This window comes from Phaenicophaeus curvirostris, chromosome 2, assembly GCF_032191515.1.
Source record: "Phaenicophaeus curvirostris isolate KB17595 chromosome 2, BPBGC_Pcur_1.0, whole genome shotgun sequence".
NCBI lineage: Eukaryota > Metazoa > Chordata > Aves > Cuculiformes > Cuculidae > Phaenicophaeus > Phaenicophaeus curvirostris.
The window spans coordinates 20,528,752-20,650,647 of NC_091393.1; the positions used below are offsets into that span (position 1 = coordinate 20,528,752).

The 121,896-nt window shown below is 39.1% G+C and overlaps 1 protein-coding gene across 1 annotated transcript; it reads right to left on the reverse strand.

Moving 5' to 3' along the window:
• Positions 1–17,390: 17,390 nt before the first annotated feature.
• On the reverse strand, positions 17,391–121,474 carry PRIM2 (DNA primase subunit 2). Its single transcript, XM_069851479.1, has 13 exons — positions 121,313–121,474; positions 120,566–120,669; positions 120,172–120,251; positions 114,700–114,820; positions 102,692–102,787; positions 101,702–101,839; positions 58,644–58,711; positions 53,428–53,500; positions 52,158–52,343; positions 33,627–33,753; positions 32,776–32,858; positions 22,825–22,893; positions 17,391–17,984 (listed from the first exon to the last, which is right to left on the reverse strand). Exons 1-13 carry the CDS (start codon positions 121,467–121,469, stop codon positions 17,757–17,759), a joined length of 1,530 nt encoding a protein of 509 aa, XP_069707580.1. The 5' UTR covers positions 121,470–121,474; the 3' UTR covers positions 17,391–17,756.
• Between the last annotated feature and the right edge of the window lie 422 nt (positions 121,475–121,896).

The window sequence follows — 121,896 nt, forward strand, 5'->3', positions numbered from 1 at the left end:
AGTTGTATTTTCAAACAAGACAATGAAGTTAAGGGACAATCAAGTGCAGAATCAGAGCATCCAGCAGGATGGTGATAATTAAGTCCAGGGAGATAATTTTATAACTGTAGATTTAACAGCTTTACAGAGATTCTCATCTTTTCTTATATAACCAGTAGGTTTATTCAGAGATTGTGTTAGTTATCAACGTGAGCATAAGTGGTGATGCCCGTAGAAAAGAGGCTGCACAGAGGAATAGTTAGGTTGAAGAAAAGCAAAATTACGATTTCCCTGCTGCCTGCTAATGACTTAGAAACCTCAAACATGATGCATAGGGGGCTGGAAAAGGAGGCTGTCTTTTGAAATTCAAGCAGGAGTTTCATAGCTGTTATGCTAATTTCCAGACAGTAATGTGACCGATTTTACATGTAAACAACAATTTCATCTGTCATTTTGGGCTCCAGTTGTATTCCTTTTCAGTAAAAATAAAAAACCACAGCCAGTAATAACATTCTTTAGGCTAGAACTGTGACCTTGGCGTCACATGGAAAACAAGCTGTGTTAATCGCCCAGCTGCAATGACATGAAAATCAAACACATATGTTGATGAGCAATTGTCTGTTCTTGTGTACCTGTTACTGAGTGCATCATATGTACCACCCCACATTTCTAATCGGCTGGAGAGAAAAGAGAAAATCTGCTTAACAAAATCACAGAATTACTAGATTGGAAAAGACCCACTGGATCATTGAGTCCAGCCATTCCCATCAGTCACTAAACCATGTCCCTCAGCACCTCATCCACCCGTCCCTTAAACTCCTCCAGGGAAGGTGACTCAACCCCCTCCCTGAGCAGCCTGTTCAAAATGGTTCATATTTCACCACTGAGTTTTGCCGGTTGTAGGGATGAGGTGGAACAATGGTGCACGACTTTGGGAAAGGACAGGAGAAAAACACGGTGGGGAAACAATTGCTGCAGATATCCAGTGTTAAAGCACCATTCCTTGAAACGCCTGATTTCCCAACAGTTCCCCAGACATGATACTGTGTGATCAATATCCACCTTCCGCATGTAAATGAAATGACTGGCTTCCCACTTGCAGCCTCTAGACCCCTGAGGAGGACATGGAGTGATTTAAAGTTGTCCAAAACAGGGGATTACAAAAGCAAGTTCCCACATATGCTTGGGTTAGGAGTTTTCTGGCGTCCACAAGTTGCTAGAAATTGAAACTCTCTAAATGAAGTTTTCAACAGGCTAATGGGAAAGGTAGCCACCAAAATTGTGAGGCTTGACCTGCAGTCTCATGAAACCAGTGTAAGTTCCAGCAGAGCTCCCCCAACCCTTTTGCTGTACACACCAAGCCAAAACCTCAGGAACCTTTGTAACCGACATCTCCTCGAAATGCTTGCCCAACATTTTTAATGTCAACAGATGAGACTTTTTTCTACACCAAAAACTTTCTGATCACCTGTAATAAACACAGGCACACACAGTTTGCACAAAGCTCGTCATTCCTTGGGTTTTCTAAGCTTAGAATCAACAATTCAACTGGAAAATCGAAAAAAAGCCTTAGTGTAGCCAGAGATTACAAGCTAACAGAACGATCATAAATTATTATGAGAATAAACATACATTCTTTTTAAACATTGTGAGGTCTGATTTCACATTTTGGCAGTTGTTTCATTATAACAGTGCTTAAATACCTATAATTACAAGTTGGTTTCTATTGTTCAGACCATTTTATATGCACACATAAGGCAAACACTCAGATGTAAATCCCAAGCAGTGATTATTTTAAATAGTGCAATTATTTTCTCATTGTAATCACTGGGGTACAATTCCTGTTGAGCTATTCAGCATTCATTGAGAAAGTTAAGTAAAAATCAATCTGATTTACTTTAAGGTAAGGGCTTCACAGCCCTGCTCTCCCCACTTCTCTGCTTAAATAAATATAAATGTGTATTAGCTATGGGGTGAATCAATGAAATTATATTAAATTTGCAATTCTGCCAAGTGGCTGCAAATTCAACAATTATTTGTATTTTGAGTCTTGTAAATGCTGTTATTGAAAAGCGCAACAGCCCCCTTCTTTAATGTAAGCTATATCTGAGGCTTTTGCACCTCCATTTCATTAAATGTGATTTTTTTTGTGACCTGGTTAAGGGGTTTACACAGTTTTCCAATTATTTACAGGAAATCGTGAAAAAAATTTTGGTGTCCTGAAATGTATTTTATAAACTAGCACATTTTCAATAGGTGCTGATAGCCTAGTACACATGCTGTATAAAAAAAAAATTGTATGCTTGGATCTCATAAAATCATGACTGACTTTGTTTGCTTCCCATAGGACATTCTCTGAAGAGCTCCTGGTGGAGGTCAGAGGGCAGTGGGTCCCTCCTGACCCTGCACAGTTGGTCCTGTTTCAGAAAGATGTGATAAAAAAAAACAAAACCCAAAACCATCATTTTTTTCTGTTCCAGCAGTAAGAAAGCAATTAGCCTGATGTTAGTAAACGTGACAGGGATGAGGAAAGCCTGCCCAAAGACTGTAAGGCAATGAATTTCAACTCTTAATATGACAAAAACTGGTGCAAACACTTCAAAATCGATTTGAATCCACAAGGATGAGTTCACTGCAAAGACCTACCATCCCACGGTTACTAAACACCCCACGACATTTATCAGAGGAATACAGGTAATGACCTCACTTCTGCTTGGCAGATTACATTCTGCCTCCATGAACTCACCTTTAAAATTTCAAATGGATTGCACATTATTCATTTCCTGTTTCAAAATGTCCATTATTAGCAAAAATGGCATTTCAGTGGAGAGAAAAATGATTTCAATGTAATCTGCAAATCAATTTGTAAGGATTTCAGCAAAGCAATTAGAAGAATTTCTGGACTACAAACACTGTGTAATGTGTAATTTCATCTTGACTAATCGACCTGTCAGGATTTCCATCAAAAAAATACAGCTGTTTTTCCTTCCTTGCCACCCAACCTTCTCCTGAGTTATATCTGAAAGTGTTGTTCTTTCCTGTATTTAGCATTAGCACCTCAGCACTTTATCCCATTTTAATCCATTTTAAATCTTTTGTTGCCCCACCGAGCAGAAAAGATGCCAAACAGGATAGGACAAAAAGGATAAATTGATGCCATATCTGCAGTGCTAAAGAGCCATCAAAGAGAAATGCAAACCAAATTAAACCTGTAAAACATATGGAGTGTTCATGGAGCAGGGGAAAGCAAGACTGACCAAAGCTGAGTTTGGGTAGATCATGCAGCCTGGGGGATGCAACCAGTCTCAATGTTTCCTAACAAAGTAGGTAAAATGCAGGATCACATCCAGCTGGGATCCTCTTTCCTAAGCTTCAGACTCAGTCATGAAGGCTGCACTGGGAGGGAACACAAGCATAGATAAACAGAACATTCAGAATAATTAGATGCCCACAACACTGCAAATTACTTAAATAGGGGGTTTCACACTCAGAAGGGAAGGGTGGGGCTGATTTTTCATGGCTGCATCTGAACTGACTATTAAAGTGAACAATGGAGCAGAAGAGTGGACTCAAGGCAAGAGCAGCCTGCAACATCCATGCAGTCAGAAGGAAGTTTTCATTTCCTACCTTATCTACACCATGTTGCAGCCCTAACACAGACAGTACACAGCCCTTACCTTTATTTTTAGGTAAATCAAACTGCATATGGAAATGCAGCATCCCTGGACCAATGCAAAATCCAAAACATTATAGAATTAACAACTAAGAGTGTCCCAAATGTCCAGAACTTCTAGCATTAGGATGCAAAAGGGGGTGACCTGGAATATTTGTTTCTATTATAATCCCGAGTTATTGCTAAAGTAAAATACATCAGTACACATCAAGCACCTGGAAAGCGAACATTTATCATTGCTCATTGTCATTGCAGTCAAGCTTGGAGACTCCTGCTGATCAGCAAGGAAATCCATGGCCACATCTCAAATTGAACATGAACCCACAAGAGCTCTGCTGCTTGGTCTTCGATTAGAAAGAAAGATGATGTTCAGTGAGTCAGCACTAACAGCAGCAAAGGGTTTGTGCCTGCTAAGCCAGCATAAATCTGGTACATTTATTTTAACAAGGGAAAATTAATGCATTTCATTCAGTCTTGTCCCAACATTTCCAGGGTGTCCCCACAAGCAGGGCTTCTCCACCCAATCCTGCCACATGGGACCTCAAAGGCTCCATTAGTCACTTCCCATTCCCCACCTTGTATGAAGGAATTTTCCTCTCCATTCTAACACCCTTGCAAGAAACTCTTCTTTATTTGTAATAATGAAAAGCCCTTCCTAAAATCTGTCACTTCAGATGAAAAACAGGCATATGCATATCATTGTGAAATCAGCAGCTTTACATGCAAAACCAAAACCACAAGCTGTTCAGTCTCACCCCAGGCTCCAGCAAGCAGAGGCTTTCATATTTTGCTTGCTTCTGTTAGGCAGAAAATATCATGCAATTCAAGTTTGGGAGGAAAAAACATGTGAAAGGAGGCTGTTCCATCAGAAACTGTCCCCTCCCTGCCACCAGCACGACACAGGCAGTCGTTCAGTCCTGCTTCCACGCATCCACCTCCCTCCCACGTCAAACTCATCAAGGGGAGTGCTGTGCCTTTTCCCAAAGCATCATGGACAGATGAAGAGATAAACAGAGAAGGAAAAGTCAGTGACAGCAGTGAAATCTATTCCTGCACCGTTTCAGAGCTTTTAGACAGCAAACTGAATCCGCACCTTTCCGCACAACTTCCCAGGGAGAACAGGCTGTTTTAGAGGCATGATCGGAGAAGTCTAGATATCGGCTCAGCCCCTCCAAATCTTCATTGCAAATGGGTAGGCATGTTTGTAACCAGGTCAAAATTCTGGAAATATTTGGCCTCAGGCTCACATTTACTCTGGCAGTTTCTAGTAATCAGAGAAGGCGATGTTTTTCTCATCACATTTTAATGATCTTCTCACCATCTCCCAGTTCACCAAGGCAAAACACTATTCCACGTCCTTTTCCCCCTCCCAGGCCTAGAGTATTTTCATTTCTTAAACAGCGAGTAAAGCAAATAAAAAGTGGTGTTTAGGGACTGCTTTTACCAGTACTTGTGCTTAAGATATGCCGTTTTGCGGGGATATTAATGAGAAATGTGTATGTCAGAACAATGAAGAAGCAAGCTTTGCCCTCAGTCTGTTACGACAAAGCATTGATTTCTGACTGAGTTTAGGCACCATTTGTTGCTCATCGTGCAACCTGACAGCTACCACTGGTGGTGTGACCTCCTCAATGGTCCTTGTTAGTACAGCTTCTTACCCTATCATTTAAGAAAAAGAAAAATGCTATATACTACAGAACAGCTCCCAAATGTGCATCTCTCCCTACAACTAAAATTCAAGGGTTGAACGAAAGACAGACTATCTGGCAGAGAACGGTATATTTTGTATGTTATACAGCAGCAAAGAGCAATTTAAACACGTTCTGGAAATAGAAAATTGACTTCTTCCAAATCAGGAGAGACTATAAGAATATACGTCTACTCTGAAAAGGAAAAGCAAGCGACCGACTCTGCATACAAGAGCATCCTCAGTCAAAAGCAAGGTAGCTCCCCAGCCTGGATTGCTGTCCTGGGTAAAGGAAATGCCTTCCCTCCAGCGTAGACTTCAGGCATTATTTAAGAGAGAAAGGTGAAAAAAAAAATATTTTGCCTTTTTTTATGTGTTTTTTATTGTTAAGGCTTTTCAATGCTGTATCCTTGGAACTGAAAGCTCAAAAATCAACTACAGGAAACTGAATATTTTTTTCTTCTCCAGTCTTTTGTCAGGAACAAAAGAGTTTGCTTGCTGAACTACCTGTGGAGAAACACAAAGGAGCACCTCGATCACCTCTTACAAATCAGAAAGACAAGGTAAAGGCCAAACAACTGGGAGCGTGCTCACGGATGATAAATTCCCCTATGCAACTCCATTTCTCCCACAAGCTTCTGTTCCTGAAAGTGCTGTTAAAAAATAAAATCCCCTCGTTTAAAGCAAATTTTGGAATGGAGAAATAAATTAATAAAGTGACTGGAGTGCTGTTTTGAGCATTTTTTCAGTGCTTATGAAATATATTGAACATTTTGGACTGACAGCTCTGTAAAATGAAAAATTCTATGGTTAGGAAGAGCTGCACGGGAGGCAGAACATAGAATCATAGAATCACTAGGTTGGAAAAGACCCACTGGATCATCGAGTCCAACCATTCCTATCAACATGCTTCTTGCTTAACTCCAGGCACGTGTCTTTAACTCTATAACATAAGGGGAACACATCTAGATGGGAGAAGATAGTTCAGTTATCATGCCAGAAATCAATCAAGCATCCAAGTATCCATTTTGTATCTTCAAGTATCCAAAAATCGCTTCTCATAAATTATCAGGTTGCATTTAGACTGTTTACAGGAACAGAAGTTTTCTTATTACTTAGTCAAGCAAATCTGCCAAGCAATAGATATTTTTGTTGCTTTGTTTGGCTGTGCAATAATTTGCACATTACGAATTGTGAATAGTACTTGTGATTCTAAATAATAACTAAATATGAAATAGAGCAGTTTTATGGCATCAATCCAAAACCATTTGCCACAGCACAGAAGCTAAAGCATCAAATTTGCTGAAGCCAGAGTTTCACTCTGGCTGTAAAATGACAAGATCAAATACAAAGATGTTTATGAACCTCAAATACCTGTGTTTAGAGACTATGAGATCTGTGATGCTCAGAAAAAGAGAAAGCGTTTACAAAGCGTACACAATCCTATTCTTTTGTCAATTGATAAATATAAAAATAGTCTATATTTGGGGCATTTCATCCCATCTTCAGCATCTCTTATAGAGGACTATAGTTATAAAACAATGGGCTTGCTCTGGCTTTCACAACACTGAAATCAATCAAGTATCTGTACTTAGTCCAAAGGGACAATAAATCGTGTTTGTCAGACCTATGACCAATTTTCTGAAAACAAAAGAGGTAACAATTTACAGAATCTCAGATGCCCTATAGTTATCATTTTTTTGAGAGCTAGAAGTGAAGGCAGGATCTACCCCTCCCTTTTTTTGAAGTAAGCATCTTTTTTAATAGAGTCCCTTTTTTTTAGTGGTAGTTTTCTTACAGTTGAAGTTTTTGCTTGAGGCAGATGATGTTTGAAGTGTTTGAAACAGCACTCTGGGCTCCATGGAGTGGCCTAGATTAAACTTCATATAAATGAAGTTATTATATTAAGCTCAACATTCATCATGAAGCATGGCAAAGTTTAAAAGCCCTTCGATTTTTTTATGAAAAACAGTATAATGAAAAATCCCTTTTATTATAACTGTTTAATTTACTACCTCCCTCTACATATATATTCTAGTTACAAGAAACGTTTGTTTTCTTTGTTGTATTAGAACAATATGAGAGTTTAAATTAGAAAAAATATGTGCTGTTACAAACTCCTAGTTATGGAACTACATGCTTCCACTGCATCGTCTAGATAATTCACTGGTCTTTATACCCTAATATATCAGTCTCAAGCACTGATCTTTATCAGACAGACGCGTTTGAGGCACCTCACTTTCTGGAGACAAGAAAACACAAGAGAATCATTTTCTCTGCATCATGTCCAGCCGCCTTTCGTTTCAACTTGTGCCTCTGGATGTGAGGTGAGACTCACTCGCCACAGTACAACAGCGACTGAGAAAGCCTTTGGAGCACCAGGACTGAAAATCCAGCTTGAAGGCCGGGGTAGAGAGAAACAACATACAAAATAAGACATAGGAAGAAGAAATATTAGGGTCATAGAATAACATCCACGTGCAGACATGTTAAACACAGAAGGACTCTTCAGTTTAGGAAAGCAATAAATGAGGAAGGACAGCTAGGATCTGTTTTATTGAGAAGGTGAAAAGAGCAGTTAGTTGCTGTTTCTTGTCGTACAACGTAATGACAGAATCAGGCACTAAGCTTAAAATCAGAAAAAGGAAGCATTTTTTCCATATAATACATGATCACATCATGGGAACAATTGTTACAAAAGCATATGAAGGTAAAAAGTATAAATTGCTCTACAAACTCTTCTATAAAATCATGGACTGCTTCAGAGAAGGATCACTACCCCTTGTCCTCTCCCTTTTCCTGGGCTTCCAGCCAGTTACGGCTGCTAGGGATGAGATATGGACTAGGAAGCAATAGGACTCACTCACTTAGCTTCATTAGGTAGAATGCACTCATCTCAATTCAAAATGCTCAAAGAGTTCGAAGCAGCAGCAATAACAATGAAAATTTAAGATTTGCTCATCAGAATAAATAATACACTGAATAGGCGATAAATATATATCGAGCTCATTATTGCCATTCTATGCTTTAAGAATTAGAGCTGTGATCGAGAGATTGCAAGCTCTGGTATTTTCACCTGAATTACAGAAGGTCTTTTGAAACAGAAGAAATCATGACTACTTTGTGTGCCTAATATTTACTTATTTTTATTTGGATTGAAACAAGCATAGAAATCCAGACTCTAGATGCCCTTGTGATCACTCATAAATGCAACTTGTTGCACCAAAACCCAATACCTTAAAATAATCTTTATAAATAATTACTGACACCTAAGAGCTAACAGAGCTGAAATGACAAATTAGAAATGTCATCTAATGGTGTGCGTTACCCCAGTGTCACTCAAAGCCACTGTATTTTTGCTTATATCAAATTAGAATTTCCAGCTACTGTGGATTGTTTTCTTTGAATAAAGTAGAGCTGAAAACTCTGCAAAGAGAAACCTGACTCTAAAACACTTCTTTTGGAGTAATCTATGAACCATCTGCATGGTCCATTAATGTTGGACATGGGAGCAGGTCTGCTGTGTGTTAAAATCGTAACACAATGGATATGTGTCTTTGAAAAAAAAAACCATAAAGGCTATTTAAAAAGTCTTTTATAAGCCAACAAAAAAAGGTTACAAGAGTGAATGAAGGAGATTTGGACAACAATAAAACTAATAACTTGGCCATTCTTTCTCTAGAAGTCCCAAGGGAACAGGTAGAGCTTTTTGAATTCTGAGAACAGCAACATGATGAATGGAAGTCTTGTCACACACCAAAGCATCCTCCTCATGTAGGTATATGTGAAACAGAAATGCAGTGTGTGAAGTAGTAGGTATAGAAATGATACTAGGGAGGAAAGAAGAAAAAAAGAATTCTTACCTAGTTCTATCTTTTGTTCCATCAGCTGTCAACATTTGTTGCTGTTTGCACCTCCTTCTCAGGTAACCATCTTAAACTCCTCCTTTCAACAAGCAGTTATCACTGAATCTCTGTTGTTTTTGCAGATGCAGAAACACCTTTCTCAGGGACTGGTTTTTGAGTTGCTGTCACTCACAGGCTTCTTCATTCAACATAATGAGTGACCAGACCAGCAACAAGGACAATTACTCTTCTTTATCCATTGCCTGGACACTGCTAGTTGAAATCAAGACTATGAAGTGATGCCATGCACGACAGACCCAAGCTGTTGGATATATTTTCATCTATGTGCATTGGTGAAACCTTGAAATGAATGTCCCTAAGGTTGCTATCACCAGCTGGAAATGTGCAGCTTGCAATTCAGCCCACACACCTGCCCAAAATTCAGAAGCATCCAGCTGGTTTCAATGAAAGGCGAGGATTCCTGTGCCTTTTGTTATCGCTGCAATGCCACAACAATAACGCAAAATGAAGAGCCAGAAAGCGAGGGCTTGTATTCAAAAAAAGAGCTTCTGTGTCATCAAAGATGCTGAAAAATCTATGGACAGCAAGAGAACTCAGATAGTAAGGGACACACTTCAGTTCAGGGTTATTTAGCATGTAATTTGATTTCATGTGTTTCCTGCTTTGTATTCATTGATTTAAAATCCTTCCTCTGTACCCATTTCTGCCACAATAGCTATGGTGAATTGTCAGCTCATACTGGATAGGCAAGTGGCCAGCTGAGACTATGGACGTAATTAACATGTCTATTTTAACAACCCACCTCAAACCTTCAATTTATACAACAATGCATCTATGTAAAAACACCTTATGGCCACAGTCCTTTCCTTTTTTTTATCACCTGCCCTTCAGATTTGTTACATTGACTCACCACAACATCTCTCAATTTAAATTGTAAGTTGTTGAGGACAAAAAATACTCTTGTCTTGCTTCCTTCTTATGCAATGAGACCAAGAACAATGACACCCTGCCACAACAGCTCCTCTGGAAATGAATACACATAATAATATTATTATAACCTCCTAACCATTTCCTTATAATTTTGAAGTGCATTTTTTTCCTGTATTTTTTAAGCAGCATTCAAACATGAACGAGATGCCAAGTGCTGTGCGTCTGTGCTCTTTGCGCTGTGTGCTCCATACAGGATGCATCTTCCATAGAGAAAAGTGTCTTGTAGCAGCAGCAGATTAAATGAATCTGGACAGGTTTTGTCCTTCAGGGAAAAGCGACTTGTTTTTGTCACACTCCAGTCTTTCGATGCTCCAAAGTCATGGGGCAGCAATCCTCAGTACATGGCCTTTCAGCTTTGCACAGGAGATTAGAAATGGAAATCGTGTTCTTCTTTGGGAAAAAACAACCTTTCGTACAGCATCTATTGACCAAAATGCTGCAGCTCTGGTGAGCAGTTGTCGTTTAAACAGCTTTCTGCTTCTCTCAGACCAATGAAGGATGCAGCAGGTCTCCACACGTTCCTAGTGCGTGTTTTCCCTCTTTCCAATCCCCTGAACACAGAACACACAAACCAAGACAACGGCAACATGAAGTCCATCTGAATGTTTCCACGAAGCCAAAGCTCTTTTGAAGAGCAAATCTGACATTAAAAACCCATCCTGGGAGTGTTTTCCACCAAAAACTTGCTTAGAGAGAGCATGCTGTCTGCCAAAAGAAAAAATCTTTTGGGGCTGAATCACTCATCCATTAGTAGCTGTGAATAGCAACAGCAGATTGTAATTATGAACTCTATGCCCTGAAATAATCACTTCATACTATATTGCTTATGGGCAAGGGTAGGTTTATTACTTGTTTTAGGTTAAATAACCAGGTTTAGTGTCACGATTCTTTTGACAGTGTGGTTCTGTGCGTTCATAGAAATGAAAGTGTATACAGGAATTTGTTTTCAGATACTGGTTTTCTAATAATGAGATATAAACAATTCCTCAAATGTCACTCATAAGACTTGTTTTTCTAGGGATCTGATGGCTTTTTGACGCATGCAGCCAACATCCCTCTTAGCTCACTACTCCGCAACAGTTCAACCCCGCAGAAAATAAACATACTGATGCTTTTATCGCTCCCTTCCCTATTCCAAAGCCACCCTGTGACCCCAGGAGCAGGCTGGGTTCCTGTCAGTGCCAGCAACTGCTCTGAATCATAAGCAAATGTGGGAGGGATAACAGAAAACTCGCTCTCCTTTCTTCATCCCTAGGAAGTGAAGATTCTACCAGTCACTTACAAATGTTTAGAAGTATTCATTTATTAGACTTCAATCTTCCTCCCAGCAGGGCCTACAGATGCAGACTAACCCGTGGCTTGCGCTAGTTTTCCTCCTCAGGCACAATCCAGCAACGGTTAATTCATGCTGTAGATTCTGCTCAGTGAAGCACTGCGAATTATCCACACAAGCAAAAAACCACTTCCAGATCATTCAAGGATTTGCATGCAAAACTCTCACCACGGTGAACCATGAAGACATTAACACCATGATAGATACACTGAGCGCATTTATTTATTTAGAGCCAACTTTTCATTCCCCAAATAATCATTCAGTGACAGCTGAAAATTAAAACTCTTCAAAACCACCCAGGAATGACGTGTGGTGGCGATGCTTGTTTGGTTTTAATTAAAATATTTAGACATCTGGAATTGAAAGGAATGCCAACAACCTTCAACTTAGGCTGGTAGCAAGAGGAAATAAGATACTCCTGGTATATTCGTACCACTCAATTTTAGTTAACACAATTAAAAGAATTAGTCCTGATCAACTTGATTATCTTCTTGTGTAGCTATATATTGAGCATTCAACATCATGAGTTTTCTAAGCAGCTGGTCAAGGTGTGCTGCACGGTCCATCTGCCTGGCAGGTTCACCATCCTCAGTCAGAAACAGTTATGGACAACAAACACTGCTGGGAATCACAGTTCTCTTAAGACATCAGTTGCTTACAAGTTAATACCATACAAGTTGGTATCAATTGCTCAATAAAGCAGAAAGGGTCTGTTCAGTTCTTTATAATGTCAGTTTAACAGCGTTTGTTAAAAATAGTCTTTACTAGAGCTTCGGATGCGTTCACTTAGACATTTCTTCCAGGTTTATGGACAACACCAGGTCTTGCTAATTAAATATTCATTACAGTTAAGATGATTAAGAAGGTGAGAACTGAACAAGTAACACTATGTATAGGTGTAATGCTATCTTTTTTTTTTTTTAAGATACTATTCTTGAAGGCTACAGGAACACTCCTCAGGTAATATTTGTTACAGATAATTATTCTTGCAGCCATAATCAATGAGGAAAAAGAGTGACTCGGGCAGCTTTAAGTCTACTAACACAAAGGAAAAAAGGGAACTTCTTGAGAACAAACACCACTAGCAATAAGCTGCAGCTGACTGTAAGAAACTTTAGTAAGAAACTGCAATTAAGAAATGTAACAGTTTTCCAAACAGCTTAAATGCAATTAAAAGCTTTCTTAAAAAGCTCCTTTCTTAACCTACCTGGAAACACAGGCTCACTACAGCTGAAAGGTAAAATTTTTGAAAACATCACTAAATACTAACAAGGAAAAAATCTGCGGTTTGCTATCTATTCAAAGATAAGACTGCCTACTAACTAGCCGTTTGAGAAACTAGATCTGAACTGAGAGTGCTGGCAGCTGGGATTACTGCATAGATAGGAGCGGTCTGCTACCACTACAGCTGTTGTTTTTTCAGTCAGAAAAAACATCTATCAAGAGCTCTTTAACAGAACCAATTATACAGCTGTATGGTATAGACATGATTCCCCCACCCCAGATCTGTATTTGAGCAGCTTAAGTGTCACACAAGCAAACTGTTTTAAAAAAGGAAAGAAGTGGCTCCTATCTCCTTTGCCATCTAACTTGATATGCGCTGGGAGCTACATCACGGTTAAAAAGAATGAATATCCCATCAAATCCATTTGATAATCATTCTGGATCTGCCAGCTTGATGGCTGTGCCTCAGATTAGCTTTGGACTTCAGTTTGGAAGCAATTAAGCAGACTGAATATTCTGCTGGTTTTATTTCCGATAAGGATAGCAAGGTTAGTTTGGTTTTCCCTCAGAAGTGAAGTCCCATTTACACATGCTCCAAAACAATTTGAAAATCAAGAGAAAAACATCTAGAACTGCCATAAATACATCGTCATGAGGCCTTCCAAGTATACACGAGAACTAGGGAAAGTTGGACTAATGCATTTAGAAGAAAATTTACATATATTTTTATTATCCACTCATTTCATTTGCTGGGAACTTCAGAAGGGCAAAGGGAGGAGTTAATTTCATGTGGTCTATGAAGGCCTTTAAAATGTTCATTGCGTAGGAATTTTTTTCTAACTGATGCTTGAAGAGAAAACAAAGTAGTATTCATTAATCCAAAGCTGCAAAATCCTGAGCTTTCAAGGTAAGTCCCCTCATAAAAGTCAGTTTAAGCCAAAATATAGAATAGACAGAAAGCCCACAAAAATCAATGATTAAATTAGGAAGGACATTAAAATATATTTTCCAATAGCATAACGCATTTGACATATTTACAATAAAAATTTCTAATATTCTTTAAATGAATTTTTAAAATGTGAGAATTATTTTTTCAAGGATCATTTCTAAAAATACAAAGTAGAATTAAGCAGGGAGAGGAGGACTGCACTTCTTTCATATATGTTTGCACTCAGCAAATTACTACAGCTGTGCTACCAACATATTTAGCTACAATTGATTTGAAACTGTACTCAAATAACACAATTTATGTTTCATATTTGTACATTGACTTAGATATTTGTACCTGCTGTTCTTGATATGTTGTAAGACCTTAGGTGAATATCTAAACCCAAGTGAAAACTTCCCTCAGCTGTTAGAAATTGTATTTCAATTAATACTAGATCCTGAAAAGTGCCGTTTTATAATTATCCCTTAGGGCATAATAAGCTAAAGACAAAAATATGATCAGTTGTAGGTAAAACTTACTTTTCAGCAGAGCCTCCTGATTTAACAGAGAGACAGTCTAAGACACCTCTAAACTACTTTCTATGTCCTAGTGTCAAGGATTCTCCCTTTTTCCATTCAAAACCATACAGCAATGGCAGTTATACCTCCTCTTTAACTATAGCATGTTAGAACTTCACCTATTTTTAATTATGCTCTAACACAGGAGATCCCAATAGAACTAATGTCATTCAGCAGGTTTCCTGGTATTTTTCTACAGCCAACCGTTTCTGAGAAAACTGAAAGTGGCCAAACCACTGACACTCCAAGGACCTGAACATGGCATACCCAAGCCACACATTTCTAACTCTTAGGTCTATCTACTTAGATTGCCTCTATATTCTACCCAAAAGCACTACAGCAGCAGTTTGAACTAAGGACACTCTGGAGCTCGGAGGATTAGATTCTTATCAAACATAAAAATAAATCCTAAAGACATAGAATTTAACGGCCAGAAAGGCAGTCAGATCGTCTACTTCAAAGAGCACAACACAGACCATTCAGGTCATCAAGCAGTTCATGATGCATCAATTTGACTAGTTTGGGTTGTGAAAGGACATTCCTGGTCTAACTTGATTTTTACTGAAATTCACTTTGTAAGTACAGACATTAAGCATGGCAGAGACTTTCTGTTTGCACAACACTTCCCATGATACACTCTGATCCTGAGTAGAATGTAATAGTCTTCTTAAAAATGAATATTAAGCTTATGCCATATCTGCTTCTGCTATTCTAATGTCCTTTTCATTACCTTGTGTTCATGAACCAACTTAATTAAGGTTTATGATTATATGACAAAGCATCTTCAACTTGGCTGAGAACTTGCATTTCAGCTCGAAACACTGTATATTGTGATCACAGAATCACAGAATCATCAGGTTGGAAGAGACCCACCGGATCATCGAGTCCAACCATTCCTATCAAACACTAAGCCATGTCCCTCAGCACCTCATCCACCTGTGCCTTAAACACCTCCAGGGAAGGTGACTCAACCTCCTCCCTCGGAAGCATCTGCCAGTGCCCAATGACCCTTTCTGTGAAAAATTTTTTCCTAATGTCCAGCCTAAACCTCCCATGGCGGAGCTTGAGGCCATTCCCTCTTGTCCTGTCCCCTGTCACTTGGAAGAAGAGGCCAGCACCCTCCTCTCCACAACCTCCTTTCAGGTAGTTGTAGAGAGCAATGAGGTCTCCCCTCAGCCTCCTCTTCTCCAGGCTAAACACCCCCAGCTCTCTCAGCCGTTCCTCATAAGGCCTGTTCTCCAGCCCCCTCACCAGCTTTGTTGCTCTTCTCTGGACTCGCTCCAGAGCCTCAACATCCTTCTTGTGGTGAGGGGCCCAGAACTGAACACAGGATTCGAGGAGCAGTCTCACCAGTGCTGAGTACAGAGGGAGAAGAACCTCCCTGGCCCTGCTGGTCACGCCGTTTCTGATCCAAGCCAAGATGCCATTGGCCTTCTTGGCCACCTGGGCCACTGCTGGCTCATGTTCAGTCGCTGTCAACCAACACCCCCAGGTCCCTCTCCTCCAGGCAGCTTTCCAGTACATCAGTACACGTCAAGCACCTGGAAAAGAGAATATTTATCATTGCTCATTTGATCTATGATGCCCACAAAGGCACTTCCAACTCAGTAACTCAAAATCAGAGAATAGATACCACTTTCAAGAACACTTCAAAACCCCAAGGTCAAGTTTCTTAACCACCCAACACAACCAGTGGACTTCATCCTTCAGGTGGGGTGCTGCCAGGAGCTTAACCAACAGGTGAAACCAGGCCCACAGTAACTCCTTGCTTCTCGGAGCCAGAACGACAACTGCCCTGCAGGATCCAGAATACAGAGCCTTTGCTCAGGATGGATTTCTGGAGATCCTTTGAATATGACATCTAATGGAATAAGGGGTTTAGTAGATTACATAAAGCAGTTGCTAAATAAATTAAGGAATAATTCAAGGAAGAGAAAAAGAACAGTGAAACCTGGCCAATCCTCTTTAAACAACAGATGTTTTGTTTTTAAAACCTGGTGTTGCCGAATCCCTTAAAGGTACACTCTATGTTTGAGTAGCCAGACTTACAGTTAGCCCAAAATATTAACAGTAATCGAATAGTCTTCAGTACAGTCACCATATTAACACGTCTCAATCAGTCAATCATTGTGGAGAAAATACAACTTCTAACATAGTACAACTAGCAAACGTTACCTACTCACGCCCTTCCTTGCTATCCATCCTTTTCTCTAGTGCTGCACACACCTTTCCACATCCCCTTGGGATCCCGGGATCAGCAGCACATGGTCAGAGTCCCAGGCTGTTCATCCGGAGCAGTGGGATGCTGATGGCGGGGATTGTTCCTTCTCTCCGGTGTTCACCTGGGGTAACATTACGTATTTTCAAAAACATTCTACTCTGTTTTTTCTTCACTGGTCTGGCAATTCCACATTACAGACAAATAACGTGGTAGATGGTACGGTTTACTCATGTTATATATATGTTCTTTCTTCTCTTGTCCCTAAAAAACCGTTTTGCACAACTCTCTAGATTGTATTTCTTCAGGGATCAGCACTTAGCCACGGCTGATTTGTTCATATCCATGGGAACGCTGGCACCTAAGATCATAGATTAATTGATTCTACACAAAATAACTATTTATTACTAGCCATTAGCTAGCACTAGTTAGAGCTTCCACCCACTGCACGGAGGTCACTGCTCGACTGACTCGTGTGGTAAGTGACTTGGGCTTTGGGGGAACAGGCGGAATTCAGGTGACCCAAGGCTGCATTTACAAGGCTGTTTAGCTTAGCAGGACAAAGGAGGCTCCAGCCACGTGCAGACACCGCAGAAACTTTAGAAGTAATATATGCTAATAAATTTTTAGTGTCTTCAAGATGAGTGAGTTGGTAGGGCATCAGCATTTTGGATTATCTTACATACAGGTGTCTGAACTCTGCTTATATTCTATTTCAAGCACCAAATTAGCTCCCTAAACTTAGTGTCAATTTACACAAAATAGGAAGCTGATTTCACTCATTTCCTTATGTAGGAAAGAGACAGACACACTCTCCTCCAGCGGGAATTTTGATCATAAGAACTCCTACTTAATTGCCATCCAAATACAGCTAAATGGAAAATACCACAGACTTTTGCTTTGCAATTTGTTTATTAAGAAGAAACATATAAATGTGACCATAAAATGGGACTGAAATACTTAAACATTTTGAAGGAAAACAAAACAGGTAAATCAGACAAAAATCACCTAATAACTGGGAAGGAACTTAAAATTTCCCATCCTTCAACATGACATATAAAACAGAATCCTAAAGCAGCAAGAATAAGTACTGGATGCAATTAAAGCTTCAGTATCTGTCTTTTGTTTCTTCAGGCGACTCAAAGTGCTAAATGCCTGTGCATTCCAGGTACTGAAGTGCATATTCCTTAATATTAGGACAAATGCAGCTACAGAAGGGAAAGAATGAAGGAAAGAAAAAAAAAAACCCAAACCAATCAAAACCCCCAAATAACAGCTGCTTAGTCTTCAGTGAAGTATGCCTCCAGTCCCTCCAGCTCTGCATCAGCTGTTGTATTTGAAGAGGTGGGAGCAGAATTTGAGTTCATGCTTTCCTGACTATTAGTTTTTTGTTGAGTGTTTCCTGGATTACTTAGTTCCTTCTTCGCTTCTCTACCACCACTTAGTAGCTTTTGACTCTCCATAAAATACTGGTTAGGATGATTCAAAGAAAACCCAACATCATCAACCTGTACATAAAAGGAAAGGAACATTGAGTTATAATATTTCTTTCAGGAAGTCAGGTTTTTTGACACTCAAGAACAAATTAATTAGTGAGGTAATGAGTTCTAATTTTGTTGAAGAAAAAGGCGTCAGCTGGTAAATACTATCCTAGTAAATACTAATATGACACAGATATACATTCAACACAAAATTTCTTCATCCATCTTAGAAATAAAACAACTATGTTGGTATAGTCAAACAGTATTTTACATGGTCTTTGCTGTAGTAATGAAACAGAACACCTTGAAACATCTAAAATAACAGATAAGTAAAATAAATAAATATATGTAAAAATATATAAAATAAAATATAAGTAAAATAGCATATCTTTACAGATGGAGGAAATTGAACCTTAAACCAGCATTTCCCAACCCAAAAAAAACAACAGAGACAAGTCAGGTAGACACTAAGTTACTTCTTTTCACCAAAAAGGCTTAAAAAGAAGCTATACAGTGAAAAGTTGGCTTTCCAAGAAGCAGTTCTTCATTAGTTCTCGGGTTTAACCTTAAAATCTCAGTTTTCTTCAGACAAATTTAATATTCACTTTGTAATTCTTTAATTTTGTGATAAACTCCTCTCTCCCCAACAAATTAGAATAAGCTGTAGATGCAGCTTATGGTATGAATGGAGACTACAACTATGTCTTCAGAGGTGATTGGTGGTATTTGTCTAATAGCTATTTACAGGTTGTTAGTTAGTATTGTAATATGATTCCATGTACCATTTTTCCTTTTCAAACCTGAATGCTAATTAAACAAAGCTTTACTGGTTGAAACTTCAGTCAGTAAACTTCAGTATTTTCTGTGCGCTCAAAATTTAAGCTTATAACACATATAGATCCATGTGAAAAGTCTTGTCACTGTTTTTTCCATCTATTAGATGATACTAACATGAGACTTTTTTCTTGATTCAACACATTTTGCACAAACAATCATACAAACTTTCATACAAATCCTAGGTTTGTATTTCTGCTATAGCTAATCAAGTTTTGAAAAACCTGAAGCAACCCCTCTGTAGCTACAGTATCTTTGGTTTTTAACCAAGAACTTTTAAAACGACAGCTAATAATGCTACAGGTGGTATGACAGAAAAAATGTGGAGTAATCCCAGTGCTACAGTAAATTATATCAATTAACCACATCCTTTTCTTTTTTTAAAAAAAAGTCCAGTGTTCTTGTGATTTGATCACAAGGGGCTAAGAAAAAGGGGGTTTGCATATGTTTTTAAAGAAACTATTCAGAAGTTACTCTGTACCAGAAAGTTCGTTATATGTCAGATTTCATTTACTTCTTCAAAATGCACAAGGATTGTAAAAGAATAGTACTCAAAAATAAAATATTTAGAGATAAATATTAATATACAAATAATCACCCATTACAGCTGTAACTGTAACAAGGAATTAATGCAGCAATATTCTCGTAAACAACATTAGCATTAGTTCCTTTGGAATATAACTTAGTAACACCAGCATCAGCCAGTTAAGCTTTCTTTTTATTCATAATGCTCAGCCTCTTAAAACAGTGAATTTATACACAATCAGATTTTAAAGAACTGATTCTTTCTACGGGCACACAGTCACAACTACATCTATTTAACCTAATTAAGTTCATAGCTGGTATCATCATTCTTTTTACTTGACTGCATATACATAGCCACAATCTCCAAACTGTTTGTTTGGACTGCAAATATTTTTCTCTATTTTGAGTTGCCAATCAATTCTACCAACTAAAGTAAAATCAAATCTTGCCATTATTGTGACCACGAAAGGAATTCTTCATTACTTTAGTATTTTGGTAGTATTTGATAGAACACTTAATCTAGTTACCATATAAACATAGTTAATTCTTGTTTGTTATTAAAATAGGATAATGTTTCAATATATTTACCCCATAGGCCATGCAGTTATACTTTTATCAAGTCAACAGACCTTCCTTTCTTCACACAAATAGGACAGTTTATCTTGACCAAGTTATGGTGTTATTATTTAGAAAATAACTTTCCCAAAAAGGAGTATGTCCTGATACCCCAGAACTTGAAAAATATGGTAAAACCATTCACGCACTACATGTAGCATTCTTTCCCACACTTATTGAAAGTCTTTAAAAATGGGATATGCATACAGTTTCTTAATGCATCAGTTCCTGCCCAAAGACAATGCGCTGGACCCCACAAATGATGGTTGCTTTTGTTCTGCAGTTGTGAGTTAGTGAAATGAAAGTTGAGGAGAGGGGCAGCATTATAGTTAGCAAGGCCAGTTTACACAGAGTATGCAGAGAAGCAGCTTTTAGGTAACCTGTGCTGTTTGAACCTATAGCATCGAGGTGCAAAGAAACAGACTTGACAGGCTGAGAGAGTTGGGGTTGTTCAGCCTAGAGAAGAGAAGGCTCTAGGGAGACCTTATAGCGACCTTCCAGTACCTGAAGGGGCTACAAGAAAGCTGGGGAGGGACTGTTTACAAAGGCTTGTGGATATAGAATTGGAGAGGGGCAGATTTAGACTGGACATTAGGAAGAACTTCCTCACCATGACAGCAAGGAGGCACTGGCACAGGTTGCCCAGGGAAGTTGTGGCTGTCCCATCCCTGGAGGTGTTCAAGGCCGGGTTGGATGGGCCTTGGGCAGCTGTATCCAGTAGGAGGTGTCCCTGCCCAGGGCAGGGGGTTGGAACTAGATGATCTTTAAGGTCCCTTCCAATGCAAACTATACTATGAACCCCAACTCCCCCCCGCCCCAGAAAAAAGATCTAAACATTCTCACTCTAGTCCAGATGGATGGATTAGCAGTCTTATGCCAAAACTACTGAAAGCAAGAGCAAAGATGCTGCCAGCATTAGTATAAGATGTAGTAGAAACCTTAGAGAGGATGATTTGGAGGAAACGTAAAGAGAGTTCAATATAGACATAGTGTGCACCTGACCCTATGAACTTAAAAAAAGTCATAACCTTGACGAAGTCTCCATTACAAAGTCATTTGTATTAGATCTAACCACTACACACGCTGTAACTGTCAAGAATTACAGGTAACTCTAACAGCTCTGCCCAACAGTTGTCAAACACTTTCCTCGTAAAATTTTTACACAACTGAAGTTGGAATTCTCCACATGAACCTATCTATTATTTGTAGGAAAGTCTTACTTAAATCTAAAGAAACAATAACAATGTTATGCTCGCTGAGTCTTCAGAAATGTCCTTCACTGAAAGGTCTGCTAGTGATATACCGGAAAGTAAGGGTTTGATTAGGTGTCACCAGCTTCAGAGAAGCATTGCATGAAAAAAAAAGGTATTACTAAAGCATACAGATATAGGACAGAAAAATCATTTTGAGCTGCCTGCTAACAAGTTTAGCAGCTAAATTCTCTGAAAAAAAATGCCCTTATAAGCAGGGTTCACTCAAACTACAGAAAGTGCTTTTTTGTGCATTCTACTTCCTTTCACTGCAGTAACAGACTTATCAACAGCAGAACAGAACCATGACTCAGTGCAAGGAGCAAAGGCAGATATTTATATTACGAAAAGACTGAAAAATATAATGCCATTCTGGAACTTGCCACTGAATAATGGAAAGACAGCTTTCCTAAAACACAACAGATCTTCAGTGCTGTGTTGATTTATCCTTTTGTGAATGATGACCTTGGGGTCTGTAGTCATCTTGGGAAAATATTATTTCTACTGCCTTATCTTTACAAAGGGCATGTGCTACCTAAATCTCAAATTATATACGATTTTGAATTTCCTGTTTTATCATTTTTTAAGACTGTGAGACAAAGTGTTCCTTTCAAATTACAGCTGCCAAAACAACACTGGATACAGGTACAGAGTACACCTTTAATATACAATTGCTGGAAATCTGGGAAGACAAATATGTCCAAACGTGAAAAACATTGAGAACAAAAAAGTCAGTGGTAAATGCCCCTGGATGGGTCATCTAATCCTTAGCTGTAGTAAGACTATTCTCTATTCTGATATCTGAAAGGGATATTTCAATTTTTTTTTGAGTTGTGGAGAGAAAAAAGGTGAAAGATGGGTCACGCTCCACTGTTTTTGCTTAACAAAGAATCCAGAGCCAAGGTGGATACTGGTTCTTTGAATCAAGGAACCACACAGGAGATGGATTGCTGCCATTCATGGTCCTACAATTTTGTAGAGGATCTTACTTTAACATGTTACAGAAACTGATGATTAAGCAAGTGGGAAAGCTCCATGAATGTTCATCTTGACTTAAAAACTAATCCCACATGACTGAAGACATGAAAAAACATCAAGTGGAAACTACAAATTAACTTTAAGTGTTGGAAGACTACAGTTTGAGTTGAACTTGTGTTCTGGTTTGAGCTAAAGTCGAATCAGTTTTGTAACTTCAGAGTAACTTAATTTTCTGCCCACATTTAGCTGCTGATTCAACTGGGCCAGGGCTACACAATGACAACTTGGTGGAACCATTCTGTTTATTTTTTAAAGATATATCTCAAAATAACAGAATTGCATAATGGGTTAAAAACCACTATTTGTTTAAAAAGGGGATACTGAAAAAGTTAAATGGCTTGAAATAAACGGATTTCAACAATATTGATATTTTCAGGGAAAAAGGCATAATCTTACTATATCTTGAGATATTCAGGGTATTAATAATGTAAATACATAAATGCAGAAAATGCATTAAATTACTGAAATGAAAACTAACAAGGCAAGACAGCTAATGATGGACGTGAAAACTGCAAACAGTCCCTGGGCTTCATGCAAGATTTCCAAGACCTTCCTCAAGACAAAGACAGTGATTGTAGTCCTAACAAAAATGAGTAGCTACTTACATCATGCGTCAGCTCGAAGTACTTCTGACAGGCCAGCTGGAAATGCATGCCCTTCACCAATTCCAGGATCTATACAGAAGGAGAAAAACATAAGGCTAAGATCCAGAAGTAGCACGTGCACATCTTGTTGACACTTCCCATGACAAGGTATTTCACAACAGCTCATGGAAATTCACAGTGCATGACATCTTTAACATGTGTGCACCCTGCTGATAACTGACAACATTTAGATAGACTATAATTTTCCCAAAATACCTTGGCTACATTAAAAACAAGATAAAAGCACAGGAAGATACACCTGGTCCTTAAAATGTAATTTCAATACTCTTAACTTCAAGAATAAGCTGAATCTCTAATTTGGTAACATAACTGTGACAGTTATTGTCAAGACTATCATATTGCAACATCTCTTCCATAATTGCAGACATAAATCTAGTAATTCAAGTGGTTGAAGCATGAAGCAATCAAGGACACGATTTGTATTTTTATTTTCCACATTACCAGTTCATGCAGATGCAGAATAAAATACTACTGCGCTCCCATCAAGAAAATTTAATGCAAATCCTTTAGACAAGTATCTGTGAGAGGGGAATGCCTTCAATCAGATTTGTCCTTTTTGAAATGAAGTTATTTCTAGTCATGCTCAGCAGAATATGTGAGTGAATAAGCTGGTTTGAACATCTATTAGGAAAATCATGCCATCTTTTGTAAATACAATTTGCTTCCCAATTCTACTTCAGGTAATCTCTTCTATACTGCATAAAGTCCCATTCTTATCACCAGAATGCAACGCCAGTTGAAATTTTTTAAAGTTTCATCACCTCCTCCCTGCTTTATATAAGCAAAATGTATGTTCTTGCTGCTTATCAAACGGAGAAAATTGCTGGAATTAAGAGATAGCCTTAGTGGAAGGAAAAATAGTTTTCAAGAAATGTAAATTTCAAGCTCCTTTCCCAAGGCTGATCTTTTGTGTCAAACACAGCAATACACTCCAGCTTAAATCCCTGCTCTACTCATTATTAGATGCCGCCTTGTATTTATTGACAGATGTATAAATAAATTACATTTGTTGAATGGGTAACACCAGCAACACACTGCCAAGAAAGTACTTAGCAGCATTGTTTCTCTGCAATACCCCAACTGATTACATTTCTATCCCTCCTGCCACCTCCCATTAAATCTTCTGTAAAAGATCAAGGCCAAGGCCAGCTTGGCAATGAAGTCTGAATTCTTGCACTGTCTGTGAACGTATATGTTTTTTCTTTCCTTACTTCTTGTCTCTTTCGAAATGAACTGAAAAAAATAATGACACAGTAAGTAGTTAAGGACTGAAGGAAACCCATCTATTTCTGTTCCACAAGCAAGAAGCAGCTCTGACTCAGCGTGGGCAGGAACAGGAGTGACAGGGGCAGTTTAAAACCCAGTGAACCACCATTTCAGTGAAGCCACCAAGGAAAAGGGCTCCGAAGCAGAGGAATCGTGCCAGGGAACTCTTCTTAAAGGGGCAAAACCACAGTAAAACATGAGCCAGCAGTGTGCCCAGGTGGCCAAGAAGGCCAATGGCATCTTGGCTTGGATCAGAAATGGCATGACCAGCAGGTCCAGGGAGGTTATTCTCCCTCTGTACTCGGCACTGGTGAGATGGCTCCTCGAATCCTGTGTTCAGTTCTGGGCCCCTCACCACAAGAAGGATGTTGAGGCTCTGGAGCGAGTCCAGAGAAGAGCAACGAAGCTGGTGAAGGGGCTGGAGAACAGGCCTTATGAGGAATGGCTGAGAGAGCTGGGGGTGTTTAGCCTGGAGAAAAGGAGACTGAGGGGAGACCTCATTGCTCTCTACAACTACCTGAAAGGAGGTTGTGGAGAGGAGGGTGCTGGCCTCTTCTCCCACGTGACAGGGGACAGGACAAGACGGAACGGCCTCCGCCACGGGAGGTTCAGGCTTGACATGAGGAAAAATTTTTTCACAGAAAGGGTCATTGGGCACTGGAACAGGCTGCCCAGGGAGGTGGTTGATTCACCTTCCCTGGAGGGGTTTAAGGCACAGGTGGACGAGGTGCTAAGGGGCATGGTTTAGTGTTTGACAGGAATGGTTGGACTTGATGATCTGGTGGGTCTCTTCCAACCTGGTGATTCTATGATTCTATGATTCTAAAACCATGAGAGAGGTCACAAGTCATGTTCCCCAGGGCTTAGTATTGGGACCAGTCTTGTTGAATACCTTTATGAATTATCTGGATGACAGGATTGTGCTCTCTCCCAGTAAGTTTGCAGATGGCACCAAATTGAGCAGGAGTGTTGATCTGCTCAAAAGCAGGAAAGCTCTGCAGAGGGATCTGGACAGGCTGGATCAATGGACCGAGGCCAGTTGTATGAGGTTCAACAAGGCCACGTGCCGGGTCCTGCACTTTGGTCACAACAACCCCGCGCAGCGCTACAGGCTTGGGGGAGAGAGCCTGGAGAGCTGCCTGGCAGAGAAGGACCTGGGGGTGCTGGTTGACAGTGGCTGAACATGAGGCAGCAGTGTGCCCAGGTGGCCAAGAAGACGAACAGTATCCTGTCTTGTATTAGAAATGGTGTGGCCAGCAGGACCAGGGAAATCATCCTTTCCTTGTACTCGGCACTGGTGAGGCCGCACCTCGAATCCTGTGTTCAGTTTTGGGTCCCTCAATACAAGAGAGACACTGAGGTGCTGGAGCGTGTCCAGAGAAGAGCAATAAAGCTCAAGAAGGGGCTGGAGAACAAGTCTTATGAGGAGCGGTTGAAGGAGCTCAGATTGTTCAGTCTGGAGAAAAGGAGATGATACCACTCTCTACAGCTACTTGAAAGGAGGTTGTGGTGAGGTGATTGTCTCTTCCTCCAGGTAACAAGTGACAGGATGAGAGGAAACGACCTTGAGTTGTGCCAGGGTAGTTTCACATAAGGTATTGGGAAAAATTTCTTTACTAAAAGAGCGGAGAAGCATTGGAACAGGCTGCCCAGGGAAGTGATGGAGTCTCCATCCCTGGAGGTGTTAAAAAAATGTGTAGATGTAGCACTTCATGGCATGGTTTGGTAGGCATGGTGGTGGTGGGCTAACAGTTAGACTGGATGATCTTAGAGGTCTTTTCCAACTTAGTAATTCCATTATTCTATAAACAATTAAATTACATATTGTCTTATGTTTTCACGTTTATTCCTTACAATGAAGTCTATGCCACGCAAAGGATCGATCCCTAATTTTAAGCAAATGCTAATCACATTGTATGTGTGTACTTTTTTACACAGTATTTTCACATGACTTGGAGGAATGATCAGAAGACTTACGTCTGCTGGTTAGTTGAAATAAACATTTATTCTGTTCTGTAGCATTCAGACTCTTCTAACCTGAATTTTGCAGATGAAATACACATGATTCTATGATTCTATAAATACGTTAACTAATTTAATCTAGTTCCTAAATACTTTAGTTTTTCTCAAAAATATTCTTCATTTAATCAAGATTACACCTAATATAAATTATATAAATAAAAAGCTCTCTAAATTCACTTGTAAATTTATTTTAAGTCTCAGAACCCTAAGTGAGCAAACGAAAAATTAAGTATGGACAAATTCTGAATATAAATCGAAAAAGTTTAAAAGCATCGAGGCTCTCTTGTAATTTAAGACAACTTTATGAAAAAGCTGACCAGTTAAAAATGCTGGTAGTCATTCTGCAGTTTAACTATAACACAGCCCACAGTTACAGCTGTTTTTTGTATCTGTGATGCAGTTATCCAACTATCCTGAAAAGCAGAAAAGGATTATCAAAGCTAGCTTTTGATTTACTAACTCACAATAATTCACAGGATACAAGATCAAGCTGCTGTTGTCTTCTCTGCCGATGCAGCAGAAAAAGGGTAACTTCAAGTGACAGATATCAGAAGAGGGATTGCTGACCGACACAGTCACAGGCGATGACAGAGTAAAGGGGCATTTATAAATAAATTAGAGGCTTGTAAGAGATTATTCTGAGCAAATTATTCTGAAACCATGCCCATTTAAGCCCTTGGCCCACCCTTGGGAAAATACTGACCCACCTGCAAGGTTGAGGACTTGATTGAACTGATATTGACACATGAATGCTATAATGCTCATGTTAGCAGAGCTAGCCTTGAGAGACTTTAAATTCTGAAAGAGTAACTATATTATTTTGCAGCAGCTTGATCTTTATTGCCCAGCTACACTGCAGATTCACCAAGGAACTACTGTTCTATTCCATCTAGACTTCTTCTCAAACCTCTCAGAAGCTGCTATTAGGTTACTACACAGATTTTCCTGCTGTACTACTATGAAGTCATACACCTTGTAGAACAGCTATTAGAGGAACCTCTATTAGCATTCACCAGGTCTTCACAACATTTCTTTTCCCCAGGGTCGATAGAGTGCTCCATAGAACAGAATGCCTACCAGAACAGACCAGAGACTTTAACCTGGTTTGTTATATTTATTAAGATACAAGCCTGCACTTGTAGTCATGTTACTCCTGCTCCTTCAATCTCTCCGCCACATGACTTCCTACCTTTGACTGGCTGGATGATTTCAGTCAAATTTTACAAGGAGAGGTGACAAAACTATCTGATTCCTACATGTCGATTACAAGTTGTGGTTAGGTAGAAAAGCCAGACCAATTTTTATGGCTCATTCAGGGAGAAACAGTTATAACTCAGTTCCTACCCATCCTGAGAGGCAGCCAGAAGGCAGCCAAACTAGCACATGTGTAACTTGAATTGGCCACATCACAGGGGACCAGATTCACCTTCTGCATAAATGATAGGGATGAGGAATATGTGCCATATCAAATATATCCAAAGCAGAGATGGTTTTGTAGATTAACTGGCTTTAATACAGAACAAGTTGCTAAGAGAAGAGACAAAAAAGGTTAAAACTGCAACAGAATGGAGTCCATCTAGAAAGAAGTCCTCTGTGTGAGAGAAACTAACAATCCTCTATTTAAACAAAACAGAACTCTAATTCATTATAAATATTATCTTTCTTATTATATTTTTGCATATAATAAAAGCAAGCTTGCTGCTGTTTTTTGCTTGTGTTATCCAGAAACACTCAAAACTACCTTAATTCACAGCAGCAATCTACATATATAATGCCTCTACATATATTAAGACATTTACACTAAACTGCTTTATTTGCAGGTAAAGGTACACACTCAGGGACTCTTTTTGTTAGTTCTTATGTGCCTTTTCTTTCGCTGCCATCTGCAACTTGCTTTTCTGACGTTGCTTTACTGACTACTAATGAGGTTAAGATGATGTTTGGCAGCTGTATGCAGCCACCTGCTTTATAGATCCTCAGCATTCAAAGCTAAGACTTTGCATAGCAGGATAGTCTGGGGTCTGTAATTACCCACTGTTACTTTCGCTTATTCAAAGTGAGTTTGTTTTATTCGAAAGCTGCAGAATTACCTTATATTTTCAAAACAAAAATCTTTCTACTACAGATTCACTTAAGTATGACTCATTTCTAACTTTCTTTATATTTCCAAGGTGACTGAAGATGTGATTGGGTGCAACTGTTGGAATTTATCTGAACATACCCCAGCTTCCTTCTGTTTCAAGTCAGTTTGTGACCACCTCAGCATTAAGTCCTGCACCAGGAGTCCCCAAAGCGCTTTGCTTCTTGATCAGTACAAGCATCTGTGCTTTGTGCTGCTTCTGGACTGTCCCTTTTTATTTTAAACCAGTTCTGAAGGTTTCATGTTTACAATGTATACAATGTATACATATTTATACTTCTTACTAGAACAAGGGTAAAATGTGCCCATTTTTAAAAAGGATAGAAAAGACCACCCTGGGAACTACCAACCTGTCAGCCTCACCTCGGTGCCTGGGAAGATCATGGAACAGATCCTCCTAGAAGCCCTGTTAAAGCACATGGAGGACATGGAGGTGATTAATGGCAGCCAGCACAGCTTCACCAGGGGCAAATTCTGCCTGACCAAATTAGGGGCTTTCTATGATGGGGAAACCACAGCAGTGGACACGGGTAAACTGACGGATGTGATCGATTTGGACTTCTGTAAAGCCTCTGACACGGTCCCCCACAACATCCTCCTCTCTAAATTGGAGAGATATGGGTTTGATTGGTGGAAGGTACAGTGGATAAGCAACTGGTTGGAGGATTGTATTCAAAGAGTAGTGGTCAATGGCTCAAAGTCCAGATGGAGATCCGTGATGAGTGGTGTCCCGCAGGGGTCTGTACTGGGACCGGTGCTGTTTAATATCTTCATCAATGATATTAACAGCGAGATTGAGTGCACCCTCAGCAAGTTTGTGGATGACACCAAGTTGAGTGGTGTAGTTGCCACACTGCAAGGACGGGATGTCATCCAAAGGGACCTGGACAAGCTGGAGAAGTGGGGCTGTGAGAATCTCATGAGGTTCAACAAGGCCAAGTGCAACGTCCTACACCTGAGCTGGGGCAATCCACATTTATAGTACACAGTGGGGGATGATGTGATTGAGAGCTGCCCTGCACAGAAGGACTTCAGAGCACTGGTTGATGAGAAGCTCAACTAAACCGGCAATGTACGCTCACAGCCCAGAGGCCAACCGTGTCCTGGGCGGCATCAAAAGCAGCGTGGCCAGCAGGGTGAGGGAGGGGACTCTGCCCCTCTGTTCCTCTCTTGTGAGACCTCAGCTGGAGTCCTGTATCCAGTTCTGGAATCCTCAATGCAAGAACGGCATGGAACTGTTGGAATGGGTCCAGCGGAGGCTACAAAGATGATCAGAGGGCTGGAGCACCTCCCATAAAAGGACAGGCTGAGAGAGTTGAGGTTGTTCAGCCTGGAGAAAAGAAGGCTCCAGGGAGATCTTCTAGCGACGTCCCAGTACCTGAAAGGGGCCTACAGGAAAGCTGAGGAGGGACTATTCATAAAGGCTTGTGGTGATAGGATGAGGGGGAATGGATATAAACTGGAGAGGGGCAGATTTAGACTAGATATTGGGAAGAATTTCTTCACCATGAGAGTGGCAAGACTCACCCAGGTTACTCAGGGAAGCTGTGGCTGCCCCATCCCTGGAGGTGTTCAAGGCCAGGTTGGATGGGGCCTTGGGTAACCTGATCTAGTGGGATGTGCCTGGCAGGGGGTTGGAACTAGATGATCTTTAAGGTCCCTTCTAACCCAAACTATTCTATGATTCTATATTACAATTCTCTCAGATTTAAGCTGTGTTTTCCCTCAAGGACTCACTTACAGGCTAGAAAATCATCATCACAGCATTGCCAGAGCTCCTTTTCCTTCTATACTATTTGACTCCTTTTGTAGTGAAGAGTAATTGATGGCACATTGTTCATCATCACACATGGTAATATTTAGGGCACCATAACAGATCAATTTCTCCTGTGTAATTTGCATCCCAACTGTCAAACAACAAAACCTGCTTGTGTTATAGTACACTTCATAAAGGTAAAAAGAAGAGGCAGTCATATCCATAAAAAGATATTTTTTTAATATTTATAAAAAGACCTAATTTTTCCCCTCTATGTATTTTTTTCTAGCCTGAAGTTCTTGTTTACTGTACAAGAGTACAGAAATTATTAGCACTTAACAAATGAGCAAGTAAATGTCTGAATGAAAAGAATATGTCAATATGTGCCCATATTTGCTGCCACAACCCCTGGGCGGCTTATTAAATGAAAATAGATATTCATTTAAATGGAGTTAATAATTTTAACAGGAAACATCTTCAAAGCTAGTTGGTTTTGTTTGCTTGGATGTGGGCTGCTTTTCAAAGGTTTATACAGTTTTCAGTTGAAAGTCAATAGTGTGAATGTCAGAAGCAAGGATCGTTCCACTTCTCCAATTTCACATATTTTTTAAATGGCACTATAAAAACGTACATTTTACAATTAAAATATTTTTTGACTATTTTTCTGGTAGAGATTTTCATTTAACTGAGAAATCCTGCATGAATTTACAGTAACTTATTTTAAAAGACAGTCACGTCTGGGTTTAGATATGATAGATAACCCACATTCCTCTGCTGCAAGGAAATGCTGAGTCAAAACCTGGACTGTTATCAAGAATGAAAACAAGCATCTGAAGCACTTCAGATTAATAATAATAAAAAAAAGTTAGAAAATAAAATTGAAGTATTGCTTCATGTACATTGTAAGTTTGCAACACAACAGTTTCAAGAACAATGAGCTGAAACATTTTTATTTTGTGTGTTCATTCCTTGGTTTCCTGTTTCTCATTCTGAAGTGTGCTTTATCCCTTTCACTTTTTTATTTGTGTGCTGCTTTTTCTCTTCTTTCTCTTCTAAATAAAAATTTCATGAGTAGTTCAGTACACCACAAATTGAAGCTGCTGAAGTGTGAAGACACAGTACCTCATTCTGTGCACCCATTCCTGCCATCTGAAAACGAACCTTATTGTTCCTCATCTTCCCCAGTAAACTTATAACTGGATATTGTTTTTAATCTATTCTACCATGTAGCCATAAGGCCAGCATAAGGAAAGCAATGGAAACCACTGCAGAGCCCTGTACCTCAACTGCACTTAAACTGACACAACAAAATTCATGGACAGCACAGTGTCCACTTCCAGGCAAAGTAGACACTGACAGAGACAAGATTTTTCATACTCTCTCATTTAAGACTCCTAGTGAATCCCAATGCTACTTTACAAGGGAAAAAAAAGAACAGAAACACATGCACAGAAAATCCCTCTAAAACCCAATTCCCATCAAGCGAGGAACTATGTTAAATATAAAAATACTGCCCTACTGTGCAAATTCACTGAAGAAATAACCTCTACTAAATCCTACCCACACACAGCGAGGCATCTAAAACAGTAAATCCTCACCAATCCTTCCAATGATTAGCAGGATAAAAATCTCAGAGAAGCATCAGTTTTTGATGCATATAAAAGGGAAAAAAAGGCAAAGGAAAGTATCTCTGGTGGGTGCCTGTCACGTATATGGCAAGCAGTCAAATGCTTATGTGTATGAAGCAGGAGAAGAGAAGGAAAAAAAATATTCCTAGGAAAAAATCTGGGTATTTCAAGGATTTGTCAAGAATGACTATGAGCAAACAATAAACACTGCAAAACTATTATATTTCTATATACATTAATTAATCCTTCCAGGGAGATTATTTTAAGGTGAACTTCCACATTCTTTTCTATCTAGTTCAACACTCTGTTGACGCCCAACAAGCATTGGTGACACTTCACGTGAACTAAAGACAAAAACTTAAAGCGAGTTTTTCCAAAGGACCTAAGGCATGTTTCAGGCAGTTAACACACTCAGCTTTTTGCTGAACTGTCTCAGTTTAAGCCTAAACTGTATGTTTTCCTCCAACAAAGATGATGTCATCCCTTTATAGCCTTAACCTCTTGCTAGAGCAGGCAACAGGCGTCACAGTTCTTCAGTATACATGTATTTCTGCCTTGTCTTTGCTGTGTAATATGAGTTTTCAACCTTTTGAAAAGCTGCTAAAAATCTCTGCTTAATTTCACTAGGCATTTCATGTCCTTTTGTTGATTAGGGGAAGTTAGTGCAAAGGATGATTAAAAATATACGGGTTTTTTATTTACAGAAAGCAATTATTTATGTCTTCTGACTACACAGTGAAGAATATATTTATGAAAATAAATACTCTAAAATGTTGCCAAATTTATTTAAACTTTTTTATCCCAGTGCAGTAAAACCAAGTAAAACAAAATTTTGCATTGTATTCACTATAGTCATACACAATCTCAGAATATTAAACAGTAAAAGGTGACAACAATAATCAACACATCAGTGGAAGCACTGGAGCAAGAAAGTCAAGATTCTAGTTTAAACCCTTAATAAAATAGAGATATTTCACAATACATACTGACAAATTGCATATAGTATTGGTATATAAACAGAAAGTAAAACTGAGAAGTAGTGCCTTATTAATGAAAGTGCGAAACAAAAGATGCCTTACCTGAGTTACTCCACTGGGAGGGATCTTGTACGACTGCAGCTTCTGCTTCAATAGCTCAGGATCACTGTGGCGGAATGGGCACCCTGGCAGCAAAAACCAAGTAAGCTTAAAAACAAGGCTGCCTACCCAGAAGTTGGCACAGTAGAGACTCAAGGCATGATCTAAGTTGTTCCCAACAGTATAACAGTTTATTAATAGGAAAGTTAATTGCCCATGTATACAATTACTCTTTTCTCTCTTTCTTTCTATTTTAATAATTGCTCTACTCTATGGTTATCAGGGCAACGCAGGCTCAAAAGTTATATCAAATATCCCAACATAAACAGACCACAATTCTCATTTACTGAGCTTTTAAAGTACCCTGTGTATTATTTAATTTATATCTCAAAACACCCCTAAATGGCCACTTTTTAAAGCATCTGTTCATTTAAATTGCACTACACAATGTATACAAAACCAGAAGCTATCAAGACCACTCTAAAGAGACCAGTGCAAGACCACTGGTAGCCTTGAAATTAAATACAGAATGAACTGAGATGGAAGGGACCCACAAGGATTATCAAGTCCAACTCCTCTCCCTCCACAGGACAACCTCATTCACACCATGTGTTTGCGGGCAATGTCTAAATGCTTCTTGAATATTGTCAGGCTTGGCGCCAACTGTTCCAGTGTTCCACCACCCTCTGAACAATTTTTTTCCTAATAGCCAACCTAAACCTCCCCGGCACATATTCCTGCCATTCCCCTGGGGCCTGTCAGTGCAATGATGTCTCCCCTTCATAATAAACACATCATTTAGGAGACTACAGGAGGCAGTAACTTCTCTAGCCAAGAGTTTTAGAGGAACTCACCATGATAATCCCCTTGACTTGGTGGATTGGACATGATAATCTTCATGCAGCTGTATGGGGTATAATCAGTTCTCTTTCCTTCTTTCCCATAGTTGTGGCGAATGCTGTAAGCATACCCTTTGTCAAACTAAATAAAAACAAAAGAATAAATTCTTACATATTGTGTCAGTGATTCTATCTGCTGTGCAAACAGAAAGATTGGATAATAAAATAAATCTTCCAAACATATTCAAACTGAGTAAAATAAAAATCCAGTTTCTTGCTGCTAGGTTTGATTTTTATGTTACATAGACTTGCATATGCACATATACGTGCTTTACAGACACATCATAAGAAAAGTGTTTAACTGTATTGATTTAAAGTCTTTTCAGCTGATGTGGTAATCGCTTTAAAAATAAGATGATTTAAAGATCAAAATTTTGAACCCCATGATGTTTGTAAAAGGAGAAAACACAATAATTTAAAATCTTTCATAAATGTCCATACATTGATTATGTTACCAGGGTGAAAACCAGAAATATAGATTTCTTTACTCAAGTTCACATCCTTGTTCTCCCGAAGTATAAAGCTTCACCTATACTTTGTTTCAGCATGGGAGTTCAATTCATTAAACTCTAAAATGCAGTATATTTCACTTGTACAAAAGAGAAAGATTTTAGCAAGCCTCTTTTGTCTACTGATAGACTACCAACTCCTGCACTAAAATGAAAACTTTGAAAGTAATGCAGATGTAAACAAACACTTAACTTGACAGCCGAGTACAGCGCTATCAAAACATCATTTTAGATAAGTCCTGGGGAGAACACTCAATGGCATGAGTTCACGTTATTTTATATGTGGCAATAGGTGACACAAAAGTAGAATCAGATAAGTTAACATATGGATTCCATGAAGTTGCATTAAGTACTATATGACATCAAGAAACATAGCTACAGACAGGATCCAGCACATAAGGATATTCCTATCCAGTCAACCCTTTTGCACAGGAGAGAAAAGAACTGGTTGGATGAATAGCAAAGTAGCACTATTTTTCCTAGCAACAGAGCTGGGGCTTACCAACTCTTCATTAGAAAGAAGAGTAAGACTTAAGGGTCATTGGGCACTGGAACAGGCTCCCCAGGGAGGTGGTGGAGTCATCTTCCCTGGAGGTGTTTAAAATACAGGTGGATGAGGTGCTGAGGGACATGGTTTAGTGACAGATGGGAAGGGTTGGACTCGATGCTCCAAGTGGGTCCTTTCCAACCTAGTGATTCTATGATTCTATAGGAGGATGCGCTATAGTCATGTGCATGTACTCAAGAAGGGACGGGGGAACAGGTAGCCTCCCCTTTGCAGGACAAGCAGCAGCTGCTGGCTGAGTCCTGCTGCTGCTCCTGTGGGAGCTGCAAACGGCATATTTACTCCTGTAAAACAGCAAACGGCAAATACAAAGTGGTGCCTATTTCACTTATGAGTGAACCTGTTAAACTCAAGATGGAGTCTGTGATCCTATTCTTCCATCCAGAGGCTCTGGAACCTTTCCTCCTCCTTTGCAAAAGACAAATGAAAGCATATTTCATTTGCTTAACAAAGGATAATTGAGCAAGCAGTTAAATTAGATTGAATTAGGTTTTTTGTAAGGAAGAAGCAAATCTTGAAGGCTTCAGGATGTATTGCTTAGTTTGCCACAAAAATTAACACTTTGCTTTAACAGTTCTGTATACGAAAATTTCGAGCTGTACTATTCACATCACTTGCCTTAATGCCTACAGAAATTACTTTTACTACTTCACTCATTATTTTATGCTGAAAACCAGCTCTTGCAGCAAATAGAAACAACAGCTACACAATAACACCACATGGCCTTGGGACAAGGTTGGATATCTTCTGACTGCCTTCTCGCAATCCTGTTTGGATCTTCAGAGTTTTCGCAGTGGCAGATGGCAGAGAAGAACACAGCTAATGTGGTGTAAGTTAGCACACACACAGTTACATGCTTCAGCAAGAGCTCTCTCATCCTTATGATTTCTTGATCAAGGAAATGGGATTTTAGCAGGGCCAATATCCAAAAGGCTGTGTGGTCATCCTCAGTGGGAAGAAATCAAGAATTGTGGCATTTCATTTCAGAAAACACATCCTGCACAAGAGCCCTCTCTGTACATTGGGGGCTGAGGTCAACGATCAGACTCTCTCTTTTGTAATAACATTACTCTAGGATTTTGCACAAAGAAAAATCCCCCTCAGCAGCGATCTCTTTTGCCAGCAAAAGCATCAAGGTATAATTAGACATGCTTGAAATATGCAGAAACAAGAAGGCAGAGGTAGGGAACTGCCTCTTCCTGATTATTCTAACATCCCAAATTGAGGTGGTAGGATTTCCACAGTTCCTTGAACAAAATGAACAAGCTATGTGCAGCACACATCAGTTACGTAGGTGTTTGTAGGGTTACTCTAAATGGTTATAAATGGCTTGGTTTTAAATTATTTTTAAAAAACAGTTTAAAAATCCTGTAAGACTACTATTACAGTATATTCTAACTGCAAGCTACTACCAAGTCACTACAGCAAAAGAACTGGAAAAGGTCAAAACTTGAATTAAGTCATTTGAAAGATCATTCTTTTTGGTGATGGCCCTATCAGAACTTTCAAGAGTTTTACTAAAACCTGACATGAGCTCACTTAACAATAATGATGCTGCTAGAGTGCGTGCAACTCCCTTGAACTCTGTGTGACAGTGTCCACTGAGATGAAAGAAAAAAATACAAAGGCAAAAACCGTGTGCCTCATAATTATCAATTCGATATAACTGAAGAGATTTTCAATGGAGAACAATAACAAGAGCTCACAAGGCATTCCAGCCACTGTGAAGTATCATGTCATCACTGAGAGCTACTGTCCTTATTTCACTTGTCATATTTGCAGATTAGTATCTGGAAATAGAACTAGGTCCTCCATAAATTTAGTTATCAGTTCTGATATTCAGCATGCATATTAGGATGGAAAATAATTTGCTGACAGGTTTTCTAAGCCCTGTATGCTCAGGTTCACACCTGCGCAAAACTTCCATGCTTCAGTTTTACTACATTTATATACTTGTGTAACTTTTTATGCATCTATTCCTTACAGTACTAGGAGATTTATTTATTTAAAGTCTAATAACTAGGCAAAATTACCGCAGTAATTCTGTCTGGCTTCTTGGCTGACCATCAGACTACCACCAACTTTGCAAAATTCAAAGACATAATGGTTTAACACCCTTTTTTTAAACAGTCATTGTGTAATCTCCTGCCTAAAATTGTTGAGTCTGTACGGATAACAGCTTCAAATTCAAAAATTTATCACACAAACTGTGTGTCTTCTGAAATAATTTCTTCACTTTTTCATCTATTTCCTAGGCAGTCACTCAAATCATTACTGTTGACACTGCTTAGCTGGCGTATTTTTTTCCAAGCTTCCAAGTTCACTTTTAAAATATTCTCAGCTTAAGGTTATCTTTTCCAAAGTGTGGCTATCATTTAGGAGCACAAATACGTGCCGCTCCATCTGCCAATGACAAACAGTTCCAATTTATCCTAAATTCTCAACCTGTATCACTTTTTCTGTGCTTTAAGGTAAAGATTAGAGACATCAGGTAAAACTTGAGCTGGAAAATTCTAATGGGCTGTGCAGCAAATTACAGACCAATTCAAATCAAGTACAAAACAACCTCTTCCCCTTCTATTACAGATTTTCGAAACCACGTGAGGCAAGAACTGCTTTGCCCTGGAGATGGCTCTATCTGCTACATAGAAATCAGAAAAGTTTTGATCAGTCAAATTCCTTGTATAGTCCATTAATATTAAATTTACTCCATAAGACACTCATTTAGAAAGTTTAATATGAGACGGGGAAAAAATCTAATAATCAATTTCTAAACTAAGGAACCTAATTCAGTTAGGTAAAAAATCAGCACCACGCTTCTAGTACTCTATGAACTGCAAGCACACTAATGCCTTTCAGTTTTTTCTACTGATGTTTACCAATCACTGTTTCTCACATTCCAATATTCAGAGAAGTTAACTAATGTGATTTGGAAGAGTATCTTTCAGCGGAAGACAAGCAGTAAATTTACAGGGTTTTAAGCAGCAGAAAGAGAATCCCCAAAACACTCAACAGCAAAGGAGAACACAAAAAACATTATCACTGAAAGACATTGTACCAGTTTTGGCCAGGTTAGAGTTAATTTTCTTCCTAGTAGCTAGTTTTGGATTTGTGCTGGAAACAGTTTCTGTGCTCCTGATTCTCTACCACATCCCACCAGGAGGGGAGTGCAAACAGCCATGTGGTGCTTAGCTGACTGCTGGGTTGTATCACAACAGAGATGCAAGAGTGTTAACAGATTGCAAAGTAGACAGAAATTCAGCATGTGTACAATAAAAAATGACCAATAACGTTATACAGAAGCAAAATAGTAACTAACTGTGTGCATCTATAGGAATAACATTCAGCTTCAGACACCTAAATCCAGACATCTCCCATTATTGTCAATGGAGGTCAATGTAATCAGTAGAGTCTGGGGAGCAATTCAGTTTACCCTAATGTAGGCACCAAGAGGTTCAGTAAATAAATCATTCTCTAGACACTATGACTGTATAAGCTAGATATCTATTGATCATGATGGCAGCTTAGGATCTCAGTGTAAAGAATATGTATACCAAGGAGAAAAGATATTCATTAAGTCTGTGTTAGAATTGGGAGGAAACCATACACCAGTGCAGCACGTATCACAGGCTTTCAGCGAATATGGATGAAGACTGGCCAGGGACTCCTGCAAAGTCCAAAAATTAAATTCCTACCACTTATCCAAGCTCTGTCAATACTCTAAATAGGAGTGGTCACGTATGATGCTCTATAGTTCCATCTGAGCACAGTGAACATGTAATCCATTTACAGTCTGTTCTGGTTTAGGCTAAAGCTGAACATTCTCTCGGACTTTTCAGCCTGATAGTTACCACCAAGGTAATTGGCCATTGCTTAGTAGAGAGCTCACATCTACCCCTATGCAAATGAAGGCCATCCCAGAGTTGGCACATACTGGGGGTGTGGACAGGTGACCTAGCCAGGTCAAGGAAGTATTCCACGCCATACCCATCATACTCTGCATAAAAGCTTAGAGATCACAAGGGTCAGCCCTGTTCTTCGATGGCTGACATTCCGGGAGGACCTCATCTGTCTGTCTGCCCGTGAACCCATCCAAGCGTTCCTGAATCCAGCTCCTGGATCAATTTATTGACTCCAGCTCCCACCTGCTGCCAAATCCTGTCTGGGACCTTCCCCACGCCTGCCCTGCAGTGTCAGCAGTGACATACAGTTATCAGGGGCAGAGTTGAGGGGTGGGGAGTTTGGATTTGGTTTCTTCTCGCTAGCCCATTACAACATCTTAAAGCTGAGGCATTCAGCAGACAAGACTCCAAGAAGCCAAAGTAGCAGCCAAATGGAATCCGGAAGAGATTTGAGGAGGAGAGTCATTACTCTCAGCTCCAGTTCATATCCTGGATGTTTGGGATATCTTAGGCTTCATGGAAAATGGTACAATGTGGATATTAGACAAAAAACTTTTATCATTTAACTCAACTGTCTGTCATGGCAGACTTCTTTATTCTTTAATCTAATAGTAATAATTTTTCTCATAAGGAAGGAGGAAGAGCGTATCAGAAAGCAAAACTAACGAAACAGTCACTACAGACTAGAACTTTAGCAACTCCCAAATTGCAAGCACAGAAGAATCATAGAATCATAGAATCACCAGGTTGGAAAAGACCCATCGGATCATCGAGTCCAACCATTCCTATCAAACACTAAACCATGTCCCTCAGCACCTCATCCACCTGTATTTTAAACACCTCCAGGGAAGGTGACTCCACCACCTCCCTGGGCAGCCTTTTCCAGTGCCCAATGACTCTTTCCGTGAAAATTTTTTTCCTAATGTTCAGCCTGAACCTCCCCTGGCAGAGCTTGAAGCCATTCCCTCTCGTCCTGTCCCCTGTCACTTGGGAAAGAAACTCACAAAAGAGAGAACATCTGAAGAAACATTGTCTCAGCCATTCCAGGCAATCAAAGGACCTGTCTCATTCTGAACTGGACTCTTGGTGTTAAAGCAACAGACACATGTTCAACCACAGCACCACAAATGAGTCCAAAAGAAGAGTGCATATTGATCTGCCCTTGAAGAGTGCTGCTGCTGGCATAGGCTGCAATTCACCTACGCTGAGGTGTTCACAGCTTCAAAGACTTCTACGGGGTAATGGAATTAATCCAAGGAATTCAGTCTCTGTGTCCAATACTCCACTTCTACTTAGTACATCTGCCAGGCAGTCAAAAAATCTGAGCAAGCTCACCTCAACAGTTGAACTTCCCTGCCTACACATTGTTCCCCAAACGCAACCATCTCCTGACACAGTGGAAGACATCACGGGTTGACAGAATTGCCCATGCTTTACAAGTCTTCTCCATCAATCATGCGATTGAGTGGTTGATTTTGGTAATTGCCATCACCATCAGGTTACAACAGTTCACCAGCAAGGCAGTCCTCATTCATTAGGAATCTATGTTTGACCCAATCTAGTCTGTAATAAGATATAGTAAAGTCCAAGAGATTCAGATTTGCAGAAGCAGCGGCATCACTGATAGCGATCCAGTGACTTGGGCTGGAGAATACCCCTTCAACCAATCCAAGTGACAAAGTTATCAAAATGTCATGCAACCATGGCAAAAAAACTTGCCTTTTACAGAGATACGGTTAGATCTCTTGGACCAGGATCAGTGCCATAAACAGAAGGATTTCAAGTGCCCAGTCACATAATGACTCAAGATATCAGCAAACCCACAGAATAAATGCAGACAAAAAGAAATAGAACTAATTTTCTGGATAAACTGATCACTGGAAAGAATCTAATAATTCTTAGAATAAAACCACAATGAGGCTGAGTAACGAATGTTTCCTCAGACTGATAAGTATTCCTTATGTCTACTCTTGAATCATGTAGACTTTACTGATACAGTCCTAAAAGAATGACAAAACCAAAGCATTATAAAACAAAACCACACAGGGGGATTTGATTTTTGTCAGCCATTTAGAATACAGAGTAAACTTGATAAAGGAGCTTTCCAAATAACATAGTTTGGCTCAAGAACACTGTGATTCTCCCTTTAAAAAGTCTGCTGTAAAAGCAGATTTGTTTCAACAGCACAATAAAAGACGAAATTACATTTTAAAATGATGATCAAAGGAAACAGAAGTGCAGAAAAATAGGTATTAACCGTTGCTGTCATAAGGAGAACTGCTTACATATAAAGACCATTTTATATTCCATCTTATGCACAAAGTGCATTGCAATCATGACATATTTGATCTCTAGACTGAAAGTATGACAAGTTTTTTTTGCATTAAACGAGAAGAAAGTTAGTTTTAAAATGCACAAGGCTATTTTCCAGTCTTAAATATATTTATTTATTTTTAATTGCATTAATTCATCATTAATTAAGAAGTCCCTTGACTGCAGGGAAAATGCAGACAGAAAAATAAAGAAGCCCTACTGCCAGACTGCTCTGAGCTGCCTCAGGAAAAGTAATATACACCCAATTTTTTGGTGCTTGCTGTAAGGTTCTAAAACCAGGAAAGTATTTCTCATAAGAAAATAGAAGGAGAGCCTAAATACTGTAATTCACCATCTACAAAAACAATCTTTCTCTTCTTAATAAAAAGAATCCTCAGAGTTGCCTGGTACAGCCCCAGTTCTCATGCCCCAAACCCACCCCCCCTTAAACAGATGAATGAGAAAAACAAAAAGAATAATTGGAATTTAAACAATGAAACTTTCCATAAAGACCACTACCTTCTGTTCCCCCGTAAGTGGGATGTGGAGGGAAAGGTCTTCGAGGGACATTTTGTTTTTCTCCTGGTGGAGTGGACTTAAGAGGAGACACAGGGAACAGGAAAAGCTTAGAGCATTCCACATCATATAGAATTCAGCTTCGCAGCTAAATAGCACTGTACGTTTCAATACAAAATCAGAAACCAACTTTCTTTCAAGAAGCTGTAACCTCTATAACACTGAAACATTTAAGCCGTATTTACAGTAACTTAACTTTCCTAAATCAATATTTTAAATTTCTGAAACATAAATTGTGCGCATAAATGCATAAAAGAGTTGTCCCAAGATTCAATAGATTTCAAAGCCGTGCAGCAAAATGTTAAATCAATTCTGAGAGCAAAAATACATTTTTATTTACATTGTGTCTGTGTGGTATATCAGGAGAGCGCACATTTGATTCAACATGCTGCTCTTCTGGATGACTGAATATGAAATATAGGCTGAATATAGACACACAGAATATAAGTTAAGTGATGTTACAACAACTACATGGGCATTATTGAAAGAGAAAGCAAAGTGTGGAGGATCCTGGGTTTTGTTCTGCAAGTCAGTTCACAGGAAAACTGAGCCTTTAATAAAAGAATTTTAAAATATAATATCTAGATTAATAAAACTATTCTACCCAAACTTTTCTGTACAAAAGCACAGGAACACAACTGGAAGAGATCTGCTATATCATTCACTTTGTCCTGGAAGGTAATAAAAAGATATTTATGAATATATTTGCACCTCAAAACCAGCTAACTCCTGGCTCAGAACTTGGGGTAAATAGCCCAAGAGCTTAAATACATTACTGGTGGTGTTTGAGGCAATGTGCAGTAGGTATTTTTCAGCAGACAGCTATACAGAGAGAGCAGCATGGTTAAGAAGTTATTCAACAAAGCCTGCTAAAGACCATACTTAGTGACACTCAGATATTTCACAGTTGCTGAACTTAAAAATCTGGCAACTGGACAGACAAATCCATCTATTATTCTTCTTAAAATGTCACGGACTGACTTACTTGCTGCTGCTGTGATGGCTAATAAAACAGAAACCTCTTCTGACAAGTACACAGTCCTTCTACAGAGATAATAAAGTGCAAGTCTGACAAGTAGTTCAAGACTACAAAAGGAATCTTCGCAAATTAAAGGTCTGGCTTCACATCCACTTTTATACATATGATTCTAAAAAGATACTACAGTATGGAAAGAAAATGTGCATTGCTAGGAATAGAATAAGTCATAAGAAACCAGATCCTGATCAAAATTAGTTTCAGTACAGGAAACATATTTATTGCTTTCATTCTTGTCACTGCAAGAACCTTATCACTGACCTGCTCATGCCCTAGTTTTCTAAATACAGACTTCAGTGTCTAACATGTAACAACTGTGAAAACTGATCCTATTTATTTTTAAGGTAGATAGTGCAGTTAGAAACATCACTAAAATTATGCCAGCGCTGTAATTAATGACCTGGAAGAAAGATTATGCAGCTAGAGCTCTTCTATGTCCCTAAGACACGACACAGTCTGAAAGATCGTTCAAAATTTTCCCTTATAACCTAAGTCAGATGTTGAAACTGAAAATCAAAAGTAAGGGCAGATACATTTTTAACAGGTTAAATAAAGGCTGAAGAAATTAAAATATTTTAAAGTGAATAATCATAGGAAAATGCCAGCATAACTTTGGCTTCACAACAAAGACTGGAGAATTCCACTTTTAAAAGAACCTAATTGAGAAATCTACTAGTAACTGAAAAAGGGATTCTGTTTGGAGTAAGAGAACACACTTTTGCCATAGCACTTATTACCATGATTCCTAGAATACTTTTGTGCCCACTCCAAGTATATCATAGCCTAAAATTATTTTGTTTTCTATTTCATCATGATCAGTTGTCACCTACTTGAATAACACCCATGAAGCAAAAATATGGTGAAAAATCATGTTTTTTCACCAGCTCCATTTCACTTAAGAAATACTGCTTTAAGATTTCGAACCAATATATTACACAAAAATTAGGCGGTGTCTTATTTGAAGGTTTTTAAAAAACAATTTCTGTAAACAAAAATACTGTCTTATGAAAAAAAAAAGTTAAAATATAAAATGACTAGTGAAAGAGGTGCTTGTCGATATTCAGTAAACTGAGATAACTGCAAGTTACACTGATATACTGATTAGGAATTTTAGGCCTGAGAAAGTTTCAGGGGGAAGCATGAAACATAACTGAGTTTAATATGCATTTACTTTAGCTACAGGGCATAATTAAAACTACATCACTCTCTCAAATCTACATAATTATATCCCAAAGACACTTTCTGTTTTATACCTTTAAGATTACTGACAAACCAGTAAGGACCTTGGGTTTAAAAGGTCAGGCAATACTGTTTCAAAATAAAATACAAGTGTAAAAAAAGTAAGGTTCTGTGTTGGTTTTATTTCTTCTAGTGCTCAGAACTCCAGATATGGGAAGCAAAACAAAATTCTAACGCACGCAGAAAGAAAACACTTCCAAGTGAAGTTGCAGATTATTCCCCCACCACAAGGAATTGATGCAACACGTACAACTCGGAGACAGGCAGGGAAGTGAACATGGCTAATTTTGGAAATGCCAGCAACTCCACTAATTGATACTAAAAGGCATCACTGCAGGGCGAAGATTCCCTTTACCAGTGTATATTCTACCTGTAAATTTAAATATCACCCAAGATAACAAGTTGAATTCAATAGCACAACATCATGCACCACTTACCATGTATTACTATTCTTACTCCACATCTTTTTTTTATATACATATATACACGTGTGTGTATATATATTCATTTATTTATGCTTATGTGTATATATTCATATATTTATGTTTATATAAAGTTGTAAGTGAACAGTACCTTTCCAGTGATTATTCCATATATTGCATGTCGGCATAAATAGTGAAAACCTGATTCCTTTCAACGTATTTTGCTGAAGTAAGCGGTAGCACATTTCTACCATGTATCATGAAGACCATCTACTCTCATATTCCTATCTGATTTCTCATCATCTGATTTCTTCTATGTCAACTGGAGCAACGACGTGCTTCATCTACTTGTCTAATTTGGAAAAAAATTAAAATGGACTATAGGAGAAACAGCCACAGAACACGTACCTATATTCTTTGTTTAATAAAGAGGTCAATACAGCAATAAGAACAAGTTTGCACATGCTTGTGTGAGCATTGTGAATAATATAGATATTACTGGTAAATCCCTTTGCAGCAAAGTCAGGATTTTCTTTTTGTCAGGAAAGTAGAAATATCAACTGCTTTGCAAAACCTTTACAACTAATCATATCATGCAGTAATGTCCATAAAATTCTATGATTCTATGATCTGTTGGAACGGGTCCAGAGGAGGCTACAAAGATGATCAGAGGGCTGAAGCACCTTCCATACAAGGACAGGCTGAGAGAGTTGGGCTTGTTCAGCCTGGAGAAGAGAAGGCTCAGAGGAGCGACCTTCCAGTACCTGTAGGGGCTACAAGAAAGCTGGGGAGGGACTGCTTATAAAGACATGGAGTGATAGGACGAGGGGGAATGGCTTTAAATTGGAGAGGGGCAGATTTAGGCTAGACATAAGGAGAAATTTCTTCACAATGAGGGCGGTGAGGCCCTGGCACAGGTTGCTCAGGGAAGCTGTGGCTGCCCCATCCCTGGAGGTGTTCAAGGCCAGGTTGGATGGGGTTTGAGCAGCCTGATCCAGTGGGAGGTGTCCCTGCCCATGGCAGGAGGCTGGAACTGGATGATCTTTAGGGTCCCTTCCAACCCAAAGTATTCTATGATTCTGAGATATTAATTTAAAAAAAAAAAATCATTATTGAAGCAAACAAAGTTAAACTATTTTAATTTGATCTCACGATGCTTAACAAATCCGGAAGTAAACAGCTCTCTCTAGCTCTAATTAGATAGGCTAATTTTCTGCTGATTTTCTGATTCTGCTAATTTTCTTCCAGAACGACTGTGTCCACAATAATAAACAGAATTAATGCTGACAACGCTGACAGTGACTCCCCTCTAGCCACAGGCCAGGGTTACACATTTATAGGCATCGCTAATTTTCTTGAGATTTGAGAGTCAGTGAGGAATCTTAGCCCAGCTCCTTTCTGTGACTTCGTAGAATTTAACAGGACTCTGCATGAAGTTATTCACATTTGATCGTACTTCTTGGAATGCAATCAAATGTGACCCCTGTGAGTATGCTTTCTCAGGCCTCTCACTTCCAGAATGCATTACAGGTCTCTTTCCTGCTGCTTTGGTCAATAGGTACACAAAATAAACTGGAGAAATCAAACTATGCAGACCAGTATGTCAGTAATACGCCAACAGTACTCAGATGAGTGTTTTGAAATTCTGAAGTACACCACAAGAGAAGGGAACAGAATGCTGGCAAGCATAAACAAATGCACACAGGACATGAAGGATGAATTCCCACCTATAAAAAATAACCTTAAATAAAAACGCTAATATGTGGTAGCAAAAATCTTGCATAGATTTAACATATTTATTGTGCTACGCTTAATGCCAAAAATAACCCAATTTCAATGGCAACTGAAGCTTATTTCTATTCTGCTGAAGAAGGATACTATGATGCCTTGGACTAAAGGTCTTGGCTAGATCACAGAGGTTTTGCAACAAATTCCTAGGTCTCCGGCTCTGCTCTAACTGTTCATATAGAATCACAGAATCACCAGGTTGGAAAAGACCTCTTGGATCATATGGAACCAATTGGAGAAGAAGAATAACTGTCTACAACGTAGGTCCTCATGATTTTGATTTGAGTGCAACTCCTCACTGCTCATTAGCAAATTACCAGAGTCAAAAGAAAGAAAACAAATACTTTTCCCAGCTACAACTAACAAGAAAGGTGTACTAATTCAGCTTGACACAGATGCAACAACAGCAGTCTATGCACTTACAGCTTCATGTCATGCTTTTAATTCTCATGCCTAGTTGTATAAGTTTTGACTATAAAACAAATTCACTAAAAATATCTCTTCCGCATATTGTTTATTAAAATATAAAACGAACTGCAGATCGTCCTCTTGAGCTGAGATCACATAACCTAATCAATCTCAGCAGCCATCTCTCTTCACATGAATATCACCCTCAACGAGTTATGTCCCATTTGAACAATGCTCCTGGTAACCTCCAAGCTTCAATTTATACACAAAATAAAAAAAAAAAAAAGACAATTAAAGAAGCTATACGAAAGGAGCAGATCTCCTGGTGATTGATTCACAGCCATAATGCAGATTCCTGGAAACCTACCATGGAATTCAGACTACAGACATTTTTAACCTGGTGTTCAGTGTGTATATCAGCATGGCAAAGGCTTTGAACAACTAACACCTTGGCCGAATCACTTCAGTTTTGCACAAACACTGTGATTTCATAGACTTGGCTGCTCAGAGGAATGCCACAAAGGAATGCAGACAAAGCAAAAAACAAACCCTAAAACAAAAACAAACCAGACCCCAAATCAAACCCACACTAAAGAATTTGGGAGTAGTGAAATCTGAAAGCCCTCTTCTTTAGCATTTAGGATTGAAAATTAAATTAAATATTAATTTTTACTTCAAGCCTACACATCCAGGATGCACTTAGAGCACCTGCTGTCTTGAAACGTCCGTAACAATTACACATAACAGTTTCTTTTTCCTTCAAATTTGCATTTAAGGAAAGGTTTAATGTAAACTCAATAGTAAGTTTGGGAATCAAAATGAGTCATGTAAATGAAAATGCATTTTCATGCGTCTTATGACAATCAAATCACTTTTAGCCTGCTATTAAAGCAACTTCAAGAGCTAATTTTGTTTGTAGAACACAAAAAAACATTTAGAAACATATTATAAAAGAATTGTGACTTTCTTTATGCTCGGTTCTACTAGGTAAGCGTAGCCATTCAACAGATAATAATGTTATGGATTGAACACCATTTTGTCAATTCAGAATACAAATGATTCACTCAAAATCTTGAAAATTCACTTGTTCTACCTCGCTACAACTGAAGTATGAAATGATAATTTCCAGGTAATGAAAGAGAAATAGAGGCAGTGGTTCTACTGAAGCTAATTTTTACAGGCACTTGTGGAAGGAAAAAAAATCCATTACATTTTACAATGAGTTTATAATCAAGAACTTGACCATCTAAGCCCCTTGATAACCAGTGAAAGCAAGGGCAGTTAGCTAACTATATTGATGCTTTGTTACCATGATGCATTCTTCCTCTTCCACGGATTTCAGAGGCATAAGATTCTAGAGGTAATTGTTCTATAGCACTCTTTATACAGCTCAGGAGAATTCAAGCCTAGCCATCTATTTGTGTTACAGTACTACTGATGTACACTTAAAAAAAAGATCAGATTTTAATCTGTATAGAGAAATTTCAATTATATTTACATATTTTATCTCTTAGATGTCAAATAATGTGGCTTGCTATTCAATGCGTCATTCTGGGCTGCAGATTTGTAAAGTTTAAGTATTCAAAGAATAAAAGTAGCAAATGGCATTCAATTATGGAATTACAATTAAAAATGTGACAGAATAAATGTTCTTTTCTGATTTATGCATCCAATTATGTTACCAAAATAGTAGGTGTCATGACCCAATATAAAGGTGGCAAGTAATAAAAGAATCTAGCTGCAAAACAAGCCCCAAATCTCAAACAAGCAAGAAATTAAAATACAAAAACCAAATGCAGCCAATTGACTGATAAAGAAAATATTCATGGGGATTTAAGGAGGTGGTTAAAGAACCAACATATTGTCCATAAATTGCACTGAGGATAGTTGTGCATGCTTAAAAGCACTATCCCGCAGATCATCAAGGATCTGGTTTTATTTCCATTTAAATACACTGAGTTTTTTAATAATAGAATTGTAGAGATCTACAAAGCATTATAGCATAAGCACGTCTAATTTACATCTATAGGTTATCTTTGTTTATTCCTTATGATCTTGTCTCCCTCTAGTGGTCAGGCCTCACCAAAATGTGCTTCTACCTGGACGCAGAATCACAGGGTAATTCAGGCTGGAAAGGACCTCAGGAGGTCTCCAGCTTCCCCTCATGGAATTTCTGCTTGGTCCTAGTAGAAACACTCACCAGTAGCTGTTTGCAGTGAAGGTAAAGCCTCTGAATCCAGATTCAAGAACCTCCTAAGATCATCTTGGAAAAGAAATAGAAGAGCCAGGAAAACTAAATCACTTGAACTATTTCACTGGGATGTACCTTCATCCCAAAGTTTCATCACATCTTAACAGAGCAGGGCACATGTCTTTGCATATTGAGGCACTATATGGCTGGCATTTGTCTGTCCTCAGTTTCACGCACAAACATCATGTGTAGAAGAAGCATCTAGAATGTATTACTTAATGTAATACTAGAATGTATTTTGAGCTTCAACTGAAGCTTCAACTCAAAAGCTTCATTGTGAAGAGTTTACTTCCTTACCAATCACAGACCCTGAATGAGTTTAAGTCTGATTAAGTTTTCCTCTTTCTTCTTCCATGAAAGGTTTTGAGGACCTTCTCTAGCAGGAAGGCATGAAGAACCATACCTCAGACAGGAACCTCTGAAACTTGAAAAAAAACCCTGCTGATCGTCACTTGTGATCAACTGCTACAGAAAACAACAAGCCGTATGAAACTGGAATAAGATGATCGGGAAAATTAAGTCAGGAAGACTAAGAGGCGTCACTAACCTGAATGCCACCACATGCTCCAGGAAAGAGAACTTGAACACAGGGGCTACGGAGCCATGTCTTGCTCTTAGTAAAAAGTCACGAGGACAAGAAAGCTTTTCTGTCATCAAAATAGATCTGTGAATATCAGAATGCTTACTTTTTGGAGATTTATTTATAAAAAACAAACAAACTTGCATGATTTTCAAATGCAACTACTAGCAACTGTCTCTTCTATAAAAGCGTTAAATAATCAGTGTACTAGAACAGAGTATTGTGCCACTGCGCACCAAATACTGCTAACAACAGTAATATATACCACAAGTATATATATATGTAGCAAAGGAAAGCAGAAAGTGATGTGTTGCCTTAAAGTCATCCACCTATACCAAGACCTTGATTCCAGGCTATTATCTAGAGAAGTAACCAAATAATGCCTTAAGGAAACTAATCCAGCTTTCATTCCATCCTTTGTTCTAAATGCCACATAATTTTTCTAGCCTCCAGTTTCACATTCAGAGATTGATCATACAAATAGATCTGAAAACAATAACAGCCAAGTATCGATCTCTACTATAAGACGATTTTACTTTCAACTACTAGAGCATTTTTACAACTGTACTGTAATTATTTAATTCATCTTGATTCATCTTATCCCTTTCTTGTTTCAAGTATTTTGAAACCATACTGGAGTTACCTCCATCTTTTTGGGGCGTGGAGGAGGGCAGACATATTTTAAGCAACAGAACAGGATGTGAAAGAATCTATGGGAATTAAAACCTGTTTAGAGGAAGACAAGAGGGCAAGAGGAGTTCTTTTTGGCTCAAGACTTCCTTGCGCCTATGCTCAGCCTAGAGGCAGGCACCCCAGTGCGACGCTGATGTGTTCTAAGTAAATTCCTTCCTGCTGAAAATTGAAGTTTTGTGCCAAAAATTCTTGGGATTGAGGATAGGCATAAACGTTCCAGCTACTGAAGACGAATGCAAACACACAATCTTGAAACCATAACCATTTGCACAAATTGAACACTCCCTCTTTGCTAAACACCAGTCGGTAATGAATAATTAGCCTCAGTCTTTAGCAAGTATCATACACGTATCTTTAGAACACTCCAGGAAGACAGAACAGTATAACTAGCTCCACTCTACAGGAAAGGAACATAGTGTGAGTGTCCGAAAATAAAAATGCCAAAAGAAGAATGTACCAATAAGAATCATATTAATCTTGATTTTTTTAGGACATTAAGCATTATATGACATTTTACTGTGAAAACACACAGGCCACAGACTTCAGTTAGAGGTATGAAAATCAGCTTTTTTTTAACCCTAGCCTGAAGATGCTTATCTAGAACTTGACGAAGGAGAATTCCAGAGAAATAGCAGTCCGGTTGCAAAAACTGCAGTAACTACAACTCTTTGCTTCATTCACAATACGCTTTCTAACATTCAAGGCTAAACACAGCATCACAGAACTTTGTTTAATTCTAGGGCCTATCAAGAGAGACGCTAGAGCAGAAAGTCATAACCCTTGACTGAAAACAGGATCCAAGGTGCATGCATGACTTCATACCATGTACAAGCAAATAGAATCAGATCTGTTCACAAGATATTTTTTAAAACAGAAATAATAAAGTTATGTATTTACATCGTTATTATTGCTGATTGCTTGTCTTTATTCTTTCAACTTCCATTAAGGAAGGAAATTGCAACTGAAAAGTCTGTGTTTTCCTGAATTCAGCTTGTTATTATTAACTGGAATTCAACTGCAAAATCTAAGTTACCACCTCTCTTCAAACCCTTTCTTGAAACCTTGGTAAGGGAATGCATTTTGGATTTCTTTTTTAACAAAAGACATATCTCCCCTTAAATCATGTCCCAATTAAGGAACTAGATTTACAGAAGTTTAGGTACTCATTCAAATCCCTTTCCCCTTCTCAAAAAATCCACAATCCAGTTGATCTATCTTCTAGGACTTGAAAAAGACATTCATAGCATAATTCATTGCAGCCAGCATTACTGTTTGCCCCATCCATATTTTGTATAAATAGCCATGTCCCAGAGAATTTAAGCCAGAAAAAAAGTCTACCAAACATCCCAAAACACTTCATAGCACTCCGGAAAGCGGAGACTTCATTATATTAGATGCAAAGTATCACACTCCAAACAAAACTGACCGAGTCTGAAACCTCTGCTCTAGCACATACCACAAGCCAGGCACAGATGGATGAGAGAGAGGAAGCCTGCTTGATTCTACCTAGGCTGTTCAAGGTAAGGAGCAAGTCACAAACATCCAAAATATGAGCATTTTCATCCTTTTAAAGAGACAGCAAACATATGTTACGCTTTACTCACAATATTCTCAAAATATTAGCAAGGGTTAACTCAATGATTAATATCTCAAGAACGCTGCCCATTGCACTGACAGCATTTTCTCACTATTTCCTTGAACATGTTCTTCTGTCTTCATTGACCTCCAGTTTCTTCTTTTATTCTTCAGCTGCAAATTTGCTAAGGCAAGCTCACCCCACACACAACTGTCCAATTAATGTTTTTTTTTAATTAGCCAACAAAAAAGGGTAATCTTGCCTTTCAGTACTGCTTGTAGTCATTTACCTTCTTGGTGAATTAATTTAGTGATACAGTACCTTTATTTCATAAAAGACATTGTTTTCCTAGTGATTTATTGGCAAAGTAAGATTTTTCCAGTCCTCATATATAAAAAGCCTCTTTGTGGCTTGCCTTTTTTGCCTTTTTTCCCCAGCCTTCAGGAGAGTGACCCACAAAATTAATGAAATCATAAGCAAAGAGAGAAAAGAACCCACCTTTAAAAGGCATTACTGTGCTTTTTGCCCAATTATCTTTAAGAAGCAACTATCCAAACACATAGCACAACACACACATTAACTACATCCTCACGTTCACATACATAAATATTTTTCATTGTTGAATTACCTTTTCCGCATCCACTTTTCCTCTGATAAATTCTTTCTTCCAAAACTCCAGTGCCTGTTCCAGAGTCAAGCCAATGCCTTTTAAGAACAGTCCGTACTGCATACGGCCTCCGTGACGGAGATGATGGTTATCACGCAAGGCTTTGTGCAACTGCCGCATGCAAATAGGGAATGATTTCACAGAAAGCTGTCAAGAGAAAAATCTGTATTTAAGGCACACTGATCATTTAATTTGTAGGTTATACACTTATTGTGATTATTAATTAGCCCTGTTTGAAAATGCCAATGGCTGGAAGAAAATATGTGCGCATGCAGAGCGTCTTTGGACTGATAACAACACAAGTGTGTCCATAAGCTATCAAATCCAATAACCATCTCAAGAACAAAATTAAAGGACAAAATAATACGGGTGGCAGTAGCAGACTATCTTCAGTAATACAGGTTTAACTGCTGTCAGGAAAAATATATCCATGGTTCAATTACAATGTTTCTCGCTTCTTTCTTATTTTAGCTTCTGGAACAGCAAGGTGACCTTTGTTAGAGTTTTGGAGAGTTGAGGGAAGGGACGGGGGTTTTTAAACTACAATCAGGAGTAAAATCCATTGCAACTGATCTGCAGGTTTCTTCCCTGAAGACTACTATTTCTTAAAAAGCAAGACGTCAGAGATAAAAATATGTAACACTCACATTTAGTTGGGCTTTGTAGTTTTATTTTTAACATCTCAGTCATACCATGGAATTAACTACCAGAAAACACTGTCATGGTTAAAATGGACACTGAAACCACAAACAATTTCTAAAGTTTAGATAAAGAAGTTGTAACATGTTTTTAATTGTCTCAGCACCAATGATGTGGTTTTACAATCCATTCTGTTTATTTCCTTGTTTTGAAAAATACTTCTGTAAGTGAAAAGTCAAATAAAGACCATTGAAAAGACTAATACTGCAACACAGTAATCATAAACTAAACATGGGTTGCAAAATTATTAAATAAGAAAATTTTGTTAAACTGTTTATCATCACACTAGGTATTTGTGAAAGCACACAAAATTAAGCCACAAATTAATCGATTCATTATAGCTCCAGTTTAAATCCTGATTAGATGCATTTTCAGTTAATTCTTCTCCATTTTAAACTTTATCACTATTTCATTCAAGTAGTTCTCAAGAGTTACAAAGCAAATATGAATCAAAAAAGGTAAAGGCTTTATATGTTGTCTGTAGATGAAGTACTGGCATTTAAAAAGTTATAATTCAATACAGAGGACTTACAGCATCGATCTGTTCTAGGGAAATCTTTCCAGTGTTCTTTTGCACACTGTAATCTGGGCCAACGTAAGAGTGGCTGAAAAACAAAGCAAACACGTACAGCAACATTTGAAACTTCTTTTTTTATGTAAGTCTAGAAATTTTTATAAAAGTGGTTTTTATAAGTTTAGAAATTTAGAAAGGAAATATTAACCAATTAAGGTCTGCAAATATTTTATACTAGGCAAAATCAAGAAGGACATATTTGACAGTTATGTAAGTAACTAAGATTGATAAAATCAACATGCGAGTCAACAAGGTAAGGAAATCCTCTTTCCATTTATTGGAAAGGAGTGGTGAGGGGTCATTCAGAATTCAGATCACAGGATCTCACTGCTGTTGAGGTTGAGAGAGGCCTCTGGAGATCATTTAGTCCAACCTCCCTGCTCGAAAAAGTGTTAACTATAGCAGGTTGCTTACCATCTCATCAAGCTGGGGTTTAAGCATCTCTGAGAACAGACTCCATAACCTCCCGAGTAACCTGTCCCAATGTTTGACCACTCTCTCAGGAAAAAAGTGTTTTCTTATGTTTAAGTGGAAGTACCTGTATCTCAGTAACTGAGCTAAGTTCAAGTGTCCCACTTTTAACGTGAAATATGTCGACTACGTAGACTACTTGAAAGGGAATACATGCACGGCTGCAGAACAGGTCAAGCAAAATGCTTACAGGTCAAGGGAGGTGATTCTGCCCCTTTACTCCACTCTCATGAGACCCCACCTGGAGCCCTGTGTCCAGTTCTTGAATCCTCAACATAAGAATGATATGGAATGGGTCCGCCACGAAGATGATCGGAGGGCTGGAGCACCTCCCATACGAGGACAGGCTGAGAGAGCTGGGGTTGTTCAGTCTGGAGAAGAGAAGGCTTTCAGGAGGCCTTATAGTAACCATTCTGTACCTGAAGGGATTACAGAAAAGCTGGGGAGGAACTTTTTCCAAGGGCATGGAGTGATAGGATGAGGGGGAATGGCTTTAAATTGGAAGGGTGAAGATTTAGATTAGACATTAGGAAGAAATTCTTCAGGATGACAGTGGTGAGGCACTGGCACAGGTTGTCCAGGGAAGTTGCGGATGCCTCCTGCCTGGAGGTGTTCAAGACCAGGTTGGATGGGACTTTGAACAGCCTGGTATGGTGGGAGGTGACCCTGCCCACGGCAAGGGTGTGGAACTGGATGGGCTCCAAGGTCCCTTCTAACCAAACCATTCTATGATTCTTGCAGTAGAACCCAACCAAACTCAAGAGATGGCAGTACAGCAAGCAATAAAGCAAACAGTGGCTTGGGATCCAGCATATTGGTCCGAAAGTCAGGTTACAAAGTCTAGGTAAGAAAAAACTTCTTAGTGCGAGAGGGATTTTGCAATTAACAAAGATAATTTCTTTCATATTTTGAAGGCATATAGAGGTTAACTCCAGAAAAAAGAAATTTAGCATAATGATGATACTAAGTGCTACAGATTATTTTGTGACATTTCAATACTGTAAAGTGTGAAAAGCATATATCTAAGAGTTGGTTTTATTACAGAACAAATAGTTTGTTTAATTATGCATGCATCCATTTGTTCCTTAGTCTTATTTCTGGCACACACTGGAGCACTGGGCAAGCTTACTGTACTTAATAGATTTTTTTTTTTCATTACATAACAATGAATAAATAATTAAAAGTATTTGAGCTGTGTATGTCTATTATGACTGATTCTACTAAAGAAGCATCTCAATTTCCTTGTAGAACCAGATCTGCATCACTTTACTTAGGCAAACTACAAACAAAACAAAAAGCACAGTCCCAAAAATATTAGGCAACTTCACTTTTTTTGTTTTTAAAAAATACCAATTAGGAAAATGACCACTCAGTCAATGGTTATCACAGGATGAGTGCTCCTTAAGCTGATCTACTGTAATTGCTTTAGATCATCTGCTTGTATCCTACATGACTTATTAAAATCATACCAATATTGAAAAAAATCGCTGAGCTAAAGAAAACCACTTCTTCCTAGCATCCATACAGAAGACACAAAAGCCTTCCTATATAATAAATCAACAAAAGAAGACTTCAGAAGTTACTGCTAAAAGGAGGACATAATCTCTGAGTCATGCTGACCATTATGTCTTGACTTGGTAGAAAACTTTACTGCAAGGATAGAAAACTCAGTGCTGAGGTTGAGGGCAGGGCTGCAGTGCACAAAGAGAAGAAATGGCAACGGTCCCAGTTAAAAGTGAGACACTATAGTCAAGTGAGCCATGGCTTTTTCTAGCTGAATTCTAAAAATCTCCACAAACCAAGACTCCCCATCTCTGGGCAATCTGCTGCACTATCATTTGAACATAGACATATTTCCTAAGATCTGATCTAAACCTCCGGAGCCGATATATGTGATCACTGTCACGTTACATCCCCTGGCACCAAGAATTCCAATGCTGTGATGTTTGCCCTTCAAACAGTTGTAGGCTGCTATTTGATCATCCCTCAGCATCCTCTTCACCAGACTAAACAAAGTCAGCTCAGCTTCTCCTTCTAATTCATGTACAGGCACAGTCCTACAGCAGTTTGATGGGATTACATATGACAGGCTTTGTCTACCTTTGAAATTCTTTCTGCTGAAGATTTTAAACAGTGGAGTGCTACAACCCTGTAATTTCATCACAAAACCCATATGAACTCCTCTGAATGCAGGAGTTGCAGAAGTGTTCTTCTAAGGCACTCAGACATAAAGTTTCCATTTCTATTAAATTGCTACAGTTTTAGCAATTTAAAATCCCTGTTGTCCACTGTGAGCATGTAAAATCCCTAAGCCCAATCCTGCACCAAATATTTTAACATTTTAACATTAAATGTTCTTTCTTTTTTTGCCTAGTACAATTAATATTAGAAAGTACCAAAGAAACAGAATAGGACAAAAAGAGCACTTAAGTCACAGATAAAATATTTAGTCCAGAACAGTCCAATTACGAAATGCATACTATGTCCATTTAAAAAAATAGGCACAGATTAAAACATCTATGCAGACAAAACCTACAGCAAAATGACCTTTTCTGAGGACTAGCTAATTTAAAAGTCACAAGTAGATATGAATAGCTGCCAAAAAATGTGTGGGGCATTAAGAACCAAACAATGCTCTGTAACCTTCAACTGTATGCTCTTTTCACACATCTCTATATAAGCTTTTGTTCCCTCGAGAAGCTTATATTGACACAGGCCAGAAATAAAATAGTGCTGTAAGAATTCACATAATGAAGGTAAAGAAAAGCCTACAGCTAATATTCCCCTTTCTTTCTCATTCTCCCCATGGGCAGGGACACCTCCCACTACATCAGGCTGCCCAAGGCACATCCAACCTGGCCTTGAGCACCTCCAGGGACGGGGCAGTCACAGCTTCCCTGGGCAACCTGGGCCAGGGCCTCATCACCTTCATGGTGAAGAAATTCTTCCTAATATCTAGTCTAAATCTGCCCTTCTCCAGTTTATACCCATTACAATTTATATATAATAACAATTATGAGCATTTTTTAAAAAAATCAGAATATAATATCAGATTTGGGGTAGAGATATCTCGAGCTGTGGCAGGTGTGACCACCCTGACTAGGACCTGACAAAGATAAGGGCCTGACAAGGACCCGACCCCAGCACCACTGCCGGGGGGAGGCAGAGAACTGTTGCCAGGTGCACAGTCCCTAGGAGACGTGGAACTGACCACCGATCAGAGTCAACTAGGTACAAATGGGGTTCCACTGGAGGCCCCTCTTTGAAAGGTTCTCCTTGGAGCAGCAGGTCTGTGACCAGAAACTCTCCCCTTGGGATTAGGACACTGCCCAAGGAAACTTACAGGACCGAGTGCCCTCACCCTCCTGTCATTGAATGAATATTTTTTTCTGGATGTATCTTTGGGTGAGCCCTCAGCCCTATGGATGAGTGATTCTATCTGCTGGAAACGCCTGAAAGAGACTTCCTATTGTGAGCAAGTGACTGCACATTTTGTGTCATCCTTCTAGAGGATTGTTCATGAAACTTAGGAATTCTTAAATCAGTTCTGTAGTCATATCCCATCCAGACATCCAAACTTGTAGCTTCCTTTGTTTGCCAGAGTGCAAAGTTATTTTGGTTGGAATGAATCTTCATTCTGTCTTACTAGTTGTCTGTTTTGCTAGTGCTTCTGCAACAAGCACCATAGGAAATAAAGAGCACACCAACAGGATCTGCATCCTAATTCCAAGTGCAGTGCTATCATGATGGAGCTTCACCACTTCCATATCTAATTCATCCAACATCATTTCAGTGATCTTAATACAAAGTTGTATGTCTTCAAAACCAAAGCTTTCATTACTCATATTCAATATTAAAGTAGATTTTTAACCTCAGAGTTACTAAAAATTCAACTGAGTAAGTGCTTGAGCAACCCAATCTAACCAGATCTGCATCGAGATGGAGCTAGATTAAATAATCTCCAGAGCTTCACTCCAAGCTACATTAATGATTTTAAGCCAAGGCATCTCCCTTTAATTGTATGGTCTTTGTCCTCCAGCATACCACCATAGTAAGAAAGCGCTCCCAAACAATTTTAAGTGGTAAAAAGCAATCAAATATATAAGAAAGAGACCAGATCTATGCTTAACCTGAAGAACACCAGAAAAGTATTTTTGCTTACTCTTCATCCCCAAACACATTCAAAGAAAGCAGAAAGTTTCTATTTGCTGTATAGTACTAACAGAGAGGCAGACTATTTTGGCTGTGGTGTAGAGTACTCTTAATGGCTCACATTTTCAGCTCCCTCCTTAGGTCCATTAAAAGAATAAAATAAGGTTCCATTTGTCAATGACAGTGACAGAGAAATCTCCCAAAACAATCACAGATCACACAATATTTGCAACAAGGAATGCCCATACTCTGAGCAGTGTAATTTCTAATCAGTTTTGTTCATAAAGAAGCTTAACTCCATGCTATAAAATTTTTTATAAAAGCTACAAATATTTTCTTGTTCCTTAGAAGCAACACCAGGTCTGTGAATTATGTTTTATGTCATTTACAAAGCTTTAGTGAACTGAAAGGATACTTCAGCGTTTTTTTTCCAAAGCCAATTGCACAGATGAGGGGTCTGAAAAAAGCTGTAGCTAAAATAAGAACATTCTACTAATACAACTATTTCAATCTGTGTGAAAGAACATACTCGTGGTTTCAGTTTATGCTACCTGAGATGATTTAGTAGAGGTTGTAGTCTCTCATCAGACTGTATAGAAGGCAGCGATCGTGCTGTCAGCTAGAAGAAAACAAAAGTTCTATTAACAAACTATTAGTTTCAAAAAAATTGTTAGTACAATGTAGGAACAATTTAACAAATCATTCTGTGTTGCAAGATCTTTACACAACGCTGGATACACTCTCCTATTAAAAATAATTAAACATAATATTCCAGAATCTGAAGTTAGCAGAAATATTTACAAGGTAACAAAGTCAAACAGTGAAAAATAATTTTTCTAAAATTAGAATCTTTTTTGACTTAAGGAACAAGCCACGATTGAAAGTGGTATATTTTTGCTAAAGATATTTGAACTAGAAGTCGTAGTCTACTTAGAAACAACCATCTAGCAGTGAGACTATGTAAAAATAGTCTATTAATCCATATTATATACAATTTACACTTGTATAGAAAACTTTACATAGTATTTAGCACTTTATGACTTTTATATAGACATGCCTCTGTATACACTTCTTTTTTAAATAGGCATAAACTGTATTCTGTAATTTGATTGCTCTAAACCAAATATGTACTTATTTTTGTAACTGTTTCATATGGCTAGTTAAAACATTAAACTCTTTCTCAAAAACAAGCCCCAAACCTAGTAGTTTATAAATCAGCAATTACATGTCACGCTATCACAGAATACTAATTAATTGGTGTAATAACTAAAATATTTGGAAAAATAAAAAATTAAATCTACTTAACATCAGTATATAGGGGTATACCTTTATCTATTAAAGTTAGAAGCATAGCAGTTCTGATACTTCTCACATCTAGTATAAAACACTTACTATATGATGCACTTCATGACGCTACTGCTGCCAAGTTAGGCTGTATTTTTAAAAACTACTTTATACAAATTCCAAATGTCAACATCTTTCACAGTGTATAAATCACTATCAAGTTCTTACATATTTTACAAGTAATTTAAAATAGTGTGTATACAGTATTATCATAGAATCACAGAATCACCAGGTTGGAAAAGACCCGTCAGATCATCGAGGCCAACCATTCCTATCAAATACTAAACCATGTCCCTCAGCACCTTGTCCACCTGTCCCTTAAACACCTCCAGGGAAGGTGACTCAACCACCTCCCTGGGCATCCTGTTCTCTTTTAAAATCTTACTAGAAAAAGTCTTAATAAAACCCCTTTCAGCTCTTACAGTGTAGCTTCACCTTGCTGGCTCTAACACAGAAGTAAAGGCAAGCCCTGAAGTAGGGCTGACTAGCAGAATGCAAATCCTATTTATAACATACAAATAAATATACTCCTGAGAAAGCTGCACCCTGTGTCTTACAGGAGGTCTGAGGTGGGTGTTGGTCTCCTCCCCCAAGTGACTAGCAAGAGGATGAGAAGAAATGGTCTCAGGTTGCGCCATGGAAGGCTCAGACTGGATATTAGGAAATATTTCTTTACTGAAAGAGTGGTGAAGCATTGGAAGAGGCTGCCCAGGGAAGTGGCAGAGTCACCACTCCTGAAGGTGTTCAAAAATGTGCAGGCGTGGCACTTTGGGACATGGTGGTGTTGGGCTGATGGATGGACTTGATAATCTTAGAGGTCTTTTCCAACTTTAATGACTCCATGATTCTGTTTGTAAGAAGCTCCATGCCACATCCCACTGGTTCATAGTTAGACCATGTGAATATGGAAGAGTTCCGTATTTTCCTGAAAGATCAGCCAATCACCACATCCATTTCATAACCTTTGCTGCTAGACAGAAGTCAGACTGGGGCCAAATTTTAAACGCATACCTCAATCTGGTGATACCACCAGCTCAAAGGAGGTTCAAACCAGCTTGTCAGTCAAGTGAAATTTGAAACTACTGAACACAAGGACGGCAGGGAAGGAGGAATGGGCCACTTTGGTTGTTAAGCCAGTCCTGCCTGCAAGCAATCACTGCTTCAAAATGCAGCTCTTCTCAGTCTTGGGTAACCCAAGTGTCCTCATCCGATCTGACTGCTGCAGTAAAGGTAACTCAGGCAGTCTCAGCAATCCATTCATCCTTCTTTAAAAAACAGACCAGTATCTTGGCAATTAAAGCACATTTCATTTATTTTATGGACCCAGACTGAGATGCGTATAGTATACTAAAAATTCATTAAGCTCTGTATCATTCAGAAGTTTCTTTTGATAAAAAACCCTCATTTTCTTACCACTGAGTGCACAATCCCAGTACACATATTGTTCTATATTCCTGTCCTCTATAAAGTAACCCTCTAATTTTGTTTTAAACACAATCAGAAAACCAGAAATTATTTCTGAAGAGAACTTCAAGCCTTCTAAATACCAGCCAAGTTATGCCACTTGGCTAAAATCAGAACAGAGCCTGAACTACCTGAAATACCATCTGCTTCTTTTGCTATTAATAACTCAACTGATCCAGAAAACAATATTCGTGTGCACATTCACATACTTATGTATGTTTTTACATGAGACAAGCATATAGTATTTTTCTCTATACAGTACTTGAAATATTACATTTAATCAGAAGAAAAACATTTTTTTTTCCTTATTATGAAGAAAGCATTTATGACAGATGTTTATGAAAGTAAAACTGGATAGTGGTGTAAAAAGCAAAAATGATAAAATTCAAAACCTGCAAAAGTACTGATATTATTGACAGTTACATATTCAATTGACTACACTGTTATGTAAACATCAATGAACAGAAATATTGGTTTAAAATAATTTGGGAGACTTGTAGGAATTGAAGTAGAACTAAAAACTAGTGATCTTGGCATTTAATTAAGAATTTCATTGATGTTAAAGAGGAAAAACATGGAAGAAGTAGCCTATGCTGGCTATTTCAGGAACCACTGTTAAAGGGGGAAAAAAAAACATAATCCCTTGAAGTCATAGGAAAATCCACATGAACAATGTGTTTTTCTAATTTTCATTTCTTACTACTTTGTAAGAATGGATCCCCATTTTCCTCCATTACGTTATCTAGAAGGATAAGATCTATTCTCTACAGAATATGCTCTTGTGAAAATAAGATCATACACATTTCAGTTCTTACAACAAACACTCTGTTAGCTTAGTTCAAATTTTTATTTTCAGCAAGATGTGGGATATGCATGACACAGTTCTTTTCTATCTAAAACTAAGGACAGTTTTTCTTAAATACACTTGAGAAGATCTCAATATCGTGGAGGACAGCCCATCAAAATATTTGAACAATTTTAACTGAAAGAGCACATTTTCCTTTAACTTACCTGGATTATAAAAATAAAAGGTAAAATTTTGATGTATAAAGTCTTGCCTCATAGCTGTGTTTTTCTAAATGAGCCACATCTTTTACAAAGGTGGTGCTAAATTAATGCCAGCATTTTTAAACAGCTAAGTATCTTTTGTACTTTTTCAACAGTACTTTTCTGAAAGGAAAAGATAAACCCAATTAAAGAATCCAAACTGAAATTCTGCATTGTTTTTGCAACTGTTCTGAAATGAAACTTAAACAAATACCTGCAAAAAGCACAGCCTCGCCTTCATCTCTATGGTACTCAACACAAAGATCATCGCACCAGAAAAAGTAGAAAAATCTGCTATTCAATTTCTCAGATGCATTAAAGACAACAAAATGTTGTCAAGTAAGGTGCACAGCTGTAAACTCTAATTATGCTGAAGCAGTTTCATTTACAGAGAACATGAAATACTGTAGACTTAAGATATTTCCAATTCCAAGGTCTGGATGATCGGAAGAGCGGGCAGAGTGAGACACAGACAAAACATAAGGACACCTCAGAGCTAAGCTGAGATGGTAAAAGCTGGAGTGATTGATGTAGATCATTAAGGCAGACCAAGCATCATGTTATCAGTATCATACAGCATTTAAAATTGAGAAAGGAAGAATAATACTTAACATTGTGAGGAAAAGATATGAATAAACTGACAGCTTCAGTCCAACTTCATACTAGCTTCAGTACCAGAGTCACCAGTTGTCTTTGCTGCATTTTAGATTGCCAACTGTTAATAAAAAGGCACACGCATTGGAAGGAAAAATCAAGCCAGAACCTTTATACACTTGAAGTAACCACCACTTCCAATAACAAGCCTTCTAAAGTTTTTACAAAATTCAGACGACATCTCCAGCTGCATTTCTGGCCAATAAACAGGACACTTCATATGGTATGAAGAAGGTGACAATTTGGGAATGCAGAAAGCACAACATGATTGGAAAACTACATAAATATTAGATGTATTTAAGATCTGGCAGTGGTACTTCAAGTAGTAATGAAGGTAAAAGGATGAAACTTAAAGGCTGATGTCTAAGAATTGGCTTGTTTTTCTTCCCTCCATCCAAACATGAGACCAGTACATGAAACTGCAAGTTACCAAAGATCTATTATAAACCTTGAGAAAAGTTAACTTCAATCTTTGTGTCAAGTGAAGTACCAGCTCTACATAGTATCAGGAAAGTAATGACATTCTTACACACAGCAATTATGAACAAGATTATCATAGCTCAATTAACCTGTCTCAGTTTTTTAGGAGCACATGAATTTCTTGATTTTGAAGTTATCATACAAGAGCTATTTGCTCTCAAAGTGGTTTTCTGCACAAAAAAGATAAGAGCATTTTTATTTTCACAAAGGGTTTACTTTCTAAATGAGATGTGCTAATTAGCTGTATTGCACTAGAAAAGTTTAATATGTTATCATTTCATGAATACATTTAAAAAAAATCACATTAAGTCGGATGTCACTGAGAAAAATGACATGGAACACTGAGGAGGAAAGTGCAGAAAGAAGGGGTTTGTGTCTAAGGCTACTTTAAGCTCAGGCAGGCTACGGAATTAATCCAAGCTCTTTCTACAATTTATCATGAAAAATAAAATAGTTCCTTTAAGGAAGGCGCATTAGAGAATGGATAAAGTAAATAATTACTAATAATATTTTCTTATCAACTGCTACGTACTCCTAGAACAAGGAATGTCCGAAGGCATCCTGTCCACATATACGTCCATGCAGCTTGTTATTCGTCTCTACACAATTTGTCCAGCAAAGCTTTTTCTTTTAATATTCTAGAACCACCTCTTCTGTCACTCATGCTATTTATTTCATATTTTAACAAACACTGCATAAGCAAGCTTAGCATGCTTTTGCCTCCTTATTTCTTTTAAAACTCAGACAGGTAGGATTACATTACATGGGACTCATTTAAAAGGGAGGGTGACTACACTGTGAGTATATCTAAGGACAGGGTATCGCAAAGAATGCTCAGTCCCTGAAAAGTTAATTTGCTTTTTCACACAAGAAATTATTCCGTTGTAACTCCAAGCTTTATAACAAAATTTTAATTAAAATAGCCTTGCAGAGGCTTTGAACGGTGACTGCTCTATCAAGTGCTAAACATCTCTCTGAAATACATGGTCCTTTTAAAGGTGAGCCCAGGATTCCCAGCAGGCACTCTGCAGTTTTCAGAAATACAGGCACTTCTCTAGAGGGCTACTTAAATTATTTAGCCTCCATCTCCACTGGCAGTCCCAGAACAAACATCACCTCTGTATGTGCTGCACTTCTCAGTGTAACAAGGTCTGGGATAAGACCAGGCATAGGCTTGGGAGCTTTCTGCGGCACAGACGGAAAGATTTTCCTGCTCTGTTTATTTCTGTTACAATAGTTACATCAATAACAAAGGGTGTAAAAGAAAGGTTCTAATCCAAATGCAAAGAATAAATAAGGTTAGAGCAGTGATTGATCAAGGCAGCCATAAATCTAGGGAAAAGGCTTTAACAAAACCACCCCAAAAAAATGAACAGAAAAAAACAGTTCCCTTTGCCATCTGCAGAAGGCTACCACCACCTGTGGACATATAACATCACACTCAGCAATAAAAGTGAGGGGCAGTTTTTCAAAAGTAGTCATTCCTCAGGGCCCCTCTGGTTATCGCTCCCCCATTACACTTAATAAACTGTCTTTACCACAATCGATGAGTTCTCTTATTTTTGCCTTCCCTGACTCTCTCCCCAGCCCTTCAGGACACTTTGGGATGTGGTTTAGTAGTCATGGTGGTGTTTGGCTCACAGGTGGAGTTGATGTTCTTGGAGGTCATTTCAAACCTTCACAGAATCACACAGAATCACAGAATCACAGAATAACCAGGTTGGAAGAGACCCACCGGATCACCGAGTCCAACCGTTCCTACCAAACACTAAACCATATCCCTCAGCACCTCGTCCACCCGTGCCTTAAACGCCTCCAGGGAAGGTGACTCAACCACCTCCCTGGGCAGCCTGTTCCAGTGCCCAATGACCCTTTCTGTAAAGAATTTTTTCCTAACGTCTAGCCTAAACCTCCCCTGGCGGAGCTTGAAGCCATTCCCTCTTGTCCTGTCCCCTGTCACTTGGGAGAAGAGGCCAGCACCCTCCTCTCTACAACGTCCTTTCAGGTAGTTGTAGAGAGCAATGAGGTCACCCCTCAGCCTCCTCTTCTCCAGGCTAAACAACCCCAGCTCTCTCAGCCGCTCCTCATAAGGCCTGTTCTCCAGCCCTTTCACCAGCTTTGTCGCTCTTCTCTGGACTCGCTCCAGAGCCTCAACATCCTTCTTGTGGTGAGGGGCCCAGAACTGAACAAAGGATTCGAGGAGCGGTCTCACCAGTGCCGAGTACAGAGGGAGGATAACCTCCCTGGACCTGCTGGTCACGCCGTTTCTGATACAAGCCAAGATGCCATTGGCCTTCTTGGCCACCTGGGCACACTGCTGGCTCATGTTCAGTCGGTTGTCAACCAACACCCCCAGGTCCCTCTCCTCCAGGCAGCTTTCTAGACAGACTTCTCCTAGTCTGTAGCACTGCATAGGGTTGTTGTGCCCCAAGTGCAGGACCCGGCATTTGGCCTTGTTAAACCTCATGCCATTGGACTCTGCCCAGCGGTCCAGCCTGTTCAGATCCCTTTGCAGAGCCTCCCGACCCTCCAGCAGATCGACACTTCCACCCAGCTTAGTGTCGTCTGCAAACTTGCTCAGGGTGCACTCGATGCCTTCATCCAGATCATTGATGAAGACATTGAACAGGGCTGGACCCAGCACGGAGCCCTGGGGAACCCCACTTGTCACTGGCCTCCAGCTGGATTTCACACCATTTACCACCACTCTCTGGGCCCGGCCAGCCAACCAGTTTTCCACCCAGGAGAGTGTGCGCCTGTCCAGCCCAGAGGCTGACAGTTTCTCAAGCAGAACGCTGTGAGAAACTGTGTCAAAGGCTTTGCTGAAGTCCAGGAAGACCACATCCACAGCCTTTCCCTCATCCAGTAGCCGGGTCACTTTGTCATAGAAGGCGATCAGGTTAGTCTGGCAAGACCTGCCTTTTGTGAACCCGTGTTGACTGGGCCTGATCACCCGGTTCTCTTGCATGTGCTTCATGATAGCACTCAAGATCACCTGTTCCATGACTTTCCCTGGCACTGAGGTCAGACTGACAGGCCTGTAGTTTCCTGGGTCCTCCCTGCGGCCCTTTTTGTAGATGGGCACAACATCAGCCAGCCTCCAGTCCAGTGGGACTTCCCCAGTCTTCCAGGACTGTTGGAAGATGATGGAAAGGGGTTTGGCCAGCACATCCGCCAGCTCCTTCAGTACCCTAGGGTGAATCCCGTCCGGCCCCATAGACTTGTGACTGTCCAGTCGGGCTAGCAAGGCTCTGACCACCTCCTCTTGGATCACAGGAGCCTCATTATGCTCCTCTAGCTCCTGGGTTTGTACACAGACGGAATGACCCTCCTTACGACTAAAGACTGAGGCAAAGAAGGCATTAAGTACCTCAGCCTTTTCCTCATCCCCTGTTACTGTTGTCCCTTCTGTGTCCAATAGGGACTGTATGGTCTCCCTAGTCTGCCTTTTATTATTTATATATACTTTTTATTTTATTTATTATTTATATATATTTATATATATCACCTTAATGATGAACGCATTAGTGAAAAACACCTACAGCAAATTTAACAGTGATTCTATGCTGCATCAAAATAAAAGTTGTTAGGCTTTGTTACATTTCAATTAGATACCTAGCAAGCAAATTTTAGACAGTAATAAGAACACAGAAAATAGAAATAAGAGTATTAGAAGGGAAATAAAACCCTTCATGTTTTGCATTTTATACCAGTTCATAGACAAAATTTTTATGAGGATTAAATTTACACCATGAAGGCTCTTACATCTTCCCATGATATTCATTGATAAACAGAAAAATGAAGGATTAGGTAGCTAAAAGGCTAAGTATAGAGAGGAAACATTTAGTAAGCAAACAAACCATGGATTACTGTATTCTCCTGTATTCGGTGCTCTTTGGTTCTCCCAAAAACAACTGTTTGCTCCTATGATGCTCTTCTCTGGACTCGCTCCAGAGCCTCAACATCCTTCTTATGGTGAGGGGCCCAGAACTGAACACAGGATTCGAGGAGCGGTCTCACCAGTGCCAAGTACAGAGGGAGAATAACCTCCCTGGACCTGCTGGTCACGCCATTTCTGATCCAAGCCAAGATGCCATTGGCCTTCTTGGCCACCTGGGCCACTGCTGGCTCATGTTCAGTCGCTGTCGACCAACACCCCCAGGTCCCTCTCCTCCAGGCAGCTTTCTAGACAGACTTCTCCTAGTCTGTAGCACTGCACAGGGTTGTTGTGCCCCAAGTGCAGGACCCGGCATTTGGCCTCATTAAACCTCATCCCACTGGACTCTGCCCAGCGGTCCAGCCTGTTCAGATCCCTTTGGAGCCTCCCTACCCTCCAGCAGATCAACACTTCCACACGGCTTACTGTCATCTGCAAACTTGCTAAGGGTGCACTCAATGCCTTCATCCAGGTCATTGATCAAGATGTTGAATACTGAATGGATTTAAAGAAAAAAAAATCTTAGGTCAGCTATTAAATTATAACAGTTAGTTTAACAGTTTAATGACTGAATCTATTTGTCTCTCGTTGCTTAAGCAATAAACCCTAACATGCATGTTTGCTATTTCATTTGTTTTCTAATATGTTACTTCACAGAACATGCCCTTCTTGTTAAAATGTCTTAATTGTGACCTCTGCTTTTTGTCAGATCATCTTAAAATCCTTAAAAAAAATAATCTTATCCTCTGCTGCCCTGAAATATTTACTTAGGTCATTTTTTCCTGTCTGCTCTGAAAAGGATGCAAAACATAGACCATCATTCAGAAAAGCATTAGTTATTAGACAAAAGGATTACAATGACCTGGTTTGTTGTCAAAAATGGAAACAAAGGCATGAAAGTTTACATTCCTTGCTAGAACTGGTTTTGTTTAGTTATGAAATTCAGTATTACAATTAGTTATGAAATTCAGTATTATTGCCAGCGTTATACAAGAAAGATTACAGACTGAGGTTAGAGCAGACTGGGAAAAAGATATTAGACCTGTGGTCTGTTTCTGAACAGTCTGCAAAGGATATTTAAAACCAAACCAAACAACTGTTATCCAGCAGGCTTAAGTACACCAATAACTTACACCTCTGCTGTATTTCTCCTGAGATCTGCAAAACAAAATGAAGTGGAAACCTTGATGCTAACATAAACTTGACAGCTTTGTACAGGCAAAAGCAATTATACCATAGTTTAATCAGGGTTAACAAGTGAGAAAATGGAAGTAGAAAATGAATACACAAACAAGACAGGAACAGACAGGCACAGTTCTATGGCTGTAGATTCCCCAGGACTTCGCCCAAGGTGACACTATACCACCATGCTTCTGCAAGGTCACATTCAGATCACCCTAATTTTAACCATCAAAGGTGCTAATGCTCATCTTGCTGAAAGTTTTAATAAAACAGTGACTATTTGCAGGAATATTACTGTGATCGGTCAGAAACAAGCGTAGCTTTGATTAGCTAAGGATCTGAACTTGTGACCAGTAAGACAGAGGAAGGGAAAACTCCTTTCAAATATGGTACACACACAAACCACAGCTTTTCCTGGAATTCTTCAAATCTGCTGTTAAGGATCTTGATATGAACAATTCATCTTCACCGAAGACTAAATAATAAGCCTGTTTTCAAGAACTTAAAATCTAACAAACAAGCTTTGGCAGAAAACAGACATGATATTAATTGCATTAATCCTCAAACCATTCAAATCTTAGTTAACAATTAAAAATCATTATTATTAGAAACAGGAAGTCTTCCTTCTTAGACCTCTGTCTATTTGTTCCTGTTAAATGTGCCACCCTGTTGATTACAAGCCTGCATAGTAGTGAAGTGCAAGAAGACAAGGCAAAAGTTAAACGGCAGTAAATATATGAGTAAAATATAACATTGCAGTAGTACCTGCAGCAGTAACACATCCAAAATAACTGTATGCAATTAAGGAATTATTGATTGTGCAACAAAATGTAACTATTAGTTTGGCAATCCATCACTACTTCACCTACGAGCACCTTTCTCCTGAATTTTTGAGACAGAGGCTACATCTATAGATCTCTGTCTACCATTTAGGCACTAAGTAACGCCTTAACACTAGAGAAGCTTTCTGTAAAGATTAGTTTGATTTGGCACAATGACCTAAATTGTTGTTCAGATGTAACCATTCTTGGAGTCTCAGCTTTCATGCAAACAAAACCAGACACACACATTTTGTTATTGCCAGCACAGCAGCCCTGACATGTCTGAGAGTTGGAAATGTAGATCCCACCTTTCCCCCCTCAGTAAGGATATCTGAAAAATAAGAGAGGACAGTAAGATGTCTTCCATCAAAGTTTTTTACCTTAATTCAGGATTTTTCTCCTTATCCCTAGTCTACCCAGACTAGCTGTCCTTCCAGAGCCCTGCTTGATCAAGAGAAAAAATAATCTCCAGGAGATGACACAAAAGCATCTGGGAGGCTTTCCTCCCCCTCAACCCTATTTTAGGATACAGAGCAGGTTAAAACCAAGAACTTCTGTGTCATAATATTCACTATATTATTATAGATACGCTACATGCAATAAAGTACTCTTTACATATTTACAGTATTTAGGATCAGCATGAACCATGCATATACCCAGCATAACTACAGCAAATAAGAAGCCTTGCAGTTTCCCTTATCCTGAGGCCAATTGCAAGTGTTTCTCAATGCACATAATCAAGCTCATGCTTTTATTTTAGAAGAGAGACTCTATTATAAATTGACATTATTTCAAACATAAATCACTCAGGTAAAATCTTTACTGCACTGCAATCTGACTGCCCTCAGAGACAAACACCAGTTTCAATGTACCTTTCATGCCAAAATACAGCCTAAATGGGGGAAGTAATAGTGACAAAAGGCTTCATAACAGATTTCTCTGACTAGGAATCCTAAACTTAAACCAACTTTGTTTTCAACAAAACCTGAATTTTAGATAGGAGTTCCCCAAAAAGCAGTATTACGGGATATGAGCCCTCCAGTAAGGGAGCCTATTTTTCTATCGTGTGTTTTAATGCACCAGGCACCAAAATAATTGCCTTAAATTACATTTTCTAGACTTACAATTAAGTTTGAGAAAATCTTGAGTATTGCTTTTTTTTGCCTTTTTTATTTTAAGATAGTTCAGGATGATAACCTTGCACTGTCTTCAAATCTGTACGATTTTGCAGCCACCACTAAGAAGTCATGAGATGCAGATATTCCCAGAACCCAGGAAGTCAATTTAATTACATTTCAGTGAAACACTTCCAATGTCTAACTAAGTTGCAGGCTGCCTCAAACCAACAAAACCGGATTGATTTTGAAACATCAGCTATCTTGCTAATGTTATAACAAAATGTCACAATGCAAATGCTATGCAGCTGGGGAACCTGAAATAAGAGAGCAGTGTTTGCATGCCGGTACGCTGCTGTACCTAGACAGTTGACATTTTAGCTCTGATCAATTTTCTTTTGAAAAAAAGTTGGGTTTTAACCTTTCACAACATGTTACAGATCTCAAGCGTTGTACAAAATTAATAAGCAATTTTCGCCAAGGCTTTTTCAGCTATTAAAAGTTATTTCAGTGGCACTTACATTGAAATAAGCTGGATCAAAACTAAAGCAAACAATTAATATTACATTTATTCCACGTGAATTGTTCGCACACCATCTCTTTGACAGGAGATAACATTTTTCATTTTTCAAAAATAACAAATCTATTTAAGCAAAAATGTTTTCAACATTACCAAGTTCTTGCAATAGGCCAATATAATTCAATACAGAAAGCATTTGGATTCCACCACCACACGTACGGAAGAAATGAAAAATGAATAATACAGACTGGCATTACTGGCCTCTTAGTACAAATGTAACAAGTCTGACATTTTCAAAGGACAGGAAAAAACTTCCCTCACAAACCTCTAGTGGTTGATAGAGATGTCAATATAAGGTTGAAGTTGGTTTTGTGGGGTTTCGGGGCCTTTTGTTTGTTCGCATGGTTTGGAGGTTTTTATTAACTAAAATTCCCCACCACTCTCTTCTCCCACAAACAACCCCTTCGCAAAAACACAAAGCAGCCCAGAGAAAAATCAGAGAGAATGCAAAGCGGCCTTTCACGTTTTCAGGACAGCAAATGGCCGGGCCCAGAGAGTGGTGGTAAATGGTGTGAAATCCAGCTGGAGGCCAGTGACAAGTGGGGTTCCCCAGGGCTCAGGGCTGGGTCCAGCCCTGTTCAATGTCTTTATCAATGACCTGGATGAAGGCATCGAGTGCACCCTTAGCAAGTTTGCGGACGACACTAAGCTGGGTGGAAGTGTCGATCTGCTGGAGGGTCGGGAGGCTCTGCAAAGGGATCTGAACAGGCTGGACTGCTGGGCTGAGTCCAATGGCATGAGGTTTAACAAGGCCAAATGCCGGGTCCTGCACTTGGGGCACAACAACCCTGTGCAGTGCTATAGACTAGGAGAAGTCTGTCTAGAAAGCTGCCTGGAGGAGAGGGACCTGGGGGTGTTGGTTGGCAGCGACTGAACATGAGCCAGCAGTGGCCCAGGTGGCCAAGAAGGCCAATGGCATCTTGGCTTGGATCAGAAACGGCGTGGCCAGCAGGTCCAGGGAGGTTATCCTCCCTCTGTACTCGGCACTGGTGAGATCGCTCCTCGAATCCTGTGTTCAGTTCTGGGCCCCTCACCACAAGAAGGATGTTGAGGCTCTGGAGCGAGTCCAGAGAAGAGCAACAAAGCTGGTGAAAGGGCTGGAGAACAGGCCTAATGAGGAACGGCTGAGAGAGCTGGGGGTGTTTAGCCTGGAGAAGAGGAGGCTGAGGGGAGACCTCATTGCTCTCTACAACTACCTGAAAGGACGTTGTAGAGAGGAGGGTGCTGGCCTCTTCTCCCAAGTGACAGGGGACAGGACAAGAGGGAATGGCCTCAAGCTCCGCCAGGGGAGATTTAGGCTGGACATTAGGAAAAAATTCTTCACAGAAAGGGTCCTTGGGCACTGGAACAGGCTGCCTAGGGAGTCACCTTCCCTGGAGGTGTTTAAGGCACGGGTGGACGAGGTGCTAAGGGGCATGGTTTAGTGTTTGATAGGAATGGTTGGACTCGATGATCTGGTGGGTTTCTTCCATCCTGGTTATTCTATGATTCTATGATTCATTCTTTGTTTAAAAAAAAGGGGGGAATTCAATTTATATTCTTAGCCCTGCAATTTTCTTATTTTTCAACTCTAACTGGGAGGGCAAAGCAGTTACCAACATTGATTAAATGCTGTATCAAACAATTTTAAAGCTACACATATAGATTATATAATAAAACATATATTCTAAATTGTAAATATTACATACACAATCAATGTCTTTTGATGTTTAGTCAGTTAATTCAAGTTTCCAAAGGACAAATCTTCCATGGCAGGAGAAACAAATTAACAGTCGTAAAGAACTTCCTTGCCAGCATGTCCTAGATATTTGCCTAATACTTTAAAAACTTTGAAGAAACCAAACTCCACTAATTTCAGCTCAGCATTTGTCAAATGCATTCAGAATAACAATTAATGTTTTCCTGAGGCATTTGCTTCTGAAAGTAATTGATTTCTTTTATTCCATTTGGAAATGTCTAGCTTTCATATTCACACTGAGGTATAAATAACATCTGGGTTGAAGATTAATATTTAGTCTTTAAAGCAAACTTTTCCCTTAATTAAACATTGTTAAATTGGCAAGTGAACTGTTGCTGGGTTTTGCATCATTATTACTTGTGCATACACTCATTTCACTTGCATGTTAGGGTGAAAGTATGTAAATGAACTCATCTCTTGTACATTTTTACATTCTAACATAAATCTGAAGTTGACAGTTACCAAGATGCTCATTAGATATTTTTTCCCCAAAACAGATTATTAATTCCATCTTTCTTACAACAGTGTAGAGGGCCTTTCAGGCTTTGATTATATGTAGATTGAAGTAGCCTCCTAGAAAGCTACCATGTTAGCAGAATCCAAATCTGATAAACAATACTGCTTCCCAAAATTGTGATGGTTCTTCAGTGATTTTATCAGCTGTTTCATCACTGACTTGCCCCTTACTTACAACTTCCTCAATTTATAATTTAGTCCTCAATCTTTTGTGTATCTATTTCCAAATACCTAGTAATTTTAAAACTAAGTAAATACCATACACTTGTCTTCACAGCAGGCCTGAAAAATGAAATAATTTACCTTACTTCACTACCAACCTCTGATATGTGCAAATACTTGTTCATCTCTTCTATACTGCTTACTGTTCCTCGGCTGCATACAAATCTTGTGTTTCTTTTTCTGGTATTGACAGAAACTTCTCTGGTTTGCTGCCTTTCTCCTGGGTTCACAGACTAAACATTGATTCTAATACTCCAAGGTAACCCTAGAATCTGTTCTTCAGTTCAACTGTGTGTTGCTGCTCTAATTCACTTGCATCAACAGAGCGTTATTGGAGGGGGAGAAGGTCACTCAGACACTAGTGATTTCCCCAGCATTTTAACGTTATGAATTTGAAGCTTTTTCCCCCCACATTCCCTTCATTCATAAGAAGGAAATTACGAAAACCAACAGCTCTGCATAATTTGCTGGAACCAAAGACCACACAAGAAGCAATCAGTTAGAAAGCATGAAAGATTCATTATTGCTTCGTTAAGCAACCTCAAAGTCCCTGTCGGAAACCATGGTAGGTTTTTCCCATCATAAACTTCATGATGGGAAAGTTTCAAAACTGCTTTAAGGACAACCATAACCACATTCGCAAAACTCCTTCAATGCTGAAGACAATATGCAGTTAAAAAAAAGAAGAAACAATGGGTCTATATACCCATCCAATCCACTCAATAAGTCTCATTTTCCCTAGTCATCATTACTACTGTGGGGTTTGATCTGTTGTTCTACAGCATAGACCATCATAAAAGTCGCAAGTTAAAAGGCTGTTATATAGTTATTAATCTTTACAAACATTATTACTAAAGCCCTGTGCCATTCAGAAGGCACTACAGGAAATAAACACGTCTGCCACTGTATAAAAATCAGTTATAAATGACTTTTATCGTAGAACTTCAGAGAACATATTTCAATTTCTCAACAGGATTTTACCGCTGTGAATCAATTACTCAGTCCATTTCTGGGCTCCCCAGGACAAGAGAGACACGGACTTACTTGAGAGAGCCCAGCATAGGAACCCTAAGACGATTAACAGACTGCAGCATCTCTCCTATAAGGAAAGGCTGAAGCAGCTGGGACTGTTCAGCCTGGAGGAGAGAAGGCTCAGGAGGGATCTTAAAATGCATGTGAACACCTGAAGGGAGGGTGCACAGACAACAAAGCCAGGCTCTTTACAGTGCTGCCCAGAGACAGAAGCAGAGGAAATGGCATAAACTGAAACACGGGAGGTGCTGCCAGAATATTAGGAAACACTTTGTTTACTGTGAGCATGACTGAGCAGTGGCACAGGTTGCCCAGGGAGGCTGTGGCATTTCCAACCTTGGACATATTCAAAATCTGCCTAGACAGACCTGGGCAACCAGTTCTAGGTGGCCCTGCTTGAGAGGGGGCTCCTTTCAGCCTCAGCCGTTCTGTGACTCTGTGAAAAAACACAGGAGATCAGACAAGTTCTGCCAAATCTTCTAATCTCAAATGCCCGAGTATCAAAGACTGTCAAAAATAATCCCAGTCATTTAAAACAAAATACACAATATGTAATGCAGATATTCCATACCAAATATTTCTGAACAATGACTAGCATCTCTATTGTTTTTTACAAGAACTTCCATTCTCTAGCCTTCCTCAGAAATCCACATTTTCACCTGCAACGCAGGAAAATTCTCAAAATCACTAGTGATTAGCAACTAGACACATTGCTACACAAATTCTAACAAGGCTGTTAAATCCTTTTTCAGAAGTTACAAGCATGGAATGAAGTGATTTTTTAGAGATGACATCATCTTACTCTTAGATGATTGCTTTCAGAGAAAAATAATCAACAAAAATCTTAAAAATACTTATCAGGGACTAGGGTTATTTACCACAGTTGACACTGCCCAAGGCTATATTCCTAGTCAGTCTTTAAATACAAGAGTAAAGATGTTAACATCTAAGGAAAAAGGATCCTATTGCAACGCATTCTCTTTGTTTAATGAGCTCCTCGAATCTCCATCTACTCAATTTTTTTCTTTGAGAAAATGGTTGCACTATACAACTTCAAATAAATTTAAGTAATCCATAAGAATTCTATAGCTGATCTTTAGTAACAAAAACATAGAAAAGATTTTATTACAACAGTCTGTGTGATGCCAACCTCTTACTTTCAAACCTCAGAAGAAAGCATTTGAATTTCAGTGTTTTATTCTCTCAACATGTGGCAGTGCTTAGAAATAATTTTTTTGTTGCTAAGACTTAGAAAATATCCGTCTTCTAAAAGTAAAAAAAAGCATTTGGAAGACTTTTCCTCATCTATGCATATTTACAATATTGATTTTTTTTAACAAGTAAAATTAAATCTTGCCAACCTTTGAAAGAGTTTTAAGCCCCAGTTTCCCATATGTTGAAGTACCAGTGATTGTGTTCTTATCTTTAGTGAATAGAGCTGAAAACATCCCAGGTTCTCAAATTTCATGCTGCCAAAAATCAGCATTAATCTGAGCCACTTATGATCATTTTCAAATATTGTACTTAAATCTCAACTCTCAATTGCTGGTAACAGCAATGACATTTCCCAGATATGAGTAAGAGCTAATCTATAAATATTTTCTTTCCAAAACAGAAAAGGACATCTGCATTAAGGAAAACTCATAGAAACTCCAACAACATGCAGGGGGTTTATTCCCTTTTTTAAAATGTTAATTATTTATGTTTGCATTTTTACTCCTGAATAAAAATACACTCTGACATAAGAACACTTCTCCCACAACTCAAGTTCATGAAGCAGAAACCCAAGCCTTCAAAAAAACTACTTAATTATAAAACATAATCTTGCTGCCTTAGAATTTAACTACAGCAGCACAACCTCCTTTTCATCTCCTACTAAAGCGTGTGGCTTGGTGCCTTTAAGCAAAAGCAGAAGCGCACACAGCAAGCTGCTAACATGAAACCGAAGCCGGTGAGCTTCAAGGCTCAGGTTCTCCTTGCCAGGTTGCTGCACCCCCTGACCCAAACCCCAGCCAGCAGCAAGGCTGACACTGTACCCCTCGCACACACACAATGTGTCCAAGTGCTTCAAGAGCTGTAATTAAGGTTCTGTATCAACCTGGAATGAGCTAGGCTGTGGTTTCTTTCTGTCATGTTTTCTCCTTTACCTCATCAGTGGCTCTCAGATCTCTGAAGCTCCCCACCAGCTACTCGGGATTGGAGTTCACTAGCAACACACACAGAACAGAGAGAACCCTCAACCAGGAAAATAATTACGAACACAGTTTAATAAGATCGACTTTCTTATTAAGTTATTACCGCAGTGATAAGGCACTGGGCACAAGCCTAATTATCAGTAGATTTCTTATGCTCCTTTTTACTGCCTTTGGCTCTTCCCTAGATGATCCATAATAACTATTACACAATCCCCCAAGCCTCCTCAGCTATCCCATAATAAGTTTGCTCTTTTCCGTGAGACACATGATAATCTTAGTTTCCCTTAAGGCTCTGAGCTGCTCCTTCAATTGCCTAATCAACCAATAGTCTGATAGTTCTGGGCTTTGGTATCTTCTTAATTATCACCCATTCTTCAAGAGTTTGTGTATCTGAGTGTTTAATTTATTACTTGTCCTGTCTTTTGTCCCAGTTTTTCATGATGAACAGCCATTAACCAGACACACTTGCATAAGGATACGTGGACTGTAAGACTATTCAACATGTTCAACAATTAAATGTGGCCTACTCCTTGACGATAACCAATAATGATAGCACAACTTTTTACAGAACCAGTAAAAAAGATGAGTAGTCATGGATGAGGCAAGGGAGAAAACATGACAGAAAGAAACCACAGCCCAGCTCAGTCCAGGTTGATACAGAACCTCAATTACAGCTCTTGAAGCACTGGGACACAAACTTAGACTGCTTCACCACAGTTTGGCAAGATCTTGGCTCTTAAACCATGTATAAAGTAAGATGCGAACACTGGAAAAGCACAAGTTGTGGACAATAACTTCTCCTGGCTTGTTTAAGTAAGTCCTGCAGACATTGGTATTGTAACGAAATGAAGAACATGAAGCATACTCATGAAAAAAATGGCTATGGCACCAAGATGTCTTTCCTGAATACATCTGGTATAGAAGAGGGATCTTGTACACAAACAAGGATGCTGTATAAGTGGCAAATACAGTACTCCATCCACACCTGCTAAGACTGCCTGAACCACTAGAGTGATCGCACAGAAGCTGAGAAAATAAAAACGACCATTAAACTATCAGCTGCAAGAGTAATGGCAGATTTACTCCCTTGGTCAAAGGGACTGGCTCTGCCATCTCCTTCTCCTACTTCTCTACCTAATCACAGAACTGTTGAGTTTGGAAAGGACATCTCTAGAGGTGACTGAAGGGACCTCCTCCAGAGGTCATCTGGTCCAATCCCCACGTTTCAGCAGGGCCACCTCGAGCCAATTGCCTAGGACCACAACTAGTTGGTGTCTGAGTATCTCCAAGGCTGTAGACTCCACAACCTCTCTGGGCAATCTGTGCCAGCGCCCAGTCACCTTCAGGTCATTATATACATTGATGAGATCCCTGAAGCTTGCCTCCTCCAGGCTAAACAGTCCCAGCTCACTCAGCCCTTCCTAACAGGAGAGATGCTCCAATCCCTTCATCATTTTAGCCTCCTACTAGATTCAAATATATATTTAACAGAAAATACCCTGGACTTGAAAGCCAACGGCTCTTCAAGAAAAAGAGCAACTGCCCAAAGAAGTGTACAGAATGACCTCCCTTAACAGAATCTTATATACAGGCTGGCAAATCCATTCTTAACTACAGTTTAAAGGCAATTCAAGCCTTTCCTAAACATCAATACTATGAAAAGCATTACATCTAATGTCATCAAGACACAATCTTCCAGTCTCCATGCCCCCTCTGAACAATACTTAATACAGTTTGACAGACTGGTTTTCAGCCAACATATGTCTAGAAAATCAAAAGGTAAGTAAATAACACGACAAGTATTTTGCACATTTTTCACAGAGAAAACGAGGCCAGAGGGATCCTGCTATTCACACTCATCTTTAAGTGCTAGAATTAATAACTTTTGCCCATCTTAGCCAATTTCACCACATTTGATAGAGAAAAGAATCTGAAAGACACCAAGTCCTAACAAGTTCCACAGGAAAACACTAGGTGAGAGACACTATTATCTCTAAGAAAGCAAAACAAGAACATAAATTGTACAGAACAGCAGAGACTCCACAAGTAAAATGTGTTACAAGTCAATTACGAGAGAATTTTCAGAGTCTTCAGTTTGTTAAACTCTCAAGTATTCAACCAACAAAATCAGCACAGGAAATTAGTTCCCCTCTCAGGTAACAATGTAATTGAACAGATTAGCAGACAAATGCAGTACAATTAACTACTAACTGAGGTGCAGCTACCACCTCTCAAAACCAGGACACTAGCAAAATATCAGTGGGCACTATTAGGACCACAACCGTCACCAGTCTGTATTTCTTTCTAACTTCCAGTAATCTGGAAGGAAGTCTGAAAGCTGCTCCTATTAGCTAATGCATCTGACTCACTGTGAGATCACTAGTGGAATAATTAGACACTGAACAAACAAACGTACATAGTGACTTCAGCACAAGGGTTGAAAAGGACTATGAAGTACACAAAAGTGCACAGGACTGAAAGATGCAAGTGACCACTGAAGTGATTCTGCCCCTGTACTCAGCACTGGTGAGACCGCTTCTTGAATCTTGTGTTCAGTTCTGGGCCCCTCACTACAAGAAGGATGTTGAGGCTCTGGAGCGAGTCCGGAGAAAAGCAATGAAGCTGGTGAAGGGGCTGGAGAACAGGCCTTATGAGGAACGGCTGAGAGAGCTGGGGGTGTTTAGCCTGGAGAAGAGGAGGCTGAGGGGAGACCTCATTGCTCTCTACAATTACCTGAAGGGAGGTTGTGGAGAGGAGGGTGCTGGCCTCTTCTCCCAAGTGACAGGGGACAGGACAAGAGGGAATGGCCCCAAGCTCTGCATGGAAACGTTCAGGCTGGACATCAGAAAAAAATCTTTCACAGAAAGGGTCATTGGGCACGGGAACAGGCTGCCCAGGGAGGTAGTTGAGTCACCATCCCTGAAGGTATTTAAAAGATGGGCAGACAAGATGCTCTGGGACACGGTTTAGTGGCAGGTATGAATGGTTGAACTTGATGATCCAAGAAGCCTTTTCCAACCTGGTGATTCTATTCTGTGAAGTATCCATTTGAAGCCAATTGAATGTGCAAAAGAATACCCAACCTACAGAAATGCCAAACCAAGCATTACCACTGCATTTCAGGAGAGAAGCTACTTTACATTAATGTCCAGAGGACATTTAAGAAAAAAAAGGTTTTACGTAGGATGCACTCCCCAAGCATTAGTCTTTGAACAGATCCAGCATCCATTTTCTCAAGGAAGACCAACACACTGTAAGGCAAAATCTGTGAGTAAATATTCTTTGTGTTCTTTGTATTAGTCTAGCATCCTTCTATTGGCAGAGGATCAGTTGTAAAGCCCTGTAGGCTCTAAGCTGCTCACAACTATTTATAGTGTGCTCTCAGGACAGAAAATAGCCTGCATAGAGGAAGAACTACATGGAGTACATTAAAAGCTACTTTCTACGTAGTTCAGCAAAGCCATTGTTAATACAGTATAAAAGTAAGGTCTACGTACAATTAAAAGTTGGAAGTGGCTAGATCTAAACATGGATCATTCTTGTTCTGGGTAGTTTTTCAACAAAGCAATAACAAATGATAACAAATAACCACTTACCAATGAGAATCAACGTATTGATCCTTTTGCAGATTGCTTTGGACTAACATCTGGACACCAAAAAAACTCCAGTGAACCTCTCACTAAATTGTGACCAGATGTGTTGAGTGACACTTTCTTAATACCTTTTAAATATTTTTTTTTAATTTTCTGCAACATACAGATGACAATTCCTGCTAAGCACACCTCCTATCGCACCTAATGTATTCCAGAAGCCTTATGACCACAAAAATGCAGACTCCACATCTGCACAGCTCTTAACTTTAATTACACTTTTTACAACGTTTTCTGCTTTTGTGAGACCTCACCTGGAGTACAGAGCTTCAGTACTTGAGTTCTCAGCACAGGACAGACAAGGATCTGTTGGAGTGAGTCCAGAGGAGGCCACAGAGATGATCCAAGGGCTGGTGCACCTCCCACACAAGAACAGGCTGAGAGTTGGGGTTAGTCAGCCTGGAGAAGAGAAGGCTCTGGGGAGACCTTAAAGCGACCTCCCAGTACTGCAGGGAGGCCTACAGGAAAACTGGAGAGGGGCTCGTCGGGAAGTGCAGGGATAGGAGCAGGGGTGATGGTTTTAAGCTGAAAGAGGGGAGATTTAGATTAGATATTAGAAGGAACTTTTTACTGTGAGAGTGGTGAGGCACCAGCACCGATTTCCCAGTGAATTTGTGTCTGCCTCATCCCTGGAGGTGTCCAAGGCCAGGTAGGATGGAGCTCTGAGCAACCTGACCCAGCGGAAGGTGTCCCTGCTTATGGCAGGGAAGTTGGAACTGGATGATCTTTAAGGTCCCTTCCAATCCAAACCATTCTATGATTTTCTAATTGTTACTGAACATCATGTGAAACACCACTCTCCATTTTATGTAAGAAAATCAGTTTCTGTTCACACTAACTTGTGACCTCCTCAAGACTAAACCTGTGCAGAATATTTAAGCAGAGAAAAATTATCTGGGACAAGGACAATAAGGTTAACGAGGTTGGGAAAATAAAGTTTTTTTTCAAATACACACAAGAGACAATGGAAAAGATTAAGAGAAAAAAGCAAACAGCTTCAATAAAATGCCAAAGCAATCACAGTAACCCCACAGCCTATATAGGGCATTGTTTTAGGAAGGAAGGATTAATGGGAAATTATTTGTCTAAGAGATTATCTCTGCTCTTTAAGGTCAACTCAATAAGTCAAAACGGAAGGGCGCATCCAACAAAACACTTAACTTCTTTTTTTATTTCAAATTTTCTGCACCTAATGCCTTTAAAAAGGGACAGACAAAAACAACTGTATATTGTCCAAGCCTGCCTGGAATTATCACTCAGAAAATGAGACTTTAAATAGATTTGTCCCATTCTAACTCAGATGACCCTAGTATACACTGGGAAAATAACAAAAGCACAGTTACCTCTTATGGGGGTAAGATATGGAGAAGATCAAAGAGACAATGTCACGAGCAGGCCACTGACAACTTATGCTAAATTGAAAAACAATAAATAAGCAAAAAAATAATAGCCCTGGTTAGGATGAGGAAACACAACATAAACAAAACAATAAACAAAGAAATTTAAACTGTTCTCATTGTGCACCTAATACTTCAGCGAGGCAAATCTTGTTTTAGGAATGACACATTCAGAACTTCATCGTTTAAGCAACAAACGAATGTGCCTCCTCCACACTGACTGTCTGACCACAGCAAGGATACGCATCCTCAATTTTAATTAAACTAATAATAAATTCAATAACTACACTGACAGTTCTGCTTCATTTTCCTAAATTAACATATTCTTTTGATTCAAGTTTTAGATAATAAAAAAGCCTGAACATACACATTTAAAATATATATAATTTATAGTAGTCTAGTTGGTGATTACAAGCAGTTAGATGCATTGTAAACCACATCAAAAAATAGCTATTAAATTTTTTGTATGCAAAAAAATATTTTATTAGGTTTATCTTGTAAAATTTAGAATGCCTTGGCTTAAACTCATGCATCAGAGTTCTAGGGTTGGTTTAAAATCAGTTTGTATGCCAAAGACATTTCACTTCATCTTGTGGATAGACTTATCTTAACAGTTGAGTAAATAATTAATAATTAAGTGAATATACCTGACATTGCCCTTCTGCAATAAAGACTTTCAGTTTCGTGGGTCTAGCGCTCAAAGAATATTCAGGTATCTGGGTTTTTTAGAACCCATGTGGGGCTTCTGATCTAATTCTGTGTAACTGGATCATAACGGAGTTGTTTAAATTATATTTTCAATTCAATCCAGTACACAACTACACTGCACACTGCTTTTTCTGACTCACACTTCACAAACAAGGCTTATAAATGCAAGTAGTTAACAGGGAAACACAGGACAGCCAGCTTTTATCGCTAAGGTATCGCTTAATACCTTATGCTCGGTGATCCGGTGGGTCTCTTCCAACCTGGTTATTCTGTGATTCTGTGATTCTGTTTAGGATTTATGAAGTCAGATCTCTACTGCTGAGGAAGTACTACTTCCCTTATTACTTTTATTACTTTGACAAAGACTTGCAAACTGCAGGAGGAAACTTAGTTACAGGAGGAAAACAGCAAAACTGAGCTATATAAGAAACGCTGTTTACAGAAAAAATATGTCAGAATGTGTGTTGAATATTTTTCAAGGCTATTTTATTGCTTTATCTTGCCACAAGGGCAGACAACTGAAGAAGCAGGCAAACAAATTCCAAACTGATGTATTTTGTTACTCAAGCGTCAACTTCTTCATGGGTTTAGCAGCCAGAACATCAGCAGTAACAGGATTTCAGCCCACTCCTGATGTACAAGACAACTCAAACACATATTGGCGTTTAAATCAGGTAGACTTGAGCTGAATTAGAAGCAAGTCTGCACTACGTTTGCACTATATTCAAGTTCACATCCAGTAAAGCCATAATATGTAGAATCACATTCAGAAGGTAGTTACTTCCATGCCTGCTAGACATGCGCAGTCTCCACTAGAGATACCACCACAAATCCTAAGGATAAAATCATTATGTTTGCATGGAACTGCATCTGTTACTGCATTCATCCACTTCTCCAAGTCATCAGCCACAGTACAACATAACACAGATGTGGGTCTATTATCTTCAGCTGCATAGGTAGCCAATTCTGTTATCTCTGCAGTAAGCTGCACAGTTACCACATAAACATAAAATTATATTTTTTTTTTCCCAAGGCTGTGGCTCTACAAAAAGGAAGCAGTGTAGGGGTTTTATTTATTTATTCTAGGACTATTTCTATTCTAGTAATAGCGTTGTGGGGTTTTTTTTAAGTTTGTTGCAGAATTGGAATTGTTGCCAGGCAAGGAACACACAATATCCCATTTAACACTGATCTGACAACAACAGAATCCAAACAAGATACAAGCCTGTGGGGAAATAAGATTCTAAAATCGACACTTTATTTGTAAACTGCCTTGGGTAACTTGATTCTAAGTCGTACTATCGGCCCAATGAAAGGAAAAAAGATCTGGTTTCACTAATAGATCCAGAGAAGGTGATAAGAGTTTTTGGAACAATAGATCGCTTACTTAAAAATGCAGGACATCGCACTCTGACTGCAGCAACGACTTGCAAAACTGAGGAAGGCCACTACAACACTCAACCTGTCACCTTGGTTTTTCTCTTGTGCCTGTTGCTTTAGCAGACACGGAAGGTACATGAAGTGATTGAACAAGAGAAGGTTAATAGAAAAGCCAAATAAACTAAAATTGTTAATTCAACTAAAACGTCTAACATCACTCAAGTACTATGTAAAGATAGTAACGCCATATTCTTGCATGTGTGTTTAGGTATCAGAGCAAGGAACGGTGACACGTGATTTGGACTGTTTAGCCTAGAGAAAAGGAGGCTGGGGGGAGACCTTACCACTGTCTAAAACTGCCTGAAAGGAGGCTGTAGCGAGGTCGGTGTTGGTCTTCTCTCCCAAGCGATAGGTGACAGGATGAGAGTGAATGGCCTCAAGCTGCAGTAGGGGAAGTTTAGATTGGACATTAGGAAAAAATTCTTCACAGAAAGGGTTATCAAGCACTGGCAGAGGCTGCCCAGGGTGGTGCTTGAGTCACCACCCCTGGAGGTGTTTAAAAAGCAAGTAGATTGGTAGATGAAGTGCTTAGGGACATGATTTAGTAGTGGACAGGTACAGTTGGAGTTGATCTCTAAAGTCTTTTCCAACCTAATGATTCTATGATCAGTAAGCAATTATTTTGAATATTGAAACAAATGGTTACATACAGTATGTAAATCCATACAGAATACTGCAATACATAAACAGATCAGCTTTAATACTTAAACTTTCAAAAAAAGCCAAAGAAATTAAGTTGAGGGTCATTCAGGACATTAAGGGCATCTGATATTAATAAGTACCTTTAAAAAACGAGTTCAAGCAACAAGGCTCAACAGAAGTCAACCGCCACTGGCGTGGCCACATCCATGACTTGAACTGACCCATGACTGTCAAGCTTCCTAAGTCTGCTCTGTTCTGCGTTAAAAGATGAGACTGCACAAGACCCCTCAGCAGACTTATGCAGGAAAACATGTAGCTGATGGGAATAAGAAGGATAGGTAAACACCTCCAGTTGCTGGTTCTGAAGGACAAGGATGGATTTGTGTTACACAGCGAGAGTTCCTGCTCCATCAAAATACCAAAACCAAAATTACTATGAGAAACTAATGCATTTCTGGAGACTATCTGGTCTTGAGAGATCTAGGTAAGAAGCAAGATTTGTAAACTTCTTCCTCCCTTCAGTGAAAACAGTCTGAGGCTATCCCTAAGCTCTAATAAAACTGTCGCCAGCACAACCCACACATTTAAAATTAAAGACCTTCTGCAAACCAGGTCCTTCCCCCATGACAGGCTGAAGACCGGGGCCTGTGGAGGTCTGGTAAGCGGGAAAAACTGTATAACTCAGAACTAGGTGTATGAATGTCACATCATCTCCCTGAAAAGTTTGAGACATAACCGTGTGGTATTAGCTAAAACCTGAAATACGTTTTTCTTTTCTACAAGAAACTTGACCTGCAATTTTGTAACTTTGCAGACAAGAATAAAAATCTGGGACTGGAAACAGTACCGGCGTGACTCCAGAGCATCAGGAACAGTCTGTGCGTTTCACACAATGCCAAAAGCAGGACATCCCTCTAAGTATCCAGCTGGCAAAATGATATCTGCAGAGACATGGTAAGCTACATTTGCAGGAAAATCAAACACGAAAATACACAGATCTTAAACCCTTAAAAGAATATCTAGAAGACCAGTCAGATTAAGGTTACGTACAATGAATATAACCATGTCAAGGCCAAGAACAAAACTCTAAACACAAGACGACTCCTACAACCAGATGTCCACTGATGACAAAGCACCTGCAGTATTTCAGGTTATAGAGGACTTCAGGGAATATGAAAGGATGCTGATGGAAAGTGCCAAAGTAATAATCTTAGAAAGCCAAAAAGATATGAAAATAGAAGCAGGGTTTTCAAAACGGATGAGTAGCTAATTAATAATAGTTTTCTGGTTTATGGATAAGGAAAATGATGCTATTTGGACAAGATCAGCATCAGCTGGTAAAAAAAAAATATTCTGAGAGAAAGAATCACTGATGTCATAAAGATTAGATAATGCTTTTAACATATATTAGTAATAAAAAGGAACAACAAGTGCACATGTAATAAGAATATAATGACACTAGGAACAAAATTAACTAAGGCACTAAGGAGAACAAACAAGAAGAGGAACTGTCCCTAAAAATCAATGCTAAGTAGTCTCAACACTAATTAAGAGAAAAACATAACTGCTCATTTATGGTCAAATATTCAGTTTAGTTGATGCCAAACCTTACAGAATGAAGTCTAATGACTCAAAGATTAATGTGCATAGATATAACAGTGGACAAAACATGATATTATCTCAGACACTGAAAACTTCATATGCACCAGATAATATCTGCTATATCAGATTAAAAACCAGAATAAGCTACACATTATGGTTGGACTCGATGATCTAAGAGGTCTTTTCCAACCTAGTGTTTCTATGATTCTATGATTACAAATACATAAAAGCCTAGTGCCTGTGAATGACATATCCAAGAAAATTCACAAGGCAACTCTTAAGACATCATCAGAATTTTAACATGTTGATAATTTCTTAACTTTTGCTTATCAGTTCGTACTGACAGATACAGGGAAATCACAGAACTGAAGATTAATGGCATTTAGTGAAATGCTTTTGCATTTAGTGTAAACCAAGAGCGTAAAAATCAACCTCATTTACATGTATTCTGCATAAGACCCAATACAACCCATTTTTCTTTACGATTAAGAACTCAATCTCCTATCTTCATCTCCTTCACCATTACTTGCTCAGTGCTCCTGTGGTCTCCTCTGATGGGCACAGTCAGAAGTGCAGCTACAACCTCTGGGGCCAGGGAAGCACCTGGACACACACTTCACAAGCATCAGGCAAGAACCATAAGAAAAATGTACTGATAATGTGACTGTAAGTGAGACTAGATGCAACAGCAAGCCAAAACCCTCTTCCAGTCCTTGCCCCATTAACTCTGTGCTGATCAGAACTAAAATTACTACCGTGGCTTACAAAGAGAGTCAGCTTTCAGAACAGGGAATCAACAAAGTTGCTCCAAAAGCCACACTCCACAGGCAAAATGTTCTGTTAGACTGCATGACACAACACGTGGAGGTGCAGAGAAGGTTCATATATAGCATATAATTTTTAGGTTTTTTTCTAGGCTTGCTTTTCTGAAAGTGAATTCAAGCCCAACACAGAAAATGATGCTTTTGCAGAGCTCACTTTAAGTTAAATAAAGGCTTCAGACAAAAAACATAAGCCTAGCAAAATTTACAAGCTAACTTAAAAACTGACAGAATTACCCAAAAGATTTTTTTTTCCATTTCTACTTTCCATTTTGAATCCTGCAAATACAGAAAACTTCTGTTTGAGTCCAATTATGCAGTCAATGAAGTATAATTGCTGTACCATTTCCAAGTAATACTAAAAGTGAACAGTTTAATTATGTTTGCTAAGTGACAAGACACAGTAAACAAAAAGAAGGAATATTCCATATTGCCTTTTCAGATTTCCAAAAGTAAACAGAAATAAATTAGATCTTAAGTATTTTAGCTTCAAAGAGTACTGCTACAAATTACAGATAAACACAAGAGAGCAATTCTACTGTCGACATCTTCTGCTCATGCTTATAAAGTTTCCGGGTATTTATGCCTTACAAAGATCATTCAAGGAAGCAATGAATTACCAAGTAGTCAAAAAGGATTAAGGAAACTACCAAGAAGTCTCCTCTCATGCAATTCCTTAGAACGTCAAGGGATGTACCTGAACTGCATCACCTGCATGTCCTTACCTTTATTTAAAAGTGTGCAACAAAGTCTTACTTGAACATATAGAAACTACAAACTAAAGTGGTGTAATAAAATCCTGTAACCTTCACAGACAGCATCTGCACAGTGAGATGTGCCCCCATTGGTGGCTCATTTGATGCCCCACAACTCCCAAGTTCTCAGAAGGGAATAAGATTACCAGTATCATCCTCTCTTTGTCATATTAGCTCCAATAAATGGCATTTTAAGCAGCACTACAGAGTCTGACTACCTGTCTTCCCACAATCAAAACAGACCAGCAGCTCCTGATGCAAAAGTCACTCAAGAGAAACTTAACAGCAGGGGACAAGGGGCGGGGAGGGGAATCAGTTGAGCATAACACACTGATTATGCAACTCTTATTTATTTTATTTTAATTGAGCAGTAGAACACAGGTTTATGCTCATGCATTGTCTGATGTGGTTTGCTTTGCATCAACTGAAGTATCTCAGCATCCAGTTGAGAAACAACTTAACTCTTTAAAGAGCCAGGTACTATCTTTGTACCATAATAAAATCCCCAAAGTCACCTAACTAACACAGTGCTGGGTTCAAAGTCATGCAGCTTGGAATAATTTATTATTGCCTCTCTCATTACTTCAATCATCTTCAATCATTGTTCTACCAGTATTATCCCGTGCCAATGGACAGAATTGTCTAACAGGTTTTAACTAGGAATGGTATTGAAATGAAAATCAGGAGTTACTCCTCAGTCTAAATTTAGGTAAATGCGCATCACCAAAAGATCCACAACACTCCACTCTTTATTCTTCGCAAACTAGCTTCAGATCACAAGTCCAACTGGACTATTTAAATCTGGTTACTCTAAAACTGGTTTGTACTGTAAGTTATGAACTACTGTAAGGGTGGAAAGAGAACGTAACTACCAGCATCAAGAGGTCTCCTCTCCAGTGCCCTTTGTTTCTTCTACAGAAGCATCAGAGAACATACCATATTTAAAAGCAGATTAACCCCAAGACTTTCATTTGTCCAGTAAAAACAAGCTAGAGAAACATTTTCAGTAAGTCTAGAAGACTGTTTTAAAAGAAATAGCGTAATTTGCCTTTGAAATTCTACTTATTAAAATACCTACAAAGCAAAATGTTATTTTACGTGACACAGAAGAGACTGATTTTAAATTAAAACGTATTATAAACTAATTCATAGGTCTTATTCTTAAGCCTACATCCTCTGTCACATTTCTTTTACTTATTTGTTCATGCAATACAGGACATGATCAACTTTCATTGAGAAACAGGAATTTACTTTCTGTCACCAACGATACGTCGCTAGTGTTCTGCAAGGGTGCCCAGGAGACTCAACTCTTCCAAAAATTACTTTAAAGGGTTGTCATATGGTATAAGAACCAATTAATAGCTTTACTCATGTACTTTCACAACTGGTGGGATTCTTCCCACTTTTTCAAACAAGTATTTCAACATTATCATGTACTTTAAAGAGGATTCTTCTGATTCACAGCTCATTTTTAAAGGGGGGAGGTGTTGGGATTTCTACATTTTTTAATTTATTTTTATTGTTTATACATCAAAAGGACGGAGTAAAAAGAAATACAAAGAATTAACAAAGCTGGTAATGGAACAACCTTCACCTAGTTTGGCAGCATAACTAGGAAAACAACAGGGAAAACTCATGGGGTTTTCTATTACTTAAGGAGCTCTAAGCACTGCATCCCAATTTAATCCATTTATTTGCTACGTACCTACATAAACAAAGACCATAGTCATTAATAAACCATGTCATTTCGCTTAACTCCTGGCAGATGGTAATAAAAAAACCTTTGCTTTCTGATATTTGTTCAAGACTACAGATTATTTAAATTAAACATCATTCCTTACAAACAGAAAAATACTAGTATTTACATAAAATGAAACTGTTTACATAAATACATTAAAAAATTTATAGCTAAAAAGATCTTCACAAGCTACATGTAAATTGAAACTGTATATCTTCATTGGTCTGTTTTCCCTGATACTTCATCTTATTTTCTGCCTTTCCACAACCCAGATGCTGAACAGCTAAATCCAGTGTCCTTTCAAAATCTACAGAGCACATCTAGGCTTTCACAACATTTCACTTATAGCTGGAGACTTTTCCTGTGACCCTGGCTGTTGAATAAATCCATTACCACCTTGCAAAATCCATTTTTACTACAGAAGATCTATATTATAGTACTTATATTCACATTTATACTTATATTTATATTATAGAACTGATGAGGACGAGTCTCACAAGGAGTGCCTGAGGGAACGGGGGTTGTTCAAGCCTAGAGAAGAAGAGGCTGAGGGGAGAACTTATCATTGTCTACAACTCCCTGAAAGGAGGTTGCAGCGAGGTGGGTGTTGGTCTCTTTGCCCAGGTGATAGATGATAGGACAAGAGAGAATGGCCTCAAGCTGCACAAGAGAAGGTTCAGATTGGACACTCAGAGAAACTTCTTCACTGAAAGGTTTATCAAGCACTGGCAGAGGCTGCGCAGGCAGGTGGTGGAGTCACCTTCCCTAGAGGTGTTTAAAAGATGGTTAGATGAAGTGCTTAGAGATAGGGTTTAGTAGTGGACAGGTACAGTTGGGATTCATGATCTCAAAGGTCTTTTCCAACTGAGGGATTCTATGATTTTACTTTAGTGTCTCCTCCCTCAGACAGATGAGGCATCGTCATGCAGATGAGATGATACAAAAAAAATGTATCTATTTACTTAACACCCGACACACTATCAAATACACATATCCCACACAGAATCTATGCGAAACCTCTCCCACTCTTCTATTTCACAGTAACATAACGGAAGATCCAAAGAATAGCTAACATCAGCCCAGGTAAGGCTGCCTACTGGTGCAGACGTTATTGCTATTAGACTACCTCCTCCTCACATACCTGTAGAGGAAAGAAAGCCACTTCAGACCAAGAAATTTCAGTTCATAGCAATGTCAAAGTGCTCCACGTGAAGCTACTGCCATCTTTCAGGACTCCAGTGCTCGTAAGTCCAGGTAGGCTTGAAACACTTCACAGGTTACTATAAGGATGGAATACAGCAGCACAAGGCCTCTCTTAAAGAAGGCTAACTCAGTAATATTTGCATACCCAGCGTTCAATTCACACCTTTTTTCAGGCAGAACAGCTCACATGATACAACTGGGTATAGTATAATATATAACATATAACATATTTAACATATAATAATAGTATAAATCTCATGGAAACGCAAGGCTTGATAAGGAACGGAGAGCTCCTCAATAAGGAATGGAAAAATCAACTAGAAAGTAAGCTCCCTAGTGAGAGGTAGCTTGCATCAGTGGGTCGGTATTTCTCTGTAGGCCACCAATATGGGTATTTAGCCAAAAAAATTATTAAGAGTGAACTGTAAAATAACCAGAGATAACCTAGCAGGAGATATAATCAAAAGAAACCCCAAGACAACCAACCACTAAAAAAACCTCTTTCACAATCTGTGTCAGGTACCCAGGAAAAACCTAACAGCGGGAGCCAGGGAGGAAATCAGTTTGGCATAATACACTGATTATCGAATTTTAAAACGTATCCCTGCAATCAAGACATTCAGGAATACAGTAGTGCCCTCCTCAGGCAGGAAAGTTTCCGCCCAGTGACAGGAAAGCAAGTGATGATCCAGTAGAAGCCTGGCAGCAGAGTACAAGCAAGGCAGAGGCACCTGATGGTCTCCTGGAATAGTTATTCTAATAAGGATCTGCTTCTTCACAAGCCAGAGCTGCAAAGTGAAGTCACAGCAGGGAACACGTGGTCCAGGCAGGGTACACTAACAGTACTACTAGAGCCAAGTTTAACTACCCTAGCTCTATGTTTGCAGCCTAATTAAATCATGTTTCCAATATTTCAGGAAGACAACCCTCCAATGACTTCAGTGACAGTCTGTACGGACTGTCTGAAAGACATCAGAATGTGTTGTTAGTGTAAAAAAGTCCGCTCAACTCTACTGCCTCTGGACTGTACCCTGCTTTACTATAACCAGGAAAAAATATCCTGATAAATAATCTTCATTTACAAGAACTACAAGAAATGTGCACTTTCTTTCTAGCCTAAATACGCAGTTCAGCAACTAATGGCAGAAGAAATACATTAACAGATGAAATTCACTTTAGGAAATTGCAGTAAAATGAAACATCATACAATGAGACCACCCAGAAATCAGCTGCAGCAACAGTGACAGCGACTGGCATTTCTAAAAACACTCACTTCATATGTATTTAAAACAGCTTAAAAATACATATTCACTAAGTTCAAAATGCATATTGCTGCAGGTTTTTTAGAGTGCAAAACACTTGAATCATCAGTAAAATTAGGTTTTTTAAAAAATCAGTTTTACAGCAAAACTTCTTTTAAATGTATCTTGGCAAATGCATTTCAGAGATGAGACTTGTGCATACTTTATACACTTGCTGCTTAAAGAAGTGCTCCAACCTCTAGAAAGATTCTATACATTAATTAACCAAGTGTCATCTGATACAACTATCAGTTGTGCATTTAATTCACATCTGACTCTGAGCTACAAATAGTCATTTCCCAATTTACCTCCTGATTAAAAGGATTTAAGAGTCAGTCCTTCCCCAGTAGTCAGTCCACTTGTGGGAACAGCAAAAAAATGTGAACATCACGTATACAGTGTACATCCACTGGCCTAGGATACCGTAAAACTTCACTCAGGAGAACAGCCACCCTCTATATTTCATGGAGAAATGTATGAAAACAAAAAATCATGTAAATGGAAAGGCTGTCATCACAAGTTTTAGTGATTCAACACATTTCTCTTTGCCTGCTCTATAAACTGGCATTAAACGTTTTATTTTTCCAGATCCCATATTTGTCTCAGCCCTTTTGCCATTAATCCAATTTGTTGATTCAAACTGTAATCACAGCTGAAGATACTGCAGCTCAACTTAGGTCTCAGAATAACTTGCGTGATGCCAGTTCTTTCTTGAATGCTTAATCTGACACTCAACCACCGTACACATTGCTTTCAACAGCTACAAGATCTACAGAATTCACTGGGGCTGTTTTTTTCTGGTTTAAAAATAAACATACCATGATCAAATAGTTTGTCAATTTGTAGCAATTTAACTCTGCAATCTGGCAACCAATGACTGGACTGGAGAGAATGGCAGGAAGATGCACCGTGGAAGGTTTAGGAAAAGGTTCTTCATTCAGAGGGTGGTGGAGCACTGGAGCAGCTCCCCAGGGAAGCAGTCATGGCACCAAGCCTGACAATATTCCAGAAGCCTTTGGACAATGCCCTCAAACATGGTGTGAATGTTGAGGTTGTCCTATGCAGGGACAGGAGTTGGATTCGATGATCCTTGTGAGTCCCTTCCAACTCAAGACATTCTACGATTCTATGACTACTCACAACAGCAATTCCTATCAGCATCGGTATTTAGTGTGCTATAAAACATGTATTATGTATAAACAAGGTGCAAATTTTTGGATATCTGTAGAGTAGGTTTATAAGCACGTGCAATACGCTGGACAGATAACATCTAAGCAGAATCACAAGAAGCAAGAGTTACAGATTAAAAAAAATGAAAAATCACCCATGGGGAATGGAGGTGCATTTAATCATTTGTTACTTTTCCGTTATATAGAATTTTTTTATTTACATTCCAAAGTTTTAAAAAAATTCCTCTCCCCTTAACTTCCAAACCAACTTTCAACAAGGAGGCAAAAGCAAGAAAAGAATCACTTTGAAAAGCAAATACAAGGTGGGGATTCATTATGAAGTGTAAAGAAGAAATGGGGGAAGCAGCCCCCCAAGTCCCTTCAAAACACAAGGCTTGAGATTAGCAGAAAGGATGAGTCAGAACAAGAAAAAGTCCAATTTTAAGAGCTGGCAAGGGCATGGACTTCAAACAGAAGAAATTTTTTTGTCTAACAGAAACGATGAAATGAGTTACCAGAGGGATTAGACAAAGAGTCAAGCAAGAATAAGCATACTATTTATATTTTACAGAAACGTCAAACTTATCATAAATACTTACAAAGTTGAAGTCAGAAACAATTTGAAAGTTAAGACTAAAGTGACTTGCTCTTTAGAAATATTATAAAAACGTGGTCAAACCCTGACAGTTACGTTTGTTCAAAAGTGTCAGTGAGGCAGCAATGTTGCTTTTCAACAATCATGAATTTAAGTATCCATCTACTAAGCCCAGGGAATAACTGTTGTGTTCTAAAAGCAACTATATCACTTGAAAGAATTGCTTTAGACAAAGCACATCTGAGATTTATGCTCCTTTACAGAATCCTGCAATGTTGTAGGCGAGACCCAATATATTCAATTCAAGGGAAGTTTATGATTTACTGTACATGGCAGCGGCTGGTAAATTGTGTCTCTTGAAACACACATAAAACTAGTAATTGGCTGAAACTTGGAGCTCAGTAACAAACCTCTATAAACGTACGGATGGGTGAGAAGTCCAAGTCCCCAAGAAGGGATTCAGCCAGTATTACGAATCAAGTTTCCCCAGAAAATAACTGCACATACAAATTGGTCTCATTACACTAGAAGGCTGAGAAACACACCATGTACCTCTTCACTGGCAGTTTGGACGGCTCCCTGTGTCACTCACATCCTCCTCCACTGGTGTGGTCCACAGGAAACAGCAGCTAAATCACTCACCAGTTCCAGAAACCTACCTAGCTTTCTCCAAGAAAAAAGCAGAACACAACAGATGAAATAATTTGTCTTTATGTCCAGATAGCTACCACTACAGCTATCCCAGAGCAATTGTCTCTGGGCTGCTGAAGGCTGTAAGAAAAATAATCAGGAGATAACTCAAATTTCTAACACAGTGTAACCCTGAAATACAGACTGCTCTTTACTTACCAACCACACACGCCATTACAGTTCTTTCTTACTGACTACAGTGCATCATTCTGTATCATTCTATAGTGCATTTTTGTTGGCTTCTTCTCCCAAGTGGCAAGTGATAGGACAAGAGGAAATGGCTTCAAGGTGTGCCAGAGGAGGTTTACACTGGATATTAGCAAAAATTTCTTCACCAAAAGGGTTTTCAGGAATTGGAACAGGCTGCCCAAGGAAGTGGTTGAGTCACCACCAGTCCTGGAACTGTTTAAAAGATGTGTCAATGAGGTGCTTAGGAGACATGGGTTAGTGGTGAGCTTAGCAATGTTATGTTTACAGTCGGAATCAATGATCTTAAAGGTGTTCTCCAACCTGAACAATTCCGTGATTCTCAAATTACTGTTACCAGCATGTTAATAAAATGTTTTCACATGACATTTAGCAGTTACTATAATATTAACTAATGCAGTTCTAGGTATCGCATCTATCATATAACAGAAATAAAATTGTACTTCCTGCTAATATATTCTATGCCAGTAGTTTTTCTGAAATTTGGGGGATATCTGAACAGCTAAGCAAGCCTTCCACATGCTTTGAATCCTGAACATCTTGCTTTGTTAGTCTTACTATTATGAAACACCTATGCTGACTTGAAGATGAAATTATTTCCATATAAAACAAAACAAACAGGACCATGGAGAGACCACAGCAATTGTTTGCTGACATTTAACAAAATCTTATACTTTGTCATAGATGCAAGAAGCAGGCAGAAGAAATAGTAGGACAAAATACTGAATACAGTCAAATTCCCTTCAGCCTCCTAAAATTATAATTATGCCAGCAGCCTATGTAGTCTCTAAAAGAAATTCATGTACTTCAATCAGTAAAGGAGATAAATCACTAAAAGATGGATTTATGAAAATAACCAACTATGGGAAAATCAAAAGGCCACGGCAAAAGGAAGGTTCACAGAGAAAAGTCCAATAAGTTTCCCTGTCTTGCAGGTAACCTTTCTGCATACAGGCATGAGTTCTCTCTTGACACACACACACACACTGAAGATACCTTCCCTGACTTTGCTTTCCCCACTCAAAATATCTCTGTTTCATTCAGTAGAGCCATCATGCCTTAGACAATGGCCTTACCGTATAACACAACTCAGAAATGAAAACCAGCTGCTTCTCTGCAAAACTCCCATAGAAAACTTTCATCTGAGAGACTCAGAGGACAAAGTCGCTGTAATCTCATTTTACCCTGCACTGCCAAAGTTATTACCTTACTAACCTTGTATGTGCATATTATAAAAATCATCCATTTATGTTACAGTGAATTACTTCAAGTTAACACTGGGAACACAACACCTGAAATGAATTTCAAGTGACAAGACCATCATCAATCATACTTTCTCAACATTAATGCCACTACATACAGCCTTCTGCTTCACTGCTTGAAAACAGAGGTGTTTCAGGAAGAAAATATTCTGCAGGTGGTGCCATGTATACTGATACTTCTCCCAAATTAGCAGGTTCTTTGAACATACAGCATAAAGCAGCAGAAATAGCATATTTGGCTAATATTTAATTTTAAATATGATTTAAATGATTTGTCATTACAAGCTAGATTACTTGTTCCACATTTCTAACAATCCTGAAGATTACATCCCAAATCTGGAAAGGAATAAACAAACAAAAAAAACCCCATAAAAATTAGAAACGTCAGTCTTTGTTTCGCACTAAGTCCTCAAAACCTCACAATTTGATTTGTAGACATTTTATCAGATTACAAAAGATCATATTGCAAAGTAAAAAAAGGTAGGCATTAAATTAAGGAGAAATACGTGCTATCAAGACTTTGCATATTAACACTGGAATCTTGATTTCTTATTGTACCAGTCTGTTATTTTCAGTTAATATTTTAATTTGCAGACACTTAGATCCTATATGATGTTCTGATAAAGTATTTTCACAAAAGCAACGTTCTGCAGTAGAGTTATACAAGGACTAGCCAAATTATTACTTCACTGCCTAGAGTCAAGATGGGGGGAAAAGGGGCTGGATTTAAAAACAAGTATGACAAATCTACTGAAAAACCACCATCAGACTATGAATGGAAAGGTCAGTTATTCTATCACTGGTAACCACAAGTCTTTGTAAAATAACCTCTTCAACTCACAATAAAAGCACTCACCCTAAACAGGAATGTTTGCACATTCTCAAGCTTTTTACAGCTTTAAAATGTAATCTTCAACAAGCTCTAAAACTTTCAAGACAGAAACTTTTCTGAAGTGTAATGTTCATTAAGATAAGAATGACATAATGATTCAACCTAGTTGATGCAAAGACCTGACACTCACAGAGGCATCTCAGTCAGAGTCAGGTTTTTCAGCATCTATTATTCCCATCTCCGGAATTTATCCAAGAGCTGTTTCAGAGGAGGAGCACAGGAAACAGAGAAGCTAACACGACTGTGCGATCTGGAACCAGGGTGCCGAACCTCCTTTCCTCCAGTATCAAACCTCAGCAGATCTACAAGCCTGGACTGAAATTAAAAGAACAGCCAAGGTTAACCCACCACAAGCCGACAGCTAAATTCTCACCTGGCTGCTCGCTCGCTCCCCCTCCTCAGCGGGGGAATAGGATGAGAAAGCTCACAGGTTGTGATAAAGACAGGGACATTGCTTACTAATTACCACTATAGGCAAAACAGACTCGACTTGAGGAAAATTCAAGTGTTCGATGAAGTGTTCAAGGCCAGGTTGGATGGAGCTTTGAGCAACCTGATCCACTGGGAGGTGTCCCTGCCCGTGGCAGGGAGGTTGGAACTGGATGGGCTTTAAAGTCCCTCCCAACCCAAACTGATCTATGATTCTATGAAAATTAATGTAATTAGCCATCAATTAAAATAGTTTCAAGCAGTAACAAACAAGGACAAACATTAAAACGTCTTTTCTCCACTCCCTCTCAAGCTGAGCTTTACTCCTTCACGTCAGACTCTTCCACCTCCCAACACCGAGCAGCACAGAGGCTGAGAGCAGAGGCAGCTATCGTCAGTCCTTAACAGCTCCTCTCTGCAGCTCCTGCCTGCTCACATATTTCCCCTGCTCTGGCATGGTCTCTCACCCATAAGCTGCAATCCTTCAAGAAAATAAAAGACAAATTGCTTCAAGTGTGGGCTCTCCACAGGCTACGGTTCCTTCAGGAACTCTCCACCTGCTCCAACGTGTGGTCCTCATGGGTGCCATGGAGATCTGCCCCAGCATCATGGAGCTGCTCCTCTGATCTTGTTGCTCCCTCTGCTGCTTCTCACTCCTTTTTGTCCCCTTCTCCTGTCGATCCTGGGTATTCTGCCCTTTCTTAAATACACCTTCTCCAAGATGTTCAGGAATGCCCTGCAGGGGCTGGTTGAGTCACCTTCCCTGGAGGTGTTTAAGGGGTGGGTAGATGAGCGGCTGAGGGACATGGTTTAGTGATTGATAGGAATGGTTGGACTCGATGATCCGATGGGTCTTTTCCAACCTGGTGATTCTATGAATCTATGATTCTATGACCTGCAGGAACAGGCAGTGTCCAGCACGGGGCAGACTCAGCCTCTCCTAACAGAGGTCCCCCTGCACTGGGCACCCGCACCCTGTACACACAGGTTTAGTCAAGACTATGAGTGTTAATTTTAATAATAAAAAGAGCATTTTATGTACTCAACCTAAACCCATAATCTCTATATAAAGATTTTGTGATCAATAAAGCATTGGTACCGGACATTAAGTATCACAGAAACTGTCTTCAAAAAAGGGGACCCAACGTTGCCAATAGTTTCACAACTACAATGGAAAAGACCAAAATGCAGCACAGCATTACTGCAGAAATGTTTGTGTATTAGCGTAAACCCTCATGAATAAAATATAATGCAATTTGAATTAATAAAAGTTTGCTTTAAGTTATAAAACAATTGTAGAGCTAATATTACAATCTAAACAAACTACAGAAAATATTTAGGCTTTCTATAGTTTAATCATCATTAATGGCACAAAGGAAATTATCTGCTATCCAGTGGGTCAGAATACAGAAAAAAGGTCCTTGCAGCATTGATTTTGCACATAAAATTAACTTCTTCAGTTGCATTTGCAGTTGTCAAGAAGGCTTAGATAATATTAACTTCCCCCGATTATTGAGCCTCAAGAAATAGCCACATAGTCGAGATGTCCAACTTAACAGTCAATATGCCACATCTATTTTTAGAGGATGAAGCAAAACACAACTGCTCCAAAGGCTTGATTAGCAAGCGATTAAATCACAACTCCAACTAAACTGAATCTGCGCCAGTGTCAACACAAAACTTTTTTAAAAGTCGGTGCTATGAATCATTTACTGTTCCCTCAAAGCTCAGTATCAACACATCAATTCACTCTCATGATATTCCTCCTTTATAATCCCAGCTAGACTTACCCTGTAGCACGGAGGACAGTGGCAACACGAGCCTGCAATGTAGTGAGCAATGCAACGAGGCCAGGCGACCACCCAAACAGTTCAATGCTTTGGAGTCCTAGAAAGAGTAGGTTTAGTGCAAGCGCACTCCCATAAAATGCAACAGCTTCAGAACACCCTGGAAAAGGCAGGGCAAGCCTTCATCATGAAATCATCCCTGTGTAGGAATAACTCCTTCCAAAAACCTGTGTATGCGACTGCTCGGAGTAGTACCAAACAACCTTGGAGAGGCAAAACATGCATCACAGTACAGATAATCAATGACACCAGACAGACAACCCATGCTTGCAAAATTATGCTGGTTTAACTTTAAAGAATTAAACCACTAATGAGAGCCATAAGAAAGATTCCTCATAACCACATGCCTGAAAGATCATCTTTCCCCTGTCTACACTCAGGGCATTTTGTTCCTTAGAAGCTTACGACAGGCTGTCAAAATCAGAAGTTCTGGCCAAAGGCAAACTAACCCATACAAGATACAAATATTTAGCCTAATTTTATAACCATGTGAAGGTACAAACCACTTCTTTAGTAATAGCATTCAAGCCTAATTTGCATTATTACACCATTAAGATTTAAATTCCAATAAAACAAGGACTGTCTATTACAAAGTGCTGAGAATAAAGCATAAACAGTCAGACCAGACGCTGCAAAAAACCACTTAAACATACTCCCAAAAGCACACACAAGTAATTCTTACCAAAGTACTAATGTTATCAAATACATTCATTAAGAGGCAAATTAAACAACAAATCAGAGATGCTGTTCAAGGCTCTATTACTTCTTAATTAAGTCTGGCCACAATGCACAACTCTGCAAAGTCATGAAGACCTCTATACCACCACAGTGCCTGAAATTCAGCACATTTCTCAATTGATTTCTCCTTCGAGGCAGACACATACCAACACCCCTGTGCTACAAAAGCATTACCAAGCACTACTAAACCAGATGCCCTTGCAGAACTTAGGCCTAGATCAAATATAATTTCAACAACTGCTTTTCACAAACAATACTGGAAGTGTGCTACTGTGTCACAGCTTCTATTGAAATGAGACTCTTCGCTCCAGTTAAGGCTGCGGAAAATCACTAAGGACTATCCTGCTAATTTGTATGTTGCGGAACAGCAACCATTAAAAAGATTCCTTATGTACAATCCTTTCTTTAAAAAAGTATTCTTAAGAGTTTCACTGAAATTCAATTGGTGATTATAGTTTTGTCACAGCGAAAATTACACTGATTATCCAGCTACTAAGTGTCACACTCCAGTTACACCTCTGTTTGCTGTGACAGAATAACATTACACTGACCTCTGCAGAACATAGTGGATTTTTGGCCTCCATTTCCAAAATCCACAATTTCATAATATTCCTAGCATCTCTCATCAGGGCACTGTGCTGGCTAGAATTAGCTGAAACAACTTAATAAATGTGGTTTTGCAAATTAAATTAGTCACCAAAGTCCCACAACTTCAATCAGGAGCTTTGAAATAGGACAGAAATCACTAACCTCCTGTTATTATTTACTCTGAAAATAGAGTGAACTTTAATAAATAAGACGTGTGTATTTAAACTAAAACCTAAGGCAAACCTGAAATACTGCAATAACTTAAAACATAGCAGTTCTATAAACGATAGTTTTCCAAGCTTATAAGAGCGTTAACATTTCTAAACCACAATTACGAAGAATAACATAAAGACATACTTCTTTACTCTAAAGCAGCTATTAGCTTTAACAAAGTATTCTGGGTTAAATGATATTTGGAAGATAGTGTGTGCTCATAAGAAAAAGTTGCAGATTCTTCCTCAAACTGAGAAGTCAGGTCGCCTGCTCGCTACAGTTCCTAGTGTTTCTCAAAATTCTCCTCAGCTACTCACACAGGAGGCAAATTCCACAAGCACATGAAGCTCCTCAAAAGTATTTACGGGAGATGCAGAAAATCTGCATGCTTGCTGCATTTCTGCAGAATACATTCATCGTTTCTGAATCCCACATAAGTGTTACCAGCTTTCAGGAAGAACATGTTGCATCAACTGAAATAAGGAAGCCACCAGTCGCAGTTGCATGGAAGAGTTCTCATGGAAATGTTCACAGAGAAGTATCACGATTTTCACTTACACATTAAATAAGTAATTCAAGACTCCAGTTATATTCAAAATTAACAAATTAGAAATTTAGCATGCTGGCAGTTTCTTAAAGGAATACATTTTTACTTCACACTGTTTGTTCACTATCTGCTCGTGGTCAACCTTGGCAGTAATGTGAACTGTAATATAAGACTTTGAAAACATTTCTAAAAAGCAATCCAACCTGCCTTCATTCTATTCAATGTCATATTTTCTAGGACTAAAATTTTGTGCATTATACATGATGGCCAGCTTTTAAACTCTGAAAAGTCTAATATTGTAGACCTACAGACTTCTAAATTGATGACTGGATTCCCAACAGAACATTCACAAACAGTATTTACCAGAGGTGGCCTCACTAGATTTGATACCTCGAACACCTGACATGGATATATCTTGCATACGTACATATCTTATGCTCATTTCAGTATTCACCAGCAAAAGGAAAAAAAACACCAATCACTATTCTACTTGTTTCAACAAAAAAACTTGAAAAATGTTGAGGGAGAAAAGTTTGATACGAAGAGAAAACACAGTTGTCAGCATGTGGCTAACATTCTGAATGGAAAGTCATGCTACTCTCTCTGTGGGAAACAACTTTTAAATCTTGTAGCAGAAATTTCTTTATAATGCACACCACATGCTAAATTCCATTTAACACTAATGAACCCTCAGCTCATAATGAACTCTTTTTTTTACTGCTGTCAGCACTTTTGATAGGGTTTCTGATATTGTCCAGATGAAAGCAGATAAATCTAAAAATCCAAAGGCTATCCAAGAGTGTCCACTAAACAATGCAACAGAAGTTGTAAATATCAGACTTTCTTACCGCGAGTGCTTTAGATAACTTTGTTCTATAGTTATTCAAAACAATTGAATCAATGTCCTTAAGTGGCACATATGCAAAGCCGTCTTTAATAAACACTTTTCTGGCTCTGAACAGATCCACAGCATCTACGAGTCCAACCTGAGAAAGAAGAAAAGCCCACACTGTGAAACAGCAAAATAATGCAGCAACGATATTTACAACTTCAGGATTCAATCTAGACCAGCAAAGCTTTAAGTCATTCTCTGTCTTTTAACAAAGCTCTATCCAGGCAAAAGGCAAAGATTTTCAAGTTAAATGTTGACTTCGGAATAGTTTATCATTATTTTGATGAAAAAATATTGTCTACTTACACAAAGACATGCAACTGAGAAAAATGAGCTACTGTGAAGTTTTTATCTATGATTATAAGCCCAATTATGTAGCTCTGCATCCCTTACTGATTTGACATTTGAAAACGGATTTCTGTTTCAGGCTTCTTGCAATATCTGATTCACGTAAGCTACACACAGAAGGTCTTGGAAACATGTCTGGAACACAACAAACTTTGCTCCAAAGACTCAGTGGGCTCCAGTAGTTACTTTTTTCCTCTCCCCTTGCTCTCTAGCAAGAAGAATTTTAGACTAATAGAATCAGACCAAACCTAGTTTGAGCAACAGATGTCTGAGAACGTCTCCATCCTGAACAGTCTGTCAGACAGACAAGTCATTTGTCTGAGAACGTTAAAACTTCAGACTATTTTTCTGGCAAAAGACAAAGGTTGGCAGAAGAGGACAGAAGACGTTAATGGTGGTTTAAAGATCCCTTCATTCTACCAGTACCTCCCTCTACCCTTAATACTGACACGGGGAAGAGGAATTCTCATCAGCCCCAGTTAATTTAGATACTTTGATTAACTGTTAGCTATAGCATTATGTAAACTTAAAATTATTAACTGAGTTTAACTGAAAGAGAATGAATGCAGATCTGTGGAACTTACTAATTTCTGCTTACCTTATAGAACATTTGTTCTTTTACTTTAATCATACTGAGGCCAGGGGTTGATGCACACAGCTCACTCGCCAACTCATTTTTCAGGTCTTCACTAACCTAAAATTAAGAGCTTGTTTTAAAAATGCTGAAATACTTCAAAATAAGGTGCTTTTATAAAAATTAACATGAACTAAAATATTACTTAATCTGTAACTACATCATCGCTTTAGTTGACAAGGGAAAAAGGATTAGATATTCGGCAAGTGACCTAATTCAGCAGAAACCAGGAAAATACTAGTTGTCAATAGTGTTGAGTAATCTTCCTTCTGAAGTAGTAGTGAAGAATTTAAAATATAATTAAACATTAACAGAAGAACTATAAACCATGCTTTTTAAAAGTAACACTTTTCAAAATAAAACCTATTCTGGTAATCATTTAAAATTTATACACAATTAAGTACAGCTTTTAGGATTCTAACCAAGACTGGAAAGACAAACAACCTGTTCAACTTTTGACAGAGTTCAGTGATGTTTGCCAGATAAAATACTGTGAGGTTCAAAAGATTTAAAGGAAATAAAAAGCCAAGAGAACTCTCCTGGGGGCATCATCTGGTGCTCATCCGAGCCTCCACACTGAACTGATTCTGCTCTCTCCACAGAAGACAATTCACTAGTTTTGCCTCCTTAAGTTTGTTGCCAGTTTAATAAACTGAAACCGGTCTTTGCTTTGCACAAGCAAAGAATAATAACAATGGGAAAAGGATCTTCCCTTTTCAGTGACAGCAGGTGACATATTGCAGCTTTAAACAATCCAACACTTCATCGTAAGTTTTTGAGACTTAGAAAAAATGGAAAAATCAGACATAAAAAGGGAAGGCATGAGAGGAAAGGAAGGAAGCTAGGGTTTGGGACAAGTTGGATTATTTCTAGTTTTCTTGCTTTCTATGTGCAGTTTTTTCATTGATTTTTAATCACAGAATTGTCCTGGAAACACAAAGACACATAAATTTAGATTAAAATATGAATAATTTAATAGGTAAGTCTTGGTTAAACAAACACTGGCAGTGAGGCAATCCAAAAACTTCAAAATAAACTTTATATTCTTATTCTGTTTTAATGAAGAAATAAAGATGCATGCACACATTATACTAGTATACAGGTACAACTACTGAATTTTGCTATTTCTAAGTGTCCCAGTAAGGAACAAGAGCTCAATGCATAAGACCTTTCCTCTTCCAAGACCCAGTTTCAGGTACTTAGGTGCACATGTCACTGGTGTACTTAGAAAATGTACTCAAAGAGCACAACACCCTCCTCAAAAGAGATGGCGTAAGTCTCTCAATACCATGCTATATTGCAATTTTAGAGTATGAAACAGACAAAAGAATCATTTCCTAGTCAATCTTCTCAATTGCCACACATCACAGAGCTAACAGAAGATCCTTATGAGAAATACGGCAACAAGTTTTCTTCCATTTACAAATCAGGACGCTCATTCCAGACTATTTTACAGAAACTTGCTAACAAACGTTTCTCTAGATTCGGTCACGGGATGAGTAAGGAAGAGTATTTCCATGTTTGCACACCGTCTTATGAAGCTTACGTCGAAACCAGCAACCAGAAAATTCTATTTGCAGTGTAATTACATCCTACACATCCTATCAGCTCTTCTGCTGCTTCACTAAGAAACAATATAAACATTTCCAAAGCTCCTGCATTTACTGCTATGTGGAGGATTAATTCATTTTGGAAACATCCTTAACCTCACCCACTACAAACGCACTTAACACCTCGATTATCCAAAGAATTTATTTTCTTCTTTAATAATACATGGATACCATTTTTAAAAATACACTAATTCTGATTTCCCGATTCTCCTCTTCCTTCGTGCCCCAAAAGAATGTTTAAAATATTTATAGAAGAGAGGACACCTGATGATTACGTTCTCCTTGTTTATACCAAGTTTCTTCCAGGAACACAAAATTACCAACTGCTAAGAACTGAGGATCTACAAGGATCAGGTTAGAACTCACTACTCTTTCATCATTTCCAAGCCGTTAGATAAACAGCAGTCAAGCGTGATCTGGTGGGCTACCATGTGCTAAAGTACATTATCACACAAGTAGTGTGGGTACCTTTCCCACCTCTTCTGTCATTAACTGAAGAACGTTTTGCAGAAGATATCTGTTCTCCACTGTGCTTCTGATACAGCTGCCATTTCATAATACTCTAGAAATCCATCGCTAGAGCAGAACATCTGCCTCAGGATTCAGGCTGTATTCCAAATGATGTCTGGTTGGTTTCAGCTAGATTAGGAGGAAGAATGTTTTTACTCTTCATCTCCTTTTTACTGCAGCCCTTTTTGCAATATTTATTTCAAAGCATATAACTTTTTCAAAACAGGAATACAGTGCACTTCAAACCAGAAAGAGCACGTATAGTAAGTAGTAAAGGATTCAACCTTACCATGGACTCTAAAGGTCCTAGTTAACCCAAACAACAAACCACACAAATCTGTTCAGTAGTAACCATAGCACTCTAGTGCACTAAAGGGGACAGAGGTACCTGTACAGCTTGTAGTTTAGTTTGACTTCAGTTTCACAAGTTGATTTTAAGAAATATAAGCTATCTTCTAAGGGTCAATTTAGATTTCTGCAGAAAATCAACATCTGTTTCTAATCAAACTGAGATGATTACCAAATTAAGACTTCTAATTAGCATTTTGCATCATTTACAACATTTACAAACTGTTGTTCATTAAGTTTATGAAGGTGAAAAGGGACAACCTCAGTAGCTATATATTCTTGATCACTTTTATTACTTAATTCCAAAATTTTATAGAACATCACCAACACCATATGTGCAACACATGCAACTAGAATGACTGCAGCAAATTGCTAGTTTTCACCATGACTAATAACAAAGTCATCCTTATAGTTCAAGGAACCATCAGAGAAGGGTAAATAAAGACCCCTTCACACCCATCCTGCCAGTGCATAGAAAAATTACAATGCATGTTCTCCCTCCTTCCAGCCAACACTTCTCCCTCTAACACAGGTGTCTATTCTCCTGTGAAACAAGCTAAATTTAAAAGTCTGTAAGAGAATACTACAATTCATTTTAAGCCTAAATGTTTTAATCATATTTCACTCCATCTACCCATCTTCCTCCAGCAAGGAAATTTGCCAGTCTGCGGATATGAAGTGTGACAATTCCAATACATGATGAGGGGTGACATGATTGAGAGCAGCCCTGCAGACTTGGAGGTGCTGGTGGGTGAGAAGCTCGACATGAGCTGGGAGTGTGCACTCGCAGCCCAGAAGGCCAATTGTGTCCTGGGCTGCATCAAAGGAAGCGTGGCCAGCAGGGTGAGGGAGGGGATTCTGCCCCTCTATTCCTCTTCTGTGAGACCTCACCCAGAGTATTGTGTCCAGTTCTGGAATCCTCAACATAAGAAGGATACAGGACTGTTGGAATAGGTCCAAAGGAGGCTACAAGGATGATCAGAGGGCTGCAGCACTCCCTGTTGTTGAGCAACAAAGCTGGTGAAAGGGCTGGAGAACAGGCCTTATGAGGAGCGGCTGAGAGAGCTGGGGTTGTTTAGCCTGGAGAAGAGGAGGCTGAGGGGTGACCTCATTGCTCTCTACAACTACCTGAAAGGAGGTTGTAGAGAGGAGGGTGCTGGCCTCTTCTCCCAAGTGACAGGGGACAGGACAAGAGGGAATGGCTTCAAGCTCCGCCAGGGGAGGTTTAGGCTAGACGTTAGGAAAAAATTCTTTACAGAAAGGGTCATTGGGCACTGGAACAGGCTGCCCAGGGAGGTGGTTGAGTCACCTTCCCTGGAGGTGTTTAAGGCACGGGTGGACGAGGTGCTGAGGGATATGGTTTAGTGTTTGGTAGGAACGGTTGGACTCGGTGATCCGGTGGGTCTCTTCCAACCTGGTTATTCTGTGATTCTGTGATTCTGTACGAGGACGGGCTGAGAGAGTTGGGCTTGTTCAGCCTGGAGAAGAGGAGGCTCTGGAGAGACCTTTTAGCAACCTACCAGTACTTGAAGAGGGCTACAAGAAAGCTGGAGAGGGAGACTTCTTACAAAGGTACGTAGTGATAGGACAAGGGCCAATGGTTATAAATTGGAGGGGGAAAGATTTAGATCAGACATTAGGAGGAATTTCTCCATAATGAGGGTGGTAAGACTCTGGCTCAGTTTGCCCAGGGAAGCTGTGGCTGCCCCATCCCTGGAGGTGTTCAAGGTTAGGTTGGATGGGTCCTTGAGCAGCCTGACCTAGAGGAAGGTGTCCCTGCCCATGGCAGGGGGGTGGTATTACATGATCTTTAAGGTCCCTTCCAACTCAAACCATTCTATGAGTCTATGATCCCTCACAGTGTTAGCTCACTAGAATACTCAAGCTGCTTTACAAACAACCCAATTAATTTGGGTTGCAGCCAATTAGTAAGAGTGCTGTACAAAGAACACTACTTTGCAAACTGACCTACCAGCTGGACTACCAAATCCTCAGGCTGCAGTACAATGGCCTAAAGAGTACTATGCACTAGTTGAACTGGATTCCCGTGCTCCTAAGGAAAGAGGTCTCCCTAAGATTTTTCTTACAAGAGGTAGCCATAAACCCAGGCATCTAGAACAAAAAAACAATTTTAAAAAAGGATCAGGCAGTTCTGTGACAAAGCCGTCACTTGGTTTCACTTAAACACATCTTCTGAAACTTAAATGATTAAACTGAGACATTTATTTCTTCCTCTGAAATTAAGTACTTTAGGGCAAGAGTAACCTGCTACATTATTTTAAAGTGCTAGTGGTATACCTGTTTCACCATCCTATTTAACAGACTCTAGCATTTTAAAAAAATCTGCTCCTATGCCTTTCCACATGCAATTTGGTTTCTGTTATGATTTCAAGCATGGAGCTAAGCGACAGAATACATATTTTTAGCGTAACTTTGGCAATAAGGCACTAGTTCCCACTTAGACATGCATCACTTCTGACCTTTGCTGTCACCTGTAAGATGAGCATCATTGGTTTTCAAGCAAAGGGACGAATGTAAGATTCAAGCAGCAGGAAACTAAGATAAAATTCAGAACCACCTCCTTCACAAGTGCAAACTGCACCTTACTTGGACATAGTTATGGATTTAACTTGGCGTAAGTTTCCACACAGTAAAATTAGGGTCTATACAGTTTCCACCTCTAAGCGCTTCTCCCCATCCTATTTGGGAAAGGAAGAAATCATATTTCATGCTTCTGAAGTGCCATAAACCCAGTCTGAAGAACTTTTTTGTATCAAAATGGATAATTACAGTCACAGCCTTTTAGTGATAGACACTATGTTGGTTATATTCTTTTACCCTTTAACTGTCTTTATTAAGGACAAAAACTAGTTTCATTCTCATTAATCCAAATCTGACTTTTGGATCCTCTGTACCCAATAAAGACAGTCATAAAACATGTTTTCAAGAAGCTAACCTACAAATATTTATACAACTGCGCCACTATCGAGATAAATGCTTTTGAAGAAAGCATAATAGTGATATCACAAAGTCTCTCACAGGAGTGCTCTGATCATAAAAATGGAAACAAAAGAAGTTTAATTTCTATTGCTTAAAGCTGCTAAAAAAGTACTTCAACCGCAACATCAAAGAAGAGCTACCATGGAAAAAAAAATTAGCTCCGCTAATGCATTTTGGTTTTTCCTTTTATTTTGCACTTCTTATTCTTTCTTCTCAAATGCTGGCAGACACACTACAGAGCGTTAGCTCCCCCCACTGACTATTTCCATCTGCTGTTCCTTCCTTATTACTATGATCCAAAACATTTTATTGCAATAACGTTCTTTATAACAGCATTAAAAAAAATTAAGGTGTTTAATTTTGCAACAACAGGCAGTTACTCAAAAATAAGGCATCTAACCTAGAAGTTATAAAAGTCACCATGTTTTTTAAATTCCAAGAGGCTTCTTGGAGGTGAAGAAGTTCTAAGATAATTTAAACAGGGTCTTTTATGCTCTGTGGAGAGGAAATAGCAACACAGAAAAATGTATTCAAGAAATATAATACACTTTGAAGTTTATTTCTTCTGCACAGTGTAGAAAGATAACAGAGAACAGAGGCATTGCAGGGAATCTAAATTAAATTATACATCATCCTTATACCACAGATAAAGATATGATAATAACTATTAGTTTTCATTTCTTGTAGAAGCAGCAAAAAGGAAATACGTCTGCTTTAAGAAGTGAACAGTCTGAAGCTAAGATGAAGGAAGGACCACAGGAAATCAGAACAATTGAGAATATGACCACGCATCACTGAAAAATAAATTTAGGATAAAACTTTCTATTCTATTCTCCTCCACACACCAGCATACCAAGTTAAATTCCTGGAAGGTACAGCAACAAATTCAAGTATCTGATAGCACTTAGGAAAAAAGACAAGAGACCAGTAACAGCCCATCTGGATCTGTCAAAAAACGAACTGCATTAATCCAATCTCCCTGCGTTTACAACAGCGCAACAGACCTCAGGGACAGGAAGAAAAAAAAGCAGGTGTCATATTGTGCCAAAAGCTCTCAAAGTCACTCTCATAAGACACTTTCACAAGCAAACGACCAAATAGTTCCACTGAATCTCCTATTATCTAGGTGCAAGACCAATTGGAAAAGCCATGCATGGAAGAATTTAACTTAAAACCAGATTTATTAAGCCAAGTTCCACGATTATTTAGTTTTTAACTAAAATACTACAATTTGATCACTAGCTCGTTCATTAAAATAGGAGTAGATTACATGTTTAAAACACTATGAGGCTGAGAAGACTGCAAGGGCTCTGGAGAAAGGGATCAGACAAGAGCATCGGATCCAAAACTGAAGGCTGTATTTCAGCAGAGACAGCACTGATAAAAGCAGTTGTAAGATCACCTCATCTCCAGCTTTGGAGTCGGTACATTGCGCTACTGGAGGCAGTGGGGAAAATGCAAAGAATACATGACTTAAATATCCATATCATCTCAGAACTGGTATTGGTTCAGCTGGAATATTTTCAGTAGCTGACACTGCACTTAAAAAACAGATGTTGCCCCATTAAAAAAATAGCAAAAGACACCCACAGAAATGACAAACCACTACATGCCAAGAAGGGCTCAAAAATAAGAAAGCATAATTAGAGTAATTTCATATGTAGAAGGCAAATAGAGAAAGAAAAAAAACCCACACCTTTCTCAATTAGTGGATATAACAAGAAGAAACAGACTCATGTTACTGGAAGCCAGAATTAGGTTTGACATTGAAAAAAAAATATTATAAGGAAAGCAAAGCAGCAGCATGATGACTGCCACCATGAGACATGAATGTACAGGTGCTAGGGACTGCACAGGCAAAGCTGTGAAGTTTCTATGCACAAGGCAAATGAAAGAACTGTCATCTCCAAAGTGCTATTGATAGAGTCAAAGATCAAAAAAGAAGAAATACACTGCACTTTGAAAGCAACCACAGAACATTTTGGTGCACCTGAATAGAACAGAGACCTTTAAAACAGCCCTCAGAGAGAGACAAAGTCTGACTGGTTAAGATGAACAAATTTTGTGGCAAGTTTTCACAATAACCAAGTGGAAAAGAACTGGGAAGTTCACTATCTCTTCCAAATCAACACAAAATGTTATCATTGATCTACAGAGACCTTCAGCTGCACTTTCACATGTTGTCTAAGAACAAGTGGTGGGTCTTGGACAGTTAAAATCAGCCAAGGCAAGGCAAACAAAAGACAAACTCAGACCGAAGACTTCAAAAGAGATACAATACTTCTGACAGTGCCACAAAGTAAATGCTGTTCTAAGGAAAAGTACGGATTTGCTACACTAAATATAAGCCAGAAGAACATCCAAAAGAGAAAGTGGGAAAGGCAAAATATTAAAAACAAGGAGGTAGTAGCAAAAAAGTATTTTTAACTAACAGGTTGAGACCATAGGAGCAGTGATACCACACACATGAAAAGAACAAAATTTGAAGAACTGAATCTTATTGCCCTCACCACAGAGAGAGAACAGGTAAGGTAAAAGAAAATATAATAATCAAATTATCCACAGCCATGCTACACAATGAGAGAAGAGAAGCATGACTGAGTAGACCAGAAAGTAGTTTCAGTAGAGGAAGAAAAAGCTGTAGCTGAGAAACATCAGAAGGACCTAAAGCTGAAGTCAGGACAAAGGCAAAGCAAGCATTTTAACTGCTATGTACGGTTAATTTAACGATGAAGACTGAACACAACACTGGCAGGAGAATCCATTACTTCAAGACAGACAGTGAGTTGTTAAAATTTCTTCAAAATTTAAATCCTGTGAAAAGAAAGATTATGAACAGCTTAAGTGCATTATCAGTTTCACTGAAGCAGCCTACAGTGTGGAAGAACCTCCCAGAATTTAAGAGCAAGATCAGACATTGTTTTTGCTGAGATTTGTATTCAGGAAGCACGAATGCAAGATGCTGAGATGGATAAGTCAGAGGGTTAGACTGATTTGAGAAACCGGAGACAAAAGCAAAATGAGTATGGCAGACCTATTCCAGGAACTAGAAGCTAAAGGCCCCAGAACATGTGGCATTTGCCCAAAAATTAATTAGATAAGTGACAGTTCCTAGATGAAAACGTTTATGAAAAGGCAGTGAAGAGGCAAGTTCTGTTCGCTGTCATTTAAGAGAACAGAAGATTCAAAAGAAGGTGAGGAAAAAGTCAAATTCATGGAAAGAAATAAGTGTTAATAATTACAGAAATTAACAATTAAGTTAAATTCACAAAGAATGAAAAGAAAGATAATTTAGACTTTGGCTAGTAGAGTTTCCTTTTAATTACTACAAATACTAATTAACAGTAACTGGCATGTCACTTGCCAATCCAGAGGACTCCACTTCTTACTACTCAGCGAAGCTAAGATACCACTATGACTAGGTAACTTTTGACCTAATTTCTCCTTTAATGCTACAAGGCACAAGCTGGCAGCTATTAGAAGGGGAAAAAAGAAGCAGAATATATTAGATGTGTCTATTCATAACTCAGAAGCATGCAAAAATCCAACCTAAGATCTAGGAGTTACTGTGCCATATGACATGTACAGACATATTCTTGAAGGGCAAGAAAAAGATAAGCAGCATGCAGAGAAAAGAATAAATTTATTCAATTTTTAGATGTTGATTATAATTTATGAATAAGCTTTAGATTATGAGCTTACTTCCCCAGTGTTAGGTCCTATAAGACCAAATGCACGAACAATGGAAGCTCAACACCTTAATTCAGGAATTTCTAGGAATGGTAACGACCCAGATGCCTTGCAGTTTCCCTCAAACCTACGAATTCATTGAAAGCTTTTCAGTAACAGCTTGTGGTAGGTAGCATAAATATTCTGTTTGTGTCAAAAAGGCTATCAGAACATCAAATCAATAAACTAGGACTTCTTTCACACTATGAAGGTCTAAAAGCAGTATTAAAACAAAAAATTGTAAGTATACTCATTTCTCAAGGGTTTCTGATACAGGCACGCATAACCAGCTACCAGAGAAAACAGAGAACAAGTTAAAAGGACAAGTTAAAAGGTTGGAGTAGATACAGAGGGACGAATGAGGAGGTGCATAGGTAGCAAGGCATGTGGAAAACTACAACCAACCTCACTGATATATGACAAATGGGGGCTTGGGCATACAGTCAACTGAGTCCAAACAGGTCTCGTATTGCAATCCAGTATAAGTAAAATCTGACACTCCTAACTTAAATAAAGGAAAATTCAAGATGCCCACAGCTTGCGGCAAGAAAAACAACCTTCTCATTAAAACCCAAGTGTCACTTAACTGTAAAACCATTTACTTTCTATAATTCCTTACTATACTGAAGAACTTAATTTGATATTAAAATATTTTCTTCAATGACTATAATATTTAAAATATTCACCGTATTTCTCTTTAAATATCTTTAAAATCTATATTAGTGGCTTTTACTGCCAGAAACTGTCAGGCATCATTGCTGTAATTACTCATTTATAGTAAGATTTTAATGCTTTAATCTCCTAAATTAATGTAAATCTCAACTGCACACCTGTGTTTGCATATTCTCTTTGATGGGCTCTGTCACCTTAAATGTCAGCATTTACTTCTCTCAAGTGCTGCTTGAGGATTTCCTGTGCTCCCTATGTGACTGACATTACACACAGACTATTTAATGTGCCTTGAGAGCTGAAAATTACATACCATACATAAAAAGCTTCAGTATTTCTCTGGATGATGACAGCATTGCCCCTTAAAAACCTTTTTTCTTTCCTTTTATTTTTTTTAAGTACATAAAGTATAGAATAGACTAAAAACATTCTGAAATACCTTCAGAACCATTCCACGATTCTCCTGTTACTATGATAGAAAACCATTCAACATATCATGGGAAAATATTCCTAAAGTATAGATTAAAAATAAGTAAGCTATCAAAACAGGGAGCAGATTAGTAAGTATTTCTTGTTCAGTGATGAAGGAATATACAGCAGAATCTCCCTCACACACATTGATGCTAACATGTCAAGAAAGGCAATGTAGCACTCCTTTCCTTTCAGAACAAGGAAACATCAAAGCAAGAAGCTCTCACAGCTGAACATATTCAAAGGCTGACAAACCACATAAGACTAAATTAACATAAACATATACAGGTGAAAAAGGAGTGAGTCACAGATGCACACACGGTGGTTTTCTTCTTTAAAACAAAGCAAGCTTAGTTTTGAGGGAAGACTATTAACCAATCTTTCAGTCTCTTCTCCCTGAAGTACTTCCCTCAAATTTGATGGACACCTACAGCAAGCCACCTATGAAGCACCACATAAAAAGATTACAAACTGAAGTCCAGAAATTAAAGTGTCAAAACTGAATCTGTTTTAATTTTTAAAAAGATATCTAAAATATTTAAGTGTTTGAACAGCACAAGTTTTAAATCATTTATTTTCTAATGCCGTACTAACAGCTTTAAAGCTGTTCAGAAAACAAATTAGAAAATAAATTATGTAGTCACGACAACTAGTCTCATATAATATAAAGTACACCAGATTGTATTATTTCTGTACTATTTCCAGGCAAAACAGGACTTCATTAACACATCTTTCCTTCTGACCCCCCCCAAAAAATTGAGGTTTGGTGTTCCAATTAAAAGCCCGACACTCACTACGCTATGCAGAGTGATTTAACCAAAAGAAAATAGTTTCACTGCTGTCTCAAAATCTGGGCAAAAATTAAAAGCTGAAGCAGGTTACTATCAGAGATGTTGAATACATCCCCTCAGAAGCTGAGCCCATTGAATTTTTCAAACTCCTAGGTATCAATAGCAAAATGCCAAATAATCCTCATCAGTCTCTCCCCTCCAAACCAAACTATTCTATGATTCTACACTAGCAAGAAGCCAGGATCTTAAAAGTAGTTAGTAGAGTGCAAAGGTTCTAGAGCAAAGTGCACTAATAAAGACATATGTTGAAAAGAACTATTTTCCAGTGATCTGGTGAGAACAGATTACACACACACTTCAGGTTAGTATCACACAGCCATTGCTTTCTAAACGCTGAAACCTTTATGGTGAATTATCACATAATTCGTCATTTACATGTAAAAGAACACAAGGTAATTCTGACCCGAGTGTTATTTGCCCTGATGAACCCATGAGACATACAAATGCTGTATCTGACAAACACAGACTAGATCTAACTCGTCCAGAATCTTCATTAAAAAATACCTATCAGATTCTGTAAACCATTAACTTACTTTTGTAATTACATGTGTTTTTCAGTAAAGAGTTGGTTAACTGGAGCAGACTGAGCTTCTCTTGTTGCAGCACAAAACTGCACCACAAAATTCCATCAATTAATTCTCATTACTGTGGCATGGACGCTATTTCCGAAGTTCAGAACTGCATTTTTTATTTTTTAAACAGAAGTACTAAAACTATCTCAATGAGGCTATTAAAAAAGCAGACACATGCAACATAGCACAAATACACAAAGTCACATACTTACAGCTTCAAACGATAAGTTAACATATTCCAGAAATTTCTGTCTTAAACTGTCAGTTAGTTCATTGAAGCGGTATCGCAAAAGATCCATTTCTTGTTGAAGAAACCAACGCCTGAGATCCTCACTGCAAACAAATAATCAAAGAAACATAGTACATTTTCTAATTACACATTCTTTCTGTATAAACTAGATGTCAAACCTAGTGAATACAGCATTAAACATAACACCATCATTGGCAAGGGACCCACAAACCGAGGAGAAGTTAAGAAACCTTCAAGAAGGAGCACTCAATCAGAAAAGAAGAGGCAATACACAAAGAAGCATGACTGCAGATATTCCAGAAGAACAGAGGTAAAACTCAACACTAAAAACTGCTTGTGGGTATGAAAACTGTTGGCATCTTTTAAATGGTACTCACCATTTCTTATTTGGCTTAGATAAGAAAACGAAGCACAGATAACATTCACTTCTGGTATTCAAAGGACAGATTTTTGTCTGCAGCACGGCACAATATTTCTTTATTGTGCAAGTAAAGTCACAATTAATCTGAGGAGGCAAACATCACAGGAGAAGGACTTAGGGGTGCTGCTCGATGAGAAGCTTCACATGAGCCAGCAATGTGCACTTGCAGCCCAGAAGGCCAACCGTGTCCTGGGCTGCATCAAAAGCAGCGTGGCCAGCAGGGTGAGGGAGGGGATTCTGCCCCTCTGTTCCTCTCTTGGGACACCTCATCTGGAGTCCTGTGTCCAGTTCTGGAATCCTCAACAGAAGAAGCATATTGAGCTGTTGGAACAGGTCCAGAGGAGGCTACAAAGATGATCTGAGGGCTGGAGTGTCTTCCATACAAAGACAGGCTGAGAGAGTTGGGCTTGTTCAGCCTGGAGAAGAGAAGGCTCCAAGGAGATCTTATAGCAACCTTCCAGTACCTAAAAGGAGCCTACAAGAAAGCTGGAGAGGGACTGTTCATAAAAGCTTCTAGTGATAGGATATGGGGAAGCGGATATAAGCTGGAGAATAGACACTACGAAGAATTTCTTCACCATGAGAGTAGTGAGGCACTGGAACAGGTTACCAACGGAGGTTGTGGCTGCCCCATCCCTGGAGGTGTTCAAGGCCAGGTTGGATGGGCCTCGGGTAACCTGATCTAGTGGGATGTCCCTGCCCATGGCAGGGGGTTGGAACTGGATGATCTTTGAGGTCCCTTCCAACCCTAACTATTCTATGGTTCTATGATTCTACTGATATAACTTTTTCCTCAACACTCAGATTCCCAAGCATCAGCACATTACTCAAAGCTGTAACAACTAGGTAGCAGAATACTCGTAGCAAAAGCCACCCTGTACCTACAAGCACAGAATGCAGGTGACACCGTATCTTGCTGTCACTGGGCATACTTTCAAACTGTTCTGAAAGCTACGCTCTGGGCTACTGCCATGACAATTCACAGAGAACAGAAATACTGCAGTCTTACGTGTTCATCCTACAATATTTAAGCATGTTCTCCCATAGGAGACCAGTGAATTAAAACAGAGTTTTAGTGGTTTTGTTGTCAAAACCTCTGCTTTAAGTAAGGGTTGGAGAAATGTAATTATTATTCAAATTATAATTCCAGACGGAAAGGCTCTGTTAAGGTGCTTTGTCAAGTATAACCCTGCAGACAGTTTCAGTGGTTGGGATGTATTAATCATCTGTGGAACTTTAAAGGGAAGTTAATGCCTTTACAATTGATCTTCTGCATTCTGTGATTGTCTTAGACAGTAACAAAATCCCAGGATGTGACACTTCTACTCTTTTCCTAATTCACCAGCTTTACACTGCATTTGTTTCCTAAGCCAAAAAAAAAAATAGTTACTTTGGCAGCCAGCCAGCCTCATGTTCCTTGGCTCCTTCAGGATCTAATACTGTAATCCCGTCTTCATGCTTAGCTTACCAAAACAAAAAGTATTCCTGTTATCTCTAATAAAATACACATACCTACTTGGATTCTTCCTATAAGTGACAAACCAGCTGATAAGTTGTCTTATGTTACTGTATGTGTCCAGCAAATACTTTAAAACTGACTGCCCTAGGAACATCACCATTATGGTATTATTTTGTTAACTTTTTCCTTATGTCTTCACAAAATTTTACATCATTTCTAAACTGAACTAGCATACTCTTATGAAGCATCAACATAGAAGCACTTTAGAAAGATGTGAAAATGCTCCTCACTCTGGAATCTAAGACTAGCAGCTCACAGTCCACAATTAAAAGTTCAGTTACAGCTTAACATCAATTTGTGAAAAGCCTGAGCATGGGGCAGAGCTCTATTTTACTTGACAACCAACACCAGAAGATTCCTTTGAGATTATGTTAATTCCTCAAAGTTTAAAGGTAGACAGCAAGGGGAACATGGCTACAGAAAGCACACAGAAGTAAATGCCAGTCAAAGTAAGAGGCAGCAATTTCAGCACACAAATCTAGTAAATCATATAAAAAAAAACAGCAGGAAGTAGAGAAAAGGCCTTGGTAAGCTGGATAAAGAGTGCGGGTCTCCGTTATATGACACAGATGACAAACAAAAATGGCCACAAAAGTATGTTTCAAAGTTCCTGAACAGAACAGGGAGTTTCACTGTCAGAGGAGAGGCAAGAATTATTGCTTCTATCTTACATAAGAAAAGTGAAGATTATGCTTCTGTGACTTCAAAGATTCTTCATGGCTAATCTGATAAAGAGAGATGCAAAAGAGAAGCAAAAATGCACCGCAGTGGCCAAGAGGCAAGTAAAATTCTGTTTAGAGAAATTTAGAGACTCTAGACTACACAAAAAAGCTGATGTAAATTTGTACCCCTGGGTGGCACTGTTGGCCAACTGGAAATGTAAGAAGGCAGTGTTTTGGGGAAGGAAGAGCACAGAAACATCGCATCCCTGAAACAGCTTGTTTCAAGACAGAACGAAGAATGCTGGGTACAGTGCTTAAAATGCTATTTTCCATTTTATGAGTAAGCATTAAGTCCATCTTTTCAAAGAAACACAAAAGCTAGTTTAAGTGGAAACTGACTATCAAGCTGCTTTCTTGAAATGCTGCATCAAACTGTCTGTATATAAATGGCAACACAAAACTACATTTGCAAGTAGTTTAAAATAGTGCCCTGGAGCTCTATCCAAGGCCCCTCCTTGGGGCCTTGGGTCTTTCCGGCTATCAAAGACAGGCTCTTTATTGTTGATGTTGTGGCCTGGAATAGATTGTATTCATTTCTCCACAGTGGTTCACCTTCAGCAAGCTGCCCACCTCTGCCTTACCTACAGCCTAGCTCTTACGATATTTCCCTGAAACACAGGGTTTGAGCCATGTCTCCCATTTATCTCCTAAGCAAGCACTGCAGTCAAATATGCTGTCGTGCAAACAGCCAGGATTTTCTTTCAAAAAGATAGCTTACAAAGAAAAAGCAGTCCAATTATCTGCATTTGTCATTAATTCTAGAAGATTCCAGAGCCATTACAGAGATGCAGGGCAGGGGAAAGAAGATGTCACATCAGTGACAAAGGCAAATGTTTAGCCAAATCGTTGCTTGGTTTCTCTGCCCACAGCCTTTCACTCGGCATGCTGGCCGCTGTCATTCACATACACCCTCCTCCCTTTTCAGCACAGTGGACACAGCTTAGTGAATTCCACTCCTGAACCAAACACTAACATTCTGGCTTTTGCTGTGTGGCTTGTATTGCCTTGCGTGAATCTGACCTAAGCTTATTTTTCTTAAAGCCGTAAACCTAAAATAGCTGCCTCTTGAACTCCAGATGAGATTCTTGCCACCAGACAATTCTACCTTCCAGAACGGCAGCACTTTTTTCAAACGCGTCACTACCAACACCCCCAAAGTGTCTCATTTCTCACAGAAAAGCAATGTCCCCATCTAAATAATAATTAATTGCTTACCGTTAAGTTTTACACGAAGAGATAAGGGAAACCAAACTGACTATTCAAAATGCCACTAGCTGCATAATAAGAAACATTAAGTTTTCAGGGGCTTTTTAGTCCCAGACTATTTAAGGATACTACATTTTAGCGGCTTTTGGTAGAAACTAGTAATACAGGTAATGCAAGATATTTTCTTGTAAATATCAGCAGGACCAGTATGACTAAGGGAGTTTACAACACTGTATACAACATGAGCACTAGAAATAACTGAATATTACATTTGTTATTCATAATCACAACTAATACATGTAGAACAGAAAAGAGCAGCAGGGGTTTCAGTTGTCATTCTGTTATTCAACTGACTCCCTTCTTTCAGGATTTTAAACTATATTATCAGAGTCACTGCAGCAAAGGCTGCTGTTTACCTTCACACCCACAACTTGTTCCTCATTGTACATACATCGCAGATCCAGCTGGCTCATCGATTACATACACCAACAACCTGTTTTCATTACAGCCCAGATGTCTTTTGTAAGGGCAACATGATCAGATGGAAATAATCTGGAAGATATCAGGGTAGTTTAAGTCACCCAGAGCCTGTCACAGTGAGATTTCCTCCATGTGGAGGCCTTGAGGCCTCTAATACTTCCTGTTCTTATCAGATGGTCGGTAGCAGGCACCTACCATGTTGTTAGCCACACTTTGGCCTCTTCTCCAACACTTGCCCTAAACTCTCAACAGTCTCCTGACCCATTCCAAGGAAAAGCCCCATCCCTTCCAGCTGCCTCTCTTTCCCTAGAACACAATCCCTCCCACTCACTTTCCCAGTTTGTTCTTGCTTATGAATCTGTACCCACCCATCCACAGCAGCACTTCAGTCATGTCATGTATCACAGTATCACAATATGTATTCTACCACACTCACGTCATTTAAACAAACTAAACTTCAACTTAAAGAGCAAATTAATTAACAATTCAAATCAGAACACACTTCATATTGCCAGTTTTAATTCTAAAAAAGAAGGCTGCAATGGCAAAAAGTCAGGAGTTCACACAGATGAATAAGAAAGCTGCTAACAGATATAAAGCACTGACAACCTCTATAATTTCATTCAAAAACTACTGGTGAAGTAAAAAGAATGCATTTGACAAGACCAACTTTGTTCTTCAGATTTCACATGACAAAAATCTGCAGTGCGACTATCCAAGGCAATGGATTAGGGCAAAATGCATAATGAGTGGAGGAAACCTCAAATTCAGATGGCATTTTTAGTTTGTCAGGAACAAGGCTCTCTCTTTAGACAACAATATGAAGCCTATTTACATAGTCAGGTCTTTGACGAGTAATCAACAGTTCAAGCATATACAGAAATTAAGTTAAATTATCAATCATTTAGAATGCCTGAGAGTTCAGGTTGAAACCAGGTTCTTAGCAAAAAAAACCTCTGTTTGAGCCTACATGCTTACTAGCCATGCAACTCTAAAATAGCTGTAATGTCTGCAATAAAGCAATGTAGTATCTGTATACATTTAAAATTAATAGTAAGAGTACAGCATCATCCAAAAAGTACTTACGTCTGACAGTAAGCAAGGCGTAATATGAAATGAGAGATATGGTCTTTTCTTCTTGCCTCATAATCGTCCTCGACCAAAGCCTACAGAACATATGATTAAAATTATTCCAGAGAAATAATCTCTTCCAGATTAAAAATCCAGACTCAATTTATCATTGCTGTTCCACAGTGCATTAATACTCATCTTTAAAACAATAAATGCATGACTACTAAAGAAGGGGGTTGTCCTAAAGAAGAAGAGCTATATACTCTCAAAGAAGAACTACATCTCTGACAAAATGACAGAATTTAATTTTTAGGAATAGTATTTCATCACCTCTACTTTTATTCAGAATTCTTGAAACTGCAAAGAAAATAAAGCGCAAGAGAGTTCCCTTTTTATTTTTTGCACTTACTTTGTAGGGAAATTTGAGTTTCCGGAGCTCAGAGCCCAGCTTAGTTTTGTATGACTCGTTCCCTTTTGCATAGGTCACACCAAGGCTTTCAACTACTTTGAGCACTGGAGAAAAAAAAAGATTAAGTCCACATTAGAGACAATACATACCACAAATGTGTTGAGAGACATGCACAAACTCTGGTAAGACCACAGGAATTGCTTTTAGTGGTATGGGGAAAAAAAGAGATAGGAAATCTGGGGGATAAGGTGTGGCCCACAAGTCCTGAACACTTCACCCAGCTCCAGGATCCATACAGTCAACAGGGAAAGGGGACAGCTAATTGATGGATCAGTCCCTGAACACTGGTTTCCACTGTAAGGACAGAAAGCTTGGATTCACTGTTTTTCAGGAGTCCGGGGATCCCTTGCTCCAACCACAAAGATCCAAATTGCTGTACTGAGAGACACTGAATATGTCACAACACCTAGAAAACGAAACATGCTCAGAAAAAACACCAGTGTAAACCAAAACTTTACAGTCCTGGCTGCTGTGCACCACTTGCAGCTCTCTCAAATACCTAAAGCAACATGCTTTCCTTTAAAGAAAGGTCATTTCAACAAGAGCAGGCAGCCAGTTCACATTAATAACAGAAAAAAATAGCATCTAAGCCCACCCAAATTACACACATCCATGACAGGATGAATCAAAACCTTGGAAAGGAGGGGAGGAGGGGACAGGGATGGGAGGGCAGGGAACGCTACGCACGCCTCAGGCGGTCGATGGCAAAGCTCTCAAACTCCACCAGTGAGATGTTTTCTGTGGGGGGGTCCAGGTAGAACTGCAGACTGTGAGGATACAGATCCCGCCGGTCTCCTGCCAGTCGGGAATGCTTCAGCCTTGCTCGGCCACTGGAGAACTCCATCTTCCCCACTGTGGGCCTGCGGGCGACACGGGCGTTCAGCCACAAGGGAGGCAGCACTGGGGAAAAGGTGGCAGTGGCCACAGATGAAGCCCCCCCTCCTCCCAGAGAGACCCATCCCCTGCCTCCCATGGCAGCCTCGTCCCCCCCTCCATCCCAATACAATAAGTAGTTAGTATCACAAAAAGTGGAGCATTTTTTATTTAAGCTAGAGTTAAGTTTCATCTGAGTAATTGCGGTTTTTTGGAAGTTAGACAGAATGTCCCTCTGACAGCATTTTTCATAGAGTCATAGAATGGTTTGGGTTGGAAAGGACTTGAAAGATCATCCAGTTCCAGCCCCTCTGCCAGGCGCAGGACACCTCCCACCAGATCAGGCAACCCAAGGCCCCATCCAACCTGGCCTTGAACACCTCCAGGGAGGGGCCAGC

Bases quoted from the DNA above. Each gene is read 5' to 3' on its own strand.
- PRIM2 (XM_069851479.1), bottom strand. From the start codon at position 121,469: ATGGAGTTCTCCAGTGGCCGAGCAAGGCTGAAGCATTCCCGACTGGCA. The intron at 114,821-120,171 runs GTAAGTACTTTT...ATTTGTTTGCAG, and splicing joins CGCCTTGCTTACTGTCAGAC to TGAGGATCTCAGGCGTTGGT. The intron at 53,501-58,643 runs GTAGCATAAACT...TTTGTTTTTCAG, and splicing joins CCTCTACTAAATCATCTCAG to CCACTCTTACGTTGGCCCAG.